The 120,429-nt window shown below is 38.9% G+C and overlaps 3 protein-coding genes across 9 annotated transcripts; 2 read left to right on the forward strand and 1 right to left on the reverse strand.

Moving 5' to 3' along the window:
• Nucleotides 1-1,104: 1,104 nt before the first annotated feature.
• TIAM2 (TIAM Rac1 associated GEF 2) lies at nt 1,105-91,887 on the forward strand. Of its 6 annotated transcripts, none has more exons than XM_068184654.1 (26): nt 1,105-1,221; nt 2,285-3,487; nt 9,294-9,729; nt 13,650-13,822; nt 14,847-15,071; nt 25,510-25,695; nt 26,651-26,797; nt 30,161-30,223; nt 34,510-34,677; nt 37,413-37,514; nt 37,942-38,023; nt 38,951-39,043; nt 40,065-40,325; nt 59,969-60,072; nt 78,533-78,712; nt 80,143-80,211; nt 80,890-81,015; nt 82,190-82,298; nt 82,888-83,067; nt 84,346-84,464; nt 85,601-85,709; nt 86,717-86,775; nt 87,638-87,743; nt 88,472-88,559; nt 89,190-89,344; nt 90,191-91,887. In XM_068184654.1, exons 2-26 carry the CDS (start codon nt 2,291-2,293, stop codon nt 90,832-90,834), a joined length of 5,181 nt encoding a protein of 1,726 aa, XP_068040755.1. In that variant the 5' UTR covers nt 1,105-1,221; nt 2,285-2,290; the 3' UTR covers nt 90,835-91,887. The 6 variants fall into 6 exon arrangements, with proteins under 6 accessions (XP_068040755.1, XP_068040756.1, XP_068040757.1 ...); XM_068184655.1 differs by having other exon boundaries at nt 34,513-34,677; XM_068184656.1 differs by lacking the exon at nt 40,065-40,325.
• Nucleotides 91,362-117,738, reverse strand: TFB1M (transcription factor B1, mitochondrial). Of its 2 annotated transcripts, none has more exons than XM_068184664.1 (7): nt 117,550-117,738; nt 115,891-116,042; nt 112,232-112,340; nt 110,342-110,493; nt 106,038-106,157; nt 94,956-95,083; nt 91,362-92,279 (listed from the first exon to the last, which is right to left on the reverse strand). In XM_068184664.1, exons 1-7 carry the CDS (start codon nt 117,680-117,682, stop codon nt 92,018-92,020), a joined length of 1,056 nt encoding a protein of 351 aa, XP_068040765.1. In that variant the 5' UTR covers nt 117,683-117,738; the 3' UTR covers nt 91,362-92,017. The 2 variants fall into 2 exon arrangements, with proteins under 2 accessions (XP_068040765.1, XP_068040766.1); XM_068184665.1 differs by lacking the exon at nt 117,550-117,738 and adding an exon at nt 112,664-112,718 and having other exon boundaries at nt 115,891-116,003.
• CLDN20 (claudin 20) lies at nt 98,894-103,233 on the forward strand. The gene is made up of 2 exons (XM_068184666.1): nt 98,894-99,095; nt 101,128-103,233. The coding sequence occupies exon 2, from the start codon at nt 101,212-101,214 to the stop codon at nt 101,869-101,871; it is 660 nt and encodes a 219-aa protein (XP_068040767.1). The 5' UTR covers nt 98,894-99,095; nt 101,128-101,211; the 3' UTR covers nt 101,872-103,233.
• Nucleotides 117,739-120,429: the final 2,691 nt, after the last annotated feature.

Raw genomic sequence — 120,429 nt, forward strand, 5'->3', positions numbered from 1 at the left:
TTATCTTTTTATCAGATATCTTTGTGATAAGACATTAATTCATGTTGATAGGTCTGGAGCATCTCTATCATGATCTGTCTCTTCTAAGTCATTTATTTGCTAACAGTTTTCTAGGCTTGCTGTTAAGACTGTTTTTAGTTCTACTTGGCAACATTTACCTTTGTTTTTGGTAAGGTCAGCTACATACCAATGAATTAATTTAAACTAGTTCAAGGTCCTTATACTGTAAATAGCCACAAAAAGAGTCAACAAGAGCAAAATCCAGCATGTTCAAATCAAGTAGTTATTCAACTGAAAATTATGAACAGTAGCCATGGAATTTAGGCAGAAAAGAAAAATTTTGGTGGTTGTGTGTTAAGAATGGTTTGTAACTTAACTCTGTGTTCCAAAACCTAGTCTAACATCTTGTACTACTTCCTTTCTATAGAGTATTTCAATCCCTAAGATGCTGGTGTGTTCTGTGAGATCCAGATTTGGTCCTTTTGCTTTGAGTTGCAGTCTTTGTGTGCTAAGTGAAGAGGCAATACTTTCAGAGGGTTAGGAAGTGCCTGGGTCTTGTTATCTCCGGGTCTGTGCAATGCTTTTTCTTTTTTTACTGGCAGATTAACTTAAAATCAGAACAATCCTAAAGAAGGAGGTTACTGGGTGGCTGCTGGAGTGAATTTCATGGTGGCCTTTCACTGCAGAGGTCATGGTTGGAATCCAGGCATGGGGAAAGATAAACAGATTCAGTGGGACATTGCTCTGCTCAGTCTGCTCCACATTGTAATGGACCACTGCACAATACTGTGAATTGTAATTGGTCTCCCAAAAGGAAAACTGGAGAGGGATGAAAGTTTGTCCTGACTCGTCAGTGATAGGAAAGAATGACAAAGAGGAGAGAAAATGAAACATTTACTCGATTACTTATTTCCACTAATTCAATGTCAATTGTTAAAGTATGCTTGTAAACATGTGTGTCTAAATTCCAGGAATTCCCTTCATCGAACTTCTCTTAATTTGTAACTTTTGATTTTTTTTTCTTTTTTATTCATTTTACATACAGTTAGAATAAAGTGTAAGTTGTATTTGACTGAAAACCCTTTTTTGCTTTTTGATGTTTTTTTTAGGAAGGCTCTGTGCAGCTCCATTCTGGTTTTGGCAAGGGTAGTGGCTGGCCACAAAGACAATGCAGAGCATACTGACTGCTAACCGTGCCCGTGCTTGAGAGTGTTCCTACAGGTTTGCTCTTTCTTTTATACTATACTTTTAATCTAAAAGTGCTAAGGGCTTGAAGTAGGTATGTTAAAACATAGAAACTCTAGAAGATAAGATTATGCTTTTGCAGTGGCTTGTTTTGACAATTTTTTAATGAGGCAGCAGTGTATCCTCCTCCGGGTGATAGTCTGAGATCCTGTGTGTAAAGAAGCGTAGTGCCGATGGAAAAAGCATTTTGGTGTTGCTTCTGTACATTACAAACACTGGAGATTCATTCTGAGTTACAAAAAGAACAGAACTGTCTTTTATACTTTGGGGTGCACTTTATGTAGGTTTGAAATCTTCAGTCACCTCAGTGGGGCAATTTAACTGTTCCAGTGTGTGCTATTCACTGCAGACACTGTGAAAAACTGAAGAGCATTTCACCAAGTGAATTATCGAACTGTGCTGTGCTGAATGAACATAATGCAGTTTTGTGCTGTAGTGGAAGATGAGGCTGTTTGCTAACCAACTTCTTTTTTGTCTGATTTTTGGCATGTTTTTTTTTTTCCTTTCTCCTAGATTAGCTTCATTTAAACACATAGCTGGGGTTTACTGAACATTTTATTGAGGCAACACTTGGTCGCACAGAAATCAGTCAAGCTAAAACTGCAGTGGACTTGTCTGCTGGCAGAAGGGATTTCTCTGAAAGTACAGTTCACTTTGCATCTAAGTTATGATTATCTTGCTGTCTCCCTTTCATTATGCCATTGTTCTTGGGAGCCAGAGATTTTGTAAGTTATAAGAAAAGGATGTTGCCAAGGGTGTGGGTGGAGGAAGGTGTTGACATGATTTCAATGGAGTTAGATTCCAGCTTTATAACAGAGGGGTAATGAAGCACAGAGAAAATAGGCTTTCCTAGCTTGCCCCTAAAATAAGTTCAGTTATGAATTTAATATTGTACATGGCTATTTAATGGCTTTTTTTGAAACAATTGTTTCATATCATTTTTTAAATAGGCGTTTTCCTGTGGAGAGGGTAAAAATGGCCTGTTACTTTTTGCTCTATCTTTTAGCCATTGTGTCTAATGAAACTCTTCTTAATTTAGTGGAAAATGGGGAATTCAGAAAGCCAATACAGTCTTCAGGGATCAAAAAATCCTGCTGCTACTACAGCTGGTGCCAAGCAAAAGCCTTGCTCTCTGAAAATTCGCAGCATTCATGCTAAAGATGAAAAGTCTTGCTCTATGCATGGATGGGGACATACCAGCAGTGGCTCAAACTACAAATCAAGGTCCCTTGCCAGAAGCTGCCTTTCACACTTCAAGAGTAGTCAGCCTTATTCCTCTAGACTTGGTGATGCTGTGATGAAGGTCTCCAAAAGCAATGTCCATGCCAAACACAGGACAAATGCCTCAGGGGACTACTGCCAAGGGAATAACATGATGTTTTTGCCGGAGAATGGTTTCCACTATATTGGCCTCCAAGCTGGAAGTAATCATGCTGCCTCTCGAGAATGCAATGGCCACATTTTAAATTGCTACGGAAAGAATGACAGTCTTGCATCAACCTCCCCATCAGAGGACAGGAGGAGTCCTAAAGTTCTCATTAAAACTCTGGGGAAGCTGGACGGTTGCTTGAGGGTCGAGTTCCACAACAGCAACAACAGCAAGGTACCAACCGAGGAGTCCAGTGGGCCAGTGCAGTTGCTGAGGTATTCCCCTGCCTTGGAATCTAAGCCAAGTAACCTGCTTGATGTCAGGAGGAACTCCAGTGCAGACTGTTCTTCAAGCCATCGTCTGTCACCTACTGATTCAAGGCTTCGGTCTAGTAAAGGAAGCTCCCTCAGCTCTGAGTCTTCATGGTATGACTCTCTCTGGGGAAATGCTGGGGATATCAATGACCTGGATGGTTCATATTTGACCAGGAGCACTCCAGATACAAGCATTCATGCCAGTTTCCCAGCAAGCGACAACAAGAAGTCCTTCAACCAAAGTTCATCTCTTTCCTCACTCCGAGATCTCTATAAGGATACAAATTTGGAAAGCACTCCTCCACCTGGGATCAGGTTGTCTGATGAGTATATTGACACTCCTGGTAGCCTAAGCAACCGTGTCTCGTTTGCCTCAGACATTGATGTTCCCTCCAGGGTAGAGCAGGGAAGTCCTGCACATTACACCTCTTACACCCTCCCGTGCAGAAAGTCTAAGCCCCTTGGTGAGGATGCATCCAAGAAGGATACGTTAAAGAACCGAATGCGGCGCATCAGTGACTGGACAGGGAGTCTTTCAAGGAAGAAAAGGAAGCTGCAGGTATGTACAAACCAGCCTAAGTGCATTAAAGTTGCTTTTTATATTCCTCTCATAAGCATAGTGATTGCATGATATTTGTCTTTTTTACAGGTTAATAACTTACTTATCTCATTTAGTAATTTGTGGAATTTTGAGAAGTATTGCATCCCTGGTGCTGTCTGAAATGTCAGCAGCAAAAAAAGATACACTTATTTTGTTAAAATTTTCCCTTCCTATTTTCATATTTTGTCACCTTCTAAGTTAACTCCAGTCTTTGCAGCCTAATATCTCTGTGAATTTGCTTTTGAAATTGTTTCATTACTTAAACAGTGACTTGGGGTTTAAACCTTCTTTTTATTTCAAGTATGAAAATTCAACCTCTCCCTGTATATATGCTATGGATTAGCATACATTATCTGAAGAGTGTGGAAGGAGCAGAAGGAGGACATTTTATCCATCTTTTTAGATGTTCCCTGTCTGTTTTACTGGCTTCACCACTCACTTTTTGCATGTTGGTCCATTTCTAGCAAGGCAAGCAGCCGTATTGACCAGAGGTGCTGGTTCTGCCTTCACGTCCTCTGAAGGCATTACATGGACCAACCACCTCCTTCCTGTGTGTCAGCTTAGTTCACCAAATGGAAAAACTTGAGTTGCCATTTGGCTCACTGGGAGATGGTAGTGTGAAGAAGGAGATGGGAGGGGAGAGCAAGAGGGAGGGAAAGGATGTTTCTTCAGAAGAATTTAAGACTAATCCCATTACTAGGAATTTAGGATGCCTGTGGTCAGGAATGAAATTCTCATCTCTAGCTGCAGGCCCCAGAATTGGCTCTTTAAATACCAGACTGTGCCTGGTCTCTGTGTGTGAGTTTGCAAGCTGAGATGAGATGAGACCGTTTTTGGATTTGGCTTGGATTTTAGGGTTTTTTCCTTCCTTTTTTCCCCCCTGAATCTTCCCTGGTGTTTTTCATAGAGGAACAGTCACTGTGCTTCCCTAAATGAAGGAGGCTCCCTTTCAGCAACAGTGATGTGCTGGCCACTTCAGAAGTTTCCTGTCTCCTGTGCTGGAGTTTCAGATAGGTCTTGTGCTTAACCATGTGCAATGTAAAACTCTGACAGGCCCTTAGGCTCAGAAATGAGCTCAGTGTAAGGTTTGCTGGTGTGCATCCTGATTGGGGGCTACAGAATTGGGAAATGAAAATGAAAGCTGTTTATTTGCATCACTTCTTTTGTGATCTGGTGCTCATGTACTTTATCAGATGCTGTCTTTTCACGTTCTTACTCAGCTGTAAAAGAGAGGGCAAAAGAACCTGGAATCACTGAGGAGCCTCAGTGTTGTGTTCCAGGATTCTCCACTGATTTCAACTTCTGTAGCTGCTCTGGATTTTACTGCCAGGCTTTACATATGATTTCTGCATCCCAGACCTTTAGTATGTATTACTTAGTTATGACATTTTCAGAATGGCATTTGTGGTGTGCAATTCATAGCTATTTTGAATTCACTATGCAGTGAACTGACTTCAGACGCGGCAAGGAAATTTGGCTGGCGAGATTGCATCAAGCTTGAATCAGATTCTGGTAGAAGGAAAACAGCCCTAACTCCAAAAACGGTGGTTTCTTAGAAAACGGCATAGGAAATGGTTAGTCACTGATTTTAATCACACAAGTATCCAGCGACAGGAAGGGTAAGAGGGAGTTAGTGAATGCTTTGTAGTTTTGCAGTTCCTTGTGTGGCTTTATTGGTTCATTTCTATCTTTCATGCTTTGAGTAAGCTGCCATCTCTTCTGGGGGTTGCTGGGTTGTAGTTTGGTAGTGCTTATATTCTTAACAGGTCCTTTAGCTTAACAAGATAAAAATGTTGTGCATGGTTCTGATCTGTCACATGGCTGGTCCCTGTTTGTGAGACTTCATCTCGTTGATGGCAGCATCTGTGCTTTGCTCTGAACAGCGTGTCCCTTCCTCCGTACATTAGTAATAACTGGTTGTGAGTCACTTGGGCTGAACGTAGGTGAAAGCTGGAATATTTCCCTGTAAGTGGGCCTAAGTGCTGGTGGCAGCTGGGTAGTCCCTTCAGCTGCCCCAGTGGAATCAAACCAGCCAAGCCCCCTGCTTCATGGGAGCACAGGTCTAGGAGGCACAGGCTTGGGATATAGAGGCCAGACCCCTGACACTAGAAAAGCAATGGAGTTTAATCCCCTTTGTGAACAAATTGCAGCTTAAACACAGATTTTCTCCATCTTGAAGGCTCTTTTCAGACCATCTTATTCAATGCTTGCTAATAGGCAGAGTAAATCTAGTTCCAGACAGTTTGTTCTGATGTCAGTATTGCCTTCTACATTAGTTATTCTTTCCTATTTTTTAATCTGTTATGATTTATTTAAAGGGAGAAGCGGTGTCTTTTCTTGGCCTGCATTTGTTCAGTTATATAGATTCTCCTTGGTCTCCTGTGTTAAGATTGGAAATCTATTTCCTTTTCATTCTGGCACCCTTCCTTCTCATCTGTTTTAAATCATCCACAAACAGATTTGCATATGGGATATTCCAGAGGAGTCCTTGGTTATGCCCTGTCCAGTTACTTGGATGTTTCCTTATGTCTGCTTGATCTGATGTATCCTGGAATTGAATTTACTTTTCTAATAATGATCTTGCATCAAGACTTGCAATAATCTTTTCCAAGACCTAATTTTCCTTGCATGAGAGTGTCCTAAAGTGTTCAATGCATCACTGGTACTATATGCATCACTCAATGCATCACTGGTACTGTATTGCAGCACACATCTCCATTTAGTTTAATCTGTGCTGAAATGGCATTGGGGTGATGCTGAGTCACAATTCAATGTGTGTGAGCCGAAAGGTGTGTGTGATGTATGTGAAACCTGTGGACAGAATTTAGACAGACTTGCTGCACAGCCAGATATGGCTAAAGATGATGGTGGAAACTCTATGCAGCTCTTTAACATGGAGAACATTAGCAATTTCTGTGTAAAATGAAAACCCTTCCACCAGAAACAGCTACTGAAGAATGGTTCTTGAATTAAGTAAAATAGCCTCACTTCTGGAATAATATTGGAAATTTTATGACTTTATAAGCCAGAGCCCTGATGTGGGCTGTAAAGAGAATTTAAAGAAAAGTACATTGAGTGAACCTCTTTATTTGACTTGAAAACTGGTATTAGATTGTCCTTTTAGCGTGGGTCCTAATGAATGTAGCAGGCTGCGTTTTTCCTGTGGGGTTCTTTACAGCTAAGTATTACGTCTGTCACTTTGTCTAATTGGCATCTTAGCCACTTTATCTTTTGCCTTATCTTTAGCTATTCCAGAGTATATCTCAAACACTGAGAGATCTCCCTGAATGCAGCTGAACAGAAATAGAGATCTATCATCACTAGATTCAACAGAACAAAAACTGGCAGAAAGTCGCCTGGCAGGGAAACCACCTGGAGCAGCAACTTGGGTCAAACCTTTTCCGTAGTGGCAGATATTGCTACAATGACAGCTTTCTCAAGGACCAGCATAGACTGCCAGACTCTGCCAATTCAGTTCTTTAAGAAAAGAAAAATACAAATTATGATGTCCTGGTGAAGTGTATATATTCATTTAGGATTCTTTATCCATTTTCTCTACTTTGGTACCTCCTCATTCCTACCCTTTCTGTGTGTGAGGAGAAAACATAGGATTTGGTTAGTGGCTGGTCATTGACAGGTTGCATCCCAACCTTTTTCTTAATGTTTGTTGTTCCAGTGGTAGGTTTTCACAACAGACCCCCTTCTGTGTATTTGCCATGTGTTGTGTCTCTTACTAGTGCTTTGGGACTGAAAGAAATACATATTCTTAATAAGCTGTATACTAATGTTTTCCAGAGGTCACTAGCAGTTCCTGGAGAATAGTCAAACAATTAAAATTATGGATTTTGATACACAAGTGCAGTGGCAGTAATTAAAACAAGGGTGGAGAAAGCTTTCAGTTTTCCCCTGAAATACAGATCGCCAGCACACTTGTACGATCCATGTTCTACAGTGGCTTTGTGGCATAAATGCATTACATGCAGGATTTTATCCTGGTTTGCCACCCCATGTGCCCATCTTCCTCCCTTTACCATATAAAAAACAGTTGAACTGTTGATGTATAGGGAGTTACTTTTGGACAACACTGATTAACACTCTGCAACAAGATTTGAGGAAGGTGCTCCTTTACCATGAGAATTGGATCACCAGACAGTGATTTGAAAAGCCAGACTTGAAGTTCAATGTACTATAAGGGAACTTGGGTTTCAGGTCAAACTGGCTTTTGCAAGGCCACGGGCAGCAGTGTCCTGCTGCTGGAAAAGTGGTTTGTCTGGCATCACCTGGGAGGGTGTACAATCCCAGTCTTGGCCGCACACTGGAGGTCCTGATGCTATCAAAACATAGCACAGCTTTTCTGCTGCAGTTTGAAGAGCATCAAGTAAGAATCAAAGAAACAAAAAAGTAGCTGTTTTCAAAGCTGCTGGGGAGAACAGCTCCCAGGAGACCAATGTTTATTTACTTTGTTCTTAGTACAGTAGTCTGTGAGAAAATAAATGCTTTTAGAGAGGCAGTCTAAACTTGAAAGTATAATGGCTTTATTATTACTAAGGGTAATAGCTTCACTTCTTGAATTGTATATTGCAATATCTTCTTTTTTCTTCCCTCGCACTTTTACTGCAAAAGACAATACATCTTTTGTGTTTTAGGTTCTTAAATCTTGGTTGCTTTTAAATAGCATTGGGAACACTTGAGTTCAGAAGACAATAAATGGCTTCTTAGGATGGATGGTATGGTTCTCAACAGTGAAGTTAGTCCAAGGAGCTCTGTTTTGGGTAGTAGGAAAATCCCTGTCCATCCCTGGAGCTTGGGAGAGCTGGGATCAGACAGCATATTACTTGGAAAGGCTTAAAAGAGCCTTTCCAATCTGCCAACAAAGTCCCACATTGACAAGCAGTGGCAAGAAATGGGCCTACTCTAACATCCATTTCAAAGGCAAAGTTGAAGTCATACCATCAGGCCTGATTATTTCAAATAAAATTGGCCAGCCTTCTCAATCCAAGGGATGAAGTTACACAGTGCAATTAGGAGAAAGGCCTGCCAGTGCTTGATGGAATGATCAAACTCTAGGGTGTTCCCAGCAACTCAGAAAATACACAGCTCAGCAGTCTGGAGACTGGGTTTAAGCCAGCCAGCAAGTGTGTCTTTCTTTTTTAAATCACATATTGTTTTAAATTAGATTTTAGTCAATTGATCAATTCTAACAAGCTTAAAATAATCTTTACTTTTGACCTTTTATTTTTGTTGGTCAAACACCATTTGTATGACAAATAGAAAGTGGAGGTTAAAATCAGCCTTGTGTTGAAGCTAAATCTAGCCACCTTGCACCAATGTGATAGCACCAAAGTATCGAAAACCCTATAATAATAAAAATACCTGTTGTGACACTATTCCTGCTTGTACTCAGATGAAAAATATGGTGCCTGAGTTTCAGATTGAGGATGTAGCTGTCTCCTGGAGTACCTCAGGTTTCAGACAGTGGTTTCTAGTGAAATTTGAGATTACTCAAAGCATGCCGGAATTACAAAAGTGCTCAGATTAGTGGACCTACCCACTTATGGGGATAGGGGTTTAATGGGGTTCTGCTGAAAAAACTGGATGGTTACAGTGGTGCTGTCAGTGGCAGAGGCAAAGGCTGCGATATAATGGTGAAAAGATGAAAGAACTGGAAGTGGCTAAACATGAAGCAAATTTAATTGACAAATGAGGTGTGTCTTTTCATCGTAGCTCTGGTGATTGATCACAGATAAATTCCTTTTATGCATAGGAGCCAAAGTGTAAAGATGGGAGTGAATACTTTGACAGCAGAATGGACAACTTCACTACAGACACACTGGCACCATCACAGCTCTCCACTTTTCTGTGGTCTCCTGGCTCCAGTCATGCCCTGTCCCAGAGAAGCGAGTCCACCAATGCTGTCAGCAGTGATGCCTTGAGGCAGAACATTTATGAGAACTTCATGCGAGAGCTGGAGATGAGCAGGATGAACTTGGAGAATACGGAGACCTCATCGGAAACAGAAGACTCTAGTGGCGAGTCCCTTAGCTCCTTGGAGCAGCTGGATTTGTTGTATGAGAAAGAGCAAGGAGTGGTGCGCAAAGCAGGGTGGCTGTTCTTCAAACCCTTGGTGACCTTGCAGAAGGAGAAGAAGTTGGAGCTGGTCACACGACGGAAATGGAAGCAGTACTGGGTCACACTCAAAGGTAAAACCACTACGTTGATCCTTCATCTTGGCAGCAGCAGTTCTTTCTGTTGTGTCTCAGCAGCATTTCATGCCTGCTGGCTTCTGTTAGCATATTTAGGGGGATTAGAAAATCACACCTAACTTTACAAGGTCCACCCACCACAACTTTGCAAGGTCTACCCACCACCTAAAGTGGAGCATGTGCCTAGGCAGCCCAATGAACTGAGGTGCTGCTCAATGTCTTTGGGATTGTGTGTGCAGCCTTGTGTTTCATACCATAGTGGGAATCGTTTTGTCTGACTTCCTAATTTGTGTGTTCACATCAGATTGGGAAGTTAGAAGATGCTTTTGGATGTTTGGAGGTCAAAGACCAAATTGAACCAAAATTTAAGGGTCAGGAGAAGTTGCTGGTGTCCAGTTCCTTGTTAGAGACACACAGTTCCTTAGGCTCTGCTATGAAATTTACTGAAGGATGGGGTAGTTTATTGTAAAAATGTTTTGTTCATTTCTAGCACTTTAGGTGGCAATATAATGAAGAGGTGAACTCCCAGTGCCAGAGCATTTACGCAGAGAAGTTTGTGTGGTTCAGAGCAGGGGAAGCTGAAGCAGCAGCAGGGAAAGCCCTGTTCTGCCCAAGGCAACCATTTCCAGAACTTGAAGGTCTCCCTCCTTTCCCTGGGTGGTCTTTCACATTCCCCACTCCCAGCAATACCAACCCCTTCTGGCTTTTGGCATGTCCAGCTTCCTATCTCCTGCAGCTGCCCCTGTTGTGAAAACAGCCCCATGGGAGGGGAATCCACTCAAGGGGGCTGCTGCAGGTGTGATTGTTGTGCTCCATTTGTGGCTCAGAGGGTGCTGTGAGAAGTGTACAGGTGTCAGGAAGTGTGAGAAGGAAAAGAATATCTATTGTGGGAGGAAGGGAAATCTAATGGGTGAGTTAATATGCCTTTTTTAAATTTTGAATTGCATCCAAAGGATTTGTCCTTCAGTAAATATAATACTAAGTTAATGAGTAAGGAAATGATCAAGCTTGATAATTTCCTATCATATGTGGGACTGAGGAGAGAAAATAACACCTTTTCCACAGGCTGCCCTTTTTAAAATTGTGCATGGGCGTAGACATGAAGAAAAATGAACAGCAAACAGCAAGTCCTGATAGTGTACTTGATAGTGCTGATTGAAAAGAACCAAACTTACTAGAATGAGGCAATTCTGCCTAAAAATTCAGTGACTTGTTATCAAGGGATCAAAATGTAGGCAGGCTTAGCAGTTTAAATCACTTGCCCTGATCACCAGATAGCATGATTCATGCTTACAAGCAGTGTATACAAAGGGAAAAACAGTACCTCAATTCCATCCTCTTATTGTGTGTGTTTGTGTTATGGAGTATGAATATAGTTTAATCTGCCTCTTCTAAAATTCAGTTTCTAAACAATTCTATCAAAACTCTAAACTGAAATATGCTATATACTATTAGTTTGTGCATTTCTGGGATAATGAAGCTCTGGCAAGCAATTTAGGTGCTTCGTGTTCATTTTCTTGGCTATAAAATTGGCTTATTGGTGACCTTGAACAAATTGTGTCTCTTCTTACTACCTGAATTTCCACAGCTATAAAAAAAGGAACAATAAAGTTCTTTGTAAAAAGCTGTATTAACTTCTAACATTATAACTGTTAGATACAAAGCTTTTTACTTCAGTAGTTGATCTGGCTGCATTCATGGCACAGAGTCTTTTCCACTTTGTTTTAAATATACATACCTAATTTCCTTGATCTCTTACCTTTATTGTCCTGTGGAGACTTCTGCTTCCAAAATAAACTTGCCTGTCTGGATATCAAGCCATACTTCTGTTTTCATAATTGCTATATCAAGATCAAGGCACTTGCTTTTGTTCTCTTTATACAGGTTTTTGAATGAATCAGTATTTAATTTATTCTTGAAATTTAAATAGCCAAGATATTTTAAAGCATGACTCTAAATATGTAAAGTGAGAACAGTATGTTTATTTGCACTCTGTTGAGAAGTGTTTAATTATAAATATACAGAAGGCTTATAACCATCTAGGACCTGCCAGACTTAAAAGTATACATGTCCTGAGGCCTCTGCTCCACTTGCAGGGCCACCAAGACCTGAGCCTGAATAGCAACTATGTACCAAGAGGAATTCTCTTTTCCATCTGTCCTGGCCAATTAGTTTCCTTTAACAAGGGAAATTGCTTCCCGGTTCTCTCTCCCTTCAGCTCAAGTTTTAATTAATATGTTTGAACAATAATGAGTCCCTGTGGGTCTGACAGAGCTTATGGAACTAGCTGCTTCCAGAGATCACTAGGACTTGACCTAAAGATGTATCTGGGGTGCCATACACCCCAGCATACATACATGCCCTTCAAAATTTTTCATTTGTGTACATATAAACTCTCAGGATAAAATATGACTTCTCTTCAGTTACAGCAAATAGGGGAAATATGGGAATATGGAAATATTGAAAAATAAATCTTAAAAACTTTAAACGTCTGCACTTTCCTAAAATGCAGAAGTGGAAGTGCTTGTATGTTGCTGCTGCTGCTGAATACAGGAGAAGAATTGGTTTTGTTGGTTTAGTTTGCCCTGTTATGTTCAAATGACATTTCTGATATGCAGAGTGTTACAAACCATGTCCTTTTTTCTAACTGCAGAGATCTCCAAGTGTTTCAGTAGCATACAGAAGATAAAGTAAAGGCTGCCCAATGGAACAGATAGGACCAACTCTACAGGATTTGTTCTTACCCAAAATATTCTGCCAGTCACTTTGGACATTAACAAGAAAAGTGCAGTTATGTAGTATAGAGGTATTTCTATGTATTAGATTCCTTACTCTAAAAACTTTTCAGTCAATGGATGATTTGATCAGAAATCTCTGATACAGGTTTCCCTTTGTAATGGTATTTTAGTAGTTCTCTTCACTCCATGACCCCTTGAACAAGCAAATCGGTGAGTCTTGGGGGACAGTGGGTTATAACAAGGCAGGAAGGAAAGGCGGTCAGGGATGGAGGGCACAGGCCCTTCTTAAGCCAGCATCAATGCCAAAGGCAGCATGGCATTGTAGTCATACTGCTGTGGGCTAGGATCAAGTGTCCTCTGCTGGGATCAAGTCTCCTCCACTCTCCTCCAGAAGTAATACCACTTGTTATACTCAGGATTGTCATCATCAAGGATGAAGATTGTTTTCTGGATGCAAGCTTCATACCTTAGATATTATACTATTTACAAGACTGAACATGCTCAAACTCAGCCATTTTGAACTGTTTTAAATTACTCAGAATTGTCTGAGTCTCCAATTTTCAGCTAGATTCAAGGAAATCTGGTTTAAATTTGAGAAGTTTATTCACTAAGCATGTTGTATGAAGACAAAGGGTTCCGCAAATCTTTTCAACAAAGATTTCTTAAGTGGCTGTTATGAGAGAGTTGGTTCAATTTAATAAAGAAACACAAAAGCTGATTTAACTAAGCAGGAGTTAATCTCTTCTACATGCCTTAACATATTAATAGGCTGAGTTTATTGATAGAATATTGTGGGTTAGAAGGGACCTTTAGTCCAGCTTCCCTGCCATTGGCAGGGACATCTTTCACTACAGCAGCTTCCTGTAGCCCCATCCTACCCTAACCCTTGGATGCTTTCATAGTGAGGTGTCCTGATTTATTTATTAAGTCTATAAATGTTTGTGTGGCCCTGGTGTGTTTCAACTTTTCATTGGTAAATTTTCATTGGCAAAATTCATCATTAACTTTTCCTGTTTTTCTGTGTAGAAAATCTTCCTTTTTTATCTGTTTCAGAAGAGGAGCAGAACTGATGTTCCCTGTCTCTGAAGGGTGTCTTAATTCACAAAAACATTATATAATGTTGGGAGATCCATAACTTACTTTCTCCTCATGTTTTTTTGTCCCTCTGAACTGCAAAAGGTTGTACTCTACTGTTTTATGAGACCTATGGAAGGAACTCAATGGAGCAGAACAGTTTGCCTCGATACGCCCTGTTTGCAGAAGACAGTATAGTTCAGTCTGTTCCAGAACATCCCAAGAAAGAAAATGTGTTCTGTCTCAGCAATTCTTTTGGAGATGTCTACCTATTTCAGGTAACAGGATGCACACATAACTTGGTGGTTGTTTCCATTTTAGGATGTGTTTGTGAGTCTACAGATGTATCTATATGATTGTGTGTACACAGGCACACACATATAATGTTTGTGCCTTTGACTTAAAAATAATAGCACTACTGCACTGTTGCATTCCACTATTATAATATTAAATGTATGATATTCAGGTATTACACCAGTTGGCTCAGTCAATTATGGTTCAGAAACAAAAAGAACAAGAACCACAAATCTGCAAGAAGCTGTGGGTATCTGGTTGATCACAAGCTTCTAAAAAATCAAATTTTTATCAAATTTTTTCACATCTATTATCATTCCAACCTTACAGAATAGTGTGCTCAACCCTGCATCTGCTGGCCACAGGGAGTTTGCTTGAGCACGATACTTAAGAAAGAGATCTAAAAATAATCAAAATACCTTGGCTGCTCAAGGGCACCACTGGAAATGTTAGTAAAGAACAGTATTATGTGGAACTACCTGCATAGAAATGTGTAGATTCATAAGCAACCTTGTACATATCTCCAGAGGTATTTCGTGCAGATTGCATTCTCCTTACCTTGATGTTGCCTCTCCACTAACTTGGCATTTTTTAATAAGCAAATACCTCTCTTCAGAATCTCACATATAAAATCTTCTCTGCTGTCACAGCAGTGAAGAAGGCTTGTCTTTGATATCTGGTAGGGTTTACTTTAATTATCTGGAGGGATGAAAGATGCAAGTAACATCTTTCCCACAGCTTATGTGGCTCTTGTCCTTCTGGGGCTTTTAGACCTTGCAGGTCTAAGAAGTAGGAGCTGAAGTTTGGAGACAAGTCAGGATGGAGTGTAGGAAAATCTCAGACTTCCTTTATTTACTCAGTTTTAAAGAAAACCTTATTTCAGTTGGTTAAGATAAAGTGCCTAAGACAACAGTGGGCTGGCCCATCAAGCACTTCATACCCTAGAGCTGTTGATTTTATTTTATTTTTCTGTTATCTGCTCATAATGTTGCACCATTGGTTTCACAGGCAACAAGTCAGACAGATCTGGAAAACTGGGTTACTGCCATACATTCAGCCTGTGCTTCCCTCTTTGCAAAGAAGCTTGGGAAAGAGGACACTGTCAGGCTGCTGAAAAATCAGACCAAGAGTCTCTTCCAGAAGATTGACATGGATGGCAAAATGAAAAAGATGGCAGAGCTACAGCTCTCAATTGTTAGCGATCCAAAAAACAGAAAGGCCATAGAAAATCAGGTACTGGAAACATTTTTTTTTAAGAGCATATTTATCATTACTTTTTGCCTTGGTCTCTATTTGTGATTTCTAGGCCTGAGAGTAATTGTCTTGGACTAGCTGGCACAGTGGTTGTAATTATTGACAGGTTTCTACAGCAATCCAGAGCAGTACAGGAGGCAGGCTCCTCAAAGCTGCATATCAGACTGTTCTGTTTCAAGAGCACAAAGCTTTTTCTTTTCTCTTCTGTGAAAATGTAATTAATTTTCACTGTTTTATGTTAATAAGATCTAGCTGTTACATCTCATACTACAGAATATACAGTGTGTTCTGTGAATAATTTGTAATTGTATTGGCAGTATTGTTCTGCACCTTAAGACAGCACATGAGGATACTTAGTCCTTCATCCAACTTTATTTGTGTAGTGGTAGACAAAACCATGTGCTTCCAGTTGAAATTTAGTCATGACTAATGATCACTGGATTGCCAGTGTGGTGGTGAACAAACATGAAGCCTTACTCTGCTCTCAGTTCTAGCATGTGAACCAGGAATCACTCCAGGGATACCTTATGGAAGTACATTGTGTAGTGTTGATGTCTTGCCTATGCCCCCAGTTTTGCAGATAGTAACAAGCTTTAATTATTTAGACATGCTTAGTGTTCAGCCAACGACCTCCCTACCCATGGTTTCTTGTGCACTAAACTTGTCTAGTAGTTTAGCCTAAATAAGTCTGTGGACTGAGGCTGCTGTATCTTTAGTTTTATTAGGCCATTTTCAGAAGACTTCTGATAACTTGAACTGATTGACTGGTCTTTGAGAGCCTTTCCAGTCAGAGTAACTATTCCTCTACCAGTAATTCATGCTGCATATTATGGCCCCTTGAGTAGCAAAGGAGGTTTACTTCCTTTGAACCAATACAGCATAGTTATTTTTCTTTGGTTGATGAAACACTTGTAGTTTCAGGGATTTGATGCTTATAATATTTAAAATTCTTACTCTACTGGCTCGGACTTGATGAAGAGCAGACTGACTAGTACTGACTTCACTGCCAAGCTCTTGTGGCACACTTGAGTCTGAAGCTATATGATCAGAGTTCAAATAACATGCAGGTTTGTGTAGGGATTTGCAGTGCAGATGTTCATAAGCCCTTTGAGTGCTCAGATGTTCATAATTTATTTCCAGGTCACTTTATTTCATGGTCCAGAGCTGAGTGAGGTGAATGGAGGAGGAAAAATGTTAAGCATCTTTTTATTGCAGTAGGCTTTGAGACCTTGAGAATATACAGATGCCTATAGATGTCTAGTGCTTGTAACATGTGATGCACTGAGGAAAATCCTGAAGTATATTAACTTAATTTATCCCTCCCTCATCAGATATTCCTGTTAGTAGTTCATTTAGAGTCAGCTGAAGAGTATTAATGATCTATCTTAATATCTGCTAATTAGATGTTCTGTCCTTGAAGAACTGTCATTGTTTTCCAGTTCTGTGAGAACTTGGCTTCATTCTGTAGAACTGAAATCCATCTTCTGGGCTGCAGAAGATTTATTCCTGTTAATCTTCTGTCTATGTGTGTCTCAGAACATTGAATGGGGGCAGACCATTGGCACAAAGAATGAAATGTATCACTGCAAACATCCAGTAGCTGGCAAAGAATAAATTTATAGCGAGAATTTTCTCCATTCTTGATCCCTTTGATCTCTTTAAAATCTCTCCTTACAATTGCCTAAGGTTTGCTGGTGAAGTCCCGTCAGAGAAAAGTCACTTCAGAGATCAGTTGCCTAATCTTCTAATTTGTTGTCTCAGATTGGCTTTTGCAAGGAAAAAAGAAAATCTTGATGCAATTAGTAACTGAGAATTCTTAATATACTTAGCAAGGTACAGATTTTGAGAAAATGTTATTCCTGAGGGAATAGTTTGCATATATGTAGCTGTAGTTATTTAGTAATTGCGGTTGTTTAGTTGTTATTTGCCTATTTTGAGAAACAAGAAAATTTTGGCTTTGGTTTTGTGTAAATTTGATGATGTTTCAATCATGGGGCAGATATTATTCCTCCATGCTGAAGTACAAAGTATTACCAATACTGTATTTCTTAAGCATTCCATGCATCCTGTGCTGGAAATCGTCACTGGTGATTTATTTTGGGAAGCCAGTGGAAACAGTGTGATTGACTTCAGAAGGACTGTGGTGGTTTTTACATAAAATTATTTTATTTTCACTGGGGAATTATCTTGCAAATTCTGATTTCTATAGCCTTTCTCCTTTTCCTTCCTCAGAAAAGCAACCACCAAATGTCAACTTACTCTTTTCTTTCACCTCTGTATTGACTTAACACCAATACCTCTGCTGAAGACTTAATAATTCTCAGGGCTTTAAAAGCAAGCAAAACTTTCTTTTGTTTCACAGTTACTACCACCTGAAAGGCAGTTGTACTAAGGAAACCTGCACTTCTAAAGCTGCTATGGGTATTTTGATATACTTTTACATGCTTCTTTTTGCTGTCCAGCAAATGGACTAGAGAAGCTCATCCAGTACTGTCTGGTAAATTTTGTGAATTTGAAGGCAATCGATTGATAAAACCAGTGCTAAACAGAAGTGCAAACAAACAACAACAATAACAAAGACAAAGAAAATGACATTTTTCTAGAGAAATTGTTGTTTTATAGGCTTGACGTTATCAAAATGGTTGGGAAATGTTTTCAGTCTTGTGGCTTATATGAGGGATTCTCTCTATCTGGATTTACTGGCCTAATAATAATAATAATAATAATAATAATAATAATAATAGTAGACTTTGTAAGTGTTTAAGAGAAAATTGTAGCCCTTCACAAAGCTATTGGTAATAATGATCAGTTTAGAAGAGATCAGTGAAGAGATGAGAAGAGATCTCACAGTGCCATCTGCAAGATGGCAGTGTGTCTGGAAATCTTGAGTCTGCACATGCTACCTACAGCCACGAACTTTTATTATTACTATGTGAAATAAATGCGTTGTGTGTGATGGTATTCTCCCAACATGTAACTTCTCCTATTACGTGAAAAGAATTAGGACAAAAGGTAGCAAGTTTGAAAATCTCCTGGTGCCGATATGAATTTCAAAGCCTTTCTTTTAAAATTTTTTAGTTTTCCTAGATGTTTATCCTGCTAGAGAAACCACAGTGTTTGCTGTGAATACAGAGCCCTGTTAGTGAAAGGGATTATTAACATTTATTCAGAGCTCTTTTAACAAAATATTGCACATTAAGTCAGAAGTGAAGCTGCCTCTGCCTGCAGAACTGGTTTTAATGGGGTGGAAAATCTATCTTGCAAGAGAGACCACTGCAGCCCTTGTGTAATTATTTATGTACTGGGTATATAAGTCTACCCTGATGTATCACTTTAGAACAATAGCATGATTAATAGTTGCTTGAAGCATTATTAGTTTGGTCTTCACAGTTTAATATGTTGGCATAATCATGTTTTCCAAGCTATTCAGAGGTTTCTGATGTAACTCATATTTTCTCTGCATATAATTCTTAAATTTTCAGAGGGTTGGGAACATGTGTATTTACTTCCAGGCACTGAAATGGTGAAGCATTAGTGAGAAGAAAGGGCACATGCTTTTTTTGAGATACTTTTTCTGTAAATTTTCATATGTGTCTTCCACCTAAAAGTTATTTGTCTGTGGTCATAAAAAAAAAAAAAAGGGATCAGTAAGATGATGGTCTGCTTATTCTGGGTAGTCATTAAAACTATTAGTTCCTTCCTTCCTTCCTTCCTTCCTTCCTTCCTTCCTTCCTTCCTTCCTTCCTTCCTTCCTTCCTTCCTTCCTTCCTTCCTTCCTTCCTTCCTTCCTTCCTTCCTTCCTTCCTTCCTTCCTTCCTTCCTTCCTTCCTTCCTTCCTTCCTTCCTTCCTTCCTTCCTTCCTTCCTTCCTTCCTTCCTTCCTTCCTTCCTTCCTTCCTTCCTTCCTTCCTTCCTTCCTTCCTTCCTTCCTTCCTTCCTTCCTTCCTTCCTTCCTTCCTTCCTTCCTTCCTTCCTTCCTTCCTTCCTTCCTTCCTTCCTTCCTTCCTTCCTTCCTTCCTTCCTTCCTTCCTTCCTTCCTTCCTTCCTTCCTTCCTTCCTTCCTTCCTTCCTTCCTTCCTTCCTTCCTTCCTTCCTTCCTTCCTTCCTTCCTTCCTTCCTTCCTTCCTTCCTTCCTTCTTCCCTCCCTCCGAACTTCCTTCCTTCCGAACTTCTGATCTTCCTTCCTTCCTTCTGAAATTCCTTCCAAACTTTTTTCCAAACTTCCTTCCGAACTTACTTCTGAACTTCCTTCCTTCCGAACTTCCCTCCGAACTTCCTTCCGAACTTCCGAACTTCCTTCCGAACTTCCTTCTGAACTTCCTTCCTTCCGAACTTCTGAACTTCCTTCCGAACTTCCGAATTTCCTTCCTTCCTTCCGAACTTCCTTCTGAACTTCCTTCTGAACTTCCTTCCTTCCGAACTTCTGAACTTCCTTCCGAACTTCCGAATTTCCTTCCTTCCTTCCAAACTTCCTTCTGAACTTCCTTCCGGACTTCCTTCCTTCCAACTTCCTTCCGAACTTCCTTCCTTCCTTCCGAACTTCCTTCCTTCCGAACTTCCTTCCTTCCGAACTTCCTTCCTTCCGAACTTCCTTCCGAACTTCTTTCCAAACTTCCCTCCAAACTTCCTTCCGAACTTCTGAACTTCCTTCCTTCCAAACTTCCTTCCGAACTTCTTTCCAAACTTCCTTCCAAACTTCCTTCCGAACTTCTGAACTTCCTTCCTTCCAAACTTGCTTCCTTCCTTCTGAACTTCCTTCCTCCCTTCCTCCCTCCCTTCCTCCCTCCCTCCCTCCCTCCCTCCCTCCCTCCCTCCCTCCCCTCCTTCCCCTGCCTCACCTCCCTCCCTCCCCTGTATTTACAAAGAGCATAACTTTATTTCTTTGTTTTTAAAATTTTCTTGACTCTTTCTCTTTTCTCTCACATTTGAAGAAGGATCATTGGAATAGGTCTGGGAATTATTCTTCAGCCTCCAAAAAGCTCAAATTTCATGTCTTAACTTTCTGTAAAGCATCTGATGAAATATTTTGTGATACTGGGATCCAAATTCTCAACAACACTCAAAGACAGACTTTTCAGGGAACTTTGCTAACACATGCCATTGTTGCTGCAGACAAATTCAGCTGGAATCTCAATATATATTAACTTTTCATTCTTCCATATCATCTTAAACTAAAAGAAAATAAATGAATGTCCAAACTTGTTAGAAGAGACCTTTAGTTTGTGAGGTCTTTGAACTGGCTAAAGCAGATCTCTGCTTCCTGAGAGGTCAGTTCAATATCATTCCAGATGTTACTATTCAGTAACATTTTACTTCATTGTACCTTCCCTGCATGATCAGCAAAGTACTTCTCCTTAGTAGTAGTAGACTGGAAGTGAAGTGAGTAGGCAGACATAAGGTTAGGGAAGTTCATCTACATTCTCTCTGCACTGTTGTTACTGTTTTGCAGATGCATGATTTTCCCTCTTTGTTTTGCAAAACTTAGCATAAAGTAATGAAAAATGGGTGTGGAGTTGCAAAGCATTATCTCATACAATGGAGCTGGTGGGGCAGCCTGTTCAGAAAGGGTTGGTGGTCTGGGTTTTCGGGAGGGCAGCTGGGTAATAAAATTCAGTAGCTTCCTTACTTACATTCCTAGCTATAGACATATATATGGTACCACCAATTCCCATTGGATTTTCAACAAGATGTAAACTGGGTACACATGTGTCCACTTCTGTGCTATCAGTGGTATTGGGAATAAGATTACCACTGTCTATTTTGGTTAAAAACTATGAAAATTCTGTTCTTCCAATTCAACCAAAAAGATGACATTTATTGTAAAAAACCTCCACTGTCTTGTTATTTCCGGAAGATTTCTTAACCTTTTTTAAGTCACCATGCAGATGAAGAATAAAATGTTGCTAATTTCACGAGTGTTGTTGTACTCTTTTACAATGCCTTCTTTATTTCTTCAAACTAAAAGTTATGATAGCATCTCAGTAGTGTTTTTTAAAGTAATGGAATTTGTGGAAGAGTGATGGTTTTGCTTCTTTGAGATCTCTTTAGAAAGTAATGACAATAAAAATCTGTTCCTTGTCCCCAGAAACCAAGTGACTCATTTTTCCAGATGGATACAATATGAATTGTGTCTGAGAACCAGGGACTGGAATGCGAAGAGTTGGTGTTGTTTGTAATGTGGTTGAAAAGCTGTACATATAAAACAGCAGCAGAAGTTTATTCTCAATCCACAGACTTCCCTACATCAGCCTGCAGAGACACTTTCCATCTGGAAACAAGATATTGTGTAGGGAAAAACTGACAATTTTTATTTCTATAGATAGTGAATTGTGTCAGCAAGGCCTTCATGCTTCTGTATGGTATAAGAACTACTACTAAATAAAATCAATTTTGAAGGCTGAAGTATTGAGAGAAGGCCCTCCTTCCGGTGCATCTTTTCTTTTGTGCTTCTTTGAATAGGTTCCAAGTGAAAAGCTGGTGTTATCAGGTGAGCTGTCCAGGAAGTTTTTTCCATCCTCTTTCTAGGTCCTTGAGGTATTGTTACATTGAGTTGATATGGCGTAATTTCTGGCCTGGCTTTACACCATTCATATGCTGGTTTGGGTTTTATTACACTGAGCTCCTCTTTTTACTTTGTGCAGAACACATGTTTGCAAATGAGACAGTTCTTCCTCAGCCCCTCAAAAGATACTGTTTGCACTGTAGTGTATGAAGGATGAGGGGCCAGGGACCGTCCCTGAGCCACACTGCCTTCACTGGGACTGCTGAGGCCTCCCCTTTCCCAGACTGTAAACCCTGCTGGTGCCACTGCAAATGTCACCTGCAGAGAGAACTGTTGAGCATGTAGGAGCTATGGATCCCCAAATCACATGCTGGAGACTGTTAGCCTGTATATATTTACCCCTTGTTTTCCCAAGTTCCCACTTTAAAGTTTAGCTATAGAAAACTTATTAGGTTTATTGGCCTGAGAGAGACCAGCTTTCAAACAACTTCCTTTAGCTCCTCTGTTTGTGTGACTTAAAATGTAATTAATTTGCATTTTTTTCTTAGTGTCTGAATAGATTTTTCACTAACCTGGAGGAGAATTGGCTATTTATGTTCTGAAAATGATCATTACTGCTGAAGAACTGCCAAAAGTACCATGCTGATCTTCCTTTGTGTGTTAACTCTTAATAACTCATTCCTGCACTAAGTCTTTGATGCAAAAGCTTACCCCTTAGATAATTATTGTCTTGTCCTTGCACCAGGCTTCCTTGCATGAGTTCTCCTGGTGGTCCAGGCTAAATAATTCTCAAGACTTCCCACATTTTTACTCCTTTTTATCTCTCTACCGCAGCTTCTTTTTCCACACTACCTTACAGAATCCTGCTAGGTTCAATAAATTTATTTGGGTGACCCTCTCTTGCCTTTCTTCGAAGCTCTTTTATGCTGCCATTAAACTTAAGAAATCCTTGCTTAACGTTTCCCTGTACTGACAATGACATCCTCCCTTTCCTCTGGAAAACCCCTTTAATGCTTTCATGTTTCATGTGTGCTCACTTGTCTTGGTACGCCTCCCTTCGGGCCGTATCTCTTATCTCTTTTCAGACTCACTTCGTGCTGGTGTCAGCCTTTGTCACACATTCCTGCTCCCACAGCTGTCTGCTGCATCCACTTTTTCCTGTTTGCTTTCGAGCAGATTTCAAAGGGACGTTTTTTCTGTGCATGGAGTTAAGTCCTTGCGCCATTTTTCGGGTAGTGCTCCCACGTGGGACAGAGATTTGCCTCACACAATAGCAGAATGGAGATTGCAGCAGCGAGTCTGCAGGCCGTAAATTAACTTCATGGACCAGGTCATACTGTGCTTTGAAGTTGTTGCTTTTTTATTTGTGTGCTTCTCCCATTTAGTCTTCAAGAATATAAATCTCTAGGAAGAATTATCATAGTTTAAAAGCCCTAGACAAATAGCAGCTGGTATTGGTTCATGGTCTGCAATTGGTTCCAGACATCCCTGGTTTTGATAAGACTACAAGACAATCCCAGAAATTCCTTGCCTACAGCTTTTGCTAATGCCATTAAATGTAACATTGTGATTACCAATGCTTTTGGAGTTGATTAGCCAGGATCCTGTGTGACTGATAAACACTGTAATTTAATTATTTCTTCAGAATTCCCCCATGTCGTACCCCACTTCCCCTTCTTAGATTTTTTTTTTAAATACAACTTCATGCAAAGGTTTAATGGGGATTTTGAAGAAGGCCTAAGACACACAAGGATGCCTGTTCTCAGCCCATGTTTAATGAGGACAGGATGCTCCACTCCAGCAGTGGCCAAAACAAAGCTTGCTGTGTTCCTGAGCTATTAAAAGTTGACTTGGCTCTGTACCCACAGAGGTGTCATCTCGAAGGAAAAGACATTACCTGAGCTTGTAGCTTTTGGCTTTGTGAAAAGCTGACAACCATGTTTTCATTCTAGTTGGATGTTGACACAGAGAAAAAGCCCATCTCGCAATCTCCTATTGGAGTTGTCCCATGTGTAAAAAAAAAAAAAGGAGAAATTATCAAATAAACCCAGGGAAAAGAAAGATTATTCTTTCTGGAGTGCAGAGGATGCATGTTTCAAATGTTTGTGATGAGAGATTAGACAACGCATCTTCATTATGTGTATGTCTCTGTCCATTTTCACTAGACTTCTGAGAACTGATCTCATTAGAAGCTTTTGTAAATTCTCTCTTTTGCTTTTAATAGTCATTCTTTGAAAGATTGTTCAAATGTACTGTGAATTACAATTTTGCATTCATACCTGTACAAAATGTTATATTGTCTTCTATTTCTTCACTCTACTCACAAAATAAGATTTACCTCTTCCAAAAGTAACTGATGAAGCAATTTGTGAGCACATGTGTAAGGAAGCTGGGCTGTGTGGGATGTCTATCAGTTGTAGCACAAACCTTAGCACCATGTTGTTAACAGGGCCTATTTTGCCCTTTCTTTGCTTACTTCTTCATTCTTGAAAGTAAAGTGGCAAAATACTTGTTTAATTCTTGAAATAGTTGGCAGCATTATAAGAAAACGGAACTGATTTTGCTTCTAAACGAGCCTAAAGGGCATAGTCCACCTGAGGTTTTTATATTTGTCAGCTTGTTTCCTGAGCCACAAAGGTGCTTGTCCCAGCCTTGACCAATCCCAATGAGGTGATAATGTCCTGTGCACATGGGGACAGGCAGGTGTGCCAGAAAAGGTATGAAGCCAATGCTCGTTAGAGAAAATGTGATGAACTTTCTCCACAGCCCTAAACCACCTGTTGAACAGGCAGCCTGCAGTGATGGGAGCTGACATTGGAAGCTCAGTGTTGTCAGGGGATTTCAGCAGTCATCAGTACCCGGTCTCGGTGTTCCTTGACCTAATGGACGTGCCTCTTCTGCCTTCCTGTTTATCAGTGTGCTTGCTGCCTTTTTTATTTGTACTACCTATAGGTATTACTGTGTGATGTACATTAACTGTACAATCTGCAGGGCAGATTTTTGCTGCAACTACCAGTATGTAGTTGGGGAAAGTTGGGGAAATGAAGAGCAAAATTTGACTTTGGTGCAGTGCATAAGAATATGTGTTTAAATAAGTGTGTACGTTTTAAATGAGTGTGAATATATTTATTTGAGTGTGCATTTACACAAATAATTAAAGTCTGTAATCTAAACCTTGATTCACAGGTTTCAATCTAGTAAATATTTGAGTCTTCACTTTCTCATTTTACATTGAAACTGAGTTAAATTGTTACATCTTAATGTACCTGTGCTAGATATATTTTAAGAATAGCATGTTTACATTCCTTCTTTTGGTACAGTGGTTTGTATTGGATCTATATAGCTGTTTTTTGCAGTTTGCAGTATTGTCTTCTGTTTACAGTTAGAGGAACCATAGGATGGTAGTAAAGAATGAAGAGAACCTACCACTGTAGCTACTTTGCTTTGCACAGTGTGTTAGAGTCTCTGTTTTCTACTTTGCTTTTAGCCAGCCAGCCAGCTAGCTACACAGTCTAAGCTAAAAAAAAAAACAAAACCAATTTCCAAAAAGAAGGGGGTGGTAGTAGGGAAGGAAAAAAAAAAAAAAAAAAAAAAAAAAAAAAAGCAAGCTTTTGTGAACCACAGGGCTGTGTTTTTATGTAACTGTTTTTGTGGCTATCAAACTACCCGAAGTTCATGGTATGTTCATCTTGTCAGTATGTGTTTAAGACCACCAGCTTTGTTTTATTTCAAGTAATCTTTTGGGTTGATGTAACACAATATGACTGAATGCATTTTGGCAGGGAATAACTAATCTAATCCATATACTAACAGATGAAAGCAATTTACTCTGGGTTTGGGGAAGCGCTCAAATTTTCAGTGCAGCCCACAAAGGCATTTTCCCCCCATTTAATTGTCCCTTTTTATATCCAAACAGATCCAGCAATGGGAACAGAACCTGGAAAAATTTAACATGGACCTTTTCCGAATGCGCTGTTACCTATCCAGTTTGCAAGGTGGGGAGCTCCCAAACCCAAAAAGCCTTTTGGCTGCTGCCAGTCGTCCTTCAAAATTGGCACTGGGGAGGCTCGGCATTTTCTCTGTCTCATCCTTCCATGCACTGGTAAGTCCTAATGCACTTCCATGGATGTGTTACACAAAAACACCTTGTGCTTAGATGTAGAATCGTGCTGGAATAATACATGCCTGCAGCCACATGCATTGCTCAGGCAGCCCTGTATCCTTCTCACCCTCTCTGCCTGCTCCTTGACTGCCAATACATTTTCTTCTACAGGATATGGCCATGGCTTTTTTTTTTTTTTTTTGCCCCAGAGGACTCCAGACTTGGAGTCCCTCCTAAAAAGGAAGTATTCTTAGAACAGGCTAAAGCTAGAGACAATTCAAAATAAAATGTCACTTTTTTTAAGAACTGTGGGCTGTGTTTCTAAAGAAGAATGAGTGAGATCCTCAGCTGTGACCTGTTGCTACCCTGTCAGCTTCAAGGGAAGTACAGCAGTAGCAGGTTCACCTCTGCTCTTCAACCTTGGCAGGGCTGCAAGGCTGATCTTGGCAGAGAGGGCTGGATCACATTTGCTGCATGTAAAGTCTGAAGAGTAGTACTGTAAGACCTGTCAGGGAATGTGTTCCTCTCTGCCACTGTTTTTATCTGTGTGGTTTGTGCCATTCCTTGTTAATAACTCAATGCCATAGCATTTATCTCCTATATTTGACAATTTGGAGAGTCTGTCTTCCTCTAGAAATTTCTTATCTGAGTGATAGGTTATCATTCTTCTTCAGAGCCTTTTCAGTAGCTTTTGATTCACAGAGCAATATTTTCTCAGATTCTCCCTTCCGATGGCTTCTAATTTTGCCCCATGACAAAAAAATTATGCTGCCATGCCACTGGAATACTGAAACAGGCATCACTGCTGAAAGTTTTAAACATTGTCCTTGCACTTCAGCATGATACATTGAGATGAACTGAAGTAATCCCCATTTGATGCCCCAGGTTGAAATAACTGTCAATACTTTGCTGTTATGAAAGTGATACAAGAGGATCTGTCTCTGTGTTTAAATAGATCTGCTCCAGGGATGAAGCTGCTCTCAGGAAACGTACCCTGTCTCTGTCCCAAAGGGTTCGAAATAAGAAGGGTTTATTTTCTTCTCTAAAAGGACTGGATACGTTGGCAAGAAAAGGAAAAGAAAAGCGACCTTCCATAACTCAGGTAGATCTTACGTGCTGGAGATAGCATAGAATGGCTTGCTTCTCGTGGGGTTCATCCTGCAAGGTCTTCTACAGGGTAGAAGACATTTGTCCATCAAACCTACATCCAAGGTTTCAGTAGGTTTGGCAAACTTGCAATGGGATCATCACCTGTGAAGAGCTTATGTCTCATTTGGGGTATTTTTGTGATAAATAAGATTGGTGAATGACAGGGTTTGACCCAGTAATTTAATTATTGTCAGCATAGGAACATCAGATTGGAATTTATAACAGAACTTCTGTCACACTGCAAACTGTTTGGAAGTAGGGTTTCTTTCAGGATAGCCTCTCTGCAGAGTCCTTAATACAGTGTGTGCTTGTTTGTGACTGGGAATCTGAAGCACTGTTGCAATTCAATATAGAGTGACATAGGTGAGTCTTCCAGGGAAAAAGGGACTGTGCAAAGACAGACATCTTTGGCGTGGCCTCTTAAAGCAGCACACACTGCCTGGAAGTACATTTTAGCCACCAGGAGAAGACTGCTGTCATGCAGGGAGTCAGCTCTGAGTATAGACAGCTGACAAATAATGCCAGACCAGTTTACTGAAGACTTGGTACAGGTTTGGTGTGCAGGGTCAGGCTGGCTCTAGGGAGAGGGACTATGCTGATGTGTGCCCCCACTGAAGGGCTGTGCTGCTGGTGAGACCACAGCATCTTTTTCTCTTTCTGGAACTAATGGCCCATGCTTACATTTAGTGCAACCTCCACACTTCAGGAGTCTGTGTTTTCTCAATAAAAGTTCAGTTATAGGCAAAACAAAAGTTTGCTGCCTTTTCCCTGAAATAAAAGGTAAATAAGAGCAGAGACGCTTCTTGACAGTGAGGCAGAAGTTACAGAGGTGCACTCTCACTCAGAACACTGCTCTGTTTTCACTAGCCTCTGCCATGTCTGCTGTTGCTCGTATTTTGTGCATTGTTCATTAGGTAATTTTGTTCCTGGCCCTTGATTTTATTAGTCACAAAATCTCTGATCAGCACTTGAAAATTGGCTGTTCTTGCATGTGTGGTAGACTGTTGCAGAATATTTAAACAAGCCTATCTGCACATGTCCTGCTCTAGACACAGAGCTGATCCAACACATTTCATGTTGCAAAATAACACATCAGGATTTTCTGGTCTAGTGGTCTGTATTTTTAATAGGTAAATATCTATGTATTACAGTGGCATTACACTTGTGCCTGTTACACATTTTAGCATATCGATTGAGGTGTGTTAACATGGTCAAATTAATTAATAAAACTCAAGTCTGTCTTACAAAAGAAAGAATTAAAGGAGAAATTTTTCCTAGGTCATCCTTTTCACATAACTTCCCCTGTGTTCTCCAGCAGCAGAGTCTGTTCTGGGAGTCCTGCACCTCTGTTTCTTTATTAATATGAGCCCTGAGGGAAGGAATGTTATACCCTTTAGCTCTGTTCCCAGCAGAGCTGATACCTTGCACTGTTTTTAACTGGGTAATACGTCTTCTCATATGTTTTATAGCCCATGAAGGGGATTCTGTGGAGCTCAGGGACAGAGAATATTATAGCTGTGGCAAGGAGAGGAGGCTCCTTCTGCTCTCCCAATGCTTTTCTGGGCAAAGAGAAGGGAGGCCTGTCACAGGCAGAGGTGCCCCCAATGGGTTTTTACCCTTCTTATTTCAAACCTTGCAACTAGCTGGCCTGAAAATGTTTTAATTTTCATAGACAAGCTGGAGTTATTGATTTTTTTTTTCTTTCTGTAATTAAACATCTGTAATTAAATATTATAAGTAAGGAAATTTAAATGCTGAGTCTTGCCCATAAAAGTGAGGAATTTTTATGGGCATGGCTTGAAAACTGACCCATGAACCTAGAAGATGGCTGAATAGAGAGCCACATCATTGCTCAGACTTGTGTTTATGCACATAATTCTATATCAAAATGAGACTAGGTCTGAGGATAACTTTCTTGTCTCCTTCAGCCAGCTGGGTTAAGCAGAAAAGTGGAGGTTCCTTCTCTGCTCATTGTGTTAAGCAAATCTATCAAACAATAGATTAAAAAAAGTCTTGCTTTCTTGGATTTAAATTCATTTGACTGTAGCTAGTATGTTTTAATCTACAGTACCCTAGCTTCACATCAGAGGTACATTCTTGAAGATCATTGTGTCAGAGAAACTTTTAATTTTATCTTGTTTATTTTTATGGTATTAATAAAAATGTTCAGAGTTTCTGTGCTGGGAAGCTTTTGTAAACATTAATGAAGTGGCTCAGTCTTCTACAAATCAGTTAATAAAACTGCACTGTATCAGATGGGGGATGTCTAGACTTACACTGTCCTCAGTTTCTTAAATGCTTGTCTACTTTCTTATGTCTAAATGGTGAACTATTTTGACAAATCATAAGCAATAAAATACTTTAATTATATCTGTAGGTGAGACAAAGAAGTTCAGATGTGGTACCTTTTATTTGCATTGGCAGAAACTGGATTTTGTATGAAATCTAGAGAGTTTGTTGTCTTGGATTACCTTAAAGGCTTTTGGTAATACTAAAACCCCCCAAAAGCTCAGCTGTAAATCTGATATTGTCCTAATTTGTTAACTGCAGAAGGAGTTAAAAAATAGTTTTTAAATTTGCAGTTTACACCAGCCTTATCACTGAAATATTTGTATCCACAGACATTTATTTGATTAAAAAAATAATTAATAATCTAAGCACCTTTGTGAGATACCAGTAGGTAAATTTCCAAAGTATGTGGGCAATGCACAGCTCAGGTCCTGCCTTCATCATTTCCAAAGCAGACACAGTAGTCAGCTACTATCATTGCATAATAGTGTGGGGTTTGGGTCAACTATACCTTTAAAGCTAAGCTGAAAGTTTCAATTGATAGTGCCAAGAAAACTGGTTAGAAAAGATGAAAAACTGTAGGGTAGGAGGTTTTAGAAACCAGCAATAATGATTTGAAATCATGATGAGATTCGTAGCTCTCCCTAGCAGTATCCTGAAAGGTGAAATTTATAATTCCACTATAGTGTATGGTTTGAAGGTAAATGACTTGAATTTTATTACTAAATAGTAGAGAGGAAAAAACAAGAACATGTTTTATACATATTTGAATCTGAGTGTGCATGTAGCTTAAAAGAGAAAATCTGCTTAAGTTTTCTTTGTATGGAGAGAATTGTATTTCTTTATTACTTCTAGTCAGAATAAAGGAATAAAAAGTACAAAAAGATCCCTGGTGCTTAGCAGGTTGATATATATTTCTGAATTTAATTTTATTTTTTTGTTTTTTCTATGGATTTACCCAAAACTGATAAGAAACAAAGGTGTTTATTTGTTCAACCTACTTATTTATCTATGATGTTTTCAATAGGTTTTTGATTCAGCAGGAGGAAATGGATTTGCTGGCGTGCAGAATTCAGCCAACTCTGCTGAGGTATGATATGCCTGTTCTCATTCTGCATCATCATGTTTTTGAATTCCTGAATGCATTTCTCTAAGGTAATGGTGGGGCTGGTTCAGAGACCCTAAAGTGGTTCATAAAATCTGTTTATTGTTAGATGATAGGATTATAACTCTGCTAATGAAAACACTTCAACATAAGTTTCTGAGCATTCATGGTAAGCTTTAAAAAACCAAACCAAACCCCTAGCAGCTTCTTCACACACTAATACATACAGTCTGTACACTGTGAGAGAGACCTGCGGCCGAGCTTGTTTGAAAGCATCTTTCACAGTATGGCAAAACCATCATAGGATGGTTTGGACTGAAAGAGACCTTTAGAGGTCATCTAGTCCAACCCCCTGCAATAAACACGAAAATCTTCAACTAGATCAGGCTGCTTAGAATCCCATCCAGTCTGACCTTAATGCTTTCTAGGGATGAGATGTAACCCAGGGTATATTTTCCCCTTGGTCTGCTTCAACAAAACCTTTGTATTTTGAGTTTTAAGGCAATAAAACATGTAAAGTCTGTGGACCATCCCATCAGAAAAGTGAGATATAATATAAAGCTGGAGCTTGCCCAAGTAAAGGAGAAAGATGGAGCATCCCTCAGCTGTATTACCCAGTAAATAGCTGTGATTTATCTTCTCTGATATCCAGGAGGAGATCTGCTGCTTTTCCCTACTTGGCCTCAGTCATGGTCCTTCTCCATTCCTTCAGCCTCCTTGGGGGACAGTATTGCCATCCCCCAGTCTGGAAGGACATTTCCCACTGACAGCAGCTGTCCTTTAATCCTGTAACACTGTTTTGCCTCCTCAAAGTATCTTCACATTTTGTCTGTTCTTTGAAAAAATTGATTGAAATAGCCTTTGTTACTTGGCCACTTGACTACTATGTCCTGGAGTGGGAAAGTATTTAAACCAAATCACTCCTCTGTTTTCAAAATAAATTGTAATTATGGGGTTGAAATCAACTCCTGTAGAGAACACTTAAAAAATTCCTCCAGAATGTACCCTTGTGTGTGGTGTGAGAAGGCATCCATCTCCCATCTCAGAGACAGCAAACACAATTCATTTCTTTTCAAACATACTGAAAGGTGGAAAGGTTTGCCACATGAGAAGTGACCAAATCTCTTGGGCACAGCCCCTGAAGGTTTCTCCTGAAGAGCTGTAACACCAGTCTCTCGGTTGGATGCCAACCCCCTCGGGACTGGGAGGTTGATGCAGCTGCCTTATATGACAGAGTGTGCTGTGGTTCTCCTGTCCTCTGGCCTAACAGGAGCATTTACTCCTCCTGAACCCTTCTGAGGAGACAGAGAAATGTTTGGATGGCACTAGGGAGCAGGCAGAATGAAATGCTCTCCCTCAGGTGAAGTGTCAGCAAAGGGATAAGGTCTGTCTTCTTGTCCCAGCTCTAGGTAAAATGGCCTTCTCCAAATTTGGGTAGGGGCTCACAGCCCTGTTCTCCAGGTAGAGGAGGACTATGAGAGGTCAATGTGGCTGCAGGTTTTGGGCCAGGATTTAAAAATTTAGGAGGGTTGTCTTTCAAGACTAGAAAAATGCACACAATTTAGGTGCTGAGCAGAAATCTGGAGCTATAAAAACATTTTTCTCCTTATTATTTCAACCCTATTCCTGAAACCTTTTTTCAATGGGTATTAAATACAGCGTGGGCATTTTTAAGATCCTGACATTTTGGTGAATCATACAACAACTCAGAAATTATTCATCATAACTTTGAAAACCGTTACTCTGGCATCAGCCTGGTTTCACTGATTTAAAATTAAAAAAAAAAAAACAGCATAAAAACTTTTATAAAATGCTGCCTGCATATGACAAATAGTGAAGTCTGCCAGGGAAGCTGTATTTTCCCTGAAAAGGATGATAAAACTAGAGGCAAATAGTGGGAGGAAATTATGAAGTAACCTATTGGTCCTGCAGCAGCCCTGTGGCACAACATGTGACAGTCTGCAAGTCCTGGCGCCTCTTTCTGGAAAATTGGATCGGTTGTTATAACTTCATGTGGCAATGAATGAATGAACTATTGTGGAATTGGTCACTGCAGGCATAACAGGAAAAAAGAAAAACCCTTTTCATGTCAGATTTTCTGAGATGGAAAATGTGGATGAAGCAACAGTTCCTTGACTGCAGTTAAGGAACACAGTCATGTTTAATAACAGAGGGAAGGTTATCTCAAATTGTATGCTTGAGCATCAGTGTACGTGGCAAGGAAAGGATGTAGCTCATGTCGGCTGCAGAGCTTTCTGTCCTGTTATAAAAGCTTACATCAAAAGGTGGCCTTGAACCTATTTCTCATCACCTTAATCCTCTGTGACATGAGGTTATGGGTCTTTTTTTTCATCTCTGGCAATAGTGAGATTTATTTCAGTTGCACAGAGCTGGAGTGGTAGTGTTGCAGGGCAATAAACCATTGTAGTAGTTGCAGACTTCTCTTGCTGAGGCAGGCATAGCATTGGTTATCCCTGGAGGAAGCCACCAGGGAAATTCAGCCTGACTCATGTGTGCTAATCTCTCACAGCCTTCCTGCCTTGCCCCCTTTCTCCTTTCTGTTATTTACACTGTGGAGGTAGGTCAGGCTTCATTCTTAGGCAGTTGATTTAGTGCTGAGAGGAACTACAGTTCCACAGGAATTATCTTCTTCAACATCACCAGCATTACGAGCAGGCTGTACCTACAGCTGCCAAGGTCAAACTTCTCCTGGTGTAGATTTCAACACTGTGTTAATTGCAGTAGCAGAACACGACTCCTGTTAGGTATAAATTGATGGATTTCAGTAAGATTTCCATCACCTGTGTTAATTGAAATTTCATGTTCAACTAGTTAAAAGGGACAGTTGAGCAAGACAGACAAGATTAATGAAAAGACTTAGTCCATTAATAGTATTCCACCAAACCAGTGTTATTCTGGCATCACATTATTGCTATGCCACAGTCTGAGTTGTCTGTAACCTGAATTTCTGCATTGCTTGGTAATTACCTGGATAGGATTGCTTGATTCAGTCTTTTAACAGACACAGTTGTTATTTGCAAAAAGAAAATAATATTGGTCTCTCTGTTGCTACTGACAGATTGTTGTCAATAACTTTGCTGCCTGCAGCAAGGGAAAGAGGCTCTGTGCAGCTGTTACAGCAGCTTTTAATTGTGGTGCAGCCCTGTGCTTGTGTCCTGGTGGAGAGGGGACAGAATTGTGTAATCAAGGGTCTTTAGGTAGGCAACAAATCCCCCCCCAGCCCAACAAACAAACAAAAAATACTAACAAAAAGCACGAAGGAGGTAGGGATACCTGGGAACAGCTTGGGATATCTTGATATGCCTTGGGTGGAAATCTTGTCACTCTGTGGAGTTATTGTCCATTTCCCACGACTGCATGGGGAATCAAGGGACCCCATCTGCATAAACTTAAAAGCTTTGGTATAGGTAATTAAGTGATATGCTGAATAGGCTGACCCAAATAATATGTGAAACTCCAAATTCTGAACAGCTCTTGGTGTTTGTCTTCTCCTTGTGTGGCTTCCTTTAAAACATGCAACCTGAAGTGCAGTACAGGAGAAAGTGTGAAAATGAAGGGTGAGAAAGTGACAGGGAATTTATTTAGGACTGATGTTATTTGATCAAGTGGAGTGGCATTGGAAAGAGGGAGAATGTGGAGCAAAATGGTAAACAGGCAACTACCCTCTGCTGCCAATGAAACACGATGTTCTCAAACTGAAAATAAAATAGGAGCACTTTATTCCTACTTTGGGCCTTTATTTTGTTATGGCTAGCCTTGCTCCACAGTGCTCTCTGCTGGAATTTTCTTGTCATCTTCTGTCAAAATGACACTAATTCAGTTTATTTATTTATTTATTTATTTATTTATTTATTTACAGAGTTATTTTACATGTATTGGTTAGGTAAAATTGTAGTTGTCAGTTCTTCCTAAAGAATTATTTCCACTGTGATATATTACCATCTAGCTACATATTTCCACAGTCAGTTAAATCAATGATTAGTATGAGATAAAAACATGAAATTCCACAATGGGAAAGCACTGCAAGTTCAATCTGAGTCTAGAAAATCAGGTCTTTGATAGTGAATGAGAGCAGGTAACAGAACTCTTTGCCTGGCTTGCCATGGGGGAAATACACAGCACCGTTTTTGAATCATAGCCGCTGCAAACTGCTGATGTAATTTAAATGGTTTGGTTTGGGTTGTTTTTTTTGTTTTTGTTTTGTTTTTTAACAACCATATATGTTGTACTTTTCTCTCTCTTGTTTCCAGCAGCAAGTTGACGATTTTTTGAATGTCTACTGCTCAGTGCCAGAGAGCATCCAGAAGGAGAATGCTTGGGAAACACAGACATACGTTCATTTCTGTGATGGCCAAGCTGTGGCGCTGACACTCAAGCCAGAGCACAGGGTGGAGGATGTTTTGTCTTTGGCATGCAAGGTACTTATTTTTCATGCACAATTGCACCTTGTAAATAGCTGTGGACTTGAGAAGGAACACAGTATATCAGTGGATGCATAAATAAGGAAAACTGTGGTAAGATTATCATTATATATAATAATACAATAATGAGATAATGTATAATACTAATAATATATAATGAGACAGCAACAAGGAGATGCTTAAGGCACATTGCTGTCTTTCCTTAGTTGTGGTTTTTATATGCTGTAGCCAAGGCAGCAGGGTTGTGGAAAGGTTTTCAAAAGTGTTGCTGGAGACAGCACACAGGGGGTACTTCAGGAGCAGTGACAGTGTGCCAGGTAATCAGCCCTGGGCAGTTTCAGCATGTGCCCACTCTGTATTGTCCTTGCAGCAAACCCGGTTGTTCTGTGCAAATTAATCACTGGGGAGCAACAGGGACTTGTTGAGTTAGAGCCAGGAGATGAAGACATTTAAGATTGCTGTGACAAAGGCTATCATATAGGTTTGCTTTTGAAATTACCTTTATAAGCTTTTAATTAAATACAAGCTTTATTTGTGAATTTCGAAGAGTGTGTTTGCTTGTGAAAGTCAGTGCTTGCAATTTGAGAAGGATTGCTATAGACCACGGAACATAAAACTGAGTCACAGGTTAAAGATGAAATAGAAATACCGGTTTTAGCTACAGACGAAACAGCAGCACCTCTGGAACACTGTAATATACCTAACATTCCTGTGTCCGTATGTGTCAGTGCTTGAACTCTATAACTTCACAATTCAAGACACTTAAATTGTGCTAAACAGCTTTTTGGAAAAAATAACTCTTTACCCTCAAGTTCTGTTTTCTGGCCAACTGGTAAATTTATTTTATTTACTTCACAAGGGGAAAAACAGGAAAACAGGAGTCCTGTGCTGGACAAGATCCAGCTGTAACTTTTGGCATAGGATATGGTGAATTTCCATGTGAACTCATTGAACTGGCTTGAAGTTAATGAAGTTTGAGGCTTTAATGGAGGAAAGGGCCCGATTTAATGGCTCTTTTTACGTGCTAATATTGGGTGGAAATAAGAAAAAAAAAAAAGAAAAACTTTTAACAATCCAGAGTAAACTATAGTTTTTAAAATCAAAATAAGCACTCTGATTGAGGCAAGTCCCAATGTGTCTCCAGAGCATCATTAACAAGTAATTGTCTTCTTGTGGCTTTTCCTGGTGGAGACTGAATCCTTGAGAAAATAGTTAATGTTTGACTTTACTTCTAAAAACTTGGCTGTACCCCGTCAGGCTGAAGGGATTGTCTGATACACGACTTGGCCACCAGGTGGCACGGAAGAGCCAGAGCATTTTAAAGTCCTTGGGGTGCCATGCAAGACCCCTAGAGGAGGAAATAAAATTTACAAAAGTAAAATTAAGTTGAAAAGGAAATTCCTTACCTCTCTTACGCTATCATTCCAAAATATTTGTAGTTGTAAAGCTGACTTTTAATTTTCATTGTCTGCATCGCATAAAAATTTAGTTTTAAATTCCTTGATTTTTTTCTTAAATGTTTTTCTGTTTTATTTTGTCTTTCTATTTTGTGTGTAAAGCTTTTCATAAGCATTCTCTAATGCTGAATACTTTCTGCTCATCTGTCCTGGTTCTTTTCCTTCTTACATTTTCATTCTGCTCTGGTGAGTGTAAGGAATCTTTCTTCTTAACAGAAAATGTTTGAATGCTATGTGGATAAGGCTAAAGTTCAGAAGAGTTGTTAGGGTTTTTTTTTTTTTTTCCCTTCATCTATGCTTTATAATGTTTATACTTTTCTCATTTCTGTTTTCCATCTGAGGTTTTTGGATAGTGCTTATAAAACAACTTGTGCATTTGAATTCAATTTTTCAGGATACAGAACACAAGGAACTTGTATACTGCAGCATGTAATAAAATGTTAATTACCAGCTACTCAGTAGAGTTAGATTTTGTAAGCTGCCAAGATGCATGAAAGGGGTTAAATAACCCTCAGGGAGGGTGTCCGTCCTCTTCTTTTGGAAATGTTGCTTCCTTCTGTTTTAGAACTGTTGGTCTATTAATATGCTAAAATGAAATATTTTGTGCCATGGTCTCACCAGTATCCTGATTTTTTCAGAGCCTCCCATCAGGGACTCAGCACTTTCAGGCTCATATCCTTTGGGAATATCCCTATTTCCCTTTGACTTCCTGTTGAGACAGGATCTTTGCTTTGACCTCATGAGATAAAAAAAAAATAGGGGAAACTCTCTGATCATAGATGAAACCCAGCAATAAAAATAAAATCTAATAAAGGCAAACCCCTAGGGAACCTGCTTGCCATCCCATCCCCTCTCCTATCTGCCTGTACATGCACACACATTTTCTACATTAGAAGCAAAAGCTGCTGAGCAGAACTGAATCATTAGAAGTAGTTATAGAAAAAGGTGGTTGTGAGTGTTAAGTTCAAAAGGACAGAAGACTGTTGAGATATCTTTGGAAGCATATATTAGTACTCAGTTAATCTAATAGCCAAGACATTGTGTTTATTAAAGGATTTGGGAGGATCATAAGGTAAAATTGAAATAGCATTTTAACCTTATATTTTAAGCAATGCATCTAGTTTTGTTTATACTACAAAAATAGGTAGAAAATTACTTTTTGAGATTGCTTTTGCATGATTTTAGAAGCTTGCTGTGTGTGTGTGTCACTTCTCTGTCTTCTAGGATTCTGGTAAAAAATAATGAATTCCAAACTCCATTCTTTTTCTTCTTTAGATGAAACAGCTGGAACCAAGACACTATGGCCTACAACTCAGAAGAGTGGTTGATGAAAATACTGAGTATTGTGCTCCTGAACCATATGAATACATAGTAGACCAGGAAAGTGTGACTCTTTTTAGATAAAGTTTTGTGATGTCTGTAGCTGCAGTTGAGTTATCACCTACAAATATGTGAAATTTAGGTCTAAAATAAGGTTTTAAAGCTGTTCTGGGACTGCGTTCTGTCATTTTGGTTGGCAGTTTTGAGTAGCTAGGCACTGCAAACACTTTCTTCAAGAAATGTTTGAAGACTTGAATGAGGCTTTTAGTGTGAAAGTAAAGTGTCAGCTTGTACTCCAGAGTGGGTTTTTGGTCTTTAACTTTAGCTCCCCTAATAGCAGTGATGCTTACACAGTAACACAGTTCTCTATGAAAAGACAGCAAGTCTTGATGCAAAGAATTTTGTGCTTGTTTCCCATGCTGTATCTGGGGTTTGGTGCTTGCGTTTTCATAGTTTGATGACTTCTGCTGCTTTTCCTTTCTTACAGGTGTATGATGAAATAGAAATTTGTCCATTAAATGTTTATCATGTTCATCTTACAAAGACTGAAAACATAAGTGATTATGGTAAGCTGTCAGGAATTCTTCTTTTTATTCTTCTCATTGCTTACTTTCTCTTTTTGGGACTTTTCAGTTTCTGAGAGCAGACAGAGCCATCCTTGATAGCTCAAAGTGTGAGTCTGCAAAGAACTCGAGGCATTATAACAAAGACCCAAACTGATTGTTTTACACTGGCAAGTGCATTTCTTATGTCTTGGAAGGGTCCACTTTCTAATTTTCCTACAGTGGCCAAATAAAGCATGTGCTTGTCAGAAATATGAATGTCCTTTGCCAGGACTAATATACTAATATAAGTGCTCTCAGTCAGGCAAGTCAGGCAGCTTTTTTTTTTTTTTTTTTTTTTTTTTTTTTTTTTTTTTTTTTTTTTTTTTTTTGTAGTGGGATCCTCTGACACTGTACTTTGGGAAAAAAAGTATACTTTGGAACTAATTCTGACAGGATTTTTGTGCCTAGGAATGATATATCCTTGCAAGGATACCTTTGCAAGGCAGCTTTATGCTGTGCTTTAGCTGCAAATCAGTTTTAAATTATTATTTTCTGGCCTTTCCCATTCATTAGTCTAGTATAGTTTGTTGCTTTATAGTTTGGATTTCCACTTTTTGGAATTGTTTAATACACCTCTATGTCTGATAGACATTCTGCAGAGCTCTTACTGTAAAGATGGACTGTGCTGTGTTATGGAAATGTCATGGAGCTGAGGTAGAAAATACTTCTTTTTTACATCAGAACATGGCATTTTCTGGGAGTTGAAAAGTCTTACTAATTTTAACAGGTCTTTCAATGACTGGGTAGCCATGTGATAATTTCTGTATGCTTTATGGGTATGTTCTCATAAGAAGTATCTTCCTTCTCATGTAAAGTGGACTAAATGCAGGAAATAAAAGGGAAATGTTCCCAAAAAAGTTTATTTGATTTAAACCTCTTTTACTTCAGGCTTTGCTGTCACAGCCCAAGTTGCTGAGAATGAACATCTCACCCATATCTTTGTAAGTGATGTTCTCCCTGATGGACTGGCATACAAAGAAGGTATTGTATCCTGTTTGTGTTTAAAACTGTTCTTTTTTTTTTTTTTTTTTTTTTTTGAGTCCAAAAATTTGAAGGAGCTTTAGGGATGCTGTCTCAAATATTTCTTGGCTTTTACTGCTCACAGTTTTCTTTCCTGAAGACCATGGAAAGTATGTAATAGTAGGAAAAACTGTGTATACTGAGTAACTGAATTATCCTTTCGGTGTCGTGGGTTCTTGTTCACCCTTGGAGACAAAAGTCTGAGTTCAGCCATCCAACTGAGTGCTTTTGCACAGAGGAACAAACTGGAGACAGAGTTCATCTCACACTGGTGAACTTTATGGGCTTGATCAGTTTCTATGACCCATTGCTTCCACTTTTGCTGGCAAAAGCCTTCTTTCCCAGAACAGTTTTCTGCATACATTTCTGTGAGCACCTTCCCACTGCGCTGCTCAGAATCTGTGCCTCTCTTCATCAGCATGTGTGAGGATCACGTGGGTTCTGCTCTCTGAAAAATAGCCCCAGAGATACAGAGACAGAGATCTGAATTTGCTACCTGATGGTAATATCTGCTTGGTTTTGCTGACTTAGAAAGACAGCACCTGCCACTGTTTAGATTTATATAAAAGCTGATAAAAACCTCGATCCTTAGTTGTTGCAGCTTTGCATGAATAATTTGATCTGCGTGACTAGTGCCTTGTTCTTCACAGCTGATGAAATATGTGTTATGGTGCTGTATAGTGATGGTATCTGGTTGTGAGAGGTGCCCGCCACCCACCCAAATCTGTATCATCTTTAAACAAAACAACTTGATTGCTGTACTGTGGGTAGCACCTACCAAAGTAAGCACGCATGAGGTCAATCTGTATAATTACAGCACAAATAAAGCTCCCATTGGTTCTAATGGACTTGTGGTAGGATTAGGCTATTTGAATTCAAACAAAAAAAATAAAAGGCGAGTCAGCATAAGGTTTGAGTTGTGACTCTTTTTATATTATATTACCTATTCTTTTTTTCTTTCTTTGCTTTCACATGCTGCCAGGGCTCCGAGTAGGCAATGAAATCCTGAGCATAAATGGAGAGGCTGTGTCTGATCTTGATCTCAGGCAGATGGAGTTACTGTTTTCAGAGAGAAGTGTAATGCTTACAGTGAGAATGAGCCATTGTGGTACCCAGCAACCCTTATGTGTGTCCTGGTCAGATGGTGACATTTCCAGGGATCCAAAGAGTTTGTTGCCCCCTCCAAACCAGTCACAGCTCCTGGAAGAGTTTCTAGATAACTTCAAAAAGAACACAGCAAATGGTAAGAAATTGACAATAATTCTATTACTTCCACCTCACTTCAAATATCACTGTTTTTTTAAAACTCAGTCATGATTAAAATTGTGTGCTTGCCTTAAAAACACAAGTACAAAGTGTTTAAGTTCCAATTATGCTCAATATCTATCTATTATTATTTTTTATGGAGCAGAAATGGAACAGAATATGATTATGTCTGCAGGGAAATGATAATAATTTAATCTGTTTGTCTTTACCATCCAGTATTATCAAGTGTTCTCTTAACTGTTCTGTGTCATCTCAAGTATCTCCAACATATCCATTTCCCAGGCATCAGTGGTTGAAATGATGTGATGGCTTTCAGAAGCAGAGTATTGTTCTGTGTTTGACATGCTTTCTGTGTGGCAAAGTACCACTTACATTAAGGGTATCTTCAATGCAGTAGTCATCATAACTTCAGAAAGGAGTCATTGAGCTCTGCTCCCATCCAGTGATATTGTGCTCCTGTTGGGTACAGTGACCATTGTGTAGAATAAAGCCTATGAAAAGAGCCTTTATGGGGATTGTTCTGCTTCTGCCTGCTCACATTCCTTACTCAATGTAATACCACTGTTTTAAGCACTGAGTGGAGGATGAATCCAAACAATGCTGTGGCAGGGTGAGATCCTGGTGGGTTGCCATGTGAGGAGCACCAGGCAGGGAAGATGCCTATGTGGTAAGGAATGCTCCTTGGATGACATCACAACCCCCCAGCCCCAAGGAGGTGCCAATGCCCACTGCTGGGTTGTCTTTTCAGCTGGAAATAGGAGATGGCACATAGTGGGGCTCTGCCACTGTGAGTGGAGGCGAGCCGTGGACTCCCTTCCCTTCCTTTATCTGATGTTACTTCACTGGAGAACCACATATTGTGATACCAGAATACTTGTGAATGTATGTCTGAAATAGAAAGTATGTGGGGCTTTGCTCCCCTTTCTTCCCTCTCCTGGACTATTTTTCAAACAAGGTAGAAGGAAATTTAATGAGATTTTCAGTGTAAAAAGTGCAGTTTCGTCACTATGACTCTGGAGGGTGCTAGTAAAATTCTGCAGGAAAGCTAGCTAGGATGCGGTGCTGTGTGAAGGGAGCAGCAAGAGATACAAAAAGAGATCGCTGATTTTTTTGCATATAATTATGATGGCGAATGTTTTCTGATTGGAAATTTTTTCGTAATTAAAAATGGGAGAAGAGAAAGAATCACATAGGAGAAGTTGATAGAGTGGATTTAATTATAAAGCAATTTTATTAGGTCATTTTTTGAAATTAAAAGAAATCTGAGTACGAGATTTGTGATTCAGTAAGTAGCGTCTCTCTCAGGGGCCTTATTTCAATTTAAAATGCCATTAAATTGACTAGTGGCACATAAAAGTTAGTGTCATAAACCAAAAATTATGATAGAGCTAATTAATTACATAATTATATCAGGGCTATCATTGAGCTTGTTGGCTTGATATCATAGGCCAGCATTACCTCGAGTATTCAGTGTAATAAATGTATGTGTCCATTCACTAGATTCCTCATTCCTCAGGGATAAATTTGCAACCTGTGCAAATATTCCATTATAATAGGAAATTACTGTAGTATGTATTATACTTTAAGCACTGGTGGATAAAGGGACATAGTATATTTTCTTTTCTGCTTAAAAGCAGTTCAGGAAGATTTATTTTATTCTGAAAGGGAACAAATAGTTCTAAATTAAGCTTCGTGAGAACTTTTATGTTAATGGAATTCAGTGCTTAGTGTCTGATTACCTGATCAGTTCAAATGGAAACAGAAGGAAATGGCATTACTTTGAATTAATAGATAATCATAAAGGGTTTAACTGTTCTGTGTCCTGTTACTCAGGAATTGAGTAAGATTTTAGATTAGTGGAGGGGATATTTAATTATCCAAGCAGGGTTTTGGAGGCCAAGGACTCTTAAATTCATATCCAGTCTTTAGGAAATTTATAGAATCATTAAGGTTGAAAAGACCTTAAAGGTCATCGAGTCCAATGTTTGATCAAATGCTGCCATGCCAACCAAACCACAGCACTCAGTGCCACATCCAGCTGTTCGTTGAACACTTCTGGGGATGGTGACTCCACTACATCCCTGTGCATCCCATTCCAGTGCTTAATCAATTGCCTTTTCAGTGGAGAAATACTTCCTGATGTCCAACCTGAACATTCCCTCAAGCAGCTTGAGGCCATTTCCTCTTGTCCTGTTACTTGCTCTCTGGAAGAAGAGGACAACCCCTATCTGGCTACACCCTCCTTTCAGGGAGTTGTAGAGAACAACAAAGTCTTCTCTGGGCCTCCTTTTCTCCAGACTAAACACCCCCAGCTCCCTCCGCCATTCCTCATATGACTCACTCTCCAGACCCTTCCCCAGCTCTGTTGTCCTTCTCTGGACACGCTCCAGCCTCTAAATGTTTTTCTTGTAGTGAGGGGCCCAGAACTGGACACAGCACTCGAGGTGCAGCCTCACCAGTGCCGAGTGCAGGGGGACAATCCCTGCCCTGCTCCTGCTGGCCACACTATTGCTGATCCAGGCCAGGATGCCATTGGCCTTCTTGGCCACCTGGGCACAGCTGCCTCATGCTCAGCTGCTGTTGACCAGCACTCCCAGGTCCTTTTTCCCTGGGCCACTTTCCAGACACTCTTCCCCAGGCTGTAGTGCTGCCTGGGGTTGTTGTGACCCAAGAACCTGGCACTTGGCCTTGTTGGAACTCGTACCACTGGCCTCAGTCCCCTGATCCAGAGATCCCCCTGCAGAGTCTTCCTGCCCTCCAGCAGATCAACACTCCAACCCAATTTGGTGTCCCCTGAAAATTGACTGAGGGGCATTTCATCCCCTTGTCCAGATCACCGATAATATATTAAACAGGACTGGCCCCAGCACTGAGCCCACAGTAACACCACCTGTGACTGGCCTACAACTGGATGTAACTCCATTCACCGCCACTGTCTGGGCCCAGCTTTCCAGCCATCTACCCAGTGAAGAGTGCACTTGTCCAAGCCATGGGCTGGCAGTTCCTCCAGGAGAATTCTGTGGGAGACCATATCAAAGGCTTTACTGAAACCAGGTTGGCTATGTCCACAGCCTTTCCCTCATCCACTCGTTGGGTCACCTTGTCAGAAAAGGAAGTCATGTTGTTCAAGCAGGACATGGCTTTCCTAAACCTCTGTTAGCTCTCCTAAACCATGCTTTTCCTAAACTTGTCTCCTGGTTGTCCTGTTTAATACTGTTCTCTCTGCTTGGGTAGAGTTGAGTGAGTCACTCTTAAGACCACAGTTTTCAATAATAATTTCTAACATTTGCTTGTCCATATTGAGTCTGTTCTTCTGAAGTAGCACCTTTTTAAGTCAGTTAGTGCTGGAAGAGGGGACCTTTTTAAAAACATCAAGGTCAATTTGGCTGAAGGTACTTATCAGGAGTTAAAAAACCTCAATGCTTCTGCTGTTGCCTCCCAATTTTTAGAAATTAACCCTGTCTTTCTAGAGTGCTATGAGGATTAATGAGCTAAAATTAACAAAGTGCTTAGAAAATGGAAATTTTCAGCACTGAATCACACAGCAATGACCTGCCTAGTGGTTGGTGATGACCACCATTCAAAAGCAAAACAGAATTTACTTAAAATTACTGGCTTCATATAACTTGGACAGTAATAGTTTGTGCACATTTGTTTACAGTTTTGTAACTATTTGTCATAACTCTGATTAATGCCTTTTCCTATGTATTCTGCTCTATTGAGGATACCAAATTATACCTCGTGGCAAACCATGGCAGCTTTTACTGTACATAAGGGAAGTGATTGACTTTCTCCAAAGCCACTAATTCTGCCACTCCTGAAAATTATTCCCAGGGAATTTTTGGTAAGAGTGATTAATTTTCTCCAAGAGGTTGTTATACCCTTGTAGCTGTATTTTGGAACTGCTGTGGTTGTATCATTTGATCTCCCACATGGCACCACTATGTTCCTGCTGCTTAGCTGCTTGGTGAGTAATAAGCTTATCCTGGAAAAGAAATGAGATTAAATACTTGAATACTTGTAAAAAATGCACTCATAAATGTGGAGTAACTAAATTTGCTCCAAGCCCCAGTGCCTAGAAACTTAAAGAAATATTTATGTAGAATTAAAAAATGAGGAAGTTGGAATTAAGTTCTTACAGCTGTGGAGCAAAAAAAAAAAAAAGTGCCTCATTTTAGGATGGCATGGATATTTGAGGAAAAAAAACAACCGAGAAGGCACAAGAATTGAAAACTATATTTAGGGCAATGCTGTGTGGGTCTATGGTATATCTATAGATATACCATATCTATGGTAAGAGGCAGGAGGTAGCATTAGTAGGTGTGAAAATGATTGCAGAATGTTAGTTACTGTCAGAGTTGAGCAATTTTTCTTTTTCTTCAGCAAGTGTGGTTTTGCCAAAAAAAGCTGTTGTTTTTGGTTAGCTGACACTGTTAAAATCAACTCTAATTTGTAAATAGAACTCTGTGATTAAAAAGCAAAAAAAAAAAGGTGGGGGATGGCAGGTTGGAAATGCTTTAACAAGTTTCCATGATGAAACACTTTTATCTATGAGGATTAGAAAGTTAAATGGGAAAGGAACCACTAAAAAAAAAAAAAAAAGAAGAAAAGGAAAGAAAAAAATTAAAAAGTAAAAAATAAATGGGCATATTGTTCCTCTGCTCTGTGTTGTATTCCTCACCTGAAGGGTAGGTTGCTTACCTTCTGTGCAGGGTCTGGGTTCCTGTCTGGCCCGTCTTTCTGGAAGCGTAGTCCCAGGACCAGTGAAGAAGCCTGGGGTGCAGCTGACGAGGAGGTTTGCTCCTCCTCCTCTTCCTCTAGCCCCATAGCACTCCTCCCAGCCCTGAGCTGGCAGCAGCACTTGCTGCAGCCCCTGCAGCTAATCAAGGAGAAATCTTTCTCCCTAGCCCCTGCACACTCAGGGAGTTGAACTGATGGGTGCAGAGTTCTGACAAGGGCCAGAGCCAGGTAAGGAGGAGGAGGAGGAGGAGGAGCGGGGAGCAGGCAGGTACCAAGGGAGAGCTGGTTGCTAGGAGAGCTACTCTCAGAGGTAGAAAGTTCTCTTTCAGTTGAGCTGTCCAGAGAACACTGCTCTAGGCACTTTGGAGCAAGTGTTTTGCCCTCTGCTTTCCTTCCTCTTGCACTAATGCCTGGGCAGCAGTGTAGTCTGGGACATGCTGGTTTGAGTCACTCCTGCTGAAGCTATTTTGTGCTGTATAAGGGGCTGGAGTCAGGGAGGGAGAGAGTCAGGCTTCGTGCTTTTTGACAAATGGCTGGGCTGTGTGCTGGAGAGGAGCAATTACATTTTAGCTCCTGATCTGCTAAACATTGAGATATTTTTGCAAAATATCAGTGCTTCAGGAGGAGGATCAGTGGCTTGAATCCTCACATGGAAAGTGGCTCTTCTGTTCACCAAGACATGTGCAGCATCTGATTTTAATCTTAGCAAGCACCCACAGGGGCAAAGCACATCACTTGGCCACAAGTTTAATTTTTATATGACTGAATTACTAAAAAAAATGACCTTAATAATAACAACTGATTTGGATTGGATTCCAAGGTACTTCCTGTTTCAAATGCACTTTCCTAGGTCTTCTAGATGCCTCTGTAAAGTGTAATTACAACTCACTGCTTCTCCAGAAAACTTTGCTCCATTCAACTTTGTCAGATACCACCGAGTTGAGGGAGGAAAAGGAAGACAGAGGTTGGCTCTGCTGCCAGCTGTCTCTCTGCATGTCACTGTGCACACCTTTCCACATAGCACCCTGTACATCCTCTTTCAGCCCCAACCTACCCTGAATATCAGAAAGACCTTCGTGTCCTTCTCAAGAAAAGCAATAAAATTGGAAGATGTTGTCACTAAGGCAGCCTCTAGCTCCCACAGCTGGGGGCTGTGCCTGGACCACTGGCTGAGTTCACTCTGCTTCTTGCTGTTTGCCCATAGTTTTTTGTAAATGTCTTTAATGTATTGCTGAAAGCATTTTGTAAACTAAAGTAAAACTAAAACTTAAACTGAAAAGCATTTCTAAAATTACTTCTACTTTTACTTCTGCCCAAATCAGGTCTTGTTTTTTTGCCTAGATGCTGTTTCAATATATAAATTCTCTATGTTGTGCTGTAGGAGATCTCCTTCCTTGTGCTTTGTGTGTGAGTATTAAAGAAATCTGGTTTTATTCTTTCACAGAAAATTCCTTTGAATTTTCCTTTGAGTTCAGAAGAGCTGAATATTACTTCTTAGCTTCTCAAGTCCCAAGGATACCCACAGTCCTGTTAGATAATGGGCCCTGATCTCTGTTAGTTGTGCAGATCTGCATACATTGCTCCCTCTTGCCTGGTGGATCTAATACCAGGCATATGATGGTTTTGTGTGGTGTAAGGCAACATACTGGGAAAGTCTCTCTGTAACACAGACATGTAGTTGTCTATGCAGCATGACTGCTTATCTGCCTGAAGATAGATGACTCTGCTGGGTTTTCTTTTCCTTACTTATTACCCAATTCAGTGGGAAACCACAAAGATGTGATAGGACATGCTCGTCAGAGCAAGTGCAAGAAGGGGCAGGCTGTGTGTTGACTGCAGTCTTGGACAGTAGTGGTGGGTTGGCTCCTGCTCCAAGCTGTTTGTGCACTGTGAACACCAGTGTCTTCATCCAGCACTCTTGGATCGCTGGGAAGAGACTAGGTCTGAGCTGTGACAATTCCTGGGACTGTAGCAGTGTAGGGATCAATTCAGAGAAAGTATTTGTCTCTTCAAAAGCTGGATCCATTGGAGCACTTGTTGCCTACTGCATATTTTGCAATACAAGTGTTTCCCAAGTGTGGCAGTTTAATGAGCTCTCGCTGTCACTTGACAAACTGTCCCATTGGCTTTCTGCTAGTTGTGTGTGCACCAAATTTAAAAATTGCTTATGCAATAAAATGCTCTTTGTTGTTCTTTCCTACTGATAGAGCATTCTGTTCTGCTTTGCTAAATGCTGCTATAATTTAATCCCTGTGAAGTCAGTGGGCCAAATTGTTGGGGTTTTTTTTTTCCTGGTGTAAAATTCATTAAACCCTGTATAGCTACACCTTCTGGCTCAGTGATATGTAGGCATAAATCATCATATTGCCCTTCCTACTGAATTCTGTAGAGTGACAATATGGATAGCAGGGAGGTTTATTAATTATGATAAAGTTAGAGACGTCCACATATAGACTAGTGCCGTAGGCATGATTTAAAACACATCAAACAGCAGATGTTCTGTGTTTCACAGAGGTAAGGTAGGTTGAGTAATGATAAAAACTGTCTAAGCTAGCCACAAACTCTTGCTAAACTATTAAGTAAGTAACTTTTCCTCTCCTCTTTCCTTTCTGTTTTCATTACTTTTGTGCCTATAAATCTGAGATGGAGAAGAAAATGTACTGCTGAGGTGTTATACTTGGAACCTGAGCAGGTCTAACTCCATTTGCTTTCCAGCTCTCCTCAGTGCAAGTGACCTCTGAGGCCAGCCAAAGCCTCCCATGTGAGCAATCCTGCAGGAGCAGCAAAAACAAGGAGGACAGCTGACAGCAACCCTGCATGTCCAGCAGCTGTAGCCTGGAAGAACTAATGGCAGCAGTGGTTTGCAGCCTTTGCTGACTTAGAGAGGATGGTGGTGTAGAGGACCCAGCTTGAGCTCTGCTGTGTCTTCCTCCTCCGTACTGCAGGCACACATCTCCAGCTGTTGAACTGGAATGGAAGGGCGATGCATTAGCTGTGGCTAACATTGGCCTCCAGTGAGACTGTATGGAAGAAGGCATTTGTTAGGCACTTAGGAAAAAAACACATTTAGGTAATAGTCTGAGAAGCCGGTGTGAAGTGTTAAACTTCAAACCTAAAAAACTGAACAGCTGCCCAACTGGCAGATACTTGGGCAGAGAAAGTTTAGAATGTTAAATAACCGTATAGAAACAAACCACTGAGATGCAGGGGCTAATCAGGCATTGCTACAGAAGTGCTGGCAGCTATTTCCTATTGTGTTGCTAATTTGTATCTCCTATTGATTGTCGAATTAGCTAATGAGTCAAATGACTTTGCCTCACCGTGAGCTGTTAATGGACAAAAGAATCTAAAGGACTATGCTCCAGCATCAAAATGGATGTTGCTGTAGATATTTGGAAAGAAAAAAAGAAATATAAGAGCGCATAAAGCAGCCTATAGAAAGTCAAACTTGTACAAGTAGGTGGTTGATTGGAGTGATGCCACTGTTCAGCATGTCACCCAAAATGTCTTAAGAAAGCTGTACGATACAAGAATATTTGCGTGAACATGCTGCCTTTTTCTATACTTGAAAATGTGGAATGTTAAAAGAAGTTTCACTTTCCTCGCTGAAGGGTGGAAACAAAGGAGAAAGACTTGTCCTGTTTGATCGTTTCAGATCCTAGCCAGAAGCAGGAATTTCTCTTTGTCTAGGCAGTATCACATATGCAAATAGAAGCAGCCAGGTTGCATTGTACATTGGGAAGCATGTAAAGCACTTTCTGATGTTTCATAGTTTGCTCCCTGAAGTCAAAACATATGGATGAAAGGGGCCATGAGAGGAATTTTCTTGGCTGGTCTGTAATTGCATGTCTTGTTTGGTAACAATTACTCCAGTTAGTGACAGGCTTCTAGTAATTCTGTGTTTAAGAATCCTGTCTAGGAAGTCTGATGTTATGACAGCTGTATGCTAATTTTCTTTCCAGATTTTAACATATGGAAAGGATTCCTGAATGAATTTCCTGCTACACCAAGGAGTCAGTTGTTACAGCCTAACCTGATAGTATACCTTCTAGCTAGTCTCAAAATAAGTTACAAAACATCCAGACCACCAAAAAAAAATATAAAAGCCAAAATATCCTACAGAGATTTAATAATTTCTGAATTACTAAATGCAGTTAATTTTATTTGTGTTTTTCTAACGTTTGGTTTTCTAGAGACTGAAGTTACTGGTACTAGTAGATTCAAGTCACAATAATACAGCAATAAGAATTTGAGCTAGCTGTTATTTGAAGTTAGTTCAAAGGATTTCAGAAGAACTTGAAAATTTCCTAGGCAAAAAGAGGAAGGTGGTTTTGAATTGATAATAAATTTAGTGTTTCACTATCTTTTACACTGTTGGTTAAATCAGCATGAAAGCTGTAAACCACTGTACAGTTAGTAACCACAGTTACTGCCTGCAAATACATTTGGATTTACTTCAGCATTAGAGTGAACACTGTGAGCACCAACTGTGGGGAAAAAAATGGACTGGCACTGTGTAATAGTTAAAAACTTACACAGATTCCATTAATTGAGCCAACATGAACACTCAATTAATTGGAGATTAATAAGAATCTTCACTTGGGGTCCATGGTGCCTTAGTCTCTTGCCTAAATCCATAGAGAACCTCAATGAAGATAAAAAAGAGAACCAAATTTCTTTGGCTTTCAGCTTGAAGTGGTAGAGAATATGGTGGGTTTCAATGGACATTTCTCATCTGTGGTTGCAATCTACCCACCTTCTCTTAAAAATATGCTTTCTTAATGCAGAAGTTACCTAGAGACAGTTTTCATTCTAGAAATCAAATGTGATCATTAAAACTCCTCATGAATAAGCTCAGTGTGTAGCAGCCATTTTTCATATGTTGAGGCTTGTACTAGTAGGATGTAAGCATGCAAAAAACTGATTTGTTTTTTTATTTGCTACTATGACATGCGCAGGAAATAGTTGAATAATGAAGTAAAGTAGGACCTTTCAGTCCACTTTTCCTAGATGGAAATTAGATCTTCACTTGTTACTCGAGCTGGACCATTCTTGTCTCATGGTCTTTGAATTTTTCCTCAGCTGACTTATCACGAAATTTCTAATAATCTTTCTCTGGCCAAAGATTGTTTAGAATAGAAAAAAGTACTTTTATTTGAAGGCCTTAAAGAATTCTATGTCTCCAAACACCTCTTGATGTTTACCCAGACATGGCCCTTCATGATGGAAACCCCAGAGCAGAAACTCCAGCATCCTCTTGTATCACAACTTCACTAAACTTACTAGGTGTATCCCCAAAACTTCATCTTCCAGACCCTCCTCACTTGTACTAGAATTTTTTTCAATGCAAATGGCCATTGTGGGCAGTTAATGAATCTTCCATGGAGTCTTCCATGTATCCAATGTATCAATAGGGCTGTCCAAAGCCTTAACAAGCAGAGGATTGGACATGCTGAGTCTGGAAATTCCTTCCCATCCTGGGTTTATCTATCACCAGCATAGCACAAATACTACACAAATACATACATACATAATACAGCTACACAGGTTAAAATAGCTAGAAGCCTCTGTCTTTTCAGTAGAGCACAAGGTTTCATTAATACCGATGCTTAAAGATCCTGGCAAAGAATGTTTATGACTAAGAAAAAATTTATATCACAAATGCACATAGTTTATGAGCCCCAACAGTTGTGCTACCCCAGTTTCTTGCCGACACCAGCTCTGATGTTCATTAACAGCTCCACTGCAACAAACTGATCATTTTCTTGTTTGTAGTTCTCTGGCACTTTAAAGGGAAAGAGGACTCTCACTTCCTGTCCTTTCTGCTGCAGTTTTTAATCTGCAGTAGTTAGATGCTGTAGATACAGTGGCACTCAAGCAGTGGGCTTAAGATGGTCTTGGCCTAGTTCATAAAAGACTGATATCCTGACATCAGAGCAACTGACAGCATTTTTAAACACTAGTATTGTCCAGTGATTTCAGACAGGTTATGCAAAACAGCAATAAAGTGGGCATCAACCATCAACTCACTTCTGAGAATAGTTTTGTGAATTTTAGCTTGAAAAAAAATAGGATCCACAACTGTAAAGGATTGCAGGAGGTCCAGACTGTCCACTAGGAAAGAATGTATTCAATATTTTCAGTAATTCCCAAATGTTCTAGAAACCACCAATAAAACACAACACATCTGATCTTCAGCATGTAGGATATTCTTCCACTCCCTATTACAGAGAGTTTCCATAATCCGCTGTATGGTTTATCTGGAAATGAGATATTACATTTGGGTAATAAATTTAAGCCAGGTGTATGGAAAGCTGCATTTTTCATTGTTGTGCAAATTCCCCAGACTGATCAGTTAATTATGATAAGCTTACAGTTATCATATTCTTCTAGCCAATGCTACTATCAAGAGAAAAGTAAACTTCCAAGAGAAGATAACAAGTATTTCCAAAATCCCTGGTGCAAATAATACCAAAGTCTGAGACAACTCTCAGAAAGGAATAAAGCTTTGGTGGTCTTCATGCCTTCAGACTTACTGAAAAACAGGGAGTGGTAGGTGAACCATTCCAGCATTGCCTGGAGAAGATAAATATCAGTATAATGAGCTCTAAAAACACTCCCTCAGAGACCATCACTCATAACTTCACTTAAACAGTTCAGCCTGGCAGGTAGCATGCATATGCTTATTTCTTTTGGTTTTATGCAACCTAATATATTTCAGGTTTTCAACAGTATATTTACTCTTCTGTAATGAAGTTGAAAAAAATAGGTCTGTAAGCATTCCTTCTGTATCCTTTTCCTTTCTGAAAAACTGCAAGAAATGTCTTTCAAAAAGTAACACTTGATCCAAAGGAATTTATTGAATAGCTTTCAAAAGACATTCTCACAATCTCTGTTAGAGAAGGCATCCAAGTTTCACCACAGAGATGAAGGGTTCTGGGTTCACTAGTTCAGCTGTGAAAAACTTGTATGTCTTCTTCTGCGAGGGTAAGTCTTTTCAGTTCTTTGGCTCATGTTATCCCCTGAGAACAGCATGGAACGGGTACCCACCCGTTTATATACGTGACAGAGCCCACACAATTTCTACAGCCCTTTAGATTTTTCTCTAGGTTACAAAGAACACAATAACTATGATCAGGAAGAAGAAAAGCAATGGAAGACTATGGAAGATTCATTAACTGCCCACAATGGCCATTTGCATTGAAAAAATTTCTAGTACAAGTGAGGAGGGTCTGGAAGATGAAGTTTTGGGGATACACCTAGTAAGTTTAGTGAAGTTGTGATACAAGAGGATGCTGGAGTTTCTGCTCTGGGGTTTCCATCATGAAGGGCCATGTCTGGGTAAACATCAAGAGGTGTTTGGAGACATAGAATTCTTTAAGGCCTTCAAATAAAAGTACTTTTTTCTATTCTAAACAATCTTTGGCCAGAGAAAGATTATTAGAAATTTCGTGATAAGTCAGCTGAGGAAAAATTCAAAGATTATCCTATTCCATTTTGAAACAGATTGTTTGCAATCTTTGTGCCTAGCTAAGTCTGTTCTAGAAACTTATTTGTGTGATGGTTGAAAACCAGTCTTCTAATTGCCAATATAGACGTATTCCTGGCCAGTGGAATGACTGATCAGTATCTGAGTATCTGCTGGCCTTCGCCATTGCTTAAGCAGCTCTAGCTCACAACTATATGTTGTCAACCCCTTCTCCACACTTCCACATTTTTCTTTCATGTTTCCAACTCATGAGTCCCAGTTTATAGAAGCAATGGTTCTTACAGGTCCCTGAAACTGTCTTCCATGTGATTTCATTCTAGGACTGTGCCTTCATCTTCAAGGTCATCCACATCTCCTTTATGCATCTCCAGTCGTGCTCCTAATTAATACTCTGTAGTAACTTTGAATGAGTCGAACATTTAATTGGAGTACTTCCTATTGTACTTTCTTTGCTGAGAAAAATAATTAAAATATCAAATAAAATTAGTCCCCAAACCCATCTTGGACAAAATCTACAATCTAGCCTTTCCCAGGCCTAGGAGTTAATTCAGACAAATCTATTCTTATCTTATCTGCTAGCCAGTTCTCTCTTGTTTTAATTCCTATCCTTTTAATTTTGGCTAACAATTTCCCTAGGGATATTATAAAAGTTTCCTGTTTATTTTTTATTTTTTTCTTTTTAAATTAAGTTTCCAGAAGGTTATTTTTTTCCTTTATTTTTGTCTTAAAAAATATTTTATTGAAGGTGGATGTCAGATTAGTTTGACACAATCTGCTTACCCACAATGTATATATGTCATATTCCATTTATCTTCACATTTCTGATTTTTCTTTCCTTGAATTTATTGTGAGAGCCTAAGGTTACTACATAGGATATAGATCTGTATTTTCCAAAATTCGATTACCTCATCATTCTCCTTCTTTGTTTAAACATAGCTATTGGATGTTATTCACCAGCTGTGTAGCCTCATCCTCTTTTCCCCATAATCAATTGAATAATTTACTGAAATCCTTGCTCCTGAGCTTCAATTTCATATGCCAGGTTTTATATGTTGAGAGCTAAAGTTTAGTCCTCTCCTCAGTTGCTTGCGCCCACCTCAGACATGGTAATTTCTGATCATTAATTGCTGTCCTGCCTTACTTGTCCTAGTTGATTACAGACATATTTCAGTCTGGTTCAGCCAAGCCCTATGGGACTGGTTTTACCATGGCCTTTAGTGTCAGACTGTTTGTTTTAGTGAGTGTTTGGTGAGGTGGTAAGTGGATCAGGTGAAGTTAGACTTCACCTGAGTTAGAAGAAAGACTCACAGCTGCTAACTGTTAATCAAGCATCTCCCCTTAGCTGAGATATGCCTGGGTGCAGTTCCATCGCCTGATTCTGACAAAACCTGTGACTTCATCTCTCTTGCCCTCTCTTTCCTGCAGCTGAGGATATTTATCAAGTAGCGCACAGAGCTGCTGCTCCTCACAGATCTGAAAATGATGCCCTGCTGTGGTCTTAGTTTGTCTTGGAGTGAGAGACTGAGTACATTTAATTTTTCTGTGTTGTCTTCTCATGTAGATGTAGAAGGAATTTTTATTCAATTTATCATTGTCTTTTGAGCAGCAGGTGGAAACACTCCTTCTTGCCATAGTTTGAAAAAAGAGGTGGTTACACCACCTACATAGTGCTTGACATTTGATAACACTTGATATGCTTGTGATGATTATTTGGCATTTTTTAAATCAGTGAGAGCAGTCTGAAATAGAACAAGTTCTGAAAAGAGAACTATGAATAAAGAAACAGGATCCTCAGTTCCTACTCTCTCCTTGTGATGGTTTTGTCTTTGCAGTGAGCAGCTGAACTGGTAAGAACATCTATGGCTTGAAAGTAATTAAGGCTTCTTTGTTAATTAAACAGAAGAAGAAAGATAAGTGACATTTGCATTTGCTGATGACTTCTTTATGGTAAATGAATTGCCGGATGGTTGATGTTGATGTTTTCCAGTTGATTTCCTTTGGATTCTTGGCTGGGATTGCAGGAGAGATTATTATTGTCTCACACATCTGCTAGACGATGAGTTTCTATTGTACCTCACTGCTAACAAACATATGAATAACTTCCACATTCACCACTTGTACGTGTATCACTGCATCAACATGGGAAGAAACATTCCCGTAGGCATACAGAGCTCTTGGATATGCTGCATGTGTTTGTTTTTCAAACCAACTGTCCCATCTGTGTGCTCTGTGCCTGCTTTTAATTAAATGTTGAGCAGTGAGGAACAGGACTTAAGAAGTATGGTTTCTCTCATTTTTTAGTGGTTGCACTGTAACTTCTCTGAATGATTGAGTCGCTTACCTGCCTGCCAGCAAGACTCAACATTGCAGGAGTAATGGCATTCTTTGGTGATGCTGTTGGTAGCTAGAGGTGCTGATTGTGTTCTTAGTATTTGGTGGTTCTTTGCTAGAAACCAAGAAAAATGTTTAGTATGCATTTAATGTGATGTAGTTTAAGCTTTTCACATAGAGGCACTCTTTTCCCCCCTGTGCTTTTCAGGGAATCCTAGCATTTATCTGCTGTTGCTACTCTTCTTGTTTGCAACAAAGCTGATTGTTTTGCGTTTGTGTTGCAAAGTCTTGGTAGCAGAGGCCTACAGGGGGGGCTTCTGTGAGAAGCTTCTAGATGCTTCCCAGTGCCAGTTGGCTCCAATATGGACTCACCACTGGCCAAAGCTGAGCCCATCAGCAGTGGTCATAGCTGCTCTGGGATAAGATATTTAAGAAGGGGGAAAAAACCCTGCATGATCACAGCTGGAGGGAGGAGTGAGAATATCTGAGAAAAACAAATCTCCAGACACCAAGGTCAGTGAAGAAGGAAGGGCTTGGATGTGCTCTGGGTGCTGGACAAACCTTGCAGTCCTTAGTGCAGACCATGTTGAGGCAGCTGTTCCACTGCAGTCCAGAGAGATCCACCCGCACCAGAGCAGATGGATGCAGGAAGAAGGCTGTGACCCCATGGGAAGCCCATGCTGGAGCGGGTTTGCTGGCCAGATTTGTGACCCTGTGGGGGATCCACCCTGGAGCAGTTTGTTCCAGAAGGCCTGCACCCTGTGTGAGGGACCCACTCTGGAGCAGTTTGTGAAGAACTGCAGCCCATGGGCTGGAGTCATGCTGGAGAAGTTCAAGTAGAACTGTCTTCCATGGGAGGGTCTCCATGCTGGAGCAGGGAAAGAGTGTGAGGAGTACTCCCGATGAGGAGGAAGGAGCAGCAGAGACAATGTGTGATGAACTGACCACAGCCCCCCATTCCCTGATTCCCTGTGCTGCTCAGGGGAAGGAGGGAGAGCAAATCAGGAATAAAGTTAAGTCTGGGAAGAAGAGAGGGGTAGGGTGTTTTTAAGATTTGGATTAATTTTTCATTATACTACTCTGATTTGATTAGTAATAAATTAAACTAATTTTTCCAAGTTGCGTTGGTTTTGCCTGTGACCGGTGAATGATCTCTCCCTGTGCTTATCTCAACCCATGACCCTTTCATAATATTTCTCTCCCCTGCTCAAGCTGAGGAGGGGAGTGATCGAGCTGCTTTGGTGGACTCTTGGTGTCCAGCTAGGGTCAACCTACCACACTGACTTAGTATTTTCTTTTCTGGAGACTTTCCTGTGTGCTAGACTGAAAAAAGTTTCTGCTTCAGAGGGTCATGTATCCCAGCTGGAAGTGATAAACATTTCAACTCAGCAAGCATGAATGTGTGTGTAAACAGGACAGAGGTGTACTGCAGCAGAGAATTATGTTAAAAGATTTAAACCGTGTTTTGTTTAACTCATTATTATCAGTCCCATTTTTCTTCCAGACAGTTTTATCACAAGTATGTCAGTAGAATAAATCAAATGTACTACTGTAATGGAGCTGTGTGGGCAGATTTAGCCATGATACGCTCACCATTTACTATGCTGGAAAGCCTCTCAATGTTTTCAGTGAAGTATTCCATGTTTTCTTTAAGTAGAGAGAAACATAATTCTAGTAACATCAGAGTTTTGGGTTTTTTAAAAATAATGATTAAAAAAAGCCTGGAAGTGCTGGTTTGACCTTGAATTTCAATGATCTTTAGGAACATATATCTCCCTGCATACTTTTCCATCCTGGTGGCCAGCAAAGAACCAGAATATTATACACTGGAACAAATTTGTACTTGCACAATGATAGCATCTTTCTTAATTTTGTGCAAATTCTATACAGTTTTGTTGCTAGTTTTATCTGAAAGAATAGTGGTTAATCAGCCTGTAAGAGAACACTTTCACATTATTATTTGTGAACATCTTTGATAATATTAATTCTATTGTAGAGCTAAATCCAAATTTGAATGTTTAAAGAAAATACATTTTGTAGAGTTTGGCTTTGCAAGTCCCCTTCCACTTATCACTGGAAGTTGAAAAAATTTCAGTGTTGAACTTTTTGCTGTGTTTATGTCCTTAAGCTTTGCATTTGTAATACCCATCCTCTAATATTACCTTTTTTTTGGCGGGGGGGAGGGGTGGTGTGGGGCAGGGTGTTGGGCTATGTTGCTGATATTGGTGCTTCTATGCTTTTTGGGAATAGTTTGTAGGAGCAGATCCAAAGGAAGTCCCCTTCCACAGCAAAAGAAGGAAGAGGAGACAGGATATGGATGCTAAACTGATCAACAACCCATATATCCTTCCTTCCTTTCTTTCTTACCTCCCCATGTTAGTTCTGCATACAATGTAGGATGCAGTAGGATGTCTTTTTTCACCTTGGATTCTTTCCGTGTAACTTTTTTTAGGTTTTGCTATTTAAAATAACATTTAGTGTCGCTTCTCCCTCGTCAGCAACTCATTCTGCCAACAGCAAATGTTATAAAAATGGGCAAGACTATATAGACCTACCTCTGACAGTCTTGTAGACTACAAAGGAAAAACAAAATGAGGGTAAAGGCAGGAAAAGATAGGTCATCTGGAAAAAACAATACAATATACAATTTGTCTACTTTGGGTGTTGTTATCCTGATTTCTTCTGTTTATGTTGTTTGCTGATTGTTTCACCCTATTTTCCTCTTCCCACATTTATGCTCTCTTTTCATTGTTTTTGTAAGTTAGTTTTACTGCTTTGTAAAAGACAAATATGTTTAATGGTCACTTTGTAAAATCAGGGAAATAGGGTTTTTTTTCTCACTAGCTAACTACCTGAGATCAAACTCTAAATCCTTTATGCCATTGCAAAATATAGCTCAGGTGCATGCTGTTTGGAGGGGAGAAGGGCATTAAAACCGAGAAGGCAAGTAAAAAGAGCTCACCTGGGAAACAATAGGAAATAATATCCTTGGCGTCACCTTACCCTGAAAAATATGTTGTTTAAAAGTCAATTTAAGTTTTAGGGATTGGCTTACCCAGGAGTTGACAATGGTAGAAGTCAATAGGCATTCATGTGTACTCATATACAGAAGAGAGCCTCAAAATTACTTTAAAAGTCCAGAGGGAAGGAGAAAATTATTCAGGCTTGGTTGAAGAAGAGAGGTAAAAGCATAATAAAGTAAATAGACAAGACAGTTTCTTTCTTAAGGTCTTAAAGATGATGGATGGCTGGAGTGGAGTTGTATAAAATGTGTTTTTTCTGTAAAAGTGATAACTCTTGGGGTATTGCATCTTACACAGGCTCTTGCATATCAGGAGCAGCACCTGACTCTGGGAGAAGGTAAAAAAGCCTAAGGGGAGGGATGCAACAGAAAAGTGATGAGACCTTGTTTCTGCAAGGATAGGGAAATGAGAAAGTGGTCAAGTATTTGGCATGTAGGTACAAAATAGCAGCCTGGATGCTAAGCTTGACCCTGAGTGCCTTAATAACATATAGAAAAAACCCAAGTTGACATTGTGCTGAGTTACTTGGAGTCTAACTGGAGTCTCTGGAGTCTGTCAGCCATGTTTTGTCTTACCAGGAAGGCTCCTTGTGGGTTGCAAGGTGCTCTTTTGGGCCTAAAATTCCCATTTTCCTCTCTACTTCAGTCTATGTTGTTCAGTTCTCTCTGAGAGGAACTGGTGCTTCTCTGTATTGACAGGACAACAGCAACATCCAGGCAGCTAAATTCTGTTGTCCTTCCCAATTTCTTTGTTGCAAGCTGTCATTATTTTACTGCAAGATAGGTGGCATTTGTTTTAATTGCCATTTCAGGTGCTGGTGTTAGCAATTAAATAAGAATCCTACCTTTCACTTAAAAATAAATCTCCAGAATTTGTAGGTGTTGAGAAAGAGTTTAAAAATGTCATAATGTGGTGTGAATTATATTCTGGAAGCTTAAAAACTTGGAAGCAAAGCAGCAAACTTTAACCCCCCCCTTTATTTTATTGCTGTTTTACCATCTGAGGTTGCTGAAAAGTCTTCTTCCTTTATCTTTTCTTTTCTTTTCTTTCCTTTCCTTTCCTTTTTTTTTTTGTTGGTTGCTTTATAATTTTCAGCTACATGGATTGATAATACTGCTGATCAAAAATCACTTCTTCACTTCTAGGATTTTTAATTAAAATTTCCATATGAACATCTCTGCAGATTTTCAGCAGCCAGTTGAGGAAATATAAAGAGAAATAACATAATTTTTAAATGAATGCTCAGCATTGTTGGATCGCTCTGGAGTTTAAATGTAAATGTTACTGTTACTGAAAGCTTCAGTCAGTAAGTAGAGCAGGGCAGTGCTCTAGTTTTTGCATTGTGCCATCTACTGTGTAGATGGACTCCACACTTGAGAAAATCGGTAAAGTATTTGCAAGAAGGGATTGTGTCTGTATTATGAATTATGGTGTGTGTTCCAGGGCAAAATTCTCTTTTTGTCTTAAATCTTTAAAGGATTCAGGACTAAGTTATGTTGAACAATGGTGTGTTCATCCAAGGAGAACTGCTTTGTGCATTTAATAATCTTCACTGGTTGTCTCAGCACAGAGTGTGCTGATTATAGATAGTGCTGCCTTCAAAAGCATGCTGTTAGCAAGAGTGTTACGTTTATTTTGGTAGCTCAGATATGCACATTGCTTTAGACAGTCTCCCATGTCCAGCTGCTGTTTGGAAAGCAGAGTTTCAAGGCATAGTTGCTCCTTGCTTTGACCTCTTCCATTCTTTTCTGAGGGGTGGTGATGATTTCAAATTTTGTATTTCTTCTGGACATGGCACTTAGTGTCCTGGTGGTGTTAGGTCAGAGGTTGGACTCGATGGTTTCAGAGGTTTTTTCCAGCCTAATTGATGCTGTGATTCTCTCCTGCTGTTTTAGTTGTACTAGACACTGAAAGTGTTGGCAGGTAAGAGCAAATATTTCTCCTGTTTTTTTTCCTAATTTATTTGCCTCTAATTTATTTATTGCCTCTAATTATTATCTGCCTCTCATTTATTTATGTGTTTTATTTCAAACGCAGACTTTAGTAACGTGCCTGACATCACATCCAGTTTGAAAAGGAGCAGTACTGATGGCACTCTGGACCAAGTGCCACACAGGGAGAAGACTGATCCGCCCTTCAGGGTAAGAAAATGCTTAACACAACAATCCTTATGAACCAAAAGGCAGTGTTGTAGCGTTAATGCTCTGCATTTTATTTGAAAGAATTTCACATATGGCATTAGCTTGAAAAAATTTGTATGCATATTAGCTGTACTTGGTGTTTTAGTATCTTGAGGTCACCCTGACAGGTTGGCATCTACAGCACAGCTGCTGCATCTGCAGGAGCAGTGTGATGGGGGCAAATGGCAAGCCAGTGGAGACTTGTCAAATTCATTCTTCTGTGTGGCTTGAACCCAGTTCCTGCAGAGAACAGTAAAGCTGCTATAGCTTTCTAATTGATTCAGTTTGTTTTGTCTTTTCTTTTTGTTGCTATTTCCAGGGCTTACTGTTAATATTGCAGTGACCATAGCACTACTATGTCAGTAGATTTAAACAGGGCTAGAGGCTTGGAGAGAGGTGGAGTGTTTGAGAGACAGTGATTGCCACTCTCTAATTTGGAGACCCTTTATGTGTCTGCAGTTTCTGTTGGAAGTGGCTGGACTAATGGTTTTCTTTCTCTCAGCAAGGACTTTGGGGGCTGAGGCAGGAATGCCCAGAATTAGTGCCCACCTTCATGCACTGGTCTCCAAAGAGCAGCTTTTTGTCCATTTTGCTCTGAATCAGGCAAATTGCAACCTGCGTCCAATTGAAGTGCATATTGTTTTGAACCTCCCAACTGCAAGTGTGGGTAGTGTTTTTGAGTTGGTGGCCATGATTTTACCTGGCATTGCCATTCTGACAACAGAAATGTGTTTTTAAATTCTGTTGATGAGTTGGTTGTATCTTCAAGCAAATTTGTGATAACACTTGTGTTAGCACTTGCATAACGGGAATGACGTTAGAGTTTTTATGGTTCTGGAATATATTACTGTCGTGTGCTAGGTTGTGTGAAAAATTGGTAGAGATGAGAGAGAATCTTAAAACTCAGAAGACTGGAATACGAAGATACATTGTGACTCTAACCATACTTACTGAGAGGAGCTGTTACTCTTACTTTTTGAATTACTTCGTAGCCTACTTCAGTCTTATATAGGTGATTTTATGCCCTTTCCCTAGAGAATAAGGAGAAGCCCAGTGATTGTGGGTCTTCAGCCCATCACCTGCTGCACAAGGGGGTTCCCACAGAAGTGATCTGTATCCTGTGTAAGGATTGCTGCCCCAAAGTCTTCGCAACCAGACAAGAACAAACTGGATTTTCTCCCCTTAGGACACATTGTTCCTTTGAAAGGAATATTGTGGATTTCTCTGCTCTGCTGTTTTAGGAATTCTGTCTGGCTTTAGGGGTGGGGATCTTTGTGGGAGCACAGCAGAAGTGGCCACAAGGTTTAGGATGCTTTGATGGCTGTTTTTACCAGGCCAGGCTACCCTGAGTATCTTGGGGTGCCCTGCGGTGTACCTTGTGCACTGTGTGGACATAAATGCTGACCTTCTGTCCTGCTGGAGGGGAGGAGATTCTGGGGCATCAGATTTACTGTAGCAGAAGACCAAAGTCAATCCTGATCGCCTGTGTCAAATACACCAGGTGCCAGAAAATTAGGGAGAGTTCTGAGGATTTAAATACACAGAGAACAATTGATGTATACTAGTTGTTGCTTTTAATGCACTAAATTTGCTCCAATGTTCTAAATTACATGCTGCAATTAAAGCTCAAAAAAAGAGGGGAAAATGGACAGGTCTGCTCCCTGGCCTCCTTCCAGCCTCAGATTTGTCAGATTCAGCAGTTATTAGGGCTTTTGCATGATTTGCTGAAGTAATTGCCCATTCTGTATTGCAGTTCACTTCTTGAGCTGACATGCAGGTCTGCTAGTGTCATTTTAAAAATTATCTGAGGCTGTCCTGGTTTTGTAGGTACAAGGCTGGAAATCAGCCTGGCAATCAGAGGCAGTCAGACTGCAGCTGTAAACGAGTCTGTGACAGCTCTATAATTTCGGCAAATGGTTTGTAATTGATTGCTGTCTTTCTGTTGGAGGGTGGCTATTACCGTCAGAGCTTTTTGTCTGACCCTTTTGATATCCCCAATAGATGTAGAAGTAAAGAAAACCCAAACCTAACAGTTAAGTTCAGGTGGTGTATATTGTATGTGCTTTTGCGATTATGTATAGCAGGAATTATTTCTGTTTTTATAGCTGTGATTTGGGACTGCTCACCAGATGAACAATAACTATTGCTAATAAAAGCTAGTTTGAGGAAATTGTGCAGCCTTGAAAAGCGTAGCATCTGGATTTGGGGTTGTGGATTTTTTTTTCCCTTTGCCTTCTGTTTCCTGCATGTGCTGACTTGACCTCCCACGCCTGTGGACACCATTAGTGCAATAGGCAAGTAGGCGATGCTGCAGAAGTATGGGGGAGAAGAGCTCTGTAAGCACAGCTCTGTGGAGGAGAGGCTGGTGGTGCTGAGAGGTTCTGAGCACAGCCTGGAACAACAGGCAGTTTGGAATTATTTCAGGGGAGACGCAGCTAGAGATGCTCATTTTCCAGTTGACAGCAACTGTAGATGTGATTGTTTGGCTCTGAGGAGCAGGCTGCTTTGAAGTTTGGTTGCTTTTTTTCCTGTAACATGTAAGTAAGTTAAAAACAGTCTTAAAATTTTGGGTTTAATGGTTGCATGTCTGATTTCTGGATTTTATGTTTCTTGTTTGAAGCATTTTCATTTGTCTGTTTTTCACTTATTTTCACTTTATTTTCTTCACCTCATATCAAACTAAGGTGAGGCATCATCTTAACTGAAAGTACAGTGAGGTGTTTCAGAGGTGCCTTATAATCTCAAAGCAATAAGTCTTTTGTTGCATGTGTACTACATTCAAACATGCCTTCATTTAGTCAGTCATTCTTTTTTTTTTTGGTTTTTTTTTGGTTGACTGAGAAGTGAATTTAGGAGGGCAAGAGAGGCTAGTATTGTTCTGGAAATGGAAGCTGTTCCTTAAGTTATAAAATGTTATTAAAAATACATGGATATCAAGAACCATGCATTCCAGATGCACATTTGTTCTGACAAGAAGACAAGCTCTGTATTCTCTGGGATACCCCATATGTACTTTAATACCTTTAACCTTATCTTCAATTTTATTTAACAGGGAAAGATAGATATAATACTTGTAACAAATTGTGCTGCAGTACATTTTTGAACTGTATTAAAATACTGTTTATGTGGCAACAGCATGTTGTCCTTGATCTTGGTTCTGGATTATGTAGATGTTCTGTTGACAGAAGAATATGTGACCTCAGAAAATCTGTGAATTGAGCATGCCTGTCGATGTAGTTAAGTTTAGTTGTGTTTAATCATTTTGAGAAGTAATTGTCTGTGCTCCTGGTGCTCATTTAAATCCTGGTATGTTGGCAGTTGCCAAGAATCAAGCTCTCTTTACATCAAAGTAGCATGAAGTTGAATGAACAAAAAATGCACCTTGTCCTTCAGCTAGTTGTTATTTCTAATTGCAAACTATATCGGCTAGAAATGTTTTCTCTAGCCCACTGTTTAAGTTTAATAGTCTGTTATTGACTTGCTTTTCTTTACTTTGTATTTTCAGTGTATTAAAAATAATCTTCTATGAAACATAGCTAGAAGGGGAAATTTTACCATATAATTACCTATTACTTTAAGGTCTTTAGAAAGAGACCTGCTGTAATCTGACTTTTGGTTGTTCTGAATCTTTTAACTGTCATCAGAGAGATGCGTTTCTGAAATCATATTAAATCTAACAGACATAAAGAAGTAACTTCATAAAAATGCTTGTCTGAAAAGGGGAAGATGTTTTCACTTTAAGTATTTTTACAGATCATAAGAAAAAACCTTAGGGTATACTGTCTGCAAATAATTCACATAACTTCATTTTATACTCAGATGTATCTTAGAGGTCTTTAAAAGACTCAAGAAACCCAGTAAAAATAGTTAATGTGATGGCTTTTAATCATTACAGAAACAGTCAATGAATGGTTTTATGGTGGCATCTTCAAAAATTAACATTGCAGGTGTAGAAATGGAAGCTGCTGTGTGAGAAACTTTGAATGTTAACAAGGACTGGCTTTTTAAAGAATGGCCAACTTTCATTTTGTAAGGCTTTGAAATGCTGCCATATTTCTTTCAAACAATGAAGTAAAATTGGTCCTGGGAATAAGTTGAATATAGAAACTTGGGGAAATTGCCTTTGCTGTTGCCTCTTGAAATAGTCACTTTACACTCAGCATGGGTTATTGATCATACATGAATGTGTGTGTATGAGGACAAATCTATCCCCATCATCTCTTAATAAAAAAGAAATAAATTCTATACACTGCAGAGACAAAACCCATTCTTTTTCCTTGAGAATACCATTCTTAATGCAATGAATGGAAGTTATGGTTAAAAATCCTAGAACACCTTTCCCCAGCTTGAGCTTATTTAGGTTATCTCAACTTCATCTGATAAGAAAATGAGAATTAGTAGCAAGTCTGATCAGCAGAGTTCATGACACTTTTGGCAAATGCACATCTGCATCTCCTGCAGGAGGGAGCATATTCATCAAATGCTTTCAGCTTTTCATGGGGATGAGGTCCAGGTCAATATGATGGCCCTACTTGAAATGACCATTTTTGCAGATATAGCGGACAAAAAGAAGGTAGAAAAATGATGTCCTTGTGTGTTTCAGAAGTCTTGTTTTTGGATGCTTGAGTTTCTTATGTAATATTGAATCATCCTTCCAGTGTTTTTGAAGTTTGTGTGTTCTGTTTATTGTGATGCCAGTTGTGGCCAGTGAAGTGAGTACATTTCCATGAAGCCAGCATGTCTGGGACCATGGTGAGAAATCTGGTTTTTGGTTTGCTTGCATGCAGTGCCACTTTTTGTGTTCAAGGAGCCAATGTGCACATATGTCTGACTTGGGCAACTGTTCAGGTTTTTTTGTAGCCTTTCCAATCAAAGGTAAATGTGCAATTGAGCAGCTTATTTGCATATCTGACGGTGCCCAGGAGGTGTGAATGCAGAGAGGGACTGGGTCAGAAAGCAAACTCATCTTCCAAGTTCTACATCATGCAGCTACCTTAGGAAGCATCCCAAAACAGTGCTTTCAACAGATGCAAAATACATGTGTTGGAATTTCAAAAAGGAAATCACTCTGTTATCTATTAGCTGATTTCACACAGCTATTTCTGTAATGAAAATCAGTGAGTATTGTAAGGAGTTTGCTGCCTTTTGTTATTTTGGCCTCTTGTATGTACAACATAGCCATCACTGGAGGGGTGGTTTTCATAAGATGAAGAAATTTGCATTTTGTCTTCAAAATCCTTAAAGTTGATTTCAAAACCCCTCCATTAGTAGTATGACCACAGCCATCAACTTCTGATGCAGAATAATTTAAGGCTAAAAATCCTTAGGTACAATATACATTGAGGTCTAGGTTCAAACCAGGATGAGAGAAAATGTATCTCATTGCTGGTCTGCCCGAATGCTCATTTGTTAAAGAAAAAAAGCACGGTTTGATTTTTGGGGAGAAGAAGGGGGCAACTGTGGCAGTTGCAGTGGAAGGTAGTAATCATTACTCATACTTTCACTCCAATCCCAACAGAAAATTCATGCAATTGTTCAATGTTTGTGGAAGATTTGAATGGTATTTTTTCTTCCAGCAGAATGCAAGTGGATTCTAGGAATTATGTATCCCTGATTTATCACCTAGAAAACATTGTACATTGTGATCTGTAGCAGATGGGCTTTGGAGTAGTTCATGGCACTATTATTCAAAACACATCCAACTGCTTTCTACTGCCTCTGTCAGTAAATGTAATCCTATTTATTATATGGATCATATGTATTATATATATGTGGTGATTTATTTATTTATTTTGATCTGGTGATGACTCTTATCACTCTCAGAGATGAATATGGGATCGCCAGTCTGACTGTGTGTATATAAGCAGTGTATGTGAAATAATTTTGTTAAGCAGACTGTAAAAATTAAAAATCTTGGAAAGGAAATGTTACTACTAACCAAGTAAACACCAGTTGTTGAGCTCCATTGAAAGAAAACCAAGTAGAAATGACCAGAAGCTCAACAGAGTCCCATACCCACTTCTTGCATGGAGGCAATTCCAGCTGAATGTTGTGATGGCTTCTCATTAGCTCTGTTTTGCATTGCCTGGGCAGTTCCCACTTGTGCAGCATGTCATTAATTGCAGGAGAGCTGCCTGCCTGAAGGTTTACTCTGCATCCTTAGGACATGAAGGATTTTTCCTTTATTTTAATCATGAAAACTTCTTTTTAGCAGTTGACATCCAAAAGCCTGGGGAGTAGTCTGCAATTAACTTTTTTTTTTTTTTTTTTTTTTTTTTTTTTTTTTTTTTTTTTACTTTGTAGGAGGGGGATTAACAACATGGTACTCTCAAAATCATGTATAGCCTCTTCAATCCAAGTGTCATTTTCTTCCAGACGTGACATGTATTTAGGGAATCTCAGAGCTAACATGGGAAAATAGCATGTTTCTCAGCAGTGGTTTCCTTGATTCATTTGTGCCTGGAGGGGACTGTTCTGCATTGAAAGCATGACAAGCCTGTGGGGAGTTCTGCTAATTATTGTGCTTCCTTTGCAGATAGCCCAGCCTAAGGTGACCCTACCAGAGCTGGTGGCTCCAGCAGTGTGGACCCCCTGCCAGACCCCTGCTCCCTTCCTGTGCCTTTTGAGAAGGGTATCAGTGAAACTATAGCCCTTCAGAAGTTTATAAGAATTTTGCAAATTAATCTAGGTTTCAGTGTATTAATCTATTGCTCAGAGAAGGCACCAGAACTGGTAGACTATAGGTTATAGAAGGCTTACTGTAAACCTATCAGTGATTGCTATTGCCCAGTCCTGGAATTCACTTTGTTGCATTGATCCTGGAGTTCTGTATCCCCTATGGATGGCCCAAAATTCAAATGTAAGAGCTGTGAGTCTTGGCTAACACAGCGAATGAGCTGCAAAACTACAAGGCTAAAAGCATGGAAAGTGCTATACCTTATGTGAACCTGTAACCAGGTCAGGCTGTAGATGGAGACCTCCTTGCATAGTTACTAGTAGGGAAAGATAAGAATGGTAGGAAAGAAGACTGAAGGGTCTGCACAGTATGTGCAGTTCCTGCATGCAGAGGTGTGACCTTGTGGGGCTTTGTTTTGTGCTATTACATTGAGGCCCTGGGGCTTAGGGGAAGGGGTATTTGTTGTCTTTCCTCCAGCTGAAGGAAACGTCTTCTCAGAAGTACTGAGACAGCTTTTGGTGTAAAACATACAGATGGTTTTGATCAGGAAAAGAAATTGTGTTGTGTTGATGCTTGCAAATGAAGGAAGCCAGTGGGAGAGGACTTACAACACAACTTTTCTTTGTAGTCATCTGGGAAAAATCCATAAGGCTTACCTGCAGATGAAAAGGGAAGCATATGACAGCCGTCCTGAATCATTGCAACAGGATATGGTTAGCAGTGTCTCTGGAGACGCCCATGACTTCATTGATGAAGGGCAGGAAGCTCTGCCTGGGAGCCCACCAGCCTCCAAAAGCAACCCCGCTCACCTGCGGTGCAGGATATGACAACAGCGTTTCACTTTGCAGGGAAAGGCAGAGATATCTAATCACACTTCTGATAGACCCAGGGAACTAGGTAACCTCTCTGCCAGCTGCAGAATATTTAGTGGTTTAGTTTTTTTAAAAAATCAAGGTACTGTTCAGTTGCAGTGTTGACAGTAATGTATGTGTTTTTTTTCCTTGCGATGCAAAAGCATCTAAACGAAATTTTAGTGCATGCCAAGGTATGCGATGTGCCCAGCAGTCACCCGTAGCACACAAAGTCACTTTAAATTTGCACAAAGGTTCATTATAGGATTTCAGATAAATACTTCATCCTGGATACCAACATAACTTCAATGAAGCTTTGATTTCTATTTTGCTCTGTCAGGAACATGTAATGACAAAGGTAGACCTGAAATACCAAAACTGAAAAACATCTGCTACCTGCAGCAAATTCTGCAAAATAAAAGATAACAAAAAGGTACATGAAAGAATCAAAGAGGCAGAAGAATTAGGAAAAAAAAAAAAAAGTAAGGGGTCAGTTGAGTTAGATGCATAGGGAAGTTCCACCAGATTTTCATGTTTTGTTATCTGTTGTCTCTTGTCAACATATTGTGAGCAGACATGGACATCCTCTCACATGGTGATTATTTCCTTTTGGGACAGCGGAATTCTCCTGTAGTTCCTAAACAAAGCTTTGCCAAAACCAGGGGCGAGGTTGGTGTAGAGTTCAGAGAATCTATATTTGTCTTTACTGCATCTTTTAACATTTGGAATGCAAAATGCTGGCTACTAACAAGAACAGATATGAGTTACCTTCTCTGTCTCCAAAAGTGTCACACTGCAAAACTGTGTTGTGAAACATGAGTGCAACTGCAAAGATAGTGGCTCAGTGGTTGCTACAGTTTCTAATGCAATACTTGAAAAAAGTTTTTGCATTCAGCACAAAACTCTTTGACTGAGAATGTTACAAACAATATTTAATATGCTTGAAATTAAAAGTAAAGCAAAAATTCACTTTAAACATTTGGAATGCTAACTGATTTTTTAATCACTGGAATTAAAACAAGTGTCTTCACTGTGGTCAATTATGCTTTGAAAATACATTTTGATGGCATTTAAAAACCATGTTATTAGTATATTAAGCATGACAGGAAAATATGCAGAAAAATTATCCACCCACAGTTATAAAAAGTAAAAAAACAGACTCCCTCTAAATCAGCGTAGAGGTCTGGAGACAAGCTGTATTAATCCTGAGCTTATAATGCTTAGAGACCACTAATGTTGCAGAGCTCCTGTTAGTGCAGAGTACGTAAGTACATGTATACTTTTAAATATATGTGTCTGTGTGTGTGTGTCTACATATGTATGTTGTGTATATGAATTACGCTTCTGTGTCACCAGTGGTCCAGACTGATGTTACAAAGTAGCCCACAAGTGCTCGGTCGGGAATGTCCTGCAGGCAAGGCACTGTTTCCTTTCATTCAAAGTGTACACTGATGGAGCAGAATTAGCTTTTTACATTCATGCATTAAGGGCAAAAGCTGGATGGGAAATGAACTGGAGGCAGATAAGCACACCTACACGTATCGGGACAATAGAGGGAAGCCCGTGTTATTAAGGATGTCACTGTTATGGTAACTATCAAGGCTGGTGCCACTGAAATGGAAAGATGAAAACCAGATGTCGGTAAAGGGAATGTGCGTTATTCAAAGTACACAGGAACAAACAACAGGGCTATGTCATTTTTCCAGTGATCTTAGGAATATTTCACAGTGATGGATTATTTCACTTGTTTTTGAAAAGTGCTTGAGTGCTGCTTGTGTGCTTCTAGAGAAAAAGAAAGCCTAAATGAAAAGCATTCATTCATTTGCTTTGCTTTAGTTTGTGTTGTTCCCCTTTTTGCTTTGTCCAAGTCCCTCAATAGGAGATGGAAAGATTACTGAAATGTAATTGTCTTTTTTCTAATGAATACACATTAAAAAAAGCTGTTAATTGGTAACATCTTTTAGCTGGCATATGGCTAGCTAATAATGCAGGCTTAATTAGCAAATCTGGGGAAGAATAACTTCCTAATATGGAATTAAAAAGGCCTGTCATTGTTTTTCATCAAGATTGACGATATTGCTTGGACCTGAAATTTAGCAACCTTTTTTTTTTCTCAGTCCCAGTGGATGAGCTGTGTTTTTACATGTATCTATTAGAAAAACAGAGCTTGTAAGTGCTACAACTAATGCAGATAGGAAACAAAGAAACAGTAGCTCTCCAGAAAGTATTGTTATACTCTTAATACACTGTATTAATCTTAATCTGGTGACCTCACCTGTATTATTTTTAAAATGATATATGCAGCACTGTAAATTTTAATTTTCACAAACTACTTATTTAATTTTCTTTCTTATCTTCAGACTTGCTCTGTGGATCCCTAGGATCTGTGGACTACTGCAGAGGCACCCACTAATGGTGGATAAGAACAGTAGCTGTGTACATGCTGTACAGTAATCTATGAATTTGGATTTTTAAACCAGACTGTACATCCACTGAAAAATGAAATGTTAGGGAGCAGGCAAAACCTCTCTTGCTGCTTCAAGACCTTTTCCTCAATCTTCTGTTTACAGTCTTCTCCCACAGTGAACCTGATATGTCTCCAAGAGAAAGAAAGGGCACAGTCCATCCGCTAAGCAAGAGGTTCCTGCTGCCGTGATGTGTTCTGCATGCCTTATCAGCAGCATGTTGTTTCAGGGCTCCAGCATCATTTTTCCTCTGATAGGCAGCCTCTCAGTGACTGAGCTGTACAGTTTGGCAAATGCTGAGCTGTCAAGTTGTGTTAATGATTTGGAAAGAGATGGATATAAGTTTAATTGCAGTAATTAAAGGAGAAAGCTTTGTTATTCCCTTGCTTGTATGAAGGTGAACATCCTTGAAACCTCAGAAGCAGTGCACTCATAACCAAGGATATAGACACCCAGGCTTGGTGTATCATTGAGGTTCAAGAAAAGGGCTTCCTAGGGAGCAGTAGGTGCTGCCAAGGGCAGTGTTGAATGAAGCCTTACAGCTCAACTTCATTGCATTGTAGGAGTGCTGTGATAGGGGCAACATGGGAGTTGCTGTGTTTTATTATGCTACTGGTGTAGTTCTCCTTTTATTAATGAATTGCTCATCAGTCTTTTATCTCTTCAGTTCAGTGTTGTCATGTCCTATAATGTTTTATTTAAAGTTGCATTGTTCTTAGAGTAATCTATCTGTAGATCCAAATGGTTTTGTGTAAATATGTCAACATCAGAACTCTTACTTTCAAGCCTGAATTTATTACTGAGCTCATTTTAAATTTCTTTTTATTGATGTAATTATGGCTAAAAAGTTCAAACAAAGGACAAGCATAATTATATAAAGAAATCATCCAGAGAGCTGCCTATTTGTTTTTCATTTTATCATTGTAAGAGCATTTGTATGCCTCAACATTTAGCAGCATATACCCTTGACAGAACATCAGTGCTATTGATAAATTATGCTGACCTTCAGGGCAGTCAGCACCCTCTAGATATTTTTAGGTATTTGGCTAACTTTCTCAAAGCACCTGATGTTTTGTTTATGCAGTAAATTTCACAGGCAGGGAGGCAGGTATATTTCTGGGGAGATCAAACCCATCTTCCCTTGTCATAACTGAACTTTGTCCTGCACTCATCACATCAAGCTATTTATAAAAAAAATCTTCTCATCTAGCATGTTTGTCCTTCATTTGTAGCAATAAAGGGAGGCATGGCAGATCTGTCTATACTCTCATACACTGCTTAGCCTCCTTGCACTGGGATGTTGTCAGCATCTCCGATTTTGGGTAATCGGCACAAAAGAGAAACTTGTGCAGCTGAGCTCAGAGGGAAGGTGTGTTTGTGGGGGATCACAACATCTGTGGCTTCCTTCCGAGGGCTCTTTCCTTTGGCAAAGTTTGCATTCACGAGCCGCAATGCCCGCCTTCAGGAGGAGTAAAACCAGAGCTAAGAGTTTAGCGCTGGCTCGCAAAACCCAGCAGCAGGCAGCAGCAGCTTACGGCTCCCTGCACAGGATGTTCTCTGTGGTGAGTTCTGCAGCAGCGTGGCTTCAGCTGGGGGTGCTGCTTAATTAGGCTGGGGTGATGGGGCTGCAGAAGCATCCAAGCTGCCTGTACCTGATAAATAATGACTGTCCCAGCATTAGTAATCAAATCATGGATTCTCACGATGTGGAGTTGGTGGCTGAGTTTGTATCAGTACTCTGCATGGGAAAAGGTTTGGGGTTTCTGAAGGTTGGGGGAGGGAAGGGTGGGTTGGTTGCCTGCACTGTTTGCTGTTGGGCTCAAGCAAATTGTTATTTCTTGCATCTCCCAGAGAAAGGACTAAGATCCATATTTTGACAAGAAGTGGGAAGGTTTAAAAAAGATTTCTCATGGAAATTTGGAAATAACTGCAGCCTGAATGTTTTAACTGTTTCTCTGTTTTTTCACAATTAAGTTAGTATTGTGGAAATAGAGAGAGAAAATATGATCTATAATCAAGGTAAAGCTGGCAAAATATATGTCTTACACCGGTGGCTGTATATATGTGTATATCTATATATGCACATATGTATGTATATATGTGTTACACAGGTTGTAGAAAAATAACATGAGCCTTCTGCGTTAAAATTGACAACATCAGGATAAGAACCTGGGGTAGGAAGAACTGGCAATTTTTTACAAAACCAGGGTTTGGGAAATTTTTTATTATGTGCTTTGTTGTTACCTCGTAAGACTCTCTTTTTTTGTGACCTGGGCTGTCAGGGTTTCTTTTTTTGTTTTCCTGATGCTTTCATCTCTATATTTTGTACAGTCAGGACTTAGTGTCCTGCAATGGAAATCGCTTCTGTTTTGCTTTTGACTTGGGTCAGATGACTTTGGACACTGATTCTAGAGAAACTGAGCACAGCATCTGTGAACTCAGTCGCTGCTTATCCTGAGGACCTGATCAATGCAGGCTCTTGGGCCCAGGTCCCTACTGCATGACTTGGTTTATAACAATAGTTTCAGTCAAGTACCTCGGTCACCACTGATGGTTCTTCTGTGCTCAAAGAGAAATATGGCATCTCTCTGTGTGGCAGGTGAGAGGGAAGATTTGCCACTATGCAAATATCAATAGCTCAGGCACCACATGGTGGGTTGCATCTTGGCTGTTTTACACCGCTGTATGCTCAGCCTTCTTTCAGACCTTGCCCTGTGCTCTCTGGAAAGAATTACTGGGTCAGCAGCCCCTCCCTCTTCTTATAGTATTTGTGATAATTCTAAATGAGGTTGGTGACATCTAATTCTGTTAACAGGCTGATTTGCTAACGTAAATCTCTCTGAAATTGGGAGATTCTAACTCAAAGACAAAAGGTCCTTGTTAATTCCTTGCATTTTGTATGATTTGGTAGTGTCTAGCAAGGCACCTTCTTATCCTGTGGTGCAGAGGATTTGCTTCTCCCTCCTTAAAACATAACTCTAACTATGCTTTGCATATTTCTATGAAGGATCTGAGTGGACACTGAAAAAAAATGCCCTTCTTCTAGCAAGGTTTTAAATATTTTCATTAAAAGACACACAAGAGACAGAGTGAAACAAACCAGACCCCTAGAATTTTATTGTCAGTCAGGAACAAATTCATACTGAGTGGCCTTGGAGTTGGGAAAACAAGGAGAAGGAGCAGAAGATAACTAATGACTGAGGCTACTGCTTTGGTTTAGCTTCTATTGCCAAAAGCTGAGCGGCATTTTGCCCAGACTTCTGTGGTGAAAATGCCACAAAGTATTTTTCAGTAAAGCTCTGCTTGCATTTTTCAGTTTCAATGAACAAATTAGAGGAGTGAGGTACTGTATTGGTGTCTAACATAAAGCAACTTTTTTCTGTGGTCTATAAGGAAGCTAGAGCCTTCAACTTTCTAGCCTTTTATATTGCTTGGTTACAAAGTACTTCCCAGTCTGAGGAGATGCCAGAGATGTCCATAGAGTGATGCACCTACAAAAAAAAGGTGACTGTCAGGGCTACCTTTGTTCTGGAAACACCTTCTAACACAAAGTAAATTGTATGGACATCTCCAAGAGCTTTCCTTTTTCACAGAGCAAGGGATGTAAAGGTGTCTCAGGTTAGTTGTTCATTGCTCAAAATTCCATGTAATTTTATTTGTTCTGCTGACTGGTGCATTCAGTCTTCCTGGAAATACATCCATCAGATAGAATTGACATGTTAGCTGTTCATTTTTGGAGGGCACAGGTCTAATCTAATCTAATTTCTGCAGGGTGTTTCTGAGCATGTTTCCTCTTAGGGTAGGGAGTTCAAAGGATTGGTGATCCAGCCCATAGATGTGGTCTGTGTCCTGCACAAGGATACTGAATCCTGAACGCTCTTCAAAGGACGTGCTTGGCTTTCACTTCACCAAGGAGTCTTTCTTAAGTTGTGTAGAGCTTTCCAAGTCTACTAAAATATTCCTTTCTATCACTGTTTCAAACAAACCCTGACAGACTGGCAAAATACATCATATGTATAAATGAGGGTAAACAGCAGCATGCAGAGACCCTGTAACACTAATTGACCTTGTGCAGCATTTATGCTCAATCAGTATAATTCAGTAGAAAGTCACAGGATAGCCATAAAATCACTGTGATAGTTCTTAACCATTGCTGATTAATGTCTTCTGGTCTCTCACTGATTAATTTTTATGGGGTTTTGTTACTCTGGCGGGGATAGCACAGCCTCAAATGATGATATGCTTGTCTGCAAGGAGCAAAGAAAATCTCTAAGACATCCTTTTAAGACTATCTTTTTGCTCACTTTAGGGAAATAATGGTAATATTTCTTGTCATAACTATTATTGAAAAGAGAATGTGCTGCATCTCCATCTGACAAGGTGAGCACCACTGTGGTTGCTGGCTGCTGTGGGTAAAGGTGACATCTCTGTGGGCTAGAACTTTCTGTTCAAAGGTTACTTTGAGCAGTCCACATTCACAGAGAATACTCCTTGCAGAAGGATGTGGAACCTTAAGTCTGAGTCTCAAACATGCAGGGATGAAAGAAATGTTTCTCCAGGCTACTTCTACACATCCTTTTGTTTTCCAAGAGGCCAAGAGATGTTGGTCAGGAGGTTGCTTCCCCTGACTGGTAGATCTGTAGGACAGTTTATACAGCTTTGTTGGAAAATCTTGAATATGGCCAATAAGACATAAGGTTTATTAAGCACAATGCTCCTTAGCTTCCTTCTTCCTGAAAGAAGGAAGGAACCTTAATCATTCTCCCTGAAGGAAGGAAGGAACCCTTTCCATACACTAGCCAGAACAGTGGTCAGTGGATTGTGCTCACTGTCCTGGCCACATCACAGTGCTGCTGCTGGGCAGAGTTGTGGCTGGAATCCATTTCAGACACCAGGACAAAACTGTGTTTTGTTTTTGTTTTTTATTTTTTTTTTCTTTAAGCCCTACATAAATTCCATTTTTCTTGCCCACCTCTGTTAGTCTAAATTTTTTGATATTTAGCCTTATCTGTCTGTGGTTCAGTGCCAAAGGTAAGCTGAAGCTGCTTGTAGTCCCCTGTACATGTTGCTGAAAGTGGCATACATAAGCTCAAGTAATGAATTTTGGAGGAAGTTTGCTGCTTCCATTGTAGTTTCTACTCAGCTTTTATCTGTTCCCAGCTATGTTGCAGCCTTGTCTGCAGGCAGTTATCTGGACTTCTCTTTTTTACAGATTTAAATGTTTTTATTCTGATAAGCTGCACACTATAATGGTTGGCATAAATATTTTTTTTACTGTTTACTAAGTACAAACGGTCTTGGTTCTGCACAAATAAAATCAGCTGTGTGCTCGAGGAATTTATCACTTCTATCTGAGAGTCATATCTGCCTGTATTAACCATTGCAATGTCAAGATCAGAGCAAATTCAGGGTTAATTCCCTCCTTAATTCAAGATAGCGGTGGATTTGTGTAGTATCAAGAGGGAGTTCCTTTTGAGACTTCTTGACTTAATGGCACTGGACTACCAAGTTTTGATTTGACAGCCAGAATGCCCAGATGGCTTTGAAATCCCAGCTGCAGGGCAATCCCAGATAGAGGACAGAGGCTGAGCCTCTCCTGCCCACACATGACAGATGTAAAAGCTGGTTGTCACTTGAGACTTGCTAGAAAGGATCTGTTTTAAACGGTTTAAAAGAGCAGGAAATTGTTTCATGTTAAAAGCACAAAGTAGTATCCAGAACACTAGGGAAAAAGGGTAGAGATCTCAGTCTGGGTGGTAAGAGAGTTTTGTGTAGAAACATGGAGGAAAAGTTGTTTTGTGCTTCTCTATTTATTTGTTGCTGTGTTCTCATTTATATCGGCTCCTTGTCAAGAACCAGTGGTTCCACTGGCAAAATGGGTTCCTTCATCTTCTATGGTCTATGCAATGTGTACAAGTGAATGTGAAACAATTTCATCCTGTGATCAAGTAGCATTTCATGCTTGCTTTGACCCAAGTGAAAATACCACAGTAGATACAGAGTGAGATCTGGATATTGTGTAGTCTGGAAGACTCTTCCCTCTTGTAAAGGGAAGGACACAGAGCAGCATGACTTAAGGAAAAGTCAAGATCCTGTGAGCAGGGAGGTCAAGGGCAATATTATTAATGCCAAATTTGCAAACATATCCAGGAACATATTAAAGTTTATAAAAATCAGTGCTTGTCAACAGTACCTGAGAGGTAATCCTGTGCCTTGGGCTTTGAAAAATTGCAGAACAATTTCTGACAGCAAAATTATATTGCTTAGGTGGTCAAAAAGGATTTATGTTGAGGAGTATCATCTATTTCCATATGCTTTCCCATACAGTGATTCTTGGTGACAGATGCAGCACTGACCCCAAAACTCAAGGGGATGTAGAAACAGCACATTCCCCAGTGTCTGCCTGCTCTATATGCAAAGGTGTTTGAGGAGGAATAGAGGACTTCTAACTCTTCTTTGTAAAACTGTGCCTGATGATGATGCTTGTGACTTGCTTTCAATAGGCTGACTTGCATCCTTGATCCCAGTGTCCTTGATCAGTCATCAGGCTGATGTAAATCAATCTGCCCATGTGCATCTTGAGCTGTAGAGTGTAAAATCTGAAACATTCTGATATAAATACAAACGTTTCTCACATCAGAAACAAAGAAAACAAAAGTGAAGTGCTTTGGCACTCAGTTGTTTAGAAGCTGCTTTAAAATAACCCCCCCCCCACACACAGAGTCACACACCACTTCCTAAAGGATTTGTTTGCAAGTCACTAATTAATTTCAGTGTCACAGACTGACTACAATTTTTAAATTTATTCCATCAGTGTGGAGCGGTAATTCTAACAAACATCATTCAATTCCTATTACATTTTTTGGGGTCCTAGTAAGTGTTGAAAATACTAAATATATCTAAATTTCATAGTCCTGTAAGCTGTCATTATAGTGGACTATGAAGATGGCTGCACCTATCAGTGAGGAAAGTAGCTTATTTTTTGAGTGGTGGCATTTTTCAAAACTGGGAGCTGGGAAGCTACTGAGTAATATGGACTACATGGCAAATATCTGTTATTTTAACATTTATTTTCATCATATAGGTGTTTAATCACAAGAATGGTTGAGATTAAGTATTGCTACTCCATTTAGCCTCCACTTTACTGAAAGACTTTGTATAGCTCAGTTCATTTTCAGAATAACTTTTGCATTTGTTCATTTGATGGCCTAGTATGTTGGTGAACAAAGCTACACAGGTAATCAGTAGTGAATCAGGACACCTAAAAAGGATGACTTGAAACAGCTTGTGGAATAAATAAAGTACAAATTAAGACAACTCTGAAATGCACTCATGTCCTGATATCACTATAAAAAGACTTACACATGAAGCAAGGCAAGGCTTCATGTAGTCCTCTTTGAATGCACTTGCTAAATACAAGGTGATAAATGTCACAGCTTATGCAACTGTCCAGTTTGTGCAAGTGTCTGAATGACAGAAGCACTAAAGAAGTGCAAAGATGTGGATACTGAATCCTGTTAACGTAGAATTGGGTAATGGTAGTGATGTTTTAGCTTTCAGGGAAACACTATGTGAGAAAGAAAACAGTGGAATAATTTCAAATTAAGCATTGAAGATTATGGCCTGCAAAAGTTGCTCTTGGATACTAGTTGTGGTCATCCAGGAGCAAATTGCATAACTATTTCATAGTGTCAGAAATATCTCCTTGCCTTCCATCTTTGCATTACAAGTTTAACTGTTGTTCTATCTTCATTTCTTACCTTGTTTGAAGATTTTCTGGTTTTTTTTATTCTGTGTTTAATCATTCTTCTAAAGAATATCAAATATTTACTTTTCCATTTGCCTTTTTTGAAAGCAAAAGATCCTGGTATGTAGTTGTATCCCTGGGAATAAAACATCTGACCATCTTTTGACACCCCCAGATAATGGAATCTGAGCCCTCAGCTTCATGTCTCAATGTTTAGAAAGCAACAGCAAAACACACAACATAGGTTGAAGATGAAATACAAAATAATTATTCTGGATGCTTATAAGATATTTATCTGCTAATTCTTTCAATTTTGATGCAGTGAGTGTTGCAAAATAAGAGAGGTGGAAAACAGCGTGATGCTAGTGTCATAAGAATCAAAGTATGTGATATATCCGAGTGCTCTGTCATCTTTTGCATGCTATGAGCTTGTATCTGAAGACTGAAAATAATTTGTGCTGGAAAATCACTAGCAATTTTAAATTCCTTTTACTGCTGTGATCTGGTTCTGCTAGAAGTTAAAGATGTTCAAAGTTGTCAAGATAAACATCTGACAAAAATCAATGGCATGCTCTGGCCCCTGAATTTGGAAAAGGAGCAAAATTGGAGGAATTTAGAAATAATTGTAGTACAACTGGTATTCTAAAACACTGTCACTTGTCTGTTTCTTCTCACTTAACAGAGTGCAGAACAGATCAGTGCATTGTGCCGAAACTTCCAAGAAGTCCAAGCAAGCAATATGGAAGGACAGAAGGACAACCAAGATCCACCTTCACGACCACTCGCTCGCCACCTTTCTGATGCAGATAGACTGAGGAAAGTCATCCAAGAACTTATGGACACCGAGAAGTCTTATGTCAAGGTAAAAAAAACCACCATGGCTCACTTGTTTTTGAGGCTGACTGTGACTTCTTGGAGGTGTCAGCATATATTGATCTTATCTTTATACAACCAGCCTTCCACGAGGGCCATAACATACAAAATCTCCTTATCTAATTGTTCCTGTTGTTTCTAGAAGACTTGCTGCTGTAGCTGAGGGTGCAGGATTTGATGTAGTAGCATTAGTTGTAGTCTATCTGTAGCTGTATTGGAGAGCAGTCATCTGTGGGGAGCAGATACCTGCAAACAAAAGGGGTTTTTCCAGGGGATGTCTCCCTAGTTTTCAAGATGAAGATAAATCTGGTAGAACAGAATAGTCTCCTACAAATGAGTATGTGGAAAAGAGTGTATGATTATTTTTGAACCCGGAAAGCTAAAAGGCACAACTCTAGTGGGCTGTAGCATGACATGGAAGTTATTTCTCTTCTGACTGCTAAGCCTGCAATTTGCTCGATGTATCTCTCTTATTTTTATGAACTCTAAAATCATGTGACTGGCTGCCAAAGGAAACATGAAAACATTGATTTCATTGACCTCCAGCAAGAAGGCATCATCTCCTTTTCTGGATCTCAAAACCTTTATTTACAGATGTCAGCACTTGCTGTAATAATGTTTGTGGAAGAGAAAACACTTCATCCACCAATGCACTGCTACAGCCATATGCTAGACCCTCATTTATGTCCACCTGATGTATCTTTTAGAGCAATCGCTTGAACAAAGCATGATCTTGGAGGCCACTGATATACATGAAATTTTGCATCAGGAAAAATCCTGGCAGGTTGCAATACTTGTTGCAGCATTTTCCGGGAGCTGCTCATTATTCCTTCTACATAGAATTTCTGGTGTATCTCTTCCTGGGGTTGGAGAGCCCTGTAGTGGGCCCCAGACCTGCTGTCATGCTTTTGGGTGGGATAGTAAGCCTTCAAAAATGGCACTAATTTTTTGAAGTGACTGAAAAAGCCCATGATCACACCTACCTGACAACATAACTGAACACTTTAATAACTTATAGGGTTTTAAAATGCGACATTTGCCTCTAAATATTACTACAGATTTTTGGATAAGTGGCTATTTATATAGTTTTTGTAACATAAATAATTAAATATTTGATGCAGTAAATATGGATGGACTAATTTAAAATAATCATCTGTAACAATTCTTCCTCATGCTAGGCTAAAATATAATTTTCTATAAGGTGTAAAGCCTTAAGGATGAAACAAAAACATTACACTGAAATCAGTTTGACTCTAATTTATCAGTAACTTCAGTGCTAAAAACCTGCAGGATATTTTGTTACTGAAAAAGAATTGTATCTTTAGTTCATTCCCCAAACTTACCCCTATCTCAGGGATGCCACATAAAGAACAGTTTCCAAATGATACAGGAAAAGTGAACAAATATTCCTTTTTGCAGGACTTGAGCTGCCTCTTTGAGCTATACTTGGAGCCCCTTCAAAAAGAAACCTTCCTTACTCAGGATGAGGTGAGAGAATATCTGAAAAAAGATTATTGTCATTGGGTTAAGACCTTGTCACTTGGGTTTTTCATTGCTGAGAGTGTGACAGAAAAAGCAAACAACAAAGATGTCAATAGGAATGACACCAGTCAGTGCCTTTCCCTGTGTGTGCATCACTTCCTTTTCTTAAAGAGTAATTGTTCTTCTGAATTAACTGCTGAGAAACCTTCACTTTTTGCATGGATTTTTTATAAAATCTGTTTGAAAAGTATTAACAAAGACATTACTAGCCTTTGCAATCTCTTTGCGTGTTTCATCTCCTTAGACCACAGTTTTCAAAAGACCTTTTGGGTCCATGGAGTGCTGTCGCAGAGCAGGACAGTAACAAGAATGACTCCAAGTCAAAGGCTAGAGAATGAACTCTGATTTATTTCAAATGCACCGCTCTATAAATAGAGAACATCGTGTGGACTAATTTCATTGGTCTTAGAGTAAAAACATCTCACACCATTGGTGTGCAGTGAATGACACACGGTGGCAGAACATATCTATCAACAATGTAAACAACAAGATAGAGAATTAGTTACATTCCTTTCCAACTGTCTCTCAGGCTCTCGCCTGGTTAAAAAACCTTCTCTTTTTCTCTCTGACTGAACTGAGAATATCCACAGAGTGCTGTACTTCATGGCCTGATGTTTTCCACAGATGGAGTCCTTGTTTGGCAGCCTGCCAGAAATGCTGGATTTCCAGAAGGTGTTTTTGGAGACCCTTGAAGATGGAATATCTTCTTCCTCAGATTTTAATACATTGGAAACACCATCTCAGTTCCGGGTAAAGTATTTCATACTTTGTAGTGTGCCTGCAAATATTTGTGAAAATCTGGCTTTAAGAAGGTTCTGGCTCTTAGAAGTTTCATGGGGCTGCTTTTATGTTTGAAGCTTTACTTTGGATTACAGAGTTCTATTGAGCAATGAAAGATAAGTGCTATTTTTCATGGTCTTATCTTCCTCCCCATGGCAAAAGTTGCAACATGGGAAAAGAGTAGACTTGAAGTACATGATAAACTGGCAGTGTTTGTGAGGCAGAACTCCTTTATAGAGAGTTTATTGTCGTTGTGCTGAATTCTGCCCTGCCTGTGCTTCTCTGTGCTGTGCCCAACTAACCCCCAAAAGATTGGGAGCTTTTCTTGTTAAATGCCACACAAGTTTCCCATGTTGTGAGGTCCAAGAAGCAGGCCTGTGAAGTGTAAATGGCTGCAGCACTACCCAGTACCTGCCCTGACTGGAGGAAGTCGATTCCCTGGCGATGGAGTCACTGAATGAGGACTGAGTGCAACTGATGGCACATCTCCTGAACAATTGATGCATTTTGTGGAGCAAACATTGATTAAAAGAGGGGAGAGGGCTGCTTTCTTCCTCCCTCACTACTTCTCTTGCTTATATTTGCTTTGGGGGGGCATTTTTCTAAAAACCTCTCTTGTGATTCAGTCCCTCCCACATCTTCCCAACCTCTCCTTCATCCAAAAACATCAGAGGTGTCCTGTAATTACCACCTGCCTGAAAAAAGGAAAACAGCTGGAAAGCAATCCTTTTGTTTGTTTTACTCTGTCCCTTCTGGTTTTGGCACTTTATGCCTTGCTTCCTATGGCTCACATTTTTTTCCCAGCACAACATAGTTATATGTCTGCTGATTTTTGTTCCTGTGCTGCCCGAAATATAAAGTAAAACAGAATACCTGCTCAGGAAGAAAGGAGAAAATTGCAGGCTATGCCTAAATAGGCTGACCTCTACACTCAGCAAAACACAAAAATATCATCGAGTTACTACCAGTAGTATATTCATGTTTTATATATATATATAAATATAAAATATTTTTATAAATATAAAAATATGAGATATGTATAGAAAGATGGCAGCTAATCCACCACTGAGTCTGCTTGTTGTATGCCTGAATATTTACTTAGGATTCTAGTAATGAACTAATATTTTGATTGTGTTGATTTCAGAAATTGCTGTTTTCCCTTGGAGGCTCTTTTCTGTATTATGCTGACCACTTCAAACTGTACAGTGGCTTCTGTGCAAACCACATCAAAGTTCAGAAAGTTCTTGAGAGAGGTAATTTATTGTCTTCATTACTGTAATTGACTTGCATGAATTCAAACTACAGTGAACTACTGTAAAAAACTCGCCAACTTGCAGAGAATATTGGATAAAATCAAGGAATAAATATTGTTATAAAACAAGGACTAATCAGGTATCTTTCAACAGGAATATCTAAGATCACAGGTTCTGCTGAAGTATGGTATAGACCTGAAGAATCAGACTCCTTTTGTAACCCCCAGGCAGTAGCCTGGAGAACTGCAGAAACACCTTTCACAACTTTGTGCTGTCTGCAGGCCCAGACTCCAGAAAACCAGCAACAAATGGTAGAATAAATCAGGAATCACTTCCTCTGCCATTCGCTGTAATGCAGTGGAAAAATTAGAGGAATAATCTCACCTTCATAAAATTGCTCTCTCAGCCCTTTTGAATGTTATTTGATGCAGGAAATTATTATGAAATGAATAGTACATACTACTCTGTAAATCAACCATTGAAAAGGGCAAGAGTTTTGGTGCTGGGTTCAAATTGCTGCTCCATGTTTTCAATTATAGTAGCTTCCATGAGTTTCATGTTTAACTGATTTTTTTTTTTCTTTATCTAGCCAAAACAGATAGTGCCTTTAAGACCTTTCTGGATGCTCGAAATCCCACAAAGCAACATTCTTCTACACTGGAGTCGTATCTCATAAAGCCTGTTCAGAGAGTGCTGAAATATCCTCTACTTTTAAAAGAGCTGGTGTCTCTGACAGACAATGAGAGTGAGGAGCATTATCATTTGACAGGTAACTTCTTTTCTTCTACAGGAATGAATATGAGTTAAGTTTTATTTCCTGCCCTTTCTGAAGATACAGGTAGGCATTCTGGTAGATAGCGCAGAAGTTGTCAAAACCTAGAGAGAATTCCCATGGCAAGTAGGACTAGGATCTTTATCCTCATGAATAGGAGCATGTCAGGTCACAGTGTTGCCTTTTGGTTTTTTTAACCCACTTGAGAAACACTGACCAAGGCTCCATCTTGTGGTTATTATTTAGTTCTTGAAATACATCAAAGTTTAAGAGCACCACAGAAAGAAATAATTTGTTGTTCGAGGTCCTTCTGTGACTCTTGCTTGTGTAGAAGAGATCTTTGTCAAATGTTTGCAGTCCTCCCATGTGGAGAGATTTATCTGACATGCATTGCTTTTCTAGGCTCACATGCCTGGGACTTCAACCCAGCAAATTCCAGTTCAGGTCTGTCAGCACTTGGTGAATGAAAATCAAGAGATGTATTTTATGGATTGACTGTCATTTTCACAAAATGGATGCAGACAAAATACACTGTTAGTAAAAACTCATGAGGATCTTACTGACTTCAAAAGGAGCTTCCAATATCGTTCCCTTCCCCACACAACCTGGGACTGGGGACTTATTTGCAGGTCAGGATAGATGACAAACTGCTAAAATTAAGAATTGATGAAACAACTGCGCCGTTAAAAATTAATGAAACAAAGGAACCCTGTCCAATTCCGTTCTGAATTAATACAAAAATCTAATGGAATCAAGTGACATTCTTGTTTGTAAAGCATAATTTAAACAAAACCTGGCCACCAGCATTTCATGAGTACAGCCTATGAGGAACTTGTACAGCCTAACACTGTATTTCTTTGTCCATTCTGGGATGAGACAAATGCGATTTATTTCTCTTAAAGATCGTTAGATAACTTATTCTAGGATAAGTGTAGATTACTCCAGAGGACCTAGTGGCCCTATATCTACAAGATGCAAAATTTAACCATGGTACTGTCACACTGCTAACTTTGGGCGCTTGTCCCTGGAACGCTTATTGCAGCCTTTTCAGCCACTTAAGACACCACATGAGCATTTTTCACTTACTCTGACCAGGAAATTTTTCTTCTACTGTTGCTATGAGAAAATATTGATACAGAGCTAGAATTCAGTTCACCAAACATTCAGAAGGCAACATCACTTTACATGCCTCAAGGGGAATTCAATTTAAAAATACCATATTTAGAAAATAAAAATGAATTACGTAGCTGTGTATGAAATTTTTAAACCTTACAGAAGCACTGAAGGCAATGGAAAAAGTAGCAAGTCACATAAATGAGATGCAGAAAATATATGAAGATTATGGCACTGTATTTGACCAACTGGTTGCAGAACAAAGTGGAACAGAGAAAGAGGTAAGAGAAGAAATAACATGTTACATTCAATCTTGAAGCATTATCCAGCTTGCTGTAGGGACTTCCTCTCTTCCTGAGGTAATTTGGGGAACTTACTTGTGCTGGGCTTGCTCCATTCTCCTTTAATATTCTGACTTGTGTTTTGCCTGTCAGATTTCTTTCTGTCAGCAGGTTATGATAACTTTTCAGACAGCTGCCAGAGCCATATTCTGGACTGACAGGAATTGCAAGCAGGAGTAGATATAGTTCTCAGTAGGAAAAAAATCCCTCTTGTCAAAACACTGCAGAGATTATCCATGCCCCAAGGCATTCAGATTTTATGCTATTGAGTTCTTAAGTTCTTCACATATTTTTTCACCCATATAAATGAAAATGGCAATTTGAGGGATTTCACGTTAAGGTCTGTTATTCTCATTCTCTGCACTTCCAGTGCTGAGGCATCCATGGGTATTTGTCAGAGCAAAACCCATTAGTTATACAGACTGTGTGCAGTCATCTCCCAGACTGGGGCAGCAAGGCCTCAACTTAGCCATTTACATCAAACAATTACTAAGCAGATCAAATGTGTAAAGTTGGATATCAGATATGAGAGATGTCATCTCAGTTGTTTCATTTCCTGCTAGTAAAAGTCAAATTGTCCCTGTTGACTACCTGGTTTCTCATAATTTATGGGGAAATAAAACTTGACAGCCTTTGATACTCTTCAGCATTATGCTGTATCCCACAGAAGAAAGGAGCCTCAGAGTAAAAGACCTCCATTAATTCTGCCATTGGTAGTGTCATTAATACTAATTACTCTACAGAAATTAAAGTTACTTACAGCTAATAAATCAGGTGGTTTGTAACTGGCAATATGGAAGTGTAAGACTATCAGATCAGCTTAATATACTTCTATGTTATTAACAGTAAGAACTTCTGCCCAGCTTCCATAACTTAGGGGCTATTACATTATATATTTGCAACCTGTTTTAAAAAAACGGTTTACTCACACTTTTCCTGCTGTAGTGAAGATCGCTTTCTATACATAAATACAGAAAACATAGATCCTCTAAGTTATCAATGTGTATTAAAATGCAGCACTGATGTAGATATTTATACTGCTTATTTATGTTACCTACTGTTATAATTTAATACAGGTGACAGAGCTTTCAATGGGAGAACTTCTGATGCACTCTACAGTTACCTGGCTGAATCCTTTCCCGTCGCTGGGCAAAGCAAGGAAAGACCTTGAACTTACAGTGTTTGGTAAGTGTCTTCCTTAAGGACTCTGCGCTTTCAAATCTGAAGATTGCCACATTAGATCTTCTCACAGGATAAAAGCCCCACTCCCTTCCCCATAGTCATGTGATATGTAGGGTGGACTTATACGTGAAAAAATACATAGTTATATTTTCCTAACTTTTTCTATTTGCTTGCTGGTACTGTTTGCTCTGTGAGCCACCCTTAGCTGCTGTCTTGCCTATATTTAAACTATGGAAGATTTTCAAGAGGGAATATTAGAGTCTTTAGAACAATCTGTTAAATTAGGCTTGTGGGAAAATCATGTCTTGTGAATTCAGATTAACTTCTGCTTTACAGCCACTGCACTGAAATCCCCATCCAGATTATTTTAACCTGAAACTTGATGTGGAAATGACAGCATACAAGCAAGAGTCCATTTCTTAAACAAAAAAGATTATTTTAATATTTCAGTGGATAAACACCTTCAGAAGAACTCCAGGTTGATGACAGACAGGTTTCGCTTTCTCAGGGCGCTCCTTCCATGAGAAGAATGGTTAGGGGAGGGGATGCTCCAAACAGAAGAACAAACTGTTAAACTGCAGGAAGAATAGACTGTGTCCTTCACAGCATTCTCCTGCTATAGGCCCTTTAGTCCACTTGAAAATGTCCACTGTATACAGAAAGAAATTTTTTACATCTAACCTACATCTTTTGTATTTGTTTATGTGAAGACTTATGGGAGATGGATAGGTGGTTACTGGTAGTTTCAGAATAAATGTACAGAATGGCTTAATCCTAAACGTTCAGAACAAAATCTGAGGGAAAAATACTGCCATTGCATGAAAGTGCAGGATGAAAAACCCAGTTGTCATCTCAACACAGGGCAAATGCTTTTCAATGTTTGCTTATCTCATCCTTCACATTCCCATGAATATAATAATCAGCTTCTCCAAGACAGTATTTCCACTGAATATTGTAACATTATGCCTATAATTAACAGTTTTCCTTTTTTTTTTCCTTTCTCTTTTCAGTTTTTAAGAGGGCTGTAATACTGGTGTATAAGGAGAACTACAAACTGAAAAAGAAAATGGTAAGTCTGGTATCAATGGAGATGGTGGCTGTTCAGGATATTACTGCAAAGTGAGATGGACCATAACAATGTTAGAGGGGGAGTAACTGAGGTGAAACACCACTTTCCTTTTCTAGGCTGGAGTTCTGGCTATCCTGCTGAAACAAATGCTCAGTATCTGTGTAGCAATAAATATTTTTTGTTATTTAGTAAGCAGCATCATCTTCTGTGTGAGCCCCAAGTTGATTTAATCAAGTGGAAGATGAAACATTGCTATGCAGAAATAACTAATTCTTCCAGGTAGCATTTCTGATGGCCTACCTTACCACAGGGTGCAGGTGAAAGATCTTTGTTTTATGGGCCCTTGATTACCCTGGAAGGAAAAGAAATGGGGCATAACAGACATAACCTTCTCTGCACCCACTTACAGACCTGAAATGTGGAAGTCAGGTAGCAAATTGTATGTTCCAAGTACCAGTGGTGATATACTGCACCATGCTCATTGTAACAGATGGAGGAGCTCTAAAAGTAACAGCAGCAGCTACATAATTAATGTATTCTGCTAATCAACAGTCTGTACTTTCTTTCACAGGAAACTTCTTCCCTGGTAGTACTTATAGGCAAAGTATTATTTTTATCAGTTAAAATCAAATGGCTTTTAAAAGTTGAAGCAATTATGAATTCCAAGGTTATGTCTATCACCATTTCAACTACATTTACAAGTTCATTTTTAAGTAGTGAAGGAGAGTTTAATCAATTTAGTTTTTCTTCAAAGGAGATATTTTCAATGTAGTTTTTTTTCAAAGGCAGATCTTTTAAGAGTAGCATGAAACACCACCATTACTTCTACTTCTTAGAAATATCCTTTGTTTTCTTTTTACAGCCTACTAATGTTCGTGCTGCACATAATTATGGTGACTTGGATCCATTTAAATTTCGTTGGCTGATTCCTTTATCTGCTCTTCAAGTTCGACTGGGGAACACAGCAGGTAACTCTCTTGCAGTAAATACTTCAGAACTGAATGCTTTTCTGGAATTCTGTAATACTGCTTCTTCCAGATGTCTTTCTGAGCCTCTGGAAAAAAGCAGATGTAGAGAAAATACCATCTACCCAGTGTTGTCTCTGCACTCAGGGGGTACAGGCTTGATACATTTACAGACTTTCTTCATTTGGTATGTTGACTTCTTCTGTGCATTAAGGGAGATGTAACATGATGTGTAGGAATGACAGAATGGAAATCCCCAATAAAAGGCAGGTGGTTTACTGTAGTTGACATTCTGATGACACACTGGTGCTGTGTGTGTGCTGATCCTTGTGTTTTTTCAAACAGCGGAAAGGTGACTAATTTGTGATAGTAAAGGGCTGTGGGTTTATTTTCAAGCTGATCTTTATAGTCCTATCCACTTCTGTATGTTCTGTAAAGTGTCACAAGGTCTTTAGAGCACACCTACATGAAGGCCTGTTAAGGCTGGAAGATACAGAGAAGCAGAAAGAATGGGGGAAAGCAACTCTCCAAGAGAGAAGTTATCAAAGACAGTGCTAGGCTGCTGCAACAAGAGAGCTCAGGGGACTTTCTCTTGGGTGAGATCTTCTGTAGCTCCAAATGTGGCTGAGTTAACACTGCCTTCTGGAGAGTGGGGGAGCTCTACCCTGGTCTTTCTAATGCCAAAGGTTGTGTGGAGTGTATGCAAAAGTAACATTTCCTTCCATGCACAGGAACAGAGAACAGCTGTATCTGGGAACTGATTCACACCAAGTCAGAACTAGAAGGCAGGCCAGAAACAATTTTTCAGTTGTGCAGCAGGTAAGCTTTACATGGAGGTTGTATTTCTCAAATCACATTAATGGAATTTAAAAAAAGAGAGAAAATATTTTCCTCCATGTGACCTTCACATCAGCAGTTGCAAAGCAGCACTCTTTATGTGAAGCTAGGCACTATGCAAGTCTTTAACTGCATAAAGTACAACAAATTCAAATGGGTGAATTAGGTGTATTCAGAAATCTGCAGATATATGAACATAAGCTCCAGTATGGTATGGGTAAAGTAATGGATTTTATCACTCTCAGCTGATTAACAGAGACTACTTTCTCATAAAGACCACTTAAGGTGGTGATTCCCTCATACAGAAGTTACCTTTTAAGTAATTTTCTAAGAGGAAGAAACTAAGATGTCAAAACACAAGGTGTGTGAAATGTCTAACACTGTTAAGATGTTTGTGCCCATGGCACAGGGGTTGGAACTTGATAACCTTTATGTCCCTTCCAACCCAGAACATTCTATGATATTATGATAGTTGTAAACCCACTACTAAAGCAAGCTTTTGAAAAAAACCCACTGCATTGAAGCCCATCAGGAGAAAGGAAGTGGGAACATTTTATCCCAGTGTCTTACTTCAGCATGGAAATTAAGTTCTGTGTTTTCTTAAACTTGCAGTGATTCTGAGAACAAGACTAACATTGTGAAAGTCATCCGTTCTATTCTGCGGGAGAATTTCAGACGTCACATAAAATGTGAGCTACCACTGGAAAAAAAATGTAAAGATCGCTTTGTTCCACTTAAGAATCGTGTACCTGCAACAGCCAAACTGGGTAAGAAACACCTTCTCCAGTGAAAACTAAAGCATCCAGACTCCTGTGCTGGTAGGGCGTTCACAATTATTACCATGACCATAGAGTGTCGTGTCAGACCCACAAATTCCATTTCTTTTTTTTTTTTTTTTTGGACTGGAGAAGGAATAGTTTCTCTACCACTCAGTGTGTGACAAGGGCTAGAGGAGATAAGCAGACTTCCCCACACTGCAATGTGTCATTAGCTCTCTTCAGAGAAGACCTAATAAGGCCCAAATTCATTTTGCTGGGAAGGAACAGACAGCTTCGACATCCAGTATTAGCATTCTTTCCTCTGGGTTTCCTTTAGTAACTCAGCCCTAATAACATTTGCAACTAGAACAACAGGGAAAAGGCAGGGGGTCTTGCTCCTTTCAGTGCACTAAATCTGCATCCCAGATGATACTGTAATTAAGTACAGGCTTCAGACATTTTAGATAAATGGGTAGTTACTAGTATTTAAAGTTCTCTATCAAATCAGTCCTCTGTAAAATCCCCTTAATGTCAGAGGACCTGGAACAGTTCAGCTGCTGCCTACGTCTGGGCCCTTCAGTGCTTGAGGTGCTTAAGTCAGTCTTTCTTTCTGAAAAAGTGTGTAATTTATGACTACACTTTTTTGAGGATTTGATATATATTACACATGAAGGAAAGCACACAGCCCTAGGATAGGTCTAATGAAAACTGTGACATGGGGAGCACACTGTTATTATCAGGGTGCTAACACATCTGACTTGGAACAACTATGTCCATCATAAGTGGGATATTAAGATAAAAGGAGTAACCCATTTTTTTGCTGAAAAAATAAACCTGCATTTTTACTCTGCACAGCTTCCACAAGATCCTTGAAGGTACTGAAGAAGTCATCCAGTAGCGAGTGGAATGGTGACCAGGGGAAAGGCACCTTCCAGGACTCTGATGAGTGCAGCCTAAGCAGCAGCACTCAGAGCAGCAGCTGCCACACTTCTGAGAGCATCCAGGAGCCCAAACATTCATCTCCTGATAAACATGCAGAGAGCACTGCATCTGACTTTTCTAATGTTCTTGTCAAAGAATCCGATATTCTCAGTGATGATGACGATGATGAGGATTATCAGAACCTAAAGAAAGGCAGCCCTACGAAAGACATTGAAATACAGTTCCAGCGGCTGAAGATTTCAGAGGAACCCAGTGCTGACTCTGAACAGGATCAGGCTGCTGAAAATGAGGAAGAAGATGGCTTTCAGATTGCAGAGCATCCAAAGCTCGTGCGGGGCCATTTCTGCCCAGTGAAGAGAAAAGTAAACAGCACAAAGCGTAGCAGAGGAACTCTAATGGCAATGCAAGAACGTCACCAATCCCTTGACAGTCACTCTGATGCTGCAAACCTGGATCTGAACTCTATTTTAGAGAGAGAATTTAGTGTCCAGAGTTTAACATCTGTAGTTAATGAGGACTGTTTTTATGAAGCTGTGGAGAGGCACGGAAAATCCTAGCTTAATATTGAAACATTCATTTGAAGTCCACATAACATTCAACAAATATTTTGCTTTAAAACTAGTAAATTCATGGAAGCTGCAGGAAAACTACTATCTGATTTTGTGCACTAATACATTTTTGCTCAAAAACAGCTGTAAAGGATTCTTAAGTTATTTTAATTTATTGTGGATCAAAAATAGATTAAGTTGGCCCAGGTTTGTAAATTAGTTCATCCCTTTCAAACATTTATTAAGACAATGTAGTGTTCTTGGGGATGGCCTCATTAATATTTTAAGTAATGTGGAAAAGGTGCTAGTGAGTGGCAGAGGGGTTTACAATGGAAAGTAGCATTGCAAACTGTATTTTTCAATACCTTGGGCATTTTATTTCTTTGGTTTTCATGTTTGCTTTATTTAAAGCACAATTAAGTTATTTTAATGTGTTTTAGTGCACAGCAGTGCAGAAGTTTCATTTTTGTATGTTTCAATGCTGTTTATACTTTATACATATGTGTAAATACAGAAACAAAGCTTGGCCTGTAATCTTTTATTTGACTGTATTTTTTATTTTCTCTATGAGCCTGTACAGTAAAAGACAAGTATTGTACTTAGCCATGTTTTCTACTTTTTATTGTGCCGCTTTTCTGTAACTGGAGCTTTAAATCTCAAATTCTTTGCTTCTGCATAAATGAGAAAGTATTAGCAGACCTTGAGGCAATTGGTGCACTTTATCCTCCTGTAAGCCAGTCACTTGAGTGTATTTATAAGAGTCTTGGCTTCTGTTTTTTAAATTATTCTGCACAAGAGAATGTTCCAGGATAAGAAAAGCACAAAACCCCAACACTATCTTATATGCTGATATATGAAAAGTATTTTTCTTCAATTTCAGTAAAGCACTTTGATTCATACAAAATTCAATTATATCAGAAGTATTGCAACTTAATTACCTGTCTCACAACGTACCTTGTTTCTTGGTATGTATTCTAGCCATTTCCCTGAAGTAAAAAGAACTTGGATTGTCTTTTACCTTTTGTCTGCAGCTGAATGGAATAGAGAGATGCCCTCTCTATCACTTTCTCAAAAGTAGGTCTTTCATATCTGCACAGATATAGGACCATCTAAACCTTCTTTTACTGAGTCAACACCAGTAGATCAAGGAGTTAAAACTAAAAAAAAAAAAAAAAAAATCAGACTTGTGCTGTTACAGCTGATTTTCCTCTTCAGTCTGTTCAGGCTGACCAGTACTTCCAAGTAAACTTTCTGTCATCTTCTTTTGCCGTAGTTCTTCTCTGTAGTTGAACACAAAAAGGCTTGGGTCTTCGTCACACATTTTCCTGTATGCATTGCACAGGTTTCTAAACTGTGACATAGAGAGCTGAAAAGGACGCAGAGTTGGATCAACATCTGCTGTCATCATCAGCTGTTCTGTTCTTTTCAAGCGCCCGTTTTCAGGAAACAAGGTCCTAAAAGATATGGGGTAAAGAAAAATTTCAGCAATTCACACAGACAATTACATTTGCCTTAAGAGTAACGTGGAATTTACTTAATAGTAAACCTGTATTAATTATGTCACTATTTTAGCTCTGGCACTCTTAAAATACTTCATTATGTGAGCAATGGAAACATATAAAAGTCCTTTTTCTGCAAATGCAAATTATGACACCATAGAACATACATATATTATAGACTAAACACATGCATGTATGTTCATGTTTGCTAACATTAAAAAGAGCTTTGGATATGGTTACAAGCACAGAGATGCCTTAGAATTAGCCTCATATTTAGAAAGCAACAACAGATTAAACTGTGCAAAACTGATCTGATTCAAATAAATACTACTTTCTTTCAGACTATTCCATTCCAATAGAAAATACAGTTATCACTTGTCATTAATACCCTAATACTAATGTCAGAAAAAAAAAAAAAAAGCCAAGAAAGAAGAAAGAGCATTTAATTGCCATTCACTTTTTAATATTTAGAATGTGGGAGAATGTGGCAGGAGTCCTAGATTTTGTTTTCGGCTTTGTCATTGTTCACAAATAGGCATATCAGTACATTTACTCTAGGGCTAGATGCATTAGCACCTCTCTCTCAGAAGTTCCCCAAATTTGAATGAAGAGTATTAGATAAGTGATTTTTAATGTCACACAAAAATACATACTACACAGTGTGAACTATTTAAAGGACCACCTCTTATTAGCAGTAGTTCTCAGTCTAAAATAGCCCAGAAAGGCAAAAAATCTGCACATGACTCATGGGCACTTCAAATATCTGTGTAATATAAATAATACCTAAAAATATTGTGCATCTAATGCAGTTACACATACCCTGACCCCCCAAACCCCCAACATGCATTTGGCACATGGACAAACACATGGCACTTATGGTTGGCTGGACAAACTAGTCCAAAGGCTTTGTGCAAGAAATGATAGTTGGTTCCTGGTGGGTACATAGAACACGAAGTTCAGAAGGGGTTTAAAATTATAAGTCAAAAATGAAACTTCTGGGAAACCTGTTTGAAATATATGCTACTTCAGGCCTTTGTCAAAATGTCCCCATCAGTTCTGCATCTAGGTCAGCAGTGGGTCAATTTTTATTTCAATATCCCTCTTTCCTTTGATTCCGTAGTTAAAAAACACACCTGAAGCAAAGTGTACCTAGTCTTTTTTTAACAGAGTATGAACCATTATATAAATGTCATGAACCACAACTCAAACTATAATACGGACTTCATAGCACAATCTTATATTTCGCATCTCAAATCCCAGAACTCACACACAAATATAAAGTGATCCTATTGCCTTGTTTTTATAGTCTGTATGATAGATAACCTTATAATTAACTTTACAGCTTTTTTTATACACCAAAATTTGCTATTTTTTCAGGTCAGCTAAAGAATAAGAGGATTGTGTTTCTTAGCAGCACACTAGGGCTAAGGTATGATAAGCAGCTAGGGGAATACGTGACGTCCAAAAGTTCAGTTTCCCCCTCCTTGCCTCAAAAGAATGTAAAGCAGTTATTAGCAATTTGAGATTACAAAGAAGCTGGGAGGGTTTTTTTTAAACTTTGGTTTAAAAACACAACTTTGTTGTGTACAATACTGTACACAACACAGATATGCTGATTGCACATGCTTTCTGCTTACATTGTCAAGAGAAACCATTCCTCCACAGTAGAAAAAAAAGAAAAAAAAGAAAAAACCATCACCACCCTGTAAGTCAAAAACAAACCAGTCTAGACTCTAGTTTGGACACCTTACTTTCTAAACACTTCCAAATGCATACTCAAATTTTAACACAGAGAAATCTATACTCATTTTAGATCCAATGTCTGCATCCCACATATCAATGGCATTCACAGCCTCAAGGAAAAAGAACCCAACAAATGCAAACTTCTTTGTTCATATATAAAACAGTGACACAGAAGGCTTGTAGTAGAGTAGGGTAGTATCCACCCTAATTCTAGACTGCATCAGGGCCAAAACTATGCCCAGCAACATTCAGGGAGCCCAGGCTTCAGCAGATGCCTCTAGTCATAACAGCATCTCCGTCACACATTCTACAGTGCTGAATGCTAGGGGTTGCCAATAGTAATTCAGACACATGGCAGTGTTGGAGTTTGGCAAAAAGACTGCAGGTATCTCACATCAGAGAACCTAATAAATTCCCTCAGTAAGATGCTGGGATTTTTTAAGAGCCAGTAAGACCTCCATAATTTGACCTTTTGACATTATCCCCAAATAAGTAAAATTTCCTACAGATTACATACTCCTCACACTGCCATCTTTGGTTCTGCATGTTGATACTTTTGTTTTTTAACTCAATCATTCTGTAGTTTTTGTGGTTGGGTTGGGGTTTTTCCTTTCTGCGACAGACAAACTATTGAAAAGACAACCACTTTAACCTAGTGATTTTTAGCAATTTCTACTGCAGTAACAAAAATACACCAGTAATTATTACATAATTACATTAGATATTAATCTCACACTTTTGTGTCCAGAAACCATTCTGAAATAGAAAGATCTGATGAACTATGACAACAGATTTAAAATTGGAAGAATAAAATCAAATGCATAGCTGATTTAGTAGCGCTGCATTTACAAAAACTTTACCTGGGTATTTTTCATTAAAAATACTTACTCAATTCCACGGAAGCAGTATTTTCTTCTAAACTGAAAAACACTTTGAACCACTTTTTCAACCAGCTCAAATGGCTGCTGTATCTTTGGTTGGACCAATGGAGTGAAATGCACCACAGCCACATCCACCTATACAGAAAAAGAGAAATTTGAGCAGATATCTTCCTCTGAGACACATTACTTCTAAGTTATCTGACTAGACATCAGCAAACAGGCACAATGTAGGAAGGCATTCTTGCAGGAGGTAAGCCAGCTGTGGAGTGACTAATGTCATGGTATAGAATAAAAAAAAATTGCCTTAGCTTTCAAGACCCTACAGAATTTTAGTCTTAGTTATCTACATATTTCCAATTAGTTCACATGCCATCAGTACTTAGTACTTTTTGCCCCCATGGCACTCTGCCCATTTAGAGCAACTTTCATGTAATCTGTAAAGTAATTAGCACGTCTGTCTTCAGATCCTTCCACAAGATAATTCTGACATAATACACAAATTAGATAATATTTGATATACAGGCTGAAGGGCAGCTGGAGTAAATTGGTATTATAATTAGAAATCAAACCCATTCCCTATATGTTTTCTGTTGCTCCAGGGCTTTTCTAAAATGTAAGCCAAGGAATTGCTTTTCAACATTTTAAGATTTCTGTTCTATTTAAAGGAAAGTTAGGTAGAAATAAGTGCACTCAGTTTAAGTGACCACACATCTCTGTATTTACACTGTGTATCACAGTTCATCCAAAATGTCTGAATGATTCCACAAAGATAAGCTTGTATATATTCTTTTATAGTTCTCAAATCAGACTGGTTCACAGAATAGTCACTTGCCATGTGTCTGAAAAGAGAATGAAATAATACGTACACACTTTATGTTTTTTATATATGTGTGTGTATATATATATATATATATATACACACATACACACACCATGCAACAATATTATATATTATAACTGTATTATATAGAAACTTTCTGAGTTCAGACTTCTGTATTAAAAATTAGGAGCTGGACTAAAACTCCACTTCTGCACAACAATGAATAAAGCAGTTCATCTTCTAAACTAGAGATTAACAACAATAAAAAGGAAAAATTTCTGTGGAGGAGCACATTGAAAACTTGTACAATGTGTACAAGTACTGAACAAATTTGCAAGTACCAGATTTTAAAAAATATTTAGTCTCTTATTAAAAAGAGTCTGCTGAAATGATAGGCAATCACTGAATCACTGACAGTCAATTCTGGCACTCACAGAACATGAATTTATCATCACATGTGCTAGTTCTGACAGAAAAAAGAGACACAACCAGACCAAAGAACAGCTGCTTCTTGAACCACAGTCTCAGTGTACCAACTGTTTGAGATAACCCAGAGCACAAGAGTACTTCAAAAAAGAAAGTGTTCCTCCTACTGTTTCAACCATAACTGCTCAGCAACTTCTGATGTGGACATAATCTGACACAAAGGTATCATCCATCCATTTTGTTCTTTCTGTGGGAACAGCTCAGCTGTTAAGTACATCTATCCAGTACAAATGCTTCTACAACATAAATTTCAAAGGAATTGTAAAATCCAAACAATATAAGCTTTTCTTGTAGATAAAACTTACAAAGCCGAGCAAAAATTCTGGCTAGAGAAAGGATAGAAAATACCAATTAATGGTGCTGATGAAGAAAAAACCCACAGCAAGTTTCCAGTGTTAGCACTGCTGATCCCAAGTATATACTACTGGACTGTTTTTCTTTAGTTGTCCACCTTCTCTGAAAGCTAGAGTTAAAAAAACAACAGAAAAAATACTTTAAATTACTGAAATGTGAAGCACAAGAACTTATTTAAAAATCAGGTGACAAAAAAAACTTGACATATGGAATCTGCAGTGAAACACACATAAATTATTTCCCAAAGCAGATTTTTAATTTCTCAAGTGTTCAGAGCATCTGCCTTTGCTATGGGTTGCTCCTATCAGGAAGACCACAGGGATATAGAAAAAAAAAAAACTTGTGTTCACATTGAGTATAAGAAATGTTAATCTTTTTGAACAGAGCAAAGACATACTTCACATGTACAATCAGCTCCTTGAACAGTAATACTAAGGGCACATGCATATGTTTATCTATATTTTGGTCAGGAAATATAACAAGGCACTACCACCACAAAATTAGGGGTAAGAAAACAACCAGAGTCCACGTGGCATCACCTAGTCACCTCAATTTTGCAGAAATGCTCATAAGTGAGAAATGAGGGCTCTTTGGGAGTTAGAGACACATCTTGAACAAAAATTTCTGAAGGAAAAAAGCACATAATCTAGATATAATGTACAGCTTCAGAGCCAAACAGCTCAATTTGCAATGTCAAGGCCAGTAGGCAATAATTTCTGCTTCTGAAACAAAACATAGCACTTCTCAGTTCCATTATAGACATGTTTTCTTTGGACCCCAGGAAAGCTGCTTGGTTACTATAGCAACAGATACAGGGGAAAGCTTTTCATTTGTAAATGGCCACTCCTTTAAAATCATACATGCTATTTTCCCCATACCTTTTGATATGTATCAAATAAAGAGTAGAATTATGAAAGCCAATAGAGTACATAAGAGCACTTAAAATACACATTGATTTGATAACTTTACTAGTAATGCTTTTCACCCAACCAAGTATTTTAGAAATATTTACAAAATAACACTCAAATCTTACAAAATAGTGAATACGAAAATCATTCAACTGATACATCCCAAATTGTCAATAGTACAGCAATTATTGACCCCTTACTGTTTTAGTACAACTGTACAATGAAGGCTTATGTACTGGTAGGGTAGGAGGAACACATAACAGCGTCCAATTTAATTCACAGAAGTCTGCTGCCTTGCTAATGAAATCAACACACTAAATTGGAATAAGCTTAAATGAGACAATTTTTACTAATTGTTGACAACAAAGGTCTCATAATGGGCAATACATGTACCTAGCAACAGGGCTGTATTAAAAGCTAACCCACATAACCTTTCCTCAAGATGTAATTTACTCACAGGGAACTAAAACCGAAGGAGAATATATTACAATTTCATTAAAACAGACTGCTTGAGATCCTACTGAGATAGTTCTAAGCCAGCACTTTCACAATCTGAGTATTCAGAACTATTTTATCTGTCTACTACAAACGTTAGGTCTAACACCAGATATGTGCAACTCATAGCACAATCTTGTTCTGATGAGACTTTACTTTTGGCTCACTTCCAGCAGAAAGTAACTATGCCTCTACACTAATAAAACTAATTTCTGCATAAGAACAGCTCTGCAGTAACTCCATTCACACCAGGCTCACAAACAGAATCACACGAGACCCGAGGTCAGGTACAGAACCTGAGGGTATATCACTGCTGCAATGAGCAAGACCTTTCTCCCAACTTCTTGATTTCTCACACCAGCTTGCTGAGGCCACTTTTCTGATGTGTTGCATTTACCCCAGAAGCCTTACCAGTAGCTTTATTCCCTTATTCTTTTATACAGCCTTATACAAAGGTAACAAGTTATAGGATAACCTATGGAAGGCTAAAGTTATCAGGAACTTATAAGCAAAGCCTGCAGTTGAATAAAAGTGTCCTGCTGTTCCAATTACAAATTAAAATAAATTTCACAGCTCTTTTCTAGGAAATTTAAACTCTTAATAAGATTATCTATGATGAAAAAAAAAAAACAACTGACAAACAATAAAACTCTCTGGCTCTCAGTGCAACTTAAATTATTCTCCCCCCAGTCTGTAAGTCTACAGTTTCTGGATTCTCAAGATTTTACTCCATTTAATCACCGCTCACACTTTCCATCATAGAACCTGGATATCATTATGTATTTAGGACTAAGGGCCGCCGTCTGTTTTATTCCATAATCTCTTTGCTTTCCCTTACTGAGTGTTTTTCAAACAAAACTCATTAAACAAAGTACTCCTTTATTCTCGGGTAGATGGAACTAAGAGAGGGAACAAACAGCAGTAATGCACTTGCTGTGGAGAACAGAAAAAAACAACATTCCAAGAAATTTTGTTAATACGGGCCAATGCAGTTTTATATGAGAAGGGATAGTTGCATTCAAGAGAAACTGCATTTACCAGGACATCTACAGTGAAGAAAACATCCCAGACCTCACAACCAGCAGTAAGTCCTACACAAAAAGAAACAAAACATAACTGTTTTTTTAATTACAACTGTAGTGCTTATACTTGAAATTATCATGCTTTTTACTTGGTTCACCCCATTAAATGTAATGTATGGCTACCATTTGCAGTGTTTTGTGTTTATGCTTGTGTGTTTTTATATACTGATTTTTAAAAAGGAAGTAATGAAAAAGGCTGATTGAGAATACTAATTAGCTTTTTCAGAATATGAATGAGAATACAAATGAGTTTTTGAATGAGTTTTGAGCTACCCAGACCTGTCAGTTCCTCCTGTAAAAGGAAGTTAAGCCATCTTTCCCATGGGCCTGTACAGCAAATCATATGTATTTGCTAGAACATCTCTTCCCAGCCTGAACAAACTGAAGGGATTTGGAAATAGGCAGGTCTTTGAAATAAGGTTTTAACAATGAATAGCTGTTAATATTTTCAACTTAACTTTAAGCATTTTTAATATATAGATGCCAGACCGAGTTAGCACATCCTTGAACAATTACCTGAAATAAATACAATATAAAAATATTAGAGTATAAATATATCAATTATATATAGAGAGAGAATATAGAGAATTATACTATATATTATAATAGAGGATAACAGTATTATACTTATAAAGGATAAATATATAAATTAGTTCAGAAATGCCACTAAAGACTGATAGAATACATATTGATCAAAACTGTGTTCTCTTATGCATAATGAACTGAAACAAGAGTACAATGCTTCAGATATTTTGTATTCCCCTTATTTTAATTTTATGCCTTATTATTATGGCTTTTCAAAAAAGTTCTAATGCTGAAGACCAATTTTAATATCATTTCACATATTTAGATAGAAAGTCTGGATCATCCTTTCCAAGATAGAAGCCTGCCCTTTGTCTACCACTGATAAAAGACAAAACCTGGCAATTATACAGCCTCATGCAAAAGGCAAAGCAAGGTACCACTTTCTAATCCTCCTCTCATAGGTTTCAAACCATGTTCTGCATCTGCAATCCCAACAGTCCAGCTGAGGTGACAGCAACAGTTCTGTCTTCCCAGCTGCACAGCTTTCACACTGCTCCAAATGTTCTCATCTGTCAAATGAAACTGGTCTCTTTACAAAAGAATAACAAGGAGCTTTTTAAATTATTTTTCTTAATTTCCACTTCTGGCAGTTTTGCCAAATGGCAAATTTGCAAATTATTTCAGACAAGTGATTGCTTCAAAAAAGGCACTTCCACAAATTAGCTGTTCCATACCAGTATTAAAAACATTATTTTAGAGACAGAAGAAGACCAGATTCAGTCTTATAGCTTCCTAAATACTGCTACTCTAAGTCAAGGAACAGAAATCACTGAAAATAAAAAACTGGCAAGTTTAAATAAAAATGAAATAAAATTAAATATTGATGTAGAAATGTCATGTGACTAACTGTGAAAATGCAAATACTAAATTCTATTTTATTCTCCTCCAAAGCCAAGATATTTTGTAACACTTAATAAAAAGATGAACAGGTAATATTTAAAAAACAGAACTAAGGGGTTACCTTTAATCATAATTTAAATAAGAGATAATGTAACAGTACCCAGTGTTATAAAAAATGGCTGACTACAGCTATCAAGACACTTAAACAAGGTACCTTAGGAGTACAATATATTTTCTACCAGTGTGTTTTCCTACCACAATGACTTCTAATCTGCAAGTTTCTAGTGTTCCATTTACAATGTGTATTTGTCTAGTAAGCATGCAATCTGTATGCTATTACCAAAACCAAGTGTAGTAAAGTAAGTTTTGCTTGATGGCTTGCAGTCATGTATGAAAGGGCAGCAGCTCCTTTTTACAAGCAATTCTAAAGCATTGTCCATTTGCCATCATCTCTGTTCAAGTACCTTGTGTACAGCAGCTCAGCTGCTGCGGGGTCACATTCAGATATTCATTCAGATAGCTCTAATTTTAAATGCAAGCTTCGTTTGCCGATTTCTTTTCCTTTCCCCCTCAAACTTCTCCTCCTCCCCTTTCCTCCCTGTAGCACAGACGGCCACAGCTTGGCTACGAAGCTCCCAGTTACTCATTTCCACGAGAGAAAAGGCAGACAAAAGGTGACAGAAGATAACCATCATGGCATCAGCAAGCCTGCAGTTCTTTGCTTTTATTCTGGCTTTGTTTGGTGTTTTTGGAGATATCGCAGCTACCTTGCTACCAAACTGGAAGGTAAATGCAGACGTTGGCTCAAATATCATAACAGCTATAACACAGATGCAAGGACTTTGGATGGACTGCACATGGTACAGCACTGGGATGTTCAGCTGTACCCTGAAATACTCCATTCTCTCTCTCCCCGTCTACATCCAGGTTGCACGGACCACCATGGTACTGTCGTGTATCCTATCAGCCTTTGGGATCTGCATCACTACAGTCGGAATGAAATGCACAAGGCTGGGAGGGGACACTGACAGCAAAAATAATGCTTGTTTTGCTGGAGGAATCTGCTTCACTCTTGCAGGAATCTTTGGATTAGTACCAACGTGCTGGTACACGAGAGAAATTATTTCAAATTTCCTGGACCAGACCATTCCAGAGAGTAGTAAACATGAACCAGGAGGAGCAGTTTACACTGGATTCATCTCAGCAGGGTTTCTTCTTATCGCAGGTGTGATCTTCTGCTCTTCCTGTTTTAAAAAGCAGCAAGGAGTGTGGATTTACCCTCCGAAGCAGCACCATTTCCCATCCACAGAGCAGGAGAGCAATGCAGGTTACAGCCTGAAGGACTATGTATAAATTGTTATTTCTATCCATTGAAGTATTTCTATTCATTCAAGGGGTTTTTTTTTGTGTGTTAAGTGTAGTTTGGTTATTTCAATGAATGTATAACATAGCACTTAATATTTCCTGTAATCTTTTCTGGGTTGCAGTTATGCTTATGCAAGGTATTTAATGTATAGGGGCACCCACAAAAAGGAAAGAGTAGGAAAAGATACTTCAATGCTACGAGAGTACTTTATTTTGTTGATTTTTCAAACCCTTCTTTCTGAGACTTCCCAAGTTACACTTACTGAAGAAAAAGCAGCTATTTTAAAAACATAACTGACTGCACAATTCATGCATCGATGTCTTGTTACAGCAAAGATGATTAAAAACTAACTGCTTTCTGTTATTGAATCAGACTTTCAATAACATATGACATTTTATAGTGTATTTTACATTTTTATCTTGATTATTTTTATGATGCAAGGTAAAAAAAAAACAAAAACTATTTGTCCAAGAAGCCCAATTCAAAGGTTTTGAAAAAGCAGACACATCTGCCTTTCATTTTCAATTCTAAATTGCCTTGGTAACTAGATTTTGTTTAAAAAAATACAAAAAAAATCAACCAACCAAAACAAATCCACAACAAAAGCTCAAGGCTCCAAACCTCAGCTGCACTGTATACTCTGCATATCAGGCTGAAGGATCAGTAGTACCATTCAGCTCTTGCCAAAACCAGCTCTCCTGCCCCAAACTGCCACCTGCTTTGGGTTTCATTTTTCATTGTTAAAGGAAAGTTTGCTGGACATTCACCAACTGCTACTAATCTATCACTACATAATGAATGTTAGAGATGAGGAGCAGTACAACATGAGAAATGTAAACATAACTGTGAAAACACCTACAAATTGTAATGAACAGGATAGAAGCCAAATTATCTATGTTCAAGAAACATCTGTAAACATTCTGGCTTACACTTGCTAAAGGCAGTTATTAACAGCTCAAATAACACAGTAACCACTTACTGCCTTCTACATTTCTGACCTTTCTTTCAAGAACTTTTTAAGTCCTTTTAATTATTCCTGTAGGATCTGTTCCAGGCCCACTCCCAGGTAGTCTATTACTGTAAAATGTACTATACAACAGTATAGATAAAGAGACAGCTTCTCTATTTTTTTAACTGTCTTATTTTGAATAATTATCTTAAATCCTTTAACCTTGTCTTTCACCACACATATTTTGTTTTGAATTGGTCATTGGCAAATTATGTTCTACCTGAATACTTCCCTAAGTGAGAACCAAATCAAGAATGAAAACGGGTATGATACAGGCCTTTAAATTTAGGAATATGATGCTGGATGAGTCTTTTAATAAAATCAACTGCTATTTATTCTGTATATTTATACACAACTTTCATTTCCCACAGTACTAGTCTAAAATTTGCTAAAAGACTGTGAAGGAGCCTAAACATAAAATGTTTGGTATGCTGGAAAAAGATGTTTTATTACAGCATTTGATAAAGTGGACTGTTTTATGGACTTAATATGTAAGTAGTCTTTATTCATAGAGAGTCTTCATTTTTCACACACAGAATGGCATTACATCTTGGTTTTATTCTACTGTTACATACCTATTTTGAGTTTCCTATGTTTTAATCAAGGAGCTTAATTTGTCCTATTCCTAATGCAACTATCAGCAGTTATTAGGTATTGCAGAGACTTCACTATGACCAAAAAGCAAATTTCTTTTTCTTTTTTCCTAGACACGATGTTGTGCAGCACCATTCCATTAACCAAGAATCTTTTATGCCCCAACACTCACAGAAATGTTGAAATAATATGCATGCATTGAGCAAATGTGGTAAACAACTCCTTTTCACAAACATGCATCTCCACCGTTAGAACGGGGTTTGACATGACGCTAAGCCATGATCACTACCATGTGCATGAGTTAAATCTGTTTGCAAAAATTATAATCAAGAGGCATTTTTACAGGAGAGTGTAAGGAAAAGGTAATAATGGCATACCATGAGCACAACAGAAAGTTCATTGGTTCATTGGCTCATGCTGCAAATTTTTCTTCCTGAAACTTTATATAAAGTAGCTGTACTTCATATAGCTATGAAACAAACATAAAGGACAGAGCCATTTCATTCACAGTATGCTGCAAAAGCTTTCCAATAAAACAGATTCTATGAGAAATGGTAACATCTAAAACTATGTCAGTCTGCAGCTAAAAGAAAAAGGACAAAACACAAGATCAGTCTACAAAAGGTGTGTGAAGGCAACAAAATGATAGGGAAAACAGGTGCTATTCCTGTCTGAAAGAGTTCTGCTTTTGCAGTATAAGCAATACTTGTTTCAACTCAAAAAATACATTAAATAAAAATATGCCTGCCTTTAGTTGTACTGCTTTTTATTATTCAACAGAGCACCAACTGACTCTAGGATGCATTTATACTAAGATGTTTGTCACAACTCTTACAAGTTGTGTGTTACAACTCTTACAAGAGGTTGTTATTACAAGTGTGTTACTCTTACAAGAGGTGTGTGACCTCTCTTGGTCAAATACAGCCTTTTCAGTACAGGAAAATGGAAATACCAGTTAGAGCTTCCCAATTCTGGGACATAGTCTGCACAAGACTTTTAACTAGATTAGCTTTATTAGTACTCAAGTTGTACCCACCACTAATAAATCCCCACCATAAAACAGGAATTTTAGCCTTACTTAAAGCTATTTCACATATTTGACAGTGAGAGGGCATCCTGAAATTATTTTCCATTCAGCTGGGAAACAGGGAAAAAAAAACCTAAGCCAAAACCTCAAAGCAAAAAATAAGGTTCTTAAGCATGGTCATTTTTCTTTCACAGCAGATTGCTGTAATTTACCATGTTTGAACAGTTACTTGCCCAAAAAATACTAACAGAATTTTAAATTATCATCAAAATATACCCAGATAGAAGCCTTAAAATTCACTGTGATAAACAAGAAAATAACCTTCCAAAGGTTCTCAAGAGATATGCCAGAAAAGTAAAAAAGACCAAGAGAGAGACTGATAAAGGGGAAGGGAGATGTATTGAAGTGCTGAACCAACCAGTTTAAGAGGAACTTTCAGAAGCTGCAAGTTCACTTCTGAAACAGAACAGCAGTTTGATAGGACAAGTACTAATGGTTTTAAACTCCCAGAGGGATGATTTAAATTAGATATAAGGAAGAAGCTTTTTATAGTGAGGCTGGTAAAACACAGACATGTTGCCCAGAGAGATGGTGGATGCCCCATCCCTGGAAACATTGGACAGAGCTCTGAGCAACCTCATGTAGTTGAAGATGTTCCTGCTCATTGCATGGGAATGGTACTACATGACCTTCCTTCCAACCCAAATATTTCTATAAACCTATGATTTCCACATGCATTCGGGGACACAGACATCACTTAAAGTCAGGCACAAATTTTTACAAAAAAATCTAAACCAAAAAAACAAAACAAGCTTCTTGTCCAAAATACTGAATTATTTCTTAATTTTTGATTCCTGTATTCATAATGGCTATGAATAAAAAACAGTGGCAGTAGATAAGAGAACAACAAAAAGATTTTTCTCTACTCACTCAAGAACATATAAGAGGGAGAAAATATTGTTACTTTTTTAAATAATCAGTGGGATACAGCTGACAAACTGCTGTAGCAAATAGGAGGGAGTAAAATATGCTAAAGATGACTGGGGTGAAACATAAAGATTATAGACATGGTAAAATTAGAGATGTTTGACAAAGGTGACAAATGAAAAGCTTTTCTTATTACAGTCTTTCAAAAGAACCATCAAATTCTTAAGGCACAATTCCCGAACCGTTTATAAATGCAAACGGTAAAAGAGTAGGCTTTCGAAAAATACCTCAATCCTAGCAGACTATCCTGACATTAAATCCTAATCTCCCTCTCCAGGACACCCAAAGAAGTATGGTGACCTTGCAGATAGGTTTGAAGGTCAAAGCCAAGTTCAGAGGAAAAAAAAAAAAAAAAAAAAAAGAAGCACTTTCTCAGAATAAGCATGATAAGCATGCTTCATTTACAGGAATTTCACATCACTCCATAATACAGAGATGCTCAAATAGAGCAGCCAGCAATGTTCCTTAGTGAAAATAAGATACATTCCTTGACTGACATATTAACAAAAACAACAAATAAATACAGGAAAACCTACCTCTGGCTTTGGGACAAAGGCTTGACCTGGAATTATGAAACAGTTTTCCACAGTGCAGAGATGCTGAGCCATGATGGACAGTCTGCTGCGTTGGCTACTTCCTGGATTAGCTGTAAGTCTCTATGGGAAAATCAAAACATGTACATCAGTGATACTGAACCGACCAAGTGATCAGTTGTATTAAAGTTGTATTCAGCATAATCAACTTTAAGAAAAAGACACCAGTTAATCATGAAAAACTTGTATCAAATTGTATGCCCAGTTAATCTAAATTTTTCTTATCCAATATAGCAGCATTTCACTAAGATACCACGATGATTTACAAACTCAGTCCTGCAATCAAATGCACATGAAAAAGAACTCCTAGAAATTCTCCAGACCAAAATGAACGTCAAAAGAATTTTGTATGGATACAAGAGAAAACTAAAACTATTCTGAGTGCAGGATTCTAAACAAACCTAACACCAGCTGACAGTACTCACAATCCTTTCCTTCCACTGTTTCTGTATAAAATATTACAATTTTTTTTCTTCTTCATGACAAAACAAAGCTCCATAAACTCAAGATTGGCTGGAAACCAAAAGTTCTTCATAATTAACTGGTCTACTCTTATAATATTTGCCAGGAAGCTGGGTCTACTTTACATAAATTTAGAATGCCTAATAGTGAGAGCATTTAAAACTCAATTTAAGTATACTCTGATTTTCCCATGAATTTTTTTACAAAATAGTAGCCTGGACAGAGGATTCCTATGCTTTTGTGATCTGGCATGAAACAGATTTTATTGTGTTTTGCTTGCACCAACAAAATTGAAACATATAAAGCATCCTGTAAAACAAGTCTCAAATTACAGAAGTCATTTCACTAACACACGCAAAAACAAAATCATGATAATTCATGGTCTTATTTACCACCACCTCAATAAAAAATAAAAACGAAACCCTAATTTGCACATCTGGTAATATTTGTACAGCATGTAGTTCCATATGAAAAGCCTACTCATGAAATGCTGCCATGCTTATTAAACTTATGCCTGAAAACTAAAAGTTAAACGTGTTGCCGAAGTTTCACATTTTTTCAAGCAACTCTTCCTAAAGGCAGTTCAGCATGGAGCAAATAAATACTTTTCAATGACTTTTTGGAAAGAATGCTCAGTGATTCTTTTTGCCTATGCCAGCATTTAAAGCTACCATCATTGTTGTGTAAGAGGAAATTATTATTCTCTAAAACAACCCAGACTGCAAAGTCTAACAATGCAATCTGACATACACTTCCTTAACCTCTGCAGTGGAAATGAAACTGACCTCATGGCAACACTTGCAGCAATACTTCCCGCGCCAATTCAAACAAACCTCTCTTTACTTCTCCCAGAAACCAACTAGCAAGTCTCAGGCAGTAAGTTCCTGCTTCTCAGTTACAGAAGGGATAACTTAACATCTGGATAGCAACATCTTAAACCACTTCAACCACAGCAGCAGGAACATACTTGTGTACAGCACCCATGCACAGGATGAGCCAGACAAACCCCCACCCATGGGCAGGGACATGCACAGCTAGGTCAGCTTGCTCAGAGACCTGCTGAGCCTGGCCTTGAAGGTTTCCAGAGATAGGGCATCTACCCCATCTCTTGGCAACCTGCTGTTTCACTACCCTCACTGTAAAAAATCACTTCCTTACATCTAAATCTACCTTCTTCTGGTTTAAAACCATTTCTCCTTGTTCTATAGCAACAGGCCCTGTTAGCAGATCAATTTTAGAGTAAGTGGGGGAAGAACCTGACCTAGGTGACAGATTTCAGATGAAACACTGAAAAATTTGGGATAAAGAAAACAGTTCTTACCCACAAAGTGAACAGCAATTTTACAAATTTAAACTACAAAGAAAACAAATTATCTGCTTGACACTCAGAAGTGCTATTTTTCCTGATGTGGATATTTGGCCTTATCCTCCTTAACAGACCACAGATTCAGCATATAAAATAACTGCTGGTTCTCATCAGCTTTAATCAATTTATTTATATCATATCAGAACAGAGTGGGCTGCAGTAGCAGGTGTCTAGTGACATAACTAACAACATTGCTGTGCTACAAGGAAACAGAAAAGCAAGAAAATACAACCAGCAAGAAAGGCAAAGGTATTTACTTCTCTGTTACAATGGCAAAACAAAGTCTGACCATAAATAAAAGAGTACATTGCTTCACTTTCTTACTATTAACATCAAGTTACCCTAACTAATTATAAAGCACATCACTCCATTCCATGCTGCATCTTATGCTTTCGCTGAGCTTATGACATTTACACAGACTTTCTTTGAAATTGAGGCTCTTAGCTTAGAAATATCCAGGGAGGACACCAAATTCCCCTATCAAGAACTATAAATCCAGAGATACAAAAAATATCAGTAGCAACTCACTGTTACCTGCATTACACTGTTCTCTCTTTCCTGATACTGACTATGCCTGTACACACCTATTTACCGTGGTTATCTTAAGCAACCCCAGAGAGTCAGGAGAAAAGAACAGAGCCATGAATTTCTTTTCATGGTATCAAACCAATAATGGAAATGCAAACCAATAACCATGAACAATTTTGTCTTTGAGGAAGACCTGTGTTGAATAAGAATCAAGAGAACTCAGATTATAAACTCAACAACAATTAACACTGATTCACTGCATGACCTTGAACAACATACTCCATTTCTAAGTGTTCCTAACTCCTCAGTGTTTTAAGTCCAAGAGCTTAAGTGTGCATGGTATTTTGCACCTAACTGAGCTACACTGGCTGCAGAAGAACTGCAATCTGCATGTCACCAATGACATATGCAGCTGAGTACAGCAATATAAAGGACAGAGTGCTCCCACACAGTGTTAGGTGAATTTTTGCTGTCACAAAACTCTGCGTCTTACCTACCATCACTCTGCATTTTACATCACAGTCCATTAGCCATATTTTGCAACAAGGCCTAACCTCACGTGACATGAAGTCCTTCTGGGAAACAGACCTGGATTCTGTCTGACACCAAATGAGCCCAGAACTGAACTAAGAAATCTGGTTTACTTCACACCAAGTGTTTGTCCCTAGTGTTCTCTAGAGCCACCTACTGGAAATACCTCTTCAATCTTGATTGCAAGGCTAGGGCAATGATGACACAATATGGTTTTTTTTGAGCCAAAAAATGACAGCAGATATTCTACTTGCATATGTAATTATTACTAATTTTCACAGAGAAAAAAAAAACAGCAAAATTTTCTTATTCGAATTTTCACTTTGAAGCATTAAAATTAAAACAACATACACATTGAGGCTGCACAGACAAAACGCATCAGGTTACAAACACTGGAGTAATAAGATGGAAATTAAGTTTTCAGGCTGATGTACAACTCCTTTTTTTTCTTTAAAAATGCAAGTGAGATGCTTGTTAAAAGCCAGACTGCTTCCATATCTGCAAAGCAAAAAAGCTTTCCATTCTCTATATTTTATATGGTTCATGCAATGTCAACAGAACTAAATTGTTAAGTCTAAAAGCACTGTGGAGTAAGCTAACCTAATATCAACTGATCTGGTATTAACACTACAACACTGCAGATCAGTCTGGCCTTCTTTGAGAAACTAATTATTAATACAAAATAAAATATCAATTTGCTCTTGGACTTGTGGCAACAGAAGTCAATTAAGGCCTTTTCACACACACAGGAATGGCAGAATACATTATTAATTCTGATATCAAGTCTCATTCAAGAAAGCCAGTGCCAATTTCCATGGTCTTGACATGGAAATTTCCATGGTCTCTTACATGGTCTTCCATGGTCTCCTGCATTTTAAGTGCTTAATCACAACTGGAAATAATGGTAACCTTCCATTTTTTCTTATTTTAAGGAAGGTATTTCTTAAAAATTATTTTTATCAAAGAGGACAAAGAAAATATAAGTGTTTCTTGAGATGAATGAAAGGTAAGGAAAAACAGATTGATGACACGTTGCATAAATGTCTGTGAGAGCATAAACACATCTGAAAACAGAGGAGTGCTGTGAAATCTATTCATGTTAAAGAAATCAAAACTACAGAAAAGAACAGAAAGAGTACCTCAACAAAATATAACCCTGCATAAGACATTAAAAAAATTACATTCTCGTGAAAGGATCAGAGTAGATAATTAACACATCAAAATTTGTAATTTATAACCACATAAACTAAAAATGGAACTAACCTTTTCCTCTCTTTTCAAAGTCAACTAAAACTGGGTTTGTAGTTTTAAACAAAAGATAGTAACAAGATGCAAAACTGAAAAAATGCCAAAATTTTACCTCCCCAACTTCCTTTTGAAAAGTCAGCGTCATCTGTGTCCTGCCATAAATAAAAGGTCCATCCCTTTTTGAAACATTCTCAAGCCACTTGATGATTAGAGGAGTTGAAACACTGAAGGGCAGATTCCCAATGATATGTATATCTGGTGGTTCTGTTGACATTTGACAGAAGAAAAACAGCTGTGAAAAAGTTTTGGGTAAAATTTTGCCAAGAAATAAAACACAAGAAAGATACATGCCTATCAACCTAGACTTAAAATATGGAAACAATTTTTTATCATGCCACACCAAAATGATGCCTGTCCATTTATACTCATCTTACACTGACAAAATTGTGTTACTATTCTCTGTATTTACTTGGAAAAAAGGGGTAGGTCTGGTTCTCATTTACATTTGAATAAATCAGTAACTTTCAGATGATTTTCAGCTGATGAGTAAATTCCAGCTGAGCTACTCCAGAATGGCAAAACCACAACAGCGCTCCTGTGATTTCAAAGTATGACTATTAGGTACAGAGTAAATAGCCATACTCATACTTCTGTCCAACACATCCTCCCAGAGGCATTTTACTGAGCCCTAACAATCCTCAAAATAACCACCTAGCTCACACTGGACAAGAGCTCTCCTTCTGTATAGAGTCCTCTGAAATAAAAAGGTGTTTAATTACAAGACTTAGCAATAAGAAGTGATACCTGTTTTTCAGTTATGCATCATATCAGTATCTGTGTGTGTTGTACAACACAACACAGGGATTTCAGTAGCAGGGACCCTTATGTCTAAGCAGGAGTGCAACAGAAGTGGGCAAAACCCAAAAGCCAGTGTGATGTTTCTTAGATATGACCATGGTTAATAACATGAGTAAGAGATGACAGTATCAAATTCAAGCTGTTTTTCTGCACACTTTACTTATTATACACTTTTAAGGCTGTGATATTGCTAGTCTATCTGTGGTATTACACATTTATCAGAGATTGCGATTTTTGAGACCCACCAGCTTTTGAGATTTTCATATGGCAATAATACAGATGAAATGTATCTTGCCTCTAACTGGTCAGCTCAAAACCTAACAGTGACTATATGTTCAAGAAAGATAAATGTTTAAAACTGCACTACACTCTCACACATACATTTTATCATAGTTTGTTCTGTGAAGCATTTATGTTTTGCAATGAGGCAAACACAACATAAAATTTTTCTAGGTGAACTTGATGTGCCATGGTCTTTTATGTCCTAAGTCAGAAAGCACTTTACTGCTCTTCAGGCATTGCAAAGAATGACTTCCCCTTATATTAAGAAATTTGGAAAAGGGGACTCAGAGGTTATATCTGATTTATCTAATAGTATTACATGTTTTGAAAGGGAAGTGAAATAGTGCCCTGTTGCAACCTCAGGTTTAAAAAAAAAGCAAAAAAAACCCACAATCCTGATGAGATTCTACTTTTGCCAAAGATATCTAGCTGAAACCAAAACAATCAGAAAACTAAATTTCTGAAGGCAAGTTTTCCAAAAGTTTCAAAACAAGTTACAGAAATTTCTTCAGCGGAAGAGCAGCAGTGGTGATTTCTGACTTCTTCAAAAAGAGGAAGAAGCCAGGAAGTACACCATTTGATCTTTTATGCTTTCCAGAAGTCATTCTTGTACACTCAAGATATTCTAAGGTTAATAATGGCAAAGATCCTCACTTTAAACTAAGGTCAATGTCACACAAATTCCACTGTTTTGTATTAGAAAACGAAGAGAGTTCTCTGTTTTCTCTAGGGGAAAAAAACCAAACAGTTGTCTCTTTATCTTTAACATATACCAGAAGAGAGTAACACCTGCACTGAGTGAACTTCAATTTTATCACTACTTAAGACTAACTCAGAAGCCCTAAAAAATAAAAATACTAACCATCCTCCCAGTTTTTTTTTAAGTGCTCTGGAAAAGCCTTCTCCATCTTATAGGTCAGGATATCTCCATGAACAATGCGCACTTTTCCTGGAGCTGCTTCAGATAGCATCTGTTTGTAAACAAGCAAGCAGAATCCACAGTGAGTGTTAACCAAACAGATTTTCAGTTTCAGCCACTGCAGGAATCAAAACATTGCTTTATATTTATCTTCAATATACAACAAAGCACAGTAGGAGTTAAAACGGAGACCACTATTAGTAAGTATTTACTTTCAAAAAGCAAATACTGGATATAGATTAATGTGTGACTCTGTAAACGCTTAACTATTCACAGATGTAGAATTCTTAATAGAGAATTCAAACTTGAAAAGACTGCTAAGAGTCTCTTCAACAACAACAATTAACAAGTCCCAGGTCACTATCAGGACCTCACCTGATTTAAGTAATAACGCAAGCAGGAGGTTTTGAAAGGTTTTTAGATCAATTACCTATGAAAACAAGGGCTTGTGTTAATTATTTTGTTTCCCCCACAGCTTTAGGGCCTATTACCCAATTTCAGCCATATATGATACAAGGCTGCAGAAATACTGATTTTTCCTTTTACATGAAAAATGCAGAAGAGATTCTCTTAATATTCCCTGTAGTAGTCTACACTTGTACCATTAAAAAACAAGGAATCCACTTAAAAGATGAGATTAGTATCTAGCAGGACAAAAGATCTCAGTAATTTCTATCTTCCTAGACATTACAAAATCATCTCCATTGTCAGCTTCTGCAGCCCACTTGCACAACTTATCTCATAATCAATGAAGGCTGATATGCAAACTCGGCACTGGCTGTAATTTGACAACCAATTCTTTCATTTCTGGTGTCAGTTCCCATAATCAAAATTAGTTAAGCTTTTTTAACATTGTAATAATCTTTCCTCTTATACTATGAAACTATGCACAAACAGCACAATTCAAAAGCAGTGGAGACTTTTTCAAAGATTACATTTGGGGATATTTATTGATCCCATAAGACAATAATGAGAAATGGCTTAAAGAACAACTTTGCTTTTGCACAGAAATCCAAATTCATAAACAGTTAAGTGCCAGTGGCCTAACTGCCAAAATAAACTGCTCATCATTATAGTCCCATTTTCAATCTGAATGATGTTTATATGCTCAGGGGCACAAAGAGCATTCACAATTCTTTCAGCCAAAGGAAAATACTGCTTTCTCCTACAGTTCACAAAATGTTGTCATGAACTTTTTTTGAGTAAAAGTTTAGGGTTTTTAATTATCAAAAATGCTAAGTTTTATGTAGAGCAATAAAAGCTTAACAAAAAAACTAAGTGTTACTACATGTTTTAAGTGCAATCATTTCCAAACAGAAAAAATAAAACTAATCTCAACTCCAAACCACTCAATGGACTTTTCAGCATTACACTAGCAATTATGTGACATACAAATTCACTAATCTGCCATGGTTTGTCAAACCTTTCTTTGAAGCTGTTATACATGCTCTAGCAGGAATATACTGAAACATAATGTAAGATTAATAAAGTTAGAAAATAGTGTCATTTGCTAATAATAGTTTTCTTAACAAGACTGAGTTCTGGGGCTGCTGAGAAACACACTTTACATAACTGAGAATTGCATTTAATTTGTGACCAGAAAATCATTGTCTTATATTTCTAATTTAAAATAAAGACTTGGAAACCCAGTGAAGCTTTCTTTCATTTGAGGGGAAAAAGTGTGCAGCTAACACAGCTCCAGGAGCTGCTGTGCATCAAGGACACCCGCCAAGAGTGTTCCATCATACAGACACTCTCATTCTTTACACACAACCAAAAGGGCACAAAGGAAGCATAAGGGGCATGGTTTAAACCATGAAATGGTGTTCCTGGAATAATTCTATATTCAATACATTCTCTTGCTCTCTTTATCAATCTTTCCAGCCAGAAAACTATTAGGGCATAAGGCATAGAAAGGTTGGGATTGTTTAAGACTGAGACAGAACTGACAGACGCTCAGCTGGTGTAAACCTTAACTCAGTACACATATGTTCTTCACTGTATTTCAGTTCTGCAGTAAAGAATATCCCCACTTCAGTTTTGTGAGAGACCACAGCTTGAAAAACAGTTAATGAAAAATGCTGTATGCTTTACATCAGCGATTTTAAAAGTATTTAAGAGACATTTTAAAATAACAGTCCCCACTTATTTTCATCTCTGACATTTTCCCCTATTAAAATCTCAACCATTTTATGACTAGGAGTTTTGATAGTTTGCTTGGGAAACCAGAAAAGTTACATCAACCCACATTATTAGAAAAGAAAGATTCACTGTTATGTATCTTCTTATTTGTATGAAAAAAAGCAATACCAAATTGAACACTAATGGCTGCAACACATTTCTTGCTCATTCACATCCACTGTTACTGAGTTATACCACCTCTATGTTCAATAACCTCATCCAGACATTCACTTCTACTCTGAGGAGACTGGCAATTAAAAATAATGACTAACATTATATCACTTGAACAGTAAAGATAATTACATACCAAAAGCTCATTTTAGATGCCGAGAAGTATACTTTTATTCAGATAAAACTGTTGCAAAGGATGTATTTTAGAAGATCAGAAAAAAAAAACAAGTACTTAAAAAGCTCTCTTAACTTACACAAGTGTCATTTAACCTCAAATTCTCTCGAGTCCCAAACCACTTCTCAAAATCTAAAACAAAAATGCTGATTGTGCCCCCACCAAGTGAAAACATGGTTTCACATTTCCTGAGACAAAGATGGCATATTATGTTATTAATGGCTAAGCCCACAAAGACATAATTACATGCACATTCAAGTTTCAGGGTATGAGCAGTTTCATTCATACCTTCCATTATTTTTATCATTTAAAGAGATGGTAGCAATTCTCAGGTATACTATCTATTTATTTTCACGGCTGATTTAGTGAAAAAGACACAGTGCAATTTAAGGAAAGCCCTTTGAATTGCTATAATCTGAGATTGTAGAGGCATAAGAAAACAGTCAAATTTTAAGATTTTTGGATTTTGTTTTTCTTGATGGATTTATACAGCCAAATTCCATAAACATCCAGCACCACAAGTAGATAGCATTTGAAAATGCCACAATGACTCATGAACTTATACCAATTTTAAAAGAAAGGAAGAAAAGCTTGAGTGTTTTTTTTTTTAATGTAAAATAGATGCTTGCTTTATTCTTCTCTACCTGGATGTTAACCCACATTGACTGTATTAACTGGAGATACACCTTCTCAATTTTAGAAAGCATAATTATTAGGATTAAAATGAAATATTAGACCATACATAAGGGCATTATATTCAGCCTTCAAATTAGGATTTCACCAACATGATGAAATGCTCCTGAAATGTCTCAGCCTGAAAAAAACCCCACAAAACCAACAAGCCTTGGCAGTAACTCAGTTGCAGGATAAGGTCCTAAAGGGCCTATGAGAAAGCAGGAACAATGAATTGTGATACTGTGTATCTTCAAGGAAATTATAGCTCCGGTTTCTGCCACAGAACCAAACCTATTTTCAGTGCTGAGATTCCAACAAGACACCTAGAATCTCTAAGTTCTCAGAATGTTCTTATTCAATGCTGTGGTTATATGTACACAAATTATTCTCCAGTTGGTACCTGCAATCCTGGGACAAACCGAGCATCTTTTTCAATCAAAAGGAGTTGTTCAACACCAGCACTGAGAATGGATCTGGTAATTCCTCCTGGCCCAGGGCCCACTTCGCAAACATGGGCATTTTTCAGCTCACCAGCCTGTTTCACTATCTTGTCTGCAAGACACAAAGAACATACTAAGCCTTTATTTTCCAGGAGATTCAGCTCACCAAGATAACCTCATTGTTTACTGTTACACAAGCATGCTTATCTCAGACAGACATAAACAGTGACGCATCCCAGTTAAATCATCACGCGCCCGCCACACTGCACAGAATTCAGATTTGTTCCATACTACAAGATATACTGAGCTATTTAAAAAAAGGCTATTTTTGGTTTTATGTCTTTAGCATTTATTGTGCTCATTACAGAATTAAATAAAAAGAGACTATCACTCCTCTGTACACTAGCAGTACTATTATGCTGCAAGCAAGCACGTGTGTCTGACATCCTAAAGTCTCACTACTTGTCCTTATAAAGGTATTTCACTACAGCACCTCTATTTCAAGGCAGAAATAAGAAGTAAGAAAGATACAGTAAAGCTCTATAATATTACGTACAGAGCAATTTTATGAGAGAGAAACTGGACTAAATGAAGAGCTGGAACACAGGCAAGTGGCAGCTATAGAAAACAGGGCAGTTGAAAGGTGAGGAAGGAATACCCATGTGAAAGTGAAACGATACAACACTAGAAAGTATTACAGACACTAAAGAAGACAAATAAAGGACTAGAAAATTTAGCTAGTGAAATGAAGAGATCCTTGGGAAGCATGGAGAGAGGATACTGACAGAAATTATGCTGCTCACTCCATGATCTCTTATGTATGCAATAAAAAATATCCAAAGACCTGTTTACTTGTAAAGTTTCACTAACAGCATGCAGACATCTTTATTCTGGGGTAGGAGTCTAGTCATTCAGGAAGTGGAACTGAGTTTCATGTTCTGAATTTTTATCAGTCTGAATTGTCAAACAAAATCAAATCATTAGCTACATGAAACTGTACTGCATTTCTAAATGCAAAATCCAGCCACCACTGTGCCAGTGAAGACACCCACCCCTGACTGACAGAACAGTGTCAGCTTTGTCACCCACTGCTGACACAAAGCTGGAAAAAAAAAGAATTGTTCAGAACAATGCAACTGGTTCAAAAAAGCTACACTTCTGATAAACTGAGACAAATTACTCTATCTACAGCACATAGCAAACTCTAAACTGCACAGTGTTACATATTTTCTATGATACAGAATAACCTGAAAAAAAAGCCAATTTTTAAGTCAAACTTATAAGCCAAAACAGTACCCAAATGATACAAGTACTACTTTGGTTTAGATTTTTTGCACTTCAGTCAATTACCATATTTTATATAGGAATTCCATTTCTATGTAAGAAAAATTGCACTTCAATTTCTAAAAAAACTTATTTTTGAGGAGTAAGTAAAAGCAATTAACCTAACCTAAAACTACTGTTAAAAGAGGTCTTTATTATAAAGGTTTACCATTGAGCTTCCATTACTCTGACAAACGCTATTATGCAAGCATCATCTCCTTGGCTATACTGATCCTGACAAAAAGTGGAATACATGTTCTATGTTAGCTAAAAAATATTAGAATAAAATATTTAACCTGTCAATCGCAAATCCAGTAGAAAGTTCTGGGAAAGCTGTTTCAGTGCTTTAAGGCGAAAGAGTTTAATAATCTCTCCAATAGTTGGCAGGGGAGGCAGACGGAAAGCTGCCACGTTTCCTGGAGCAGCCATAAGACAAAACTCTCATTCCTTCCTCCTGGAGAGACACCGAAAATATTATTCTATTACAGACAACGAATTAAAATTATATTAAAAACACTACTAAGCTTAAAAAACCAAGGTGTGATTTACAAATCATTAGGAGGACTAAACTCCAAACACCACTACTTTGACTTTTGGATGCAGAGTTTATGCCGGGCACCAATTCGAGATATTCGGGCAAGTCCAATTTGCACATCTGCCAAAGCCTCAGGTAAAACCAAGCCCTCTCGCAATTACTCGATGTCAATCTAGCATTACTTTAGAGAAGAGTCGGTAAGCGGAATGCAGCACCATGTAAAGACAGAACGCGTTTAATCCACGCGTCCCCACCAAACACCGCAACAGCTCCGGGCGGCACCGCCCGCCTGCGCAGGCGCACACGCTGTCAGCGCGGCTGGGTAAGGCCCAACGCAGGGGCAGGCAGCGCGTGGTGCCGCCGCACACACCGGGCTGGGCCAGACCGGGAGGGCCCCGCCGCCGCCGTGGGCGCTTTCTCTCTCCCCGGCTCTCCCAGCGGAAAGGGACGCTCGGAGCGGCGTCCCGGCGGCGGCACCGCGGCTCCTCACGGGGCGCGGCGGGCGCCAACCCGGAAGAGAAAAGTGCGCGGCGCCGCGCATGCGGCTGTCCCGGCGCCTTACCGGGCTGTGCGCGCGGGAGGCGCGGCCGCGCGTGCGCATGCGCGGTGGGAGCTGGGGAGTGGGCTGGGCGCTGGGGGGGAGCGGGAGACGAGCGGTGCATAAGCGGATTTAATAATAGTGTTCGTGTGCGTAATTACGTTATGGAAGTGCGTGTCTTACTTATATTTGCAGGTACACTTATACCTAGGGGTGCATTCTTCAGGCGTTTTCTTGTTTTGTTCGCCCTGAGTTACACTGGTGCCACCAAAAGCCATTTTGGCAGAGTATTTCTGCAATGTCTTTTGTCACAGGGGATTAAGGAAATTCTCTTCTCCACAGCACTTTTAAACAAGTATTTGATTTTAAGGTTTTTTTCAATTTTTCCTGTAATGTTCCGTGTTACTATGACTCCAGCAATGTTAAGAAGATATTTCCTGGAAGCTAGACTGTTACTAAAAAGCCAGAGGTAACAAAGGATATTATTAGGTAGACACAAAGAAATAAGGACATCAAAGGACTTGCAAAACATAATTTCTCACTCAGGACAAATAATGGGAGCAGTTCTAAATAGTTTTCTGCATTAGACATAGCTTCTCCCACCAGTAGCCTACTCCAGTTAACTAATAACAGCAGGTCCTGTGATGCTTATTAGTGTTGTCCTGTGAAGAAGTAAATGGAAGAAGACTGATACGCAATATTTGTGTCAATATCTCTCTACAGCTGTGGTTCAGTTTTGAGATCAATAAAGTTTATTAAGTGTGTGAGATAAATAATGCATGTATAAAGACCTGGGAAAAGGTGGTGTCAATAGGAGAGAGAATATAATAGGAGGAACCACATTTACAGAAAAGTGAAAATGGATCTAAGTAGTCATTATAAAGATAAGGAACTTTGCAACTGGTGTCAGCAAGAAAAGGACCTGGCTTAGGGTTTATTTGCATACAGTGGAATATTGGAATAAACTGCCATGGTCCTAGTCTTATCTGGAACACTGAAGTTTTGAGTCTGTGAGGTATAAAGTATTATTTTTAATATACATTATTTGAATTTAAAGTCCTTATAAATTAAATATAATATGTAAGCTCCACCTGTTGGTCAAAATGTGGGATTTCAAATTATACTTGCTAATAGCCCTGTGATAGTAGGTCAATTACAAAAGGGCTTTACAATAAATTGATGTAATGCTGAAATTTTTCTGCTTAAAATCTGAAGAAATTTGAAGGAATATGGGCTGCGTCTCAGGAGAAGCAAGTATGAAAATGGCATGGGATCAATCAGCTTTATGACCAGCTGAGACATCCAGGCTGTTTTAGCTCTCAAGCAAAAAAAGATGCCAGTTTAAGTTTTTCTGTATGTAAAAAATGTCATGTCAGAACTTTGTTGTATGTATTTAGACTATTTAGAATGCATTTCTTACTTGATTGTCACCAAAGCTGAACTTTTTCATGTCACAGCCTCAAATCTGCTCAGTCTTTGTATACAAGTATTGTTCTGACATAGTTAAAAGTACACACTTTTTCTAGATTAGATGCCCATGCATTAAAGTTTCTAGGTTATTTGAGGGGGTCATTACTCTTACTGTCATAACAAACGATAATAGATGTATAATTAAATAGTTGAGTGAAATCCAGTAATCTTTGCTAAAACTTTCACCTGTAGAAACTTTTTTGGTAGAAAAATTGCCTGCTAAAACAACAATTTCAGTTTACGGCTGAAATATTTTCAGACCACGTTGCTGACCATTGTAACATTGGATCAGTCAGACTTCTGCAAGGAATTTTTTGTGTGCAATCATCCTATTTTATACACTGTTGTTATTAGTATTATTGCTGTTATGATTTTTTTTTCCATATTTAATTGCTGTTTTTCCAGTAAATTATTATCTCAAAACACAATCTCTGCCTTTTGTCCCCTTCTTATTGGAGAGTGGGAGCAATGGAAATGGCCGATTGGAGCTTAATTTCCAGCTGGTTTTAAACCACCGCAACTGGTCATTTCTAGACGGTGTCTCCAACTAAGTCTTGCATATTCTGCAAGAGGAAAAGTGAGCCTTCCAAGCTTTCATCTGTTTGTTCTGCTTATTCCAGCCCTTTCATGCAA

Source organism: Anomalospiza imberbis, chromosome 3, assembly GCF_031753505.1.
Source record: "Anomalospiza imberbis isolate Cuckoo-Finch-1a 21T00152 chromosome 3, ASM3175350v1, whole genome shotgun sequence".
In the NCBI taxonomy this organism is placed as follows: domain Eukaryota; kingdom Metazoa; phylum Chordata; class Aves; order Passeriformes; family Viduidae; genus Anomalospiza; species Anomalospiza imberbis.

Bases quoted from the DNA above. Each gene is read 5' to 3' on its own strand.
- TIAM2 (XM_068184654.1), top strand. From the start codon at position 2,291: ATGGGGAATTCAGAAAGCCAATACAGTCTTCAGGGATCAAAAAATCCT. The intron at 78,713-80,142 runs GTAAAAAAAACC...TCCTTTTTGCAG, and splicing joins CCGAGAAGTCTTATGTCAAG to GACTTGAGCTGCCTCTTTGA. The intron at 83,068-84,345 runs GTAACTTCTTTT...TAAACCTTACAG, and splicing joins GGAGCATTATCATTTGACAG to AAGCACTGAAGGCAATGGAA.
- TFB1M (XM_068184664.1), bottom strand. From the start codon at position 117,682: ATGGCTGCTCCAGGAAACGTGGCAGCTTTCCGTCTGCCTCCCCTGCCA. The intron at 112,341-115,890 runs GTACCAACTGGA...GTTTACAAACAG, and splicing joins GGTTTGTCCCAGGATTGCAG to ATGCTATCTGAAGCAGCTCC. The intron at 92,280-94,955 runs GTAAGTATTTTT...CATATCTTTTAG, and splicing joins TACTGCTTCCGTGGAATTGA to GACCTTGTTTCCTGAAAACG.
- CLDN20 (XM_068184666.1), top strand. From the start codon at position 101,212: ATGGCATCAGCAAGCCTGCAGTTCTTTGCTTTTATTCTGGCTTTGTTT.